At 45.3% G+C, this 107,837-nt stretch overlaps 2 protein-coding genes across 2 annotated transcripts; one reads left to right on the top strand and one right to left on the bottom strand.

Annotated features, from left to right (window-relative positions):
* Positions 1-5,671: 5,671 nt before the first annotated feature.
* DHRS12 (dehydrogenase/reductase (SDR family) member 12) lies at positions 5,672-67,471 on the bottom strand. The gene is made up of 16 exons (XM_010583430.1): positions 67,412-67,471; positions 66,305-66,714; positions 63,497-63,576; positions 62,680-62,870; positions 45,104-45,365; positions 44,465-44,680; positions 33,045-33,267; positions 32,780-32,913; positions 30,375-30,457; positions 23,509-23,601; positions 22,039-22,120; positions 11,996-12,057; positions 11,157-11,261; positions 10,563-10,653; positions 9,090-9,227; positions 5,672-6,452 (listed from the first exon to the last, which is right to left on the bottom strand). The coding sequence occupies exons 1-16, from the start codon at positions 67,469-67,471 to the stop codon at positions 6,325-6,327; spliced, it is 2,358 nt and encodes a 785-aa protein (XP_010581732.1). The 3' UTR covers positions 5,672-6,324.
* Positions 67,472-83,355: 15,884 nt separating this feature from the next.
* Positions 83,356-99,360, top strand: CCDC70 (coiled-coil domain containing 70). The gene is given in 4 exon segments (XM_010583429.1): positions 83,356-83,637; positions 83,639-83,978; positions 86,937-87,131; positions 99,206-99,360. Coding segments are annotated over 4 exon segments (972 nt in total).
* The last annotated feature ends 8,477 nt before the right edge of the window (positions 99,361-107,837 follow it).

Here is a 107,837-nt window from a genome sequence, read left to right as displayed (position 1 = left end):
TGAGAGAGCTGGGACTGTTCAGCCTAGAGGAGGCTCAGGAAGAATCTTATCGACGTATATAGATACCTGAAGGGCGGGTGCAAAGAGGACGGAGCCAGGCTCTTTCCAGTGGTGCCCAGTGATAGGACCAGAGGCCATGGGCACAAACTGAAACACGGCGGGGGTCCCTCTGAACATCAGGAAACACTTTTTCACTGTGATGGGGACTGAACACTGGCACAGGTTGCCCAGGGAGGTGGCGGAGTGTCCATCCTTGGGGATACTCAAAAGCCGTCTGGACATGGTCCTGGGCAACTGGCTGTGGGTGGCCCAGCTTGGGCAGGGGGGTTGGACCAGATGAGCTCCAGAGGTCCCTGCCAACCTCAACCAGTCTGTGATTCAAAGTCCATTTAATGTCTGTGTCTGCTGCACAGGTTAGAAATTTTTTTAAAAACTCTCTTTCTTTAAATCTAAAATACTAGGGCTACTAACAAATTAGCAAATGCTACATATGTCTGTTCTCGCTGTTCCCAATAGGATTGGGATAAGAACAACCAAAACTCTGTTTTGTAGCACATAAGAAATAGGTCTACAATGTGTGGTTTTACAGGGCCATGTCCTTTCCAGGAGACCACATTGCTCACATGGATGTTTTCAGTTAGGATTTAGAAGACTTTGTTTCTATATGTGACAATAGTATGCAACAGTAACAACAAACTTGATCCTTTTTTCAGGATGGATTCCTGTGCCAAGTCCCTTCAGCATTGTCCTCTTGCATAATATTGAGGAAGAAACAGATTTTTCTCTTCAAAATTGCATGTGAAATTTGGCAGGAAATCTTTGCTCTTCAGAAGAAAGAAGTGGTCCATAGTTTGACAATAACCTGAAGTTCTGGAATTTAACTCTGGTCACTCACATGTGATTTTTCATTGCATTTTCCCAGTTTGGGGGATTTTCCCTTGTGACCAGTCTTTGGCCATCTCTGAAATTTTGTTTGCTGCAGGACAACACTGTGCTGCTAAGAACAGAAAGAGGTTGAGCTCAAAGGCATTGAAATTGGTGCCATGTGAGGACATCGAACTCAAAACAAAATCAAAACAAGAGAGCACAGTCTACTGGCAAAGTCTTTGCAAGGAAGAGATGCCAAGAGAGAATGTTATCAGCATACAAAAAAAGCCAGCAGTGTAGAAATGAATATTCATCAGAACTGTGCAAAGCCGAACCGTCCCCTCTCCCAGCACTGCAAGCTGACCAGCAGCCCTGGTCAGGAGCCAGAAGCCACAAGGAACGGAGTTGTTCTAGTGATGGGGTGGTAGATTGAGTCTATGAATATCTGACTTAAATTTCTTGCTCTTTATCAGCATTTATCTACCTCAAGTAGTGCTGTAAGAAATGCATTAAATGTGGAAGCCCTTCAACATTAAAATGATGGGGAAGAGACGCATCACTACTGAGATGGTGCAGAAGAGGTGTCAGGCCTTATGAAGATACAGGTTTTGCCTCTCTCCAATTACTTGTTCCCTATACATTAAATAATCTGAATTTATTAAAGGTTTTATCACCTTTGTACTTTCCAGGCTTCTTTACACAATTTTTTCATCCCTGTTCACTGAATTCAGCACCTTTGCAGATACTAATCAAATGCAAACATTTTGTAACAGGTCAGGGCTTCCCTCAGAGGTGGAAGACCCATCATTAACACCTCTACTTTGTCCTGTCCCAAGAAAATCTGGTGGGGTTGCCACCACCAAGTAATCAAGAAAGTTTCAGAAAAAAATGAGTTATGCAAACTTGATTCATCTTTGCCATTACCACTAGTTCCAGGTGTGGTTTAGCTTTCCAAAGGCTGAGCATTGCTTCTGACTCCACTTGGTAAGTTAACTTCACCATACCGACCTGTATCTTGTGGGCTTTGTTATCTTTCAGAATAGAGGGATTTTACATCAAAAAAAAATCTTACTGGCTTTTGATCAGGTCAGTGTTTACTAGGAATACTGCTCAGCAATTTGACCATCTTTTCTGCTAATTATAGTGTAACACTTTCTAGTTCTGTTCCATTATGTAAATAAGTGTCTCCAACAAAACCGAATAAATAGTGCTAGTCTAACCCCACTAAATTAATTTCTATCAGCTCCTGGCTGTTACTTTTCCTTCTCTATGTGTGTGTTGATTTGTAATGAGGAATTTGGGTTATTGAGTTCTGACTGGACCCGTTCACCTACCTGTTCTCTGAGCTGGCATAGAACTGACAACTGTTGCGTGGGCAAGCAGGGTCATTTCTTTCCCAGGACAAATTCTCATTCCGCCCGCCTGGCTGTGGGTGACCAGCCCAGGGACGATGGTGTTTGGGCAGTGAATGAATTGTGCAATTTTCTGCATCGCCCCAAGGCTCTGTGTGGATAGCAGCTTCTCAGCTGGAAAGTAAAGATGCCTAAGATTTTTAACCATCAAGGAAAACGCCACTTTTTGGGAGCTCCCTGAAGTTTGCACTAGTGCAGGTTTTACCCCTCTTCCTCTGTTCTAGGAATGTTTTTATCTGTGAAATCCCCCTGGTGCTGCTGGCACAGCAAAGGTTTGAGTTGTTTCTCGTGCTGGTAGGCTGAAAACCTGCCTGTGCAAGACCTTTGGGCAGGCTGGCGCTGTGTCTCTTTGTAAGGCTGTGCGTTAGCTTTTGTCTTGAGAGAGAACAAGTTTCCTTCACATCATTTTTCCTAACGTTTATCTGATGGCTCCCGCTAGAGAGAGGAACATAAATACTGACCTACTTCACAAATTGAAGTTGGATTTGGTCACTTTTAGTTCTAGAAGTGGGTTTGTTACACGTGCTCCCTGTTAGAGTCCCTGCCTTTTCACTGCCTTCTTTCTCTCATTGTCTAGATCAGGATGACTGCGGGAGTAGAGAGTTTTCAAGTCATCTCACTTGCATTTTGAAATTATCTCCTGTAATCAGTCTCTGGATCCACCCAAATGCACCCAGAACTACCTCTCCCAACGAAACAAGAGATGTAAGCCTGATGGACAATCAAGGAAGTATGCTGAGCTGAGCCAGGAGGGATCTGAAGCTTCCTGCTGCCATTCAAAGTGGTAACAGCTCGTTTAAAGTGGGTGAATGTTGGTTGACCAGCACTAATTTTAGATAAGGAGGATCTAGTGTTATGAGAAGAGGCACTTTATTTTTGCATGAGGTATGAGAGCAACACACACAGGGAATGGAAGATGGGCACGGGCAAAAGGAACTTAAGAATTAAACTGGTTTGTAACTGCCCTTCTCCACTGGAGTCAATGACCACCAGGTTGGTCTCTGAAAGAGTAGCTCTTATGTTCACTCTCCACTCACCGAGTTAAACATTGGTTAATGAAAACTAGTACTGCTCTGACTGCTATGGCTTTAAAAAATGCTCTGTCATTCAAAAAATACAAGCAGTGATTGAATTGAAAATTGGCATGTCTGGCCCAGGGCTGTGTCCCACCAAATAAATTGTTTACATTGAGTTTTTCAGCACTGACCTAAGTCTGTCTACATTGACGTCTGTAGTACAACTCACATCTTTGAGCCCGGGCAGGGGATTTCATCATCCCCCCCTGCCCTGAGCCTTGTTTAAGGGGGTGTCCCTGCCTGCATCTTTTTCCCAAGGGTGGAACAGGGAGTGTAGAGAGCTGGGACAGCACAAAAGCTGGCGGGGGTGCTGCTGCAAATGCAGACAGTTGGTATGTGCAGTTTACTCCAAAATAGTGAGGTATATATGGGAATGCCCTGCCATTCAAAGGCAGACAACAAACAATTGTTTATAACTTTAATCAACCACAGATTACTTTATTTTCTTTATTTTTACAAAGAATAAACATTGGCCCAGAAATGAAGCTTCGAAGAAGAGGAAATGCAGGTTACAAAATCATCTGATATCTGTTACGTTGACCTCCTAAAATTTTCACCAAAGACCAAGGAATGTTTCAGTGGCCCCTGCATCACTGCAGTCACCTTCTATTTCTGGTAATCTGTCACTGGGTGCTGGTTTTCTCTTGCCCCTAAAATTTTATAGGTGGCACTAAATGTATTTGCTTACATGCAGGTACAAGTCATTCTGAATTGCATTAACACAAAGCATCTCACTGGCTTTACAGCCACAGGCCACGTTTGCTCTTGGGGAAAGGGGCTGAAATAAAGCATCGTCAGGACCATAATACCAGAGTGTGGGAGACTCTGGATTTTGTTTCTAATTGCTGTCTTATGTTTTAATTCTCTTTAAATCACAAGTGTTCTTAAACCACAGTATCTGGCTCTTTTACACTGTGACTAAACTTTGATTAAAGCAGCTTTCATACCTTTGGCTTCATTTTTAAGCTGTGACTAAAAAGAAAAATACAGGCTATTCAAATACATCAGTACAGAATGTGGACTAAAATACATGTTATATATATTATGCACTTTGGTTATTTTTATGAACTATTTAAATAGCAGTCATTAAACTTTTCTACTATACTGCAGAGCTGAGAAGCAACTTGACTTACTCAAGTATGCAAATGTTATTAGCCTTGCAGCTACTGGATTGAGAAACATAGTTACTATATATGCTTCCAGCCATGCTCTTGTTTTCAGTAACTGTATTTAACAGTTTGAACCATGTAAAATGTTAATACCAGACTTCTAGGAAATAAATGTCTGTACAAGTCTTGCCATTGTTTTCCTTCACTGTAGTGTGGGAAGGAGTTAAGTTTCTAAAATGAAGCAATAGCTTGAACGCTGGATCCAGCCTCTTCAGTAAGAGCTGTATGGCCTGACTTGTCTCAGCACTGCTTATCACAGGAAAACTTATTTCAGGGCTTCTCTTATTTGCAAGGAGACTGACAATAGGCTGAAAAGAGAAGGGTTTTTTTCCTAAACTGATATTTAACAAGATGTCTTTGAAAAATGAGTAAATGCCATCAGCCAGTAGGATGTCTTTTGGGAAACTAAATTATGTAAAGCAGACATAACACGTTCTCCTCTGCCCATCAGCATGGCCTTAGCTCCCAGTCATGGTAGATTGCTCAAGAACACCTGTGCTCTAGGTGTGTCTAGGCCTTTTGCCCTACCACAGTGGTCTGCAGCCATGGGTAACACAGCAGTGCAACTTGGTCAAGGTCTGTATGCAGTTTGCTATCAAACACTCAGTTCAGGAGAAAACGTGTTACCACTATGGTTATGAATAGTCTTAGCTTTGCAGTAAATCTGAAATACGCAAGACAAAATGAATCCCAGCTGAATGGAATAGTCTGAGCTGATTGTCTTCACCTTCAGTAGAAAGATGTAGGAATGTAGGTGTCATTTTTAAACTAGATCCAGTAAATCACTGTGAAAAAGCCTGGTTTCTCTCTACTGATTTACAGCGAGAATTCCAATGAGTAATTCAAATGTCCACAGGTCAGGTAAGATGAATCCCATCCTCTGTGCCTGGAAATAAACACTTCCAGGCAAACTACAACTCTCTCATCAGGAGGTGGACTTCTCTAAAACCTGTGCCCCCACCCACCGTGTTCCCTTCCCCCCTCTTAAGCCATTCATAATAAAGGAATTCCCTTTGATCTGTCACAGAAATGGCAAACATGTACAGCTTAGCATGTTATTTATTCTCAATACCTAGAGTCATGCAGCCATTTCTCTGTTGGATCTGGCCATGTCTGGGTGTGGTATGTGTTGAAACCTCCTACTTCATGGCTTCTTGACATAAATGGGATAACATTCAGCCTTGGCTCCATAAAGTAACATGGAAGGCATTTGGCAGCATTCCTAAATTCTTGCTGTTTAAACATGAGGAAGCAGATCACTTCTGCATACCAGCATTGATTTATAGCTGAAGGCCATGAGGAATCCTTCCATTTAGACTAAGCAGGTGATGCAGGAGAGAGTTTCTACGTTCCCAGTTACAGGTTTGAGCCCAGTCACCCCCACACAGCGAAAGAAGCCACCAACCTGTCAAATACAGTGGTTAAACATTGTTTAAAACATTCAATACTTCTTTCCTGGAAGGTACACTCCTCTGCATTTCTCTGTGGTGAGAGTTTCAAATTATGTTGGGTAACTTCACAAAGCCTTGGGTTTTATTTTAATGCCTCCCAATTTTTCTTCCAATTCAAAGAATGCAACCTTACTGTGTCTTGAGACAGCAGGTGCATATTCACAATGGGAAAGACTCTGCAACAGAAAAAACACGTTGCAGGCACTGCTCTCCCCCATGATAAGAATACCTGAACCCAATTTATTTTTAACAGGCCTATGGCATCCTACTTCCCCTCAACAGCAGGGGCACTACAGCACTGTCACCGTGTAATTAGAAGCTTTACGGTTACGCTGTGTCAGCAGTGGCACTAAGTTCCTGGAGAAGTGGATTTAAACTTCTGGGAGAACTCTTCCAGCACCTCCATTAGCTTCTCCTCATCCTCCGGTGGACTGTGGGTGCTTGCCAGGGGTAAGTGTGTAGGGACTGGTTGCCTGTCTGGAAGACAAATAGATTTAAAAAAAAATTTTTTTTAAAAATCCTTATGGGTACATTTAACCACCTCTTCTAGCACAGAGGAGATTTTTCTGCTTGGCTCTATACTGCCCAAACATACCTCACGGTCTTGAAGCCAGGAAGCTTACCTTCTAGGTATCTGTAAACAATTTTAGTTAAGTGTATCTTCCAAACCTGAAATTAAGCTAATTTCATTTGTATTCTGGAACTAGAGTAATTGTCCTTTAGCACAATATGACTTAGATTGGGGAGCAAGACCTCATTTGTAGCTGAGGACAGTATAGCTAAAGGAAGGCCTTACTGTGGGGTTACGCCTTCTTGCTGTCGCTACTGCAACTCCTGTAGACAAAGACCAATAACTTGAGATTGGTGTTGCAGGCACAGGTTGCTTTTGCAGCATGAGATAGGGTTTTTCCTTGGCTTCTGGATAATGTTTCTAGTGCTACACAAATTCCCCAGCTGGGACTTTGTAGTTTGGATTATTTTCAATCTTAAAATGCTTACTTTCATCCTTAAAAATAATGGTTAAATTCTAAATGCTAAAGAACTTAAGCTAATTGCTTAGTCACCTTAAGTAACATGTATCCAACATAAAGACGTCTGACCAGCTTTGCTCAATTTGATGCTTTGCTTGGTTTTCCAAATCTCATACGCCTCGCTCACTCTGTGTAAATACAGCTCTATCGCCATCCATTCTAAGGGATTTTTCTCCCCAAAAACATGGTATCTAGAGCCCAGGAACCTTGTGACAACGCTCTCAGATGTCTATGAAACAAACATCAAAGCACTGGCGCAGCACTGCTAGTTTATTTAGTAAGTCCTTCCGCAGTAGCCAGCTGAGACTAAAAGAAGAAGCTGTTGCAACACTGGGCAGCAGATTCCTCTGGAAACCTATCAGGCTGCCATCGGGCTTCCCAGGGGAGCAGAGATGTTTGCTCTCTTAAGAGCAAATGTAACTGGCTGCATACACCACATAACCTCTGCTCATGGAAAATTGAGGAGAGAAACATGCAGAGGAACATTCCCTTCTCCATCACTGAATATGAACTGCTTCCGACCTAACTGTACTGCTTCCAGTAGCCTGTGCTAAAGTTTGGGAACTATGTGTGAAAGCCAAGTTCAGCATCACGGAGAAGATGCTTGTAGTCTTTGGAAAGCAGGACTCTGTCAAACATTTTTTATTTTGGCAGATGCAGAGAATTGTGGTTGTACGAGTCAGGTTCTTACTTCCCATTTTTTTTTCCTCAGGAAAAAAAAAAAAATGCTGGCTTTGGTTTGCACTCAAAGGGAACAGAATAAAAGAGAACAGAAGAAATGGAGGGAAGGTGTGACTGATGCAGGAAATGGCCATCAAGGACCAGAGGGTCTGTGGTGAAATGCTCCTGCACACAAACCCCTTTACTGAAAGGGCCTGAAGAGGGCCCATACTAAGCTGTGGCTTCCAAAGGGCAGCAGGAGAGAAATAACTGATTTCATCACTATTTGATAAGCACGGGACACAGACACAGGACTTCTCTTGCAGCCTTAAGAACAGTCGTGCCAAGACCAAAGCTCTCAAAAGTCAACAGCTATAGCTAAAGAGCCAAGGCATGTTCCCTGTTTACTAAAGCTGGGGGTAGACAGAGGCCAAAGGCAAGAGCCAGGTGGAATTATGATCTAGAGAAAGAACAACTAGACAGAAGCATGATGACTGGAAGAAGGTGACAGGAGTACGAAAAAGGCAAAGCCTGCTTCTACAAAGACGACTGACCAGCTGGCATGTGGGGTTTCTGCATGCGCCACATGATGACATGAAAAAGGTCCAGTTAAGTATCTGTCAACCAACCCTGCGTGACTGTCTGAGAGGGGACAGAAGGGACAAAGTCAACCCAACTCGGGAAAAGTCTGAACTCCCTGTATGCTCCACCTAGAAATTCAGTGAATCAGGATTCGAGTGCCACATCCAACAAAAGTTCTGGGCTTCTGTAAGCAATTATCCTGACCTTTGCCTTTCTCCTTCTGGACTGACCTGCATCACCATTAAGACATCTATGCTTCCACCTGTTCCTACTAAGATGCCTGTCATTCATCTGGGAGAAAAGAAGGGCTCTGCCCTATTTTTCCATTCCCTATGCTCACAGTGCCAAAAATGCCACTACGCTCAAGTCTCTGCCCAGCATTAGAGAAAGGGGGAATTGGCAGTTTTAACTAGCATGGAGCAGTAGGAAGAAGAGCCTGTCAAAGCAAAGCCAACCCCTGGTGCTCTGTGAGAAGGATGCTAGTTTTCCAGCATCATAAAAGATGTTGTTTGACTGCTGTGATTCACCTTCCCTTAGCACAGTCCTGCATACAGCCATTTTCATTAAAAAAACTCCCACCTCCCTAAAGAAATGCTTTGAAGTCTCTATCAGCTACTTTAGAGGACAAAAGCAGAAACATAACAACTTAACACAGTCGTTCTCTGGTTGCACAATTCTCACTTGAACCTTTAGTCTGGGAACAATTTTGAGTAATACTTTATCCTTCAAACAACAGTTGCCTGGTGGAGCCTTCATCCCCTTCCAGGCCAGATGGGGATCCTACAGTTCAGGCAGCTTAGGGATCTCCACTGCTGCGCAATGTAAGACACTGCTGCCTTACCTTGGAAGAACAAGCCACTCGGTAACTTTATTGCTTCTGATGATACTGCCAACCATACAACGGTATCAGCTCCCTGGGCCTCTGTGCGCAGGGTATTCTTCATCTTCTGATAGAAATCTGGCATTGACGATCTCACAGCTAGAAAGAATAACAATGGAATGGTGGTCTGCCATGCAAGGTTTTTTTGATTAAAAAAACAAAAAAAGCTTAAAATTGCCATTGTGAGCGTAGAAGGAAGAGAAGGCATCTCAGAGTTTATGAAGGAGAACCAGTATTTCCCCATAGCTAAGAGTACAATGTCTTCTGCTGGAATAGTGCTAAACTGCCAGATCATCCACCAGTTGTTTGTTTGGGTCAAATTACAGGACCAAAACTAGTAGGAGCTGAGAACAGGATCAGCAAGAGACTCCTGAGCCAATTCCATTCTAAACTGCAAAGAAGCCAAGACATGGGGGGAAATACCAAAACCCAGGGGTTTTAGCTCTTGTTTTCTCACCAGTTTTAAGAAACCAGTTGCAGCATTGTATTTAAAAACTGTATGGTGAACAGTACCTAAACCAACTACGTAATAATTCATGTTCAAACTCTGGTTTCTTTTTATTTTGTTGAACAGGTGATGACTGAAGGCCCATCCCCTGCAGCTGTTTATTTTTGGGGGTAGGAGAGTCCTTGAACTTTAAGGTGGGGTAACTTTATGGTTCATTAGGTTTAAAATCCACAAAGAATGTACAAAAATAAATGTATTTTAGAGAAAAAGAAATACTAGGATATTTAGTTGGAAGGGGCATTTTTCAAGCATAAAGTAGACTGGGTAAATGCTTCTGTCATCAGAAGCAAATTTTGGAAACTCCATCCCTAGAAAAGACCTAGAGATCAGACTGCTAGCCTGCATCCCAAGCTTGGGTGTTAGGGGCTGGTAACATATTGTAGAACACAACATGCATACTGGATAACTGATGCTGGCCCGCCTGGCGAGACACAGTCACTGAAGAACAGCTGCAGCTCAGACAAAGGGCTGTCTGGCCAAACACGCTGCTTCTCAACAGCAGTAAATGTTTAGAGGAAGAGCAGAGGAACAGGGCTTGCACAATGCTGCGTGCTCTACTTTCCTATATGCCCTCGCAAATTCCCAATGTCTACACGTTGGTACTTACAGAGGCAGAAGCTCTACCTGTGTGTTTAACAGCCCCACTACAAATGTAACTTAAAGGTTAGCTTAAAGCACTGTGGCTCTGCTGTGCATTTGCGTGGGGCTGGAACCATTCATTGCCCATTATTATTCCCTGGACATACACAGATAGCAGACACTGTGCAGAACAGAGCTGCCGGGGGGCATAAAACTGCTTCAAGCACCAGTTTGGAGCCAAGAAATCACTGCACCTGTTGGAGAAATCTACCAGAAAGTTTCATTTCTCTTTGGTTTTAGACTAATCCTGAAAAGAAAAAATATAGTCAGTGTCAAGCAGATGTTACCTGGAGTGTCTGCCCAGCCAGGGTGCATCACAGAGAAATGAATGTTTCTGTGAGCTTTTGCCCACTGTTCTGTCAAGACAACTTGCTGTCTCTAGGATAGAGCAGAAAGAGCCAGACTAGCATCAAGTTAGTTCCCAGAGAGATAAACTACATCAAATGTGCTGTAAATACCAAGGCATGCATAGCAGAAATATACCTTTGCTCAACCTGATTGGATTTATTGGATAATTTTGTCAGAGACCACTATGGTCATTGCAATCCATACCCTGGCCACAAGCTTACTTTTAAAGAGGTTACACTGCTTTTACTGACCACGTCTACTTGCTGCAGACTGTAGGTAAGAACTAAGCAGGCAGAAAGGGTTTGTCAGCTAAAGACAGTTTTCCCCCGTAAGACTTGTATCAAATCAAATGAAAGTCTACCCATGCTCTCCGTGCAAGATGGTATGCACTCATCATACTTCTGAAGATTATTGCTTGTGCACCTCTGTGTGGGTTGGATGCAATGGGAAAGCAACAGCTTTTTGCAAAGCAGATGGTATAAGCCGCCTAACAAACAAGTGCTGGGCTTTGTTTTCAAAACCACTGACTGTACCTTGTTCTGTGCATACACCATAGTTCCATCAAATGTCCCATTTCCCGACTGCAAGTCAGATATGTTTAATTTTTGAACTAGCATGCCCCCAGAAGAGACAGTTATCTGTAATCGAATGAAAAGCAAATGAACGAAAAGCAAAACCAGGAACTCCCCACAATCGCACTCATGCATGTAATGTGGTCTTCAGGCCATATTTGGAAATCCCTAGGGAGCAGGATCCCTCTCCATACTCTTTGCACTACACTTGTGCTCATGTGTGGAGCATACCTGGAGATGAGGTGGAAGAAACAGAATTTTTTTTAGAAAGTGATTTTCATTCAAAGTGGTGTTGACTGCTTCAGGGAACTTTGTGCTTCTTCCTTTTGAGAAGTAATTGGGAGAAAGAAAATAGCAGAATAGCACTATTTGTAGTTTATATGTTTAGCAATTATAGAAGCTAACTAGAAAACAAGAGACTGTACAAAACTTGGGAAATTTCATTTAAAAAAAATGTACCTGCTGTCCTATTTTACAGCAAGATCTGTAAGGTTCTTTTAAGCCTATACTCCTGTTATAGGTATTTTGCACTACGCTGCAGGAGGTAACATGCCCCAGGGAAAGTAAAAGGGGAGGCTTCCAAAAGAAGTGTTTTACTCTGATTTCCAACGAAGGGTTGAGAGTAGCAGGCAGGAGCTTTGCCTTGGAGAAGGAGGTGGTTGTTAGCAAAATCCAAGAGGGTTCTAGAGATGCTTACAGCATTACAACTAATCCTGCATTGCTAGCATAATCAAAGAAATGCTGTCACAAAGCAGAAGGTAAGAGTAGTAAAACACTTTTCAACAGTATCACAGACTCACCACTCTGGCATCAGCTTCTTTTTCCAGGAGGGGCAGCAGGGCAGTTGTCAGAATGTATGTACCTAAAAGACAGACAGGCACCAACATTAACTTGTCTTTTTAAAAAAGCTTTCTTCTCTCCCCACCCTCTGTAACAACCCAAAGTCTCTTTATTTCTGAAACTTGATCTGAATTTAATGATGATTTTTTTTTTCTGCTTTACCTGCAATATGCCAACTCAACTTGTAGTGGTCCACATTGCTGCACACTTATCAAAAGGCACATCAGTTATTTTATAGACTTTTATGTTTATTGTATCTGTAGAGCAAACTCCTCACTACATTCAGCCATGACTCTGAAGGCAAAATGGCTCAGGTATGGATTTCCTTGGGGGTAAGGTGATGCCAGCAAAGAAACAGGGAATGCGTTTCCCCTCCATGTGTGGCATAGACACAGGTATCTATGCCAGGTCATGAACAAGAGAAGGAAACTGTGCTTCACACTTGTGTTTCTTAGGCCCTTGCATCTGCACTTAAGATTCGTCCATTTTTGCCTTCTCACTATGAAATCACTCAGAGTACACTGACACTTTTGATTTGTGTTGCACACAAAAAACACCTCTTAAATCCCCAGCATGACTATTACAGAAGATAAGGAATCCTTGGGGGGAAAAATATTCATGTTGTGTGCCCAAGGCCAAGCTAAAATTACTTGGGAAACTTAACTCTGTCCTTCCCCACTTTAATCGTGTTCATTTAGCGTAGATTTGTACACACCACACAAATATATTCCATTACAGCTGTTACCATGACCAGCAAAGTTTGTTATTCAAAACATTGTTCAACTGCTAGTGTATTTGATTCAGACACACCTAGTGGTGTTTCACCCACTCAAGTGCAACACAGGAATTTTTGTTTGTTTTTATCTCAGAGATATTTTTAATTGTTTTCCCTTTAAACTGTATTTTAAAAAATTCTGTTTAATTCAAAATGAATCTAGCCCCATTTAGTCTAGTGTTTCTGCACCAAGTATAATACTTACCTCTCATCTCTTCACAAATGGCTCTAGTTCAACAATTCTGTGTCAGCAATAAATGTATTTTTTTCCATGAGCTACTGAGGCTATGTTTTTCAGTAGACGTGAAGACTTCAGCATGTGTCTTTATAACCTCTCTTCCGCAGAGGCAATGAGATCACCCAGTTAAAATACAGTGTGTTTATAAATACGCTACCAAAATCAAACATGTCACATGCTTGGTGAACAAACTGTTCAGTTCCCCTGTCAGTCACAGCACTCTTCATTTTCTCTATATAATCAGAGGGACATCCATATGCACACAATATATTTAAAACCCTGGCAAATCAAAGCAAACGCACAGCAGATGAGTAAATGCAGCCTGTCTTCAGCAGAAAATGCAAGCAAAGGCAGTTGCCAGTGAATAACGAGAGCCTGTACGTCTCCCCTGGTAGTGCTGGGGAGACTGAACGATGACATCATTAGGACAAGAACCACCACTGATTGTCATGGGAGACTGCTGCGATGTAAAAAATAAATAAATAAATAAATCACTTCAGTACAAGCCGAGAGCCTGGATTAAATTTTGATTTGCTATGGATTCTTCAAATGCAAAGTAACATCATGTCTTGGTTAAATAAGCTGCATCTCCAAAAGGCAGAGCTGCAATGCACCAGCTATGACGATGCTTGATTTTACTGTCCTGCAGATTAATTTACACTTTTAAGGGGCTTCATGTTGATTTGTTAATTCTAAAGGGATGCAAAGATGAATGCATTAACATTGCCTCATTAACAACTGAGTTTTGTTTTGTTTTCCAGCTGGATGATAGGAATGCTCAATGCCAAAAATCCTGCTTATAGCAACTACAGCTTGTCAAAAGTTTATGTGCTTATTTAAAACCACAAACTAACTGCAAAGCCAGCGTCTCCTCTCTTCCTCAAGTCTATTAAGAATTCCGTAAATCCCACAGAGCTAGAGCATTCCATCTTTTTGCCCCACAAAACCACTTGCTCATTTGCTTTGAGACAGAGAGCAAAAAGACCAGTTTTGATCCCAGCTTCCTATGGTAAGCACTAGTATCTCAAAACACACACAGACGCAACACATCAGGCATTAAGACTGAAGCGTTTCTCCCATTACTAAATATTTCACCAACTATTGTCCCTGTTTTAAGTGTTCAAACGCAAACTCCTCAGTACTTTAACAAATATACTTGGATATTATATGCTCTTATTTGCATGGGTTGGTCTGTCAGGCAAAACAGCCTGGACAAGAAATTTAGTACAATAATAGTAGAATAGACATACCTTATTAATAAGGTATGTTATTGGCTGGAATGCATCATCATCGATTGAAACCTCCACATTTTTATTCACGTAAAAGCTGGCACATAGTTTGATAGTTATGTTCAAACAAGTAGGAAGAATTCTCAGTACAGCCAGTGTAGAGACCTGGCACAGCCATGTACCTCACGGCATGTATTTTGCCAAGCACAGCTGTATTGCAGCATTCAGTAATACAGAAGTGAATTTCTAAGTAAAAGGGGAAGCTGCAAATGAATGTGTTGCCTGCCACAGTCCTCATAAAAACATGAATTGCATTAACAGTATAAAAACAAAAAAGGAAAATCTTTTTACTTTCAGTAAAAAAAAAAAATTGCAAGGAAAACCAAAACTGATTTGTTAGAAGAAACTACCTTCCCTTCTCCCCCCACTTAAGGAAATCAAGAAAACATCCAAATTATATATCCTTTTGCTAATAATTGATTATTAATATCAATGTACTGGATAGTTGCCTTTCCAAAATGAACACTTCAGCATTCTAGTATGTTTCCTTGACACAAAAATAATTTTTGTCTGTTAAAGGAGGAACCTCCTCCCACAGACCTTAGTTAAAAACAGTAAAGCATATAAAATGTGATTAATGCTTAATTATCACTGCATTCAAACTGTACAGATTTTTTTGAGGTTTCTTTTTTTTTTTCTTAATTGTTTAAGAAGACCAAGAGAGAACACAAAGGTGCATGGAGGGAAAGGCAATGATCAACAGTGATGTGCCTTGCACTGAAAGCATTAAGCACTGGGTATCTTGGTGATCCTGCCCCTCCTCTGAGAGGACCTTCGGGATTCTGCGAGAAAGAAAGGATGACCATTTTTCCCCAGAAAACAAGAGCTGCCACAACTCCTGGGGGGTTCTGGAGAAAGCTAGTCCTTGTCTCAAGCAGATACTCTGTAAATGGAGTTAATCAGCCTTGAGGCCACCATGTTTCCCAGTGCCTGCACCCCAGCAGTTGCATCCACGACAGAGGAGAAACCGAGAGCCCTCTGGGACACATGGCAACTGGGAGCAGGACGTTCCTGTCTGGACAGTTCTCCTGGACTACGGCTCATTTCTTGCACAGGTCTGAGTGCCTGTGGAAAAGAGCAGGCTACTTTGAATTACTCACACAGTGGAAACTCAAGCAGCAGCCTCTCTCACACGCATCTCTGACCCAGCAGGCAGGGAACTACAAGGCAGTGCTAGACATACAGCTGTACTACCTGTATCTGTGACTGTGTGACAAAGGCCAGACTCTTATACATCACCTTCTCCTGCCACTGGAAGGTGTATTGTCTACATGGCCTGAAAGCTTGACTCCCACTGGGGTAACTGGGCAAAAAGAAAAAAATAAATTGCAGTGAAATGGTATACAACACTTCCCCTTGAAAAGGGGTATTTGCTGTGCCACAAAGGAGTCGAGCAAGATGAATTTTGGAGCTTGTTCAGAAACAGCAGGAACACAGAAGGGGGTGAGTAACCATCCAGTCTATCACCCCCATGTACAGGATTTCATCATGCCCTCACTGAACTCTGCTGAGGTGAAGAGTTGACTAGAGAAACCTATTGGACAAGCTACAGCCCTGCTCCGTGTAATGAGGTTTGACACGGTACTTGCTGGCCATGTTTTCTCCAGTTAAAGAGGCTCCTGGGATTGATGCACAGTTTCTTTTAAAGATAAACATCCTCTCAACATTTGCTTTTCTTTGGAAAAATTCCTGTAAGTTTCATGTCTTGAAACTGGGCTCATGTAATAGGAAATAATGTATAATACAGTGTAATTAAAACTTTCCTATAGGGATACAGCAACTCCACCATTACACACCATTCAACCAACTCTATCATATAGCAGATTAGACACTGCAGGTTGTCAGTCTGTGCATTACACATGGTAATTCCATTAAAACCAACGAGCATGGCACTTAATGAGAACACACTTTGTTCATACACACATTAATATTTAAGTTTCATGTTTACTTGCTCAAAAAAAAATTTGAATCACCATACATTCCATTGTGGTCCATTTTATAATTGCTCCACTGGCTCTGAGATCTTCTCAATTTAGTTGAGTAATCTGATATTGTGCTCTAATTAACAACTCCCATTTTTAACTCCATACAGTGAACTCCTCTGTCAACCTGTATGAGCAGTAATTCAGTGGTTTCATAACCACAGAGTGAAACTTTAATGATGCAAGTGTAGAAAATGAGGAGCCGTTATGGACATAAAGATTCAATTTGTACACTAAGTTGTTTAAAAAAAAAAAGACCAAAACCCTACAAAAATCAGCCTGTCTGCTTCATAAACTCCTAAATAAAATCACACTACCTTTCACATGACCTGAAGCAGAAGCTGAGGGAACTGTATGGAAAACATTATTGTTAGGTCTTGCAGGGAACACTATTGCATGATCTTGCAACAGTTAGCTCACTGTGGATCTCACCATCTCTACCACAGCATAACCAAAGTGAAAGCTATCCCCGTGCAAGCAGCAGAAGTCTACAGTGTACAAGACACTGGTCTTTCCCACAGAAGGCTACAATCTTTCTGTACTAGAACATGAAACTAAGCAGTACACAGGAGAGTCCTAGCAGAAAATGTAAAGAAGCACTGTGAAGGCAGATTTCCAGAATGCTGGTGGTGTAACTCAGCTTTAGCCTGCTAAAACCTGGAAGACTCCTTAGGATTCATATATTTCAGACTTGGAAGTCAACGGGATATCACGTATAATAATAGTACATGAACACATACTCCTATCTGCTTTACAGATTTAAAGTGACCCCAAAACCTGTACTTTAAAATTGATTTATAAAGAAAATTATGGTTTTAGCAGAAGTAATATTGTAAAGCCACTACCTGTTTATAACATCAAATTAATTGATGATGCAATTATTGCAGACGCAAGTGTCTTGGTGGACTCTAGAATAGTTTTTGCTTGATGTTCTATCTGGCAATTAGTGGTAAATTGTTGGTGAGGTTTTCAATCTGCTAACATTCAGGGTATTATTAGGAACAGTGTTATTTCAACTGTGAAAAAAGTGGGAACAAAAAAGAAAAAAGGTTCATTCATCTGGTAGGAAAAAAAAAAAAAAATCAGTGATATTGGCTTGCTTTTCTTATGTCCAAGTCTTAAAAACAAACAAACAAAAAACCCCCCGACATTCTTCCTTGACCTGGTTATCTTTTCAAGTCTTCAATTTATGCAGTTCCAAGTAAGAGACATCCCCAAGTCTGTTTCCCGAGTACAAGATCAGGAATGAAGATTTTAGTGTGCTGTCTCTGAGGGCCAATTCCAGCCTTCAGCAATAACCAAGAGTGTAGGGGAAGAGCTAATGAACATGAAAGACAAAACAAAGGTTTACATTTCCCTTGAATTACAAAGCTCAGCTCGATAAGGGTTCCTCTGTGTCCTGAGAACCTAGGCTTTAGTATAGCTAGTTGATATGCAATTACATTCAACCTTATCCTTTCACATAGCACCTCTCATCCGTGAGTCTCAAAGCTCTTTAGAAAGAAAATTGGTATCATGGTCTGATCAGGCACTGACCTTACAGCAGACTGACAGCTGGTACCCAAGTTGCCTGACTTTGAGTAGTTCAGAACACAGTCCACCAGGCAGTGCTGGCTTGTATGAAACACCAGTTAGATACAGTTTATGTGTAGGAAAGAGACTGACAAATATCCATACAGGTAGGCAATTTTCCATAGATGGGCTGTACTGCTACTGTGGTAGAAAAGCATCTTATTTCCTCTGGCCCTACTCCTTCTTGCACAGAGAGTAAACATATATGGCTATATTATTAAAACATGAGAGCACATTAGACTGAAGAAAATATGCATACTGGGAGCATCATTTATTTATCTGAGTGTGTTTTAGCATCCCCTTGGCTAGTAAGTAGCAATAAAAATGTAACATATATGCCATTTTTCCATGTCAAGCAAGAAGATGTGTTGAGTAAAAGTAAAGTGAGGCAGGCTATAAAATAGAGGAATGAGGATTGTTTCAGCTAAATGACTAGTGCTTCAAAAAGAACATGCTGCTGTTGCCTCCGCTTGCCTACCAAAGCTGACAGTTTTTTCCAAAATGACTGAATACTGCCAGTTTGAATAGTCTTGTTGGGAGTTTTACTAAAACAAGTAAAACAAAATAAAATAAACAAATAAATAAAGTGTTGACTCAGCAGTCTGCAAGACTCTTCAGAACAAATGATTGCTTGTCATTGCCCAGCTCCTGGATACAACCCTAAGTACAAGGCCAGCCCACAGGAGGAAACGCAAGGGCAACAACACACAAACTAAAGGATATACAAATAAAATCTGCTCATCAGGATCAGCAGCTCCCCAGAAAATCTGCCCACATTACCCCAAGCCAGTCGCTCAATTTCATAGTGAAGGTGTGATTCAATCAGCCATGTGCCATTTCAGACACGTGTCCAGCCAGCGCTCCCACATTACAGTCTAAGCGCTCCACAGCTATTCTGCTCTCTACACCCTCACTGAGCTCCAGCAATCAGAGCAACAATTCTTGGGGGTGTAGCAGGAAAAAAAGGTAAGATATTTCATGTGACAGCAACAACAGGTCCACAACGAGCCACACAGCCTTTGTGCCTGAGCCCCATTTTAAGGATGCTAGGCACCAGGACAGATACAGCTGCCACTGCCTGCTCAAAGCAGTTTACAGTTTGAACTTAAATATTAGACAAACCATACAAAGCCTGACTTATCAACCTGCATTTTGCATTTTCATGACCTTCACCCACTTGTATATTCTGACAACACCAGAGGGGACTCTGTACCTCCTATTTCAGTGAGCTGTCCTCAATTAGCCGGTCAGTGGTGTTTCATATTAAGGGAAGTTTACTTTCTAGTCTAACCAATATTATTTTTGTGCATATTCATCTGGTCTACCAGAGGACTTATGCATTCTTTTTTGTCCCATGTACATCCAAGAACAGATCAGGATATAAAGTATGTTTCACAAGTCAGATGATCAATTAGAACTGAACTCTAACATCCATTATGCTTGAAAACAGACTAACAAGTCAGCCAAGAGCAAAATACCCCAGCTTGGATTTAAAAGCTCCACAGCATTTCAGACACCTAAATGATCAATTCTACAGCTTATATGAATGTTAATCAGATATCAGATACAGAATTCAAAGACTCTTCCCTGCCTTTAAAGCATGTTATAGTTCAAAGTCTTGCATTCTTAGATAGTTACAACCTACACACTCCTTACTAGACCAGAGCTAAGATCCAGGGTAGAAACAAACAGTGAAAGAAAGATGGAAGGAACACCCTGCATGTGAAGATCTGAAAAAAAATATTAATATTATTCTATCTTGTTTCTGCAGAAACCAGGCAGTCACGAGTTATTGTTTCCATGCTGCTGATGAGGGGGACAACTGCAGATTTTCAAAACAGGGGCCCTGAGCCCACGTCATCCTTCAGGCTTTAGCTTTTCTGGGGAAAGTTTGTTCTCTCAGACCACATTCCAGTTTACAGCCAGCCTATATACCAGCCATATCTAATTTAGCCAAGTTTTTCTCTAGGAACCTATAACCACAGATAGTTACTGATACAGAAATAACTTCTCCAAAGTAAAGCATGCCCAAAGGTACCTAGTGCTTAGGGAAATGACTTAACACAGCATCTACTCTGACAGGCATTTCTCCATACAGGTTTCTCCTACTATGACTCCAGCAGATATGATTTATTACTTCATCTCTGACTCTGAGGGAGAAAAAAAAAAAAACAAACCCTGCACTGTTGATAGCATTGGTCCTTCATGTGTGTCTGACCTGCAAGCACAGCTTTCTCTTGCACAGACAGCCTCTTCCAGCTCAGCCAAGACCCACTCTGTTCTAAAAGCTTCAAAATTTAATCCTTATTGTTGCCTAGAGAGAACCTGTCTGAGCAAACAACCCAGTCTTTGTCTAAACTCCGCAGAAGTTGGACAACAGCAGATGACCTACCTGTTTTACCTTATCTGCTCAAATGTGCAATCATCTCCTTGACCTTCTTATACAGTCATGCAGCAAGTGATACACAAATGAATAAAGGAGATCTATATGTAACATTCATAAAAGACAATACAAGTATTTTCCTAGTTTACTACAATCGTAATTCAGCTTCCTCTATGCAGCTATATATCTCTAGTGAGGCTGATTTACAGCTGGGAAAGCAGAACTTGCTGCTTCTACTTGTGTAATAAAATCTAATTCAAGTGAAGCACTAGTACAGTTCCTCAGCAATTAATTTTCTCGATGTTTAGAACTAAACCAAAACATGCTTTCATGTTCAGACTGTTGTACTTGTTTCATTCTGCTTCTCTCTGGAAGAGCTGCACCTTTGCACATTGCTGGATTTTTTGCTTGAAAGACCACAAGAGGGTTAAACTAATTCAAGGTGAATAAATTTCTCAAGGTACAGGTTCTTGTACTTCTGCAGCGAGGGGAAATTTGATGGCAAAATAAAATTCATTTTGAATTTTGACCATGAGAAACAGAAGAATGTTAGCAGAAGATTAATTTGAAGAAAATGAATCTGCACCTTTATACTTGAGTTGTTTTTTCTGCAAGTCTGACTACATTAAACTGACAAGCTATATGCACCATTATCAGCTAAGCACAAGACATTTATACCCAAAATGTTAGTTTTCAAAAGTAAATAGGAGTTAAGGAATCAACACAGGAAAAAGGCTAAGAATAAAACTGAACAATGGTTTCCAGGCTACATTAGTTCTATAAATGCCCAACCTTTATAGCCTAAGCTTCCCCCTTCCTCATCCCAGATATTGATGAACAGGAGGAAAACATAGAAACAAAGCACCACAGCTCCTCCTTAATGTGTCACTTCTGACTATATTAAAGACAGTCACTTCAGAAAGACACCTACCCTGCACAGAGGCAGAGGGGAAAAGAGACCATCAGGACCGCTGGTTGATGCAAGCACCACATCTCTTTGCAAGAAGTGTAGCTTTCAGTCCTACAGATACCAGTGGCGGCAGATAGCTCTTCTCTCTGCTGGCTGGCTGTTTGTTCACACCTTTTCCATGGCTTTTATGGGGGAACCTTCCACTTTGCTCACTGTCTGCCCTGCTCATCCACATATCCCCTTTCCTCCTTTACTTGCTTCCCTTAATTTGTCCCTCTTACACCTCTACCACACAGTTCATGGGATATGCCCCTTATATATGGAGGGCCTAAGACTTACCCAGCACTGCTCAATCACTTGACTAGATGTTGCATCTGTTTGAGAGTGTCCAGGGCACTATATAAGGCACAGTCTTCCTACACAGTGCCTCTGTCACATCAAACAGAGCTGTTCAAGCCTACTGAAACATTTAAATGTCTCTTTAAATATCTGAACATGCTCCAAGCTCTATCCACGCCACAGGAGCACATGTATTACAAAGAGAGTATAATTAGCAGGATGGCTTGGAACAAAATTTCCTAGCAAATTTCAGAATCAATTTAATTAAATCTTATCTGCATTTGCCTGCTGCTGCTATGATAAAGGCACTGATATGAGAACTGAAAAATGGAGAAGTTAAAAAATGACACTCCAAACAAGGTGTAATATTTCTTCTTTTCCTTTCCTGCTCCTTCCCTGGCATAGCAATGGTACAATCCTCTTTGAGCAGGAATACATATGTCATGAACCCAGCTGTGAAAACACACTGCTGTAACCAAAATATGTATATTTCAGAACTAAGCCTCAGTACTCACCCAAAGTGTTTGTTGCAAAGTTTTTTTCAAGTCCATCTTCAGTTAATTCTCTGTTATTCACCATACATCCTGCATTGTTGATCTGTAAGACAACTCCCGTAAACAAAAACAATCTACACAAATATCTACAAACAAAACCACACATACAAGCAGTCCATGCTAGTTTGCTGTTTTCCAACACTGCAACACAAAGCTACAAACTGTTTCAATAAACTGTGCTATTCCAAGTGACGCTACTCTGTCGCTGCTGATAAAGGTTTTTCACAAAATAAAGGATCTTCAGACAACTGGCTGACCATAGATGTATTCCACTAAGAGCTAACAGTCCTCTTAGTGCCTTACTCCATGTTTTTAAAAACTCTTTTCTCGCAGAAAGTAATATGCAAATTGTAAAGCAGATATTAGAACATAAATATGCAGTGTAGTTTGTTAGTCTCATCCGAGAGATCACACTGACTCCACATCATCCATGCTATGTGATGATGTATTCTCCATTAGGTGAAAATTCACTATGGGAAGCTGTGCAACATGCAGTAGAACGGCCTGCAGAACTCCCACCCTCAGGAAATTAAAAGAATTGGCTCCAAACTTGGCAGATTAGCCAGGTCAGCAGGTTGCTGCATCCTAGTTAGCCCTGAGAAGAGCAGAGCTAACCAGCAGAGGTGCTTCATACTATGTGCAGGATTGCCAGGCAGAAAGAAAAGCTGGGGTCCCTACAACAAGGGCACAAATACCCCACCTGACTCACACATTGCTAAAACAGTGCTGCACCACACAGCACGGATGCATTGTAAGGTAAAACCTCATGAACAGACAGAAGCTTGCAAGCAGCTAGCATATTCGCAGACACGCTTCTTTCTCTGCCTTACCTTCCAGAGGAAGCTCAAGCTTTTCTCTCCCACCTCAAAGAGATCTGCCTCTACATACCTTCCTGCTCATTCACTGCCACTCCTCAAAAGCTATTTTCCCATTTCTGTCAGAATTTCCTCATCTAGTAAGTACCAAAACAACTGCTCCAGGTGCCTCAGTTTTACTACAGCCCCCAGAGCAAATTTTCACTGCTAAATGAAGGAGAAAGTGTACTGAGCCCCTTACCAGCCATGACGCTTAACTGTTTGCTCTCTCCCTGGCTCTGTTTTAGACTGCTCTAACTAGACTGTCTATAAAAGTTTAATCTTTAAGAAGGACAAAGTTATTAGTAATGAAAGTCAAACAAAAAAGCATGGTAAGAACCTCAAAAGATGCAGCTAAAAAATTCCTGCTTTTCTCCTTTTTTTTTTGTAGCATGTCTCTATATGTGAACTGAGAACAGACAAGAGCAAACAGACCATGGAGACTACTGCAAAAACATTTAGAAAAAAATTAATCAGAGAATTGTGGGCCAAATTGTGAAATCTACACTACCTGTTGGACAAACTCATAGGCTACGCATTCCAAAGGCAGACACATGATTTAAGTATGCAAACTTACCAACACATTTAATTTATGTTCATTTTTGAATTTTTCAGCAAACTTCCAGATTTCCTTGGGATTAGATATATCCACAACATGCAAGAAGATATTCTAAAGGAAAAAAAAAAAATGTAAGTTACAATCAACAGGGACAGTGAAGAGACCCTGTATGAAAAAATATTATCTCCAGAACACAATTAAAACACTTAAGTTAACATGCTCAACTGGGAAATCTAATTCTAGTCCTTAAAACATGTTTAGTCACTTGATTCAGTTGCTTCTGAGCCATAGCTTTTTAATGCCAAATTTATTAAGAGAGCCCTACTTAGATAAATACACGTGACAGACAGTCAGGCATAGCAGAGAACTAGAAAAATATTGCAAAGCTTGCAAAAATTCTGTTTAAACAATTCATACACCAGCTTCCTCTTTAGCTGAAAGGAACTTTCCAAAGCAGTGCTCAAGGTCACAACATCTGAGAATAATTTAGGTTGGAAGGGACCTCTGGAGGCCACTTGGTCCCACCACCATCTCAAGGCAGGTAACTGAGATCAGGTTCTCCAGGGAAGTTTTATTTCCAAAGATGGAGATTCACCAGCCTCTCTGAGCACCCTGCTCCAGTGTTTGACCACCCTCATGGTGGAAAAAAAAATTTCCTACTATCTAGCCAGAATCTTTCCCTGTTACAGTCTGTCTGCTGCCTCTTGTCCTTTCACTGAAGACCTCCAAGAGAAGCATGGCACTGCCTTCCCTACATCCTCCCATCACGTGGCTGTAGACTACAGTAGCACCCATCTCAGCCTTCTCAACACAGCAAAAACAGCTGTCTCGGCCTCTCCTTGCACATCACACGTCCCATCTCCCTAATCACCTTGGCAGCCCTCTGCTGGACTCGCCCCAGGACATCAATGACTTCTTTGTCCTGGGGAGCCCAAAGCTGGGCACAGGACTCCTGCTGTGGTCTCACAAAGGCTTAATAGAGAGGAAGATGCACTTCCCTCAGCCTGCTGACTAGCGTTCACACAGCCTGGGGTATGGCTGGCCTTCCTTGCCCCAGGGCACACTGCTCACTCAGGGACAACTTGTCACCCCAGGTCCTTTTCTGCAAAGCTGCTTTCCAGCCAGCTAGTCCCAGTATGTACTGCTCCACGGGCTTATTCCATCCCAGAGCAGGATTCACAATCTCTGCGTGGTGAACTTCATGAGATTCATGTCAGCCCATTTCCTCACCTGTTAAGTCCCTCTGAAGAGTGGCTCTGCTCTCCAGCTCCCTGCCCACCCTCCCTCCCCATTTGAGATCATCTGCTGTCTGACAACTGTCGCACTTCGCACCATCCTCCAAGTTTTTAAGAGAGACACTAAACAGTTTTTGCCCCCATATGGACTCATGGAGGATGCCACTTAAAAATTGTTAACAGATCAGCTTTGTACTGTTGATTGCTACTTTCTGAGCCAAATGTTCCAGACAGTTTTCCACCCAGCTTATCAACCACCAGTTCAAACCACACCTCTCTAAACTGGCTACAAGGATACCATGGCAGACCACGTAAAAAGCCTTGTCAAAGTTAAGGAAAGTGGCAAGTACTGCTCTCCTCCTGTCCATAGGCAGAGTCATCTCGCCAAAGGCAGCAACTGGGACAGTCAGGCCAGGTTTGCCCTTGATAAACCCACGCTGTTTTTTCTCAATCACCTTCCTGTCTTTCATGGCTTCCATGAAGATTTGCTCCATAGTTTTCCTGGGGAGCAAGGTGAGGCCGACCAGCCTGTAGTTCCCCAGATCCTGCTTGCCTTTCTTGAAGATGAGTGGTTTGCCTTTTTCCAGTTAACAGGAAGCACCTCCTGCTTTGAGGAGGTTTCCCTTGAAGATCAACTAGCTTTCTCAAGGCTTTTTGCTCTCCATGGCTGTCTGCCATGGGATCCTGCCAACCAGGTCCATAAAAGAGACAAAATCTGCTTTCCTAAAACCAAAGACTGTAATTCTACTACTCATCCTTCTTGCCTGTCTCAATCTTAAATTCCACAATCTCATGGCCATTCCACCAAGGCAGCTATTCAAGGCTGCTATTTATAGCAGGTCCAGCAGAGATCACCCCTAGCTGGCTTCTCCAACACTCGTATCAAAAAATTGTCCTCGATGCTCTCCAGAAATCCCCTGGATTGTTTATGCCCTGCTGTGTTGACAGCAGGTATCAGGATTGCTCAAGTGCTCCGTGAGTACCAGGACCTGCGATCATGGGGCTTCCCTAGCCCTCTAAAAAAAGGCTCCATCTACTTACTCTTCTTTATCAGGCAGTCTGTAGCAGACACCCACCATGATGCCATCCACATTGATCTGACCTCTGTGCTTTACCCATAAGCTCTCAACTGGCTCACTACCCATTTCAGAGCAAAGCCCCATGCATTCAAGCCACTCCTTTGCATAGAGCACAACTCCTCCTCCTTGTCTTCCCAGCTTGCCTTTCCAAAAGGGCTTGTATACATCCATGCCAGCACTCTAGTCATGCCAAACATGTCTCTCTAATCCCAGTGAGATCACAGCTCTGCAACCATGCATAGATTCCTGTGTTTCTTATGCTGTGCTCATGTACAGGCATCTGAGATGGGCTCCCAGTTATGTTTCTTTCACATGAAAGCTGTGAGAGCCTCCCCCATTTTGCTGTCCCCATGACACACACTCACTGTCCCCGTGATGCCACTAGTCTTCTGGGTTTGGTCACTATCCCCCAATGAAACCAGTTTAAAGTCCTCCTCACTAGCTTAGAAAACCTGCTGACAAAGATACTCTTGCTCCACTTTGTCATTCCTGCTTAGCAATGCTCATTTCTCAGAGAAGGTCAAAGAGGTCATAAAAGCCAAAGACAAAGCGACAAAGCCTAAAGTGACACCAGCTGCACATTCGGGTGTTGACCTGCAGGGTGCCTATGCTCCTACCCAAGCCTTTCCCCTTCACTGGAAGGATTTAGGAGAGCACTACTTGGGTCCCCATGCCCTTCACCCTCTGTAAGCACTCTTGATGAACTCAAGGTCACCCCTCAGCATGTCATGGGTGCCCATGTGGTTGGGCAACAAGAGATACTAGTCCAAGGTCCAGACGAGCCTCAGCAGACACTCCACAATACCCTAGATCTGAGTCCCCAGCAAGTGACAAACCTCTCAAGACATCAAGCCAAGACTGCAGGTGGGTGCCTCCCTCCCTCACAGGAGGGAGCTTCCAACCATTATCACCCACCACTCCCTCCCAGTGCCGACAACAGTTCAGGCTCACCTGTCTCTAACACCTCCCCTGACAGAGCTTGTTCTTCCTCATCTGTTACCATGGCACTACACCTATCTTTATAAATGCACATCTGCAGGCAGAGAACAAGCCTGCCTTCTGTTGCCAGCAGTCACAAGCTTCCATTCCTCCCCATCTTAGGAGTCTCTATCCACTACTTATTCAAGCACAGCTTCCAGCTGTCCCTCCTTCCAAGCAATGTGGGGTTTGTGCTCTTCTACTCTCTGCAAAGACCCTGTCAGTCTCCTCTTTCTGTTCCCTGCAGTTATGCAGCCTGCTCATCTCTTGCTGTTGCTTCACCTGGCAGCCCAGCACCTTGACCACAACAGAACCCAACAGATGAGGCCACCATCATGCTCTGCCCCAGGCTCAGGGAAAAGTACCAGTCACTCCCTGCAGCCCGACATCTGCCACATCATTCCTCTGGAGCTCTGTCTGGGCCAGCCTCCCACGTGCCAGGCGCAGTCGCTCCAACCAGGACAGGAGAGCACGCTTTCAGGTGCATCACTGCGCCCACTCCGCCGTCTCAGTGTTGGGTGCCTTCTGCACGCCCTTCCACACTAACTGCTGTATTAACTGCTAAGTCCTTGTTAGCCACCCCATGTCACAACGGTCTTGCAATGTTTTGAAATACTATGGCCAGGAATGTGGATGCAATAGAATAAAAAAAGGAAAAACCTGACATAGAGCAAAGTTATAATTTTCTAAACCACTAAAGCTAGAAATATTTCCTCTCTCCAAAACATCAGAAACCTTTTACTGTTTGTTACAAGCAATTCTTTTGCTTTTTGCAGATTTGTGTTCTACCTAGTACAAGCACAGTGGCATTTATCAGGATACAAAAGGCATGTCAAGTCCTAGACTTCTCCTAGATAGCACTTAGTCTCAAAGACGCACCACAGACAGTCTTATGACATATCTCACGAAAAGGCAGTTTTAAAGTAATTATGCAGAGGATGTGTTCTCATGCAAAAAAAAAAAATAATCAAAGGGGCTCCTCTCTTTCCAAGTTGTTTCTTTAAATACTTATCATACAAGCAAATGAGATAAGTGAAAAAGCTGAGAAAATTATAAGGCATTATTCCCTGCCTATAATTCTCCTTCCCTGAAGATAAAAAACACATGACTTTTTCTCTAGCCATTGGATTTCAGCTCCTTAGTTGAGTTCAGTCAGAATTTTCTTATCGTAATGTTAATATCTGACCAAAAACTTGACACTGCTCTACTGTTTCTAACTGGATGGATACCTCTCTAAAAGCTTTCTACTTTTAAAGCTACTACCATTATTTGCTGGTACAGAAGAGCTGAAGTTTTTTGGGCAGATGTTCAATATTACAAGTGATTTCACAGACTGAAGAATATCTAAATCAACACTTATCTGCTGAAGACTGTCACATTGGCTCAGAAAAAGGACCCACAGGCCTGTTCCCTAAAAAAAGTCCTCGATGGTAGCAAAGCCATTAAAGTGAGACCTAATCTCCGTGACTAGATCTACTTTAATAGATTAGGAGAACTTCCCAATTCCCAGTTCTATGTGCAGGTGTCTGCCAAACAATAACTCCACTTCAGCACTGAACTCCGGCATATGTTGCTGTGGAAGATGGAAAAAAAATCTTTGGCATACACTACAACAGGATCTCCATCCAGATGATCAGGAAGAGCAAGTTAAGTCTGGATACAGCTTGTCAAGTTGCAGATAAAGCATTTTATTATCTCCCTGGATTGCTTCTGAATGAGAACTTATAAAGAAGGATGTTCTTGTGGACTCCTTATTAAAATGACTCTTCCCAGTGCAGTCACATGTCCCACAGGGCCTCTTGTACAGCTCATCTAACACTTCACTGAATGCTGCTTTCTATACAAGAGCCCTGATCCCAGGGTCACGAACAAGCTCTGCAGTGCCCTCATGCTCTTTCATGACTAGAGAAACTACAGGTTTGCAGCCTACCAAGAAGTGGGAATGCAGTAATTGTGTTACTTTTAGAGGAAGAACATTATTTGCCTCAAGTTTTGTTTCACCAAATGACAGAAAACAGAACATGAAGGAACCTTCAGAGGTCAAACTCACCCCTCTTCCCAGGCTGTCTGGCTGCAGTTAGAAAAGGAGGTAACACAGATAATCACCAGTCTTACTATAGTCATGGGATTACACAGTTAAAGACAGCTGGAAAGTATTTGTTTCTACAGAAGGACTGACCCAATTCACCTCCATTAAAGAACTGAAGTGTAATGCTGGTTGGTTTCAGCTCCCTAGTGTGACACAAAGAGCAGAAATCTAGTCAATGTGGTAACTCTAACCATAAAAAGTCTTCAGAATTTTTGATCCACATTAAATACTGTTACTAGAATCAAAATACTGCATTCAAGAGCCAAGTTACTACTTAAATTGAAGACAGCTCTCCATCCAAGTGTTGTGCATTAACCGCAGTAGGCAGTTAAGCCCCATACAAACACTTGCTCACTCCCCTCCCAGGGGGACGGGGGAGAGAATCAGAACGGTGAAACAGACAAAACTTGTGGGTTAAGACAGTTTAAGCGAAGCAGAGCTGCATGTGCAAACAAAGCAAAATAAGGAATTCACACACTACTTCTGATTGTCAGGCAGGTGTTTAGCAATCACCAGGAAAGCAGGGCTTCATCACATGCAACAGTGATTTGGAAAGCCAAACACCATAACTGCAAATGTCCCCCCTTCCCCCAGCTTTTATTGCTGAGCACAACATCATATAGTATGGAATATCCCTTTGGTCACTAGGGGTTCAGCTGTCCCAGGGTGTCCCCTCCCAAGGTCTTGTTCTTGTGCACCCCCAGCCTGCTCGCTGGTAGGGCAGCATGAGAACCAGAAGAGGCCTTGCTGCTGTGCGAGCACTGTTTAGCAATAACTAAAACATGGATTGTCAACACTGTTTTGGTCACAAATCCAAGACATAGCACCATAGGAGCTGCTATAAAGAAAATTAACTCTATCCCAGCCAAAACTAGTACACCAAGATAGAAAGCCAATGACTGCACTTTTCAATAAGCACACCCTCCTGAATAATTAGCAAAAGCAACAGTGAGAGCTACAGAGGTATACTGTAGAGTGCTATATTCAGAAGCAAAAAGAGTATGTAACAGAAGGGAGGGGGTAAGAAGGAGATGTTGTAAGAAAAGGAGATGGAAAAGTATGTAGAGCATGGAACTAGGACCACACACAGGACTTCACAGAGCCACCAACCTTAGCAAATCCAGAGCATGTTATTCAGACACATAAATGCTGTAAATGATGTAAACTCATAAACATTGTTGCAAGAGTATTGCAGTGCATTAGCTTTTAAAAGCCTCAGCCACATAGTTAGGAATAGTAAGTAGGCCATCACAAAACATATCAACAACAAATATTTAAGTAAAACAGCATGCTGCTGGTGATGTTAATAATCATAGAAAATATCACCTAGTGATATTACATCACTTCAAACCATATGAATGATAAACTACTAGATGTTTCCATGTCTGTATGAAAATACTATTAAAAACAGCAAAATGACAAAACAGAGCATCTCCAGGCTTCTGAGGTCTTTAATATTAACAATCTTTCTAAAAGTAAACAAAAGACTGAAAAACAGCTCACCTGATTGCCCGTTTCTGTCACTATTTCTCCTTTGGCGACCTCAGCCCGTTCCTTATTTCGGCAAACCAGATGAACCGTGCCACCTGGTGGATTTCGACAAGAAACACTTTTGATAATTACCAACTGTTTGGGGGAGGCATCAGCAAAGAGGGAGGGCCAGGAAGTGATGTGCAATTTGCAGTTCTTGTTTGGGGTTATTTTTTTGATAAAATCCAAATGAAACAAAAAACCTTTTGTGATTGCATTCCAGCTTGTGGGAAATCTATAGCCTGCTAGTAGTAGTGGCCATACTGGTCAGATGGTCACTGAAATACCACAGGAGCATCCCAGCAGGAACAAGCCTCAGGGTTCTTCTGAAATTTTCTAGCATGGTCTAATTCCTCCACTGCACTGCCAGAGTCGGCTTGGTTACTTTTACCAAGTGCATAACTGCAGGCAGCAGTGGGAAACTCTTGAATTTTGGATAATCATACAAATGACACTAATCAATGTTTAATACAGTTTCATCTTCAATTTGTTACACATATACCATGTATGGAAGGGACCATGCACAGACAGGCACTGAATAGATACAGATCAGAATGAAAGACAAGTCTTTGGCCCGAGGGAGAACAGATTTCATGAGTGAGAGAAAAGGCTATCAGAAGGGGCAGTGTCCAGTGCTCACTTCTTTGGCCATTCTCACAGTGACTGCAGGCTTCACTGCAAAGGAGGGCTTTAATTACAGATCTCAAGGCAGTTAAGGATGTGCATTTGCAGATGTTTAAGGAGCTCTTCCCAAAACACAGGGGACAGCACAAGTACTGTGCGGGTACAAATTAAACACATGGAAGTCGCTGGCCTTCAAGCTGATCAGGAACATTCTCATAGTCTACAGTGGAAAACATTCAATGAAAACAGAGGTGGGCTTTAAGGGCTTTGGATATGAACATTTTCTTGCTGTTAAGGAGAGAGGGAAGTTCTGGTGTGACCCATGAGCTAGGAAAGGGATTTGAATGCATTTTCCATGTTAAGGGTTGAAATTATTTGAACAACACATGGCAATTGTCAGAGTGGTTGGGAGAAGACTGCGTCAAACTGGAACTGCAGTTCACAAAACATGCAGGAAAGCCCAAATCTGCAATACCCATGAGACACTGATTCAGAGAAAAGCTGAACTCGGGTAAAGAAACTGTCATCAAGACCGTCATTATTTACAAAGATCTGAAGTGCTTGAAGGTAAAGCCAACCTAGCCTGGTTACTCTTTTCCCTGAGTCTGAAATCCTTCTTTTCTTGTCATAATGTACTTGAAGAGATTCAGCTAGAAGCCAGAGCCCCAAGAGCTGACACTGAGTTTCAGAGCAACACAGGCAAGGTTAGGATCAGGAAGGCACTGTTAAGTCATTTTAGCTTCATATGCACAGCAACGCCCACGCAAGGTATCACGCAAGCAGTCTGAGCCCAAGGTTGTTCTTTGGGCTCCAAATACTAGATATGGTGACCAAATCCTATGCAGATCCAGTCAGCTTGACAGCTTGCAAAACCTGGCAGGAATATCTATTTATGAGCAAAACAGTCACCAGACAAAGCAATACTTACATAAGGCTATTATAACGGCAGTAGTGGGAACCTGAAATCAGTCACATACTGGCACTGATGGGGATCTGTAACCCAAAGGCTCTTCGATACTAATAATTTTGAATTAGTTTAATTTAAATCAAGTCACCACCTTCCTTCATAAGACAGTTACGAAACCTAAGCAGGCAAAGAGAGAGCGAAGAGCCGCAAGCTCCTCCCTTTCATTCTACATGCCAAAACTCCTATCACTCTTGCACAACAGGAATTGTCAACTCTGAAAGGGATTAGGTTTATCCTTCAACAGCAGCTAGTTCCAGTTCATACCACCTCCTTGTTTACAGAAAGCAACAGAAAAAAAAGTTGCATGTAATCAGTTAAAGGGCACAAACTCCAGGTCATTAAGATCAAGCACAACTACATTGCTTCTTTCACACTCTCCCATCTCAACTTAGCAAAGCCAATTGTTTTCTTTCATCGTATGATACATCTGTAGGTTCTCCAAAACAGTTCAAATTCAGCCAGGCTGCTAATTGTACTGAATCAGCCTTAAACAGACCTTGATCCATCACCAACATCCTTAGATACCACTGTAACACAGAGTTTTGGTAAAGATGCACTTGAGAAACACTTTGCAGATCCTCTCCACTAATTTTGTTACGTTATTCCAGTTTTCATGGCACTGATCATGCTTAAACCTCTAACCCACACTAACAGCCCTGTAAAACAACATGCCTGACCCCTCATCCCAGGCAGCTGTGTCTTTGTGTTTGCGCCGGAAGGCCAAACCTGCTTCCTTCCATCTTCTCTGTCACGACCCCTCAGAGCTCCTCACTCCAGCCCTCCTCACCTCTCCTCGCTATCTCTTTGGCCGCGGCCTTGCCAATGCCACTGTTTGCACCGGTGACCAGAAAGGATCTTCCAGCCACGTTCACCTCCACATCGGCTGGATTGAAGTGCCTGGAAGCAGACTCGTAGCCGCTCCTAAATAAATCGGAGACACCTGTGAGAAACTAGAAGGGGGCACTTCCAAAAAACATATGGGAGGGCACCCTCCCCTCACACCCCGGCACACGCTAAACGCCCCCCCCCCCAGCCCCCATTACTCTCCGTACTCGTGGGACAGGTCACGGGCAGTGCCCGTGGCACTGCCACGAGGGACGCGGCCCCAACCGAGGGCCACAGCCCACGCAGCCCGCGCCCCGGCGCTCGGGAGGCGGCCCGCCCGCCGCCTCAGGCGGGCCCTGAGAGGACCCGGGGCGGGCCCAGGCAGCGCCGCCGGGCCAGCTCTGACAGAGGCGGCGTCCAAATCTGTCCGCTCTGGCGGGGGTGCGGAGGCTGCCATTAAAAAATATGTATTAAAAAAAAAAAAGAAAGAAGCCCAACACCTCCAACTGGTTAAACGCCCGCGGACGCACAGAAACGCCCCCAGCCTACCCGCGGCGCCCGCCCCGCCGCGCTCCCCGGGGGCGGGCGGCCGCCGCTGCCCGCCCGTACCTGGTGTACTCCCGCAGCCCCTTGACGAACCACACGGCGTTGCGGTACCAGGACATGGTGGTGGTGCCGGTGCCACCACAGCGCTGCTGGCGCCGCCTCAGCCCTTACATAAGGCGCCCGGCCCGGCCCGGCCCGCCCGCCGTTAGGTAAGGGCCGAGGGGCGGCCCCGCCCTGTCTCGCCCGCCGCCGCCATTACGGGCTGGCGGCCGGAGCGGGGTGTGAGGGAGGGGAGCGTGTGTCTGTGAGGAGGAGTTGTGCCCCTTTCCTCCCCCGCAGCGGGTTGTGGGTTGTTTTTTTCTCATCCCTTCCATTTTCTGCCCTTCTTCGTTAGCCAGCAAGGAAAAGGGGCTGCTTTTAGCCTCCAGCCAGCCGGGCGCTGTGGTGAGTGCTGCAGCTGGCCCCCGCTGCGCTGGAGAGTGCCGTGCCCGGTGATGGCGGTGGCAGAGGAAAGAAGGAGAGTTGCCCAGGGTACCTGCTTGGGACAGATGCTCCTGTCAGCCAAGCTGGGGCTGGAAGCGGGGTGTCACGTTTTGGGAACGGGGAGCGGTGCTGCAGGGCCTGGGTCTGCCTCCTCTGCTCGGGAAGGCTGTCAAAGGGACGGACGCTTTTGCAGAAACACAAACAGCGGCGTTGTGCCACGCCAAGTAGCGTTAAATAAACCCGTGAAATTCCTGGCTCCTGCTAATGGGGTAAAGCATACCAGTAGGAAAGGGTACACAAGTGGCCGTTGCAGTAGGGGGAGTGAAATTTAAAATGTGGTTTTGGTTCCTCTGGTATGTGCATTGGAGCTGTGAAGCCCAAGCGAATCACTGGGAGTTGCGCATCTGGACAACCCATGTTAGCCATAAGGAAATTGTCATTGCAGGTATAATTATGTTTTGAAGTACATTAAAGGACTATGCACTTATAAAGTTCAGTGTGCAAGTTAGATAAATTCATGTATTTTATGTGGTATGTGGGGCCACACACATAGAAGCTACTTTGGGAACCCCCTCTAAGTTTTCAAGAGCTTAAGTTACCTGGTTTCAATAGCAGAGAGAGGGGATGAATGGGAATATTCTGTCTTTTTTGACCCTGTATGATAGCTGGATACTTCTTTTTCTTAATCTCTTCACTCTGGCAATGGCCTCGTACTGAAGCCTTCTACTTTCTCAGCATGTTGTGTGAGTATTAGGCTCACACAAAAGTAATTCCCACCATGAAGTTAAAACTTTTGAACTCGGCACTGTCCGCTTGTACTAGGTATTGCGTGTGAAATAAGAGTTTTCAGAGGGCAAAAAGATACATTTTCACAGCGATATTTTCTTCCATTCAGAGACCATCCAGCTAAATGTCATATATTTGCATGACATCTGAAAATGCTTGTTCTTATTAGAAGTGTTGAAAGAATTTATTGAAAACCAGCAGCCTGAGTCAGTTTAACTGATTTTGTTCTTGGAAATGGCTAGGAGTTTTTGACTGAAGTGTTCCTAAACAATTCATACTGATTCTGATGCTTGAAATGGAGACTTCTGGCCCAGAAGGAACAGCTTGGCAATTGCGTGAGTGGCAGAACGTTATTTCCTATAATGGAAAATGAATGGCAGCCTGAACTACAGTTACGTACTGTGATGTCTGTAAGTATATAATTGTGAGCTATATGGAAGTAGTTTTGTGATCATCACCTACAACATGCAATTAGCAACCAAAACTCTACAGCCTACACTGCTATAATGATGTTAGATAATCACACTCGTTGTGAACAGAACAGATGTTAGGCTGGTGCAAGTCCTGCATACAGGCTGAGATAATGTCCCCTCTTCCTACTTCCAATCCTGCTACCCCTTCAGCTTCTCCCTTTCCCTCATGGCCTGTAAAAGTCTGCCTGGTTACTTTCCTCAAAGTGTGGCTCAGAGACAATACACAGCAGGGGAAAACCAGAGAATTATGTGGGCACACCTGCTGTTATGAATATCCAGGCAGAAAACTGCAGCGCTGCCCCACATTTTTATGCTAGTTAGAGAATGTCTCACCTTCGGGTCTGTAACTCTTGGTGCATCTCAGTATGCTGTCAGGAGAACAACAAAGTTCCACGGTTGCTTATGCCACAGAATTAGCTGCATTCTTTACAGGAAATACGGTTGCAGTTTGAAAAACATTAGCAAACCCCAAACAAAACAAAACCCCGTTCCTGTGAGTAAATGCAGTAAGCCAGGTTGTGCTTTATTGCCTTGTCATTTCTTTGCTTACCCTGTTTATTTCTTAAGCGCTGAGACTATGGCTTAGTACAAGCAAAACTGGATGATGGCTCTGATGTGTTTTGTTTGTAGTTTCAGTCTATGTTCTCATAAATTGGGGGGTACATCCCTGCAGTCTGCCGACCTCTGAAAGTAAATGGCATGTATGTCGATACAGAGAATTCCTTGCAGGCTAAATCATTTGCACTGCAATCAGCAAGATGCTGGGTGGTGCAGCCCTGAGGTACTAACCAATGTGAGTATGTATGGCAGAAGATGTCCATGAGTCAAACACAAAAATATATGAATGGCAGCCAGACAATGGGAGCAGCTCATAATATTTGGGGGTTTAAGCAGTGATGGACCATTACAGCATATTACTCTTATTAACATTAGAGAAGAGAAGATTGTTAGGAAGACACTTGAATGTAGGTTTGAGAACCAGTGTCACCCTGGTACACACACAAAATTTTCTGAGGATATTATATAAATAATGTAGCGCTACTACTGTGATGTTAGCCATACCCTTCTAACAAATGCCATTTTCAGGAGATTTTGTAAGCACCAAGAAATGATGCTCTTGCCAGAGTGCAACAATTCCTGAGCATACTCAGCTGAGAGATTTCTGCTTGGAAACACTTGCTTTTTCCATAGTAAGGGCCTGAGCTTGCACCCAGAAAGGAATTGTCACAGCACGCACTCTGTGTGTCTGAACAGCTTTACATCAGAAGCAAGCTGTTGTACACTGTCCTGACACCTAGGTGTTTCTGCTACCTCATTTCAACCCCTGTGATGGTTTGCTTTTGTACTGTTGTTCCAGAGGCAGGAGACTGTAGAGATTGTATGAGTGCTCTCTGCTAACACAGCCATCACAGCGATGAGGCAGTATGGGTTGTGTGCAGGAGAAAGGTAAGGCATAGTTTTTGCCAAGAGTTGGCTGGTCCTAAGGGCCTGCCTCACAGTACTCTCACAGGCAAAATTTCTGCCCACATCAAGAGTTTTGGCTGCATATTGCCTTTTGTACTGAATTCTAGGTTGATACACCTTGTTAGCTGAATTAGAATCTGTTCTGGAGCTTTGGAAATTTGAAAAGTTACAGCTTTTGGTTTCTTTCATCATTGCTGCTAGCTTAGCATTAAACTCTGACAGGACACTGTTCTGAATGTGAGGGATTTTTTAGACAGGGAATTCTTCTTATGGATTGGCTGCCAACATCTCAGATAGTTATCACAGCCAGCAACTGATACATATGTGTAGCCTGGTTCCCCCACTGGAAGGGGGGGTCAAGTCTGTTGAGCTCCTGACATTTTCCTCATTTGAGCACAGAATAAGATGGCTTCACTGTGGCTAAACACAACCCAGTGTTTAGCTCTGACAAAACCTACCCGAGTTAACTGTTCCCCTTGAGGACTACAACACTTCAGGTATATCTATATTATCAAATAACTCATAGCATATTCCCAGGTCCTGATCCTCTTATTGCCCATGCTACACAAACAATTGTTGATGCCCAGGCTCTCTTTAAGTATTAATCAGATACTTCTGTCCAAAACAAGCTCAAACATCGTCAGGGGGGATAGTTTGCTCAAGGGATAATTAGTTCCCAAGCACTATGGATGAGACCGCACCAGGGTTAACACTGCACAGCTTGGCTTGGCACTGGTGATCCTGCATTCAGATATATGCACTTACCAGTGTAGAAATAGCCCCCGAGTCTGTTATGCAGGCCCTCCATGAATGCAGATAATCCTCAAAGCAAATAAAAATTCTGGAGCATTGTGACTGTAAGCCTCCAGATATCAGGATTTTTCATACAGTAATGAATTGAGAATCTCAGTATTAAAACCCAAGAGCTGGTGAAAAATGCCTCTCTGGTCCCCAGCTGGACTAATATGAAAAACACACCTTAGGCTTGATCCATCTTTGTACCTGTCAAAGAGCAAGGAGTTTTAAGCAAAGTTTTAATTGCCTCCCAACACAAAAGAAAAGTTGAAAATACCAATTGCTGTTACGGGTTGTGGTTTTGAGCATGTTTCATATTTTCTTCCCAGGGGACAGATCTAAAAGGTAGATAGAGTACTCAAGAGCTGAAAAGCAATTATATATTATACAAGATGTTTAAGAGCAGCTTTAAGGCCATCTTGCCAATCTCTTTTATTATCCTTTTTTTTTTTTGAGAGAGAGAGACAGAGGCTAAAATGTCTGTCTTAAGGACAACTGTCTCCATTGCTTGCTTCCTACCAGAGATCTGGCAGGCTGTTGCGCATTTTCTCCCTTCCTTGCAGTTACCAATTTTCTAATTAATCTCTGTGCCTGCCCCCATTAAATCAATCAGAACATCGCCACTGATTGCAATGGGAACAGGAGCAGGCTTTAAGGGCCAGATCTGCAAAAAAGCTCGGCATCTGTAATTGGGCCAGGTTTTCGAAGTAAGTGGCAACTATGTGCAAGCCACTGTTGCTGTGGGAGCTGCTCCTAACCCTGCATTTGCCGTGCTGGCCTCAGCTCTGGGTGCAAAACGCTTGGAAAATGCCAGCTTTAAAAACCAGGGCTGCCCCAGTGAGTGTAATAGCAATTAAGAGCTGTCAGCAGCCTGGGGAGAGGCAGTCGGCACTCTTCCTTTTGGCTGGCTGAAGCGGAGGGTTTGGTGAGTGGTCGAAGAGGAACATCCAGGCCCCGAGGTCTCAGGGACGTGTCTGAAGGGCGAGAGAAGCAAAGGCTGCTCGTCCTGAACGCAGGGAGGGGTCAAAGCTCTGGCATGTGTGGTGTTTTTATGAGCAGTAGGGTATTTTCTTTGTCGTGTGCTCTTATACCCAAGTTACTGTGAAGTTTGCCAGCCGCTGTCATCAGCAGTGTTGTTTCCAATGAACAGTCAGGCTTTCCCCAGACCAAATAGCCTTTTGTTCTCGAGAAACAAATGTGGCAGTATGTCATCAGCTCAGCTTAATCACTCCTTTTTACTCAGTAAAAGGAATCTCTTCCTTTGCCTTATCAGAAGTACAGGTTTGCTCCATCAGCTGCTGAGAACCCTGGTCTCTGAGAGCCTGCAGGGCCTCCCAGGGACAGGCATGTCCTGGCAAGGAGAGGGACCGCTGAGTGTCCTCCCAAAGTGGAAAGAATTGACTGGGAGGAGCAGCTAAAGCTGCTGCTAACCTAATTAATGTCCTACGTATCAAATAGTTTATGCATGCTTTAGTATATAACTGTTTTGAAAATAATAGATTTATAGTTTATTTTCATCTTGGAAAATAAAATTTTTCATCAATAAAAGATCAATTTTATTATTCCCATGGCTGAAGAATTATCTTTATGTCCTTACAGTAGGCAGCATACTTGAATGTACACGTTTGTTGCTAGACTGTAACAGTAATGCAGTTATCTGTACTAATATTTTCTTCAGCTACCTGTTTCTGATCTTACTGTTCTTACTATCAGCTGCCGGACAGGGATGCTTATGAGTTTATTGGCTCAGGTGAGTTCTACCATACTCCATTCTTTTCTCTTATTTTTCTTATTGTTCTGCAAGTCTTACAGCTTATTAGTGTTAATTATTCTAGCACAGTAGTTACCAAATTGCAGATACTATTGAGTAGCATGTGACCACCAAGAGATATCTACAAGCAGGGCAACAGACATACCTCAGCTTGTATGGTTGCTCCACGTTGTGTTCAAATGCCAAAGGAATGGGCTGAAGTTTTGTGTCTGCGAGCAGTCCAAGTGCTGTGGTAACAGGACCCACAGGGATACGTAAAACTTAGCCATGTAAAGCTGCGGAGCCAAACCCTCCCCTGCAAATAACCACCAGACCTGTTTATTAAAAGTCTTATTTCACCTGTTGTTGGATAATTTTTTTTTAAAGTCCATTAAAAATAATGAAGCAACTCTTTTTTCTGATATATTCTGAAAATAAGTAGAATTGATGAACTAGTAATGTGAAATCCACGCAGAAGTAGAATAGCAATACACAGAGCAAAAATAAGCAATGATAATTAAAGGTGTTGTCTATGGCAGCTTGTGAATAAGTGTGCATAGTGGATTTTTTTTCTCTGCTGTTTGTACCCTATGTACTCATTTCATATTGATACTGAAAGGCTAAATACTTTTTTCCAAAGCACTGAGATCAAATCCATAAGATATGCAGGTACCTAACTCACATGGACATCAAAAGGACATTGTTAAAAGAAGCTTTCATGTATGTTGGCCTACAGGGCCACAGTTTGCACCTCAGAGCATCTCTCTCATTTGAGCTGCTATACTGCAGCACAGGGAAACATATCACAGATTCTCCCTTTGCTTGTGTATTAAAGATCGTTCAGAAGAGTCAGTATGGCTTAGATTCAAATCTGTGGACGAAATCATTCTCTGATATAACTATTCATCTCAGTGAAATTGCAGCAGGGTTGATCATAATTAGCATGACTGGTAAATGTAAAGTACCTTAATTTTTAAACTCCGATCACATAGGCTCATGCACTTACACTGGTCAGTATCTTCCTTCCTGCATTTTTATTCAAATGAGACATTTGGTAGAAATTCACTGTTACAAACATGTATATGTGATTTCTCAGAACTTCATACAATTTTCTCAGAAACCTGTTCTTGCAATATAACGTTGTTCTTTTTAGCAGTTTTCTTGTACTTTGTTTTCTTGTACAGTGCAATATCAGATGGCACTTGTCAGCCTTTTTTATTTTCCCTCAAATATTATACTTTCTAAAAATGTTTTATTTTTCCTCTTATGGCTAGCACCTGTGGGGCTTTCATGTACTCCTGTAGTGAACAGGAACCTCAAGAAACGTAAGCCAAGAAGCAACAATTTCAAATTGCAGTCCTGATGTAACAATCCTTTCTATATTATATGTAGAACTTACATAGGTCTTTATTGTGATGCAGAGTCCCTGTCAAGTAGAATCTGGGGAAGATGAATTATCAGAGATAAGATTCAAAGTAACTTACAGAAACTGAGCTGGTTTAGAATGTTGTGCAATGTATAGAAGTTATCACTGGTTTAATCTTCGTAGCCCTTTGCCTGTAAAGTCAAAGCATTTAGGCTTGTTTACACCAACTGTTCACATTTGAGACATTCAAAACAGCTCTTGACATAACTTAGAATAGCTTCTGCTTCTTTATTTTTTTCTGCACAGTCACCTTGTAGTTTTAAAGTCTGATGTCTTGGGACCTCATAAAGCTCAGAGTGAGTGCTGTGTGAGAGATCTCTTCTCCAACAGCACAACGTTCCTGTTTCTACTCCTGAGGAGATGAGGTCTGTGATATATCTGATGCTCATCTTTCCTCTCTTCATTGGGTCAGCAGGTAGGAGCTGTCCGTGTTCAACATTTGGAATGAAGGAACAAAACATTTGCTTGTCTGGCTGCAGCTTTTGAAATAGCTATGGGAAGCTGCTCCCTAGAGCTTTGGAATATTATGCCCATTGCTAAAGAAGGTGGAGTAGTGGGAGGAGAAATATACTGTAGGCAATGAACTGTAATAAGTGTGATTTATTTCATGGCTGCTACCATTGCATTTATGATATGTATATGTCTAGAGTCTGTGTGTGTACGCAGAAATGTCTTTGTGTCTTTCTATTATTAGATTTCAGTAATACTCGCAACTAGCAGTGAGCAGGCTATCTAATCCATTGAAATCATGTATATTTTTTCCTTTAAAAGCTAGAAATAAACCTTTGTTTCTCAAGAAGGGGAGATGATTTAACTGCAAGTTACAGCTGGTTTCCTGCATTGTAGTCAACACATTTCTGAGTTCATAATAATTAGCTTAAGGGTGTATTTTGTTCAATTTCCATAAGGCATTTATGTTACTGTGGAAAAAAAGTGAACTTTTTCAATTTGTAACTTTAGTCTAGTGGCAAAATAGTAAACATTTTCATACCAAGGTGTAGATTGCATTTTCAGCTATTTGACTTTTGGGCTGTAATGACTTAATTCACTCACAGCTGTGGGGCACTGAAATGTGCCTGCTTCTCCAGGGACTGAGCATATGTCTGGGACACCATCAGTTTGTGGCAATTTAAAGAGTTGCTGCTCGCAAGTTAAGGTGCTGTGGACCATGCACGTGTTCCTAGCTTACCCCAACGTGAGATAAAGTCCCTTCAATTAAACTACTTTCATTTGGGTTTAAGCTGAGTGCTTTGTTTAGACATTGGAGCAACCCAAGAGAAACTATGTTGCTGATGATGGATCAGGAGAAGAGCAGTAACTTATTAAGTCACTGTAACGCAGTTGTATTTAATCATATGTGCAAAACCAGGTGTGCCTACTCCGCACCTGCATGATTCCAGCCTGCTGAAGGAGGCAGTAGCAGTGAAAGTACAGAAGGCGTGCTCAGACCTCTCTGGATACAGAATTGATGGCTCAAACAATTTTGGAGGTATTGATTTTCACACTTGCATGTGCCATAGCTTATTGATGTACACAAATAAAGGTAAATACTATCAATTCAGAATTTTCCTCTCCCAGTCCTAACAAAGCTTTTTGTTTACTCTGTATAACTTCAAAGTATTTCATAAATGCCTTTTGCTTTGTTAATACCTCCTCTATCATTTTGCATTTGTGCCAGCCAGGTACTGAACATAGCGCTGTGATTTGGCAGCACTTTCCCAAGGTGTCAGTGAATGCATTGGGCCCTCATACCTAAAGAATTAAGCCTCCACGGTAGACTGGAGAGAATCAGTCAGTCTTAGCACCCTGTGAATGAGACATAGGCCTCAGATTTACTGTTGTGTAGCTGAAGTTTGATAAAACATTGCACATCTGCTGAGCTGCGGTAACTATGCTCACATAGGCACACAGAAAATGCAAGGCAACGTGACTTAGCTTACATCTCTTCTCCTCCAGGCTGAACTAAAATCCCCTCATATTTGCTCAGATAGGAGCACGCACATCGTCACTTGCTGCAAGGTCACTGGATCTGCAGTGACGTGGGAATCAGTTCAGACTTAATCAGGAGTATGAGCCCTTAATTCTTTGTGATCAAGAATGATTCTAGCAGTATTTTGCAAGAACGGGGAAGTTTGTACTGGAGTCCTATGGGTGGAGTGTGTGTACCTACTTCCTTGTTAAATTTTTTTTGCATTATCAACAGAGTATAATTTTCTTTTTTATGCCTGTTCCAAGCTTTTGGGTAAAGTTCATGTGTAATGATAAACAGATGCTTTGTTGCATTTGAGTGATGGATGGAGTTATGCCTGCTGATAGGCAATTTCTTAAACACTTTGGCATCTTAATGAATGAAAGATGCTCTCCACTGAACGTAAAATCACTCAGATCAGTTCAGAAGTGAACACTGAAATCCAGGAGCCCACGGGCTGAGCCAGTGAAGTATTTGGGGTGGGAAGGAGGAATTCTAGCATTCCACCATTGGCAGCAGTTTCAGAAATGTGTAGTACCTTTAAAGAGGCAGTGGAGAGCATGAGGTGGAGCAGCTCTTGGGAAAACACAGCCTGTGATTTCTCCCAGACATAATCTGAGGCCCATGAATAAAAGGAAAGATTTCCATTGGTTTTATCTCCCTACATACAACTGTGCATGGCCTAAGTCAGCCAGCAGCGTTAGTAATTCTCATTCCATGGATTTCTGAGCGGGGACAGCCTGACTGTGACTTCTCTTGAGTGGCTGCTGCAGAGCAGAGGGATGCTTACACTGATGGTTCCCTCTTGTCAGATTATTTCACCCTTTATCCTACCTTCTTTCTAAGATTAGTTTTCTGGAAATAAATAATTCTTAAAGCCAGAGCCTGAAATTAAATCCTTATGGACCAAATGCACTCTTAGTTACCTATGTAATAGCCCCTGAGATTAAATGTTCATGGTTGAAGATGGGTGGTTCCCACAGATGTTACACTATGTTCAGCCTCAGTCCCAGGAAGGGTGGTTGAGCACAGCCTGTACAGCTGTGGCATATTGTTGAGGTTCTTTTACAGATCTCACCCTTCCACAGGCGTCATATAACTCTTTTAGGTTTCTCTAAAACATAGGTTTCAGCTGCGTGGGTTTTAACAGGAAAAATACCCCAAACACACATCCTCTTCCTGTGCCTGGGGCCACCCTCATGCTTGTATAGAGGGGAGCCCCTCCATTTTGACCATATTAACAGAAGCTCATAAAAGCAGAAGCAGAAAGAGCACTTTTACACTGCATTCATCAACACATGAAAAAACAATCTACCAGGACCAGGCTTGTTCCATTACATGTCACAAAACAATTGTCTCTGTGCATGCTGGTGCTTTTAAAGCTGACGCTGCTGTTGACTTAAAAGCTGTTTGTGTTACATCTGTCTATTAAGTGTAGATTTCCATATGTACAGCACCAAGGTGAACAAATCAAACGTACACTCACACCACAACCAGGGAACTGCTGTAGTGAACACATCCACCTGAAATTCTCACATCCCTGCCCATGTCTTATTACTGTGTTTTATATTTAAAATACCAACATAACATGGGTTTTTCCATGAACTCGATCACAATGGTTTGACCAAGAATGACCATCTTTGTGTTGGTGTGGTACTGACAAATTACGGCTATACAAAAAGTGGAGAAGAGGAGTCTCCCCAGACTGGGGAATGCTGAGCCCTGGTTAAAGCGCTGATCTGGTACTCAGTAGCTCATTTCCTTGTTCTACCAAAGTCTTGCAAAGTGGCCTTGGCTCAGTTTGGATGTATTCGATATATATGGATGTATTCAGACTATCTGTTCTAGCACCAAAGTTAGATATAGACACTTTCTAATCCAAGTTCAGAAGAGACCTGTGGGACATATTCAGGCTGCCTTTTATACAAGCTTGTATCGTTATCATAGCTACTTACTGGCTGGTCTAACAGTGGCCTGAAGAGCTCTCTGGTGAGCATCTAAGTTACTGTCAAAGTCCATGGGCCATGCAAGGTCGTCTGAATACAGCCCTTTATCTCTTTGTCTCAGCTTCCTCATCTGTAATGCAGGGACAGTAACATACCTCAGCAAGGCTACGGAGATGTTAGGATCCCGGTGAAGAGGGCTACTTTTAGAGGCAAAGATGTACCATGCTGAAACAACATAAGGGAACCTGGTTTTAGAGGAGTTTGGTGTCTGCAAGAGCTTACTCCAGGTAGAATATCCAAGAGTCAGAAAAGGGATGTAGAAGTTAGCAAGAGTGCACCCTGGCATCTGTAGCAGCAATTTTACATTGACTATGCTGTATTCCAGCTTAGCTATTTCCAGATGGCACTGTATTTTACAATTTCCTCTTGCAGTTGACTGCTATCATACATATATATAGTACAACAAAGATGTACACAAGGGTGAATTATTGCCTGTTCTTTGTTGTATACTCTTTCCAAAACATCTGGGGCTTTATTTATGTGGCATTTAGTCTTCCTCAGAAGAGTACCTTTGCCTGGAAAAGCAATATATGCAGCAGCTACAAAAGATAAGGAGAAAGAGAACAGTATGGCTAATAACAAGGACACCAACAGCAAAAATGTACAGGGTTTTGTCACAGTAATCCTGAGGCTGATGGAAAGGTGGGATGAAATTTGGCAGGTACACAGAAAAAACCCAGTAGTTCCCGAGAATGAACCAGAGAAAGAGGAAAAGGCTGAGGGTTAGATGGATGTAGTACTTGTGAGCATTCTGCCTCCAGGGATATTCGTCGTCATCATCATCATCAATCACAACAGATTTGGAAAGCAGCTGCCTCATCCTGGTTGAGTCGTACAGCAGGAGAGTCACCTGGAGGCATTGGGGGAGAAAAAGGAATAAGTGAATTGGCTGCGGAAAATCTGAACACCTTCTGGCCACTGCCAATCTTTGGGCCAAATTAAAATTGGTTGTGGGAAAATCATGTAAAAGAAAGCTGAGGAGCCACAAATGAGGCAGATCCTGCTGGAAAATAATGCATTTTTTCCCTACAGTTTATTCACCAGTGAGATTTAGGCCAGACATTGGAAAAAACTTGCCAATGGTAAGGATGGAAAGGCACGAGAACAGATTGTGTAGGGAGATGGCAGCAGCTCCCACGCTGGAGACTTTTGAGAACAGATTAGAGTAACTGCTAAATGACTTAAGTAGAGTAGTTCCTGCCTTGTAGTGGGTGGATTTGTCTCTCCTAACTCTATTTTCCGTGGCTATATAGGTGAGTCAGCTTAAATAAAATTATGAAGGATCTAGACTTCGACCTAAACCCCAGATAAATTGCTTCAGATACTTGGAATGATTCTGTTAAGTTTTCTTCAATGAAGTGTCATTTTCTCAGATTGCTCCATTCCTGCCTTCAGTCAGAACCAGCAGAGAAATAGGTGGAATACCATGATACCATGAGGTTAGGAAGGTCTGGTCTACAGGGAAATGCAGTAGGACTCATCAGCAATGCTTAGAAGATTTCTAGTTTAGTCTTGGCCATGCAAGGTATGTAGGTAAGTTGACTGCAGTGCAGAGAAGCTTTCAAATTTCTGTCCTCTAAATGACTTTCTTAATTTGGGTAGATTTATGTGAGAGGTATATACTGGGCCCAACAAGGATTTGGGCCAAACATTGTGAAACCTGTGTTACCTGGCTACACCTGAAACACTTGGCCCAGTCCTCAAGGCACTAGCTGTTGTAATTGGAGCTCCTCTTTTTAGGTACTGAGGTTCCTGTGCAAGCCTCCCTGCAGCGAGCTGTGTCTTTGGGAAAGGGACTCTGAGACACCCACTGAGCAGGAACCTGCCTCGGCCAACCAGGGATGAAATTCAGAGGGAAAGGTAAAAGATGTGGATTTACAAGTGGCTATGTGGAGGGGTGTACTGTCCAAGCAGGGTTCTCAGCCATATTCTCTTTCCCAGATTTATATTCTGTGCCCATTTTTCTGCTTGAAATGAGAGAGAGGAGCACCCCTCATTTTATGCTCTCCCTTCTCCATTAGTCAGTGATTAATGGTGAGAACACTGGCTAAGGAAAACCCATCTGGGTATATGTTCTTCCTGGTTCAGATTTTAGTCCCTGTGGCCTGTTTTCTAGAGGCAAGGCTTAGCAGGAGGATCCAGGACATCCCGGGAAGAGGATTTTCTTGCTCTTCCCTGTAAGACTGTTCAATTATGTATAAATAATTAAATTTTTGTTCACAAACCCAGCTGTTTTTCTAGCCCAGATGTTGGTACCAGTTTGTGAGAAACGAAGATTAAAGTCCCAGCAGCAACATAGGCAAGGAAAATGGTGTTTCCACTGGATGTCTCACAGCCAGCTGAGCACTCAAACTGGTAGGCTTGTTCAAACCAGCAGAGCATCTTCTCAGGTGAACATTTATTTTAGGCAGGCAGGCTCATGACACAGAGGAGGGATAAACCTATGTGGCCAGTGGGTCTGAGGTTTCTGCATGGGGACCTGTGGCTTGACCTGAAGCTCTGTGCAGCTCATTAGCTTTGAGGTCAGCTCAACACACAGGCAGCTGCTTGCACTCAAGCTTCACTGAGCTCAGCAATGGGAATGGGGTTAAGTGGCAGATGAGCATTGGTTTTGAGGAAGTCAGAGAAACCTCCTAGGGGGATTTATGGATCTCAACTGCATCTAACCAGTTCATGGAAAGTGCATTTAAGTCTTATGTATAGTGCCTTGCCAAGCTGTGATTGAAGCAAATTCTGGCAGTTGCTCACATTGTTAATAACTGCTGAATATACATTTATGGAGCAGCATGACATGAATTCAGCAGGCCTCTCCAGATGCTGTAGAATGGTTCAGTTGCCTTGGTGAACACCTGTAGGTTACCATTGCCTTTAAAAGACTGGAGGTGGTAAACAGACTGATGAGGAGCCTGCAGATCTGTAGAGATGTGGGCCAGAAGGACTTGCCATTAAATTATGTCCATCACAGGACAGCGTTCATGCAGACTTCATCCTATACCCATTCTCTGACCTTTTAACTTTCAGAGGTCAAGCAAAGGTACTGCTCAGTGAAGTCGGTGCAGTCTGATGAACATAACAGAGGGCAGATTTGAGATAGGTGGTATTTGGCTACAGATCAAGCACTATGAGATGACACATAAGTTAGGCCAATCAAATTCTGGCCAAATATATTGCCAGACTGCAAAATAGGCAGTCCTGCTGTCAACTGAAGCCAAATTCAAGCCATTATTTGACATCAGCAGGAATATTAACTGACTCACTTACCATCTTATTTAGGGTGAGAAAACCTGACTTTAAACCAGAAATAGCTAAGAAACAGTCAACATTTTTGATGAAGGCTTCAATTCATTAGCATGAAAATTTCCTTTCAATTGTGCTCTAATCTTTTCTAAACTATTATTAAATGAGCCTTTGATTATACAGATAAGTCCACTGGTGTGATCGAATGACTAAGCATTTGCCAGTAGAACTCATAGAATAGCAAATTCCTTATAACAAGATTAAGCACTTCCTTTTTTTCTCCATTTACTTATTTACTGACCAAAGGTCCTTGGGGGAATGATTCATATCCCAGTGCTGTACTGCAGTTTGGTTACCACTGTGAAAGAGTGCAGGAGATGCAGAGACCTGCAGAGAAATATTATTTCCCCCTTCTTTCTCTCCTGGCAAAGAAAAGGGGCTAGAAACATGATCAAAGGGGAACGTAGCTAGGTCCTGTCTGTGGCGTCTGCTGGCTGCAATATGCAGTGCTGTCAAGACGGAGACTAGCAGGTTCCCTTTCAAGGGACAGGCTGCCTGTACTGGAACATTAGGCCACAATCTGTCAGGTCTAGCCCGTCTGCTCTGCTGGTGCCAGCCTCCTGGGAAGGTAGGCTGGGTGCTGGGTTGCTGCTGCCCCTGTTAGCTATGCAGGACAGCCAATGCTACCAGTGCAGACATTCTCTCCAGCAGCAGCACTTGCTACTTTTAGCCCTTCATGCCCCAGTGTTGCAATTCCAAAGCTTTTCCTTCACATCTGCCCCTTTTCCTTCCTTCGGCAGGAACATCATTGGGACAGCAAAAAAAACCAGTTTTGCCTAATCCTGCTGAGAAGCCTTAAAGTAGCTCTGCAGTCTGTTGTGACAAGTCTCTTCATGCCCACTGGCAGCCAGTTAACACTGTCTGCAAAGAGACTGTCAGAACGGGGTGATCCTTTACCCTAGAGTCAACGCCGAGTTATAGCTTTGTCGTGGCCAGGGTGTAACACGGATATAGGGGTGTCTCAACTTGTCAAGCTGCCAGGCTCTGGCTCAGTGAAGATGTAAGTGAGCACAGTCCCCTACAAGACAGGTAGTGTGGTTAGAAAATGCTGTGCCTAGATTAATAAGCCCTGCTGTGATGCAAGGATATATTTACTCTGGAAGGAAGCCATGCTGCTGTGTAGTCATTGCTTCTGGCCAAGTCAGAGTGGGAGTAAATTGAACTTGTGAAGGACTATGTACAAACACCTGTAGTTTTATAGTATTCCCAAAGCTAGGAGAGTAACTTCACTTTTTGTCCAGCCTGTGTGTCTGAAAACCAAGGAGAAAACTCTGGTAGGCTTGGAGGACTGCTTGTGGAAATAGGACCCCATTTACCACAGGCACCCATGTTATATAGTCATTTAAAGGCCAGGCTGGATGGGGCTTTGAGCAACCTGGTCTAGTGGAAGGTGTCCCTGCCCATGGCAGGGGGGTTGGAACCACATGATCTTTAAGGTCCCTTCCAACCCCAACCATTCTATGATTCTATGATTTCCCTCAGTAGGGATGGTAGCACAGATGCTGTGATGTAGGAGAAAGTCACAGCACAATGTGTAGGACAATGCTGAATGCTGAACTCATTAGCATCTCACTTGACTGACGGGTGCTTTAGGTGCTGGAACAAGCACAGTTCAGTCACGGTAGCTCTATTCAGTACTGCATGCACATAGCTGTCTGGAGCCATCATTATGTCTTAACTAGCAAGTCAAAGTCTAGTCACACAAAATATTTTTCACACACAGAAGGCACATTACCTTTAAGCTGCCAATCACGCCACCCACCAACAGATATAATGGAATTAGTGGCTGAACTGGGCAATCTTCCAAAAACTTCATTCCTGAACAGCAAAAATTAATGTTTGTTATCTCAAGTGATCAAATAGTGCAACAAGCTGTACAGTGAAAATTAAAGATGCTGTAAGTGAAGTGCAGCGCTTAGACCCAAGACTTTTATCCAGTGTCTATCGAAATGGGGGCTGAATTAAAGGGGGTTTGCATCTCCCACTACAGGAGTGAGGGCCATGAACAAACAAAAGGCAGGAGAAGGAAGAGAGAGAGTAAAGGTAACAACAGCATTACTGTTGTTCTGGCATTACTGATTGGAGCCACGTACACAGGTCATTAGCTTCAGCCACCGTGTCTTTGTTAAATGAATGATTGACTGAGCTGGACAGGAAATTTTCATCAGCAGTAGAAAATTCATTGAAAATCAAAACCGTTTGTGAAAAGAAGGAATTCTGATAAGATTCTCCCAAGCCTTTCCTGCTCATTAGCTCCTGTGAGTGTGGCATGTTCCGAGTTAGATGCCTCAAAGCTTGGGAGCCAGTGCCCGTGGGAGCGCCGGGAACCGTTTTAGCTTCCCAGGCAGCTGATAGGGAACCACAGAAGCTCAAGTTCCCAGGCTGTTTGGGTTGCTGGAGCTAAAAGCATTGGTTGTTATGGAGCCAGGGATCCTGGCAACCCTCAAATCTACTGCTAGAAAGAGAAAGCTGGGTAAGTTTTTGGGAAGGGAGTGTATGGCAGTATAAGGATGTTGCTGACAGTAGACACTGAAGCTTGTGATACAGGTCTGTGGCAGTGAGACTCATCTGTCCAAATATAGATGACTGCAATGCAGGCATCCATATCTGAACTAGTTTCCTAGACTCTCTTTATAGTCAATAGGGAGAAATAGACACTTGTAAAATTCAATTCATCTCATCCTAAGATAGGCATTTAAAATAGGTCAGATGAGTTGGGCCCTGAAAGTGCCTCTTTCTCTCCATGGCTATACAAGGAATCTAGACAGCCAGCTGCAGATTTCTAAAGTTAGCTGAGATGAATCCCCTGCCCAAGTCTCTAACCCAGTGGCATCTTTAGTCAATTTTAAACTGTTCATTACACTGTAATTTTATTGTTATTGATCCCATGTTTCAGGGCTTGTACTGATCGGTTGCAGAGGACAGAAAGTATTTTCTGTTTTCTTCTTGTTGTATAAGTTGTTTTCAAGGAGAAATTTTGACTTTTCTCTGAATAATTGGGGTTATCCAGATGCAGGATACTGAGCAATGTGCTGGTCTTAGTGCTAAACATCTCTCAGGTGGAACGTCTTGCCTCCATGTTCAGAACTACACTGAACAGGAGGGATCAGGAAAGAAGTACCAGTGGTTTGGTTTGGGATTTTTGCCGCCTTCTGTAGCTGTAATCCTCTTCATCTTGACAATTTGCCCACCAAATTTGCTGCTACTGTTGGTTCAGAACACTGCTGATGTCTTGAACCTCTCCTGCGCTCTTTGCATAGCATAATACAGGTGTTCCTAATTGTGGTTGCTTGCTATAGATCTGATGTAAGTCATACGATACAGGGCAGTGTTTTGTGATCTGCTGCATGTAAGGGCTGGGGAGTCCAGTGGACTCTTCTACACTAAGTATTTATTGCCAGCTTTCTCATAATTGAAAAGGGCTGGACTTAGGTGGATTTGGACTCTCTCCCTTTTTGTCCCCTATTGCAAAGCTGTAATTTTTTGTCCATTTTGCCACTATGTAACACTGAGACCTGCTCAGACTCCCAAATTTACAGGAGTGGGCAGCAGGGAAATCATCACGAATTATATCATTTTCAGAAAGCAGCTGCCGGGGTTTCCAAAGTCCTTGGCCCTGTAATAGCCTGCCACAAAAGCAGCTGGCCAGGGATCTCGGGGAATATATTTCAGTTTAGGAACCTAGGCAGTTGCTATTTCCAGTGCGTTACTGAGATTTTTATTTGAGGCCAAAAAAATATAATCAAGAAAACATGCCAATTTTTTTTCATGGAGCTATGATTCTAATTCCCAGACAAATCTATTATGGAGTCCTGTCATATATGTAACATGACAGCAGTCAGTCTTGGGAAGGATTTGAATGACAGGCAGTGGTACTCTGTAGGTTTTGGGGGAGTATTGCAGGCAGATATGACAGCAAAAGAGGAGGTGAAAGGGGGTAATACAGTAGTAACTTAAAAAATACAGCACTATGGGTGAATTGGAACTATGGACCTACTCTTGACAGATGGGCACTGATATTTGTTACAGTGAAATCTAGGCACACACATCATGTGCCAATCAATTCACACACAGCATGTGCCTGATTTATTTGGGAACACCAAAACTAGTAGGAGAGCATCAGTGCTAGCTCTTCTTTCCCATGAGCACTAGATATGTTTTCCTTTGACTGTTAATGATGGGATATATGGACCATGAGAGATCAAAGCTGTGCTTCTAGTGCAATGCTCCCTGCAAGCCAGAGCTATCTGTGGTTTAGAGTGAAGAGCAATTGAACTTGCCCATGACACAGACCAGCACATGAGTCCAAATGAATAAACCAGCAACATTTGCAAGATCAGACACAGCAAGGATGTCCAACGGCTTGCACAGTGTCCAAAGCTAAAAAAGAGATGGGAGGCTTGGGGAAGCAGAGGTACTTGCACATGTTACCTCTCGGCTACCAGAGAGCAACACTGCAGTGGGATTCAGGACACAAGTGGAAAGACCGCTTGTGAGTGATCAGGATATGAGCTTCTCTAAGGACACTGTTTTGGGCAGTGTTGTGGCATGGCCCACAACGGATCACTGCTAACCACGTGTCCTTGTGACTCACGATTATCCATGAGATGAGGGGTCAGGAATGAAATGAAATGAAATGGAATGAAAGCCAATACAGCACTGGCCTCATTTTAGCTGCTTTGCTCTTCTCAGGTAGCTGAAAATGGCTGAAGTGCATCCCATAGTAAAGGAGGGCTGCTGTACAGCAAGGCTAATCTGGTGTCTGGTGCCCGCTCCCCACCTTGTCTTCTAATAGGAGGCAGAGAACACAACATTTGAGGCCATTTTCAGTTGTTCCTGGTGGATGACTGCAGCTGCCATCCTTTAGCACAGACCTCCGTTGGGCCCTGGACTGTGGGCTTTACACTAGGATCTAGGTGCTGCACAGGATTTATCTCAAAGGAATTGCTTCTGGGCACCATTTTACCAGAAAACATATCAGCAAATCAGAGGAAACTCACAGAAATGGTGAGTGGCTGAAGGACTGAAACGCAAGATAAGGTTATGTTAACAACGACTGCTAAAGAACAAGACAGGCTCCCACATAAATGTACAGAGTATGAGAATAGGTTTCAGACAACTATCAGGAGCACTTGAGAGTTGAGGAATTATTTGGTGTAGATATGAGCATGAGGAGTATTACTGGGTTAAATCTGAACAGGGGAAAATTTAGACTGCCTATTGAGAAAACGATGTCATCAGCTTTCAAATGTGATTTAGCTACCCCTGGGGAACACTGTGTATAAAGGTAGTCTGGACAATGTACAAGGCTGTGTTATTGGGAGCCATCCTTCACTGTCCCAGAAACTAAAAAAAAAAATTCTCAAAAAAAGTCTATGAGGTCCTTCCATAGCTCGCTCAATTTTTGGAGTGGTTAGTGAAAAAAGGGGATCATCTCTACCAGTAAAAGTTAGAAAGCTGCTAAGCAGTTTGTGGCTTAAATGATGTCACAAGTCTGGAGCTTGGAATATTTGCTGAGTCCTTTTCATGTATCTTGACTTAGACTGTGATTTACAGTACTACCAAATTTTAAAAGTGTATAATGTTAGTATATAATTATTACCAGAGCTACCAGTTATTCTTCTATGAGTTTTAACAGATATTATTATAATTTATTTGTTAACATTTGAAAATATCTCACAGTTTTCCTCCGCAGAAAGCAAGAGCCAAAATGACAGGATGCACACCAGCAAGTTATTTTCTGAGATCATGGTAACAGAATGGTACCAGAAAATCAGAGGCTTTTGCTTGGATAATAAATATCTGCATTTTCCTTGACATTTCATTTTCCTAAAAATACCTTTGCAGATATGTAGCTGCAGGAAACCAATATCCTCTGACAACACTATATTACAGTGACATTATCTCTTAATTTCAGTAAGTTGTGAAAAAAAAGAGCTCTGTATCTGATGCAGGAGATACCCAGAGCTCCAGGCTAATATCTTACCGTACACTTTCCACTTCTCACTGATCTTAAAGATACTATGAAATATTCCTAGGAAATTATATTTATAAGTGGTCAGATTCCAGCCCTAGATTAATTTCCAGAAGGCTGGCTGTCAATATGCATGCAAGCTGTACCACACTTTGAATTATACCTTCCCACCCCTGTTCCACAGCTCAGGCGTATTCAGCCTGGGGAAAAGCTAAAGCTAAAATCCTCTTAAGGGATAAATAGCAATTTTAAGTCATGGATAAACATAAGAGCCTAAGTGTTGAGATGTAACAGTTCAGTCCATTTCCCTACTTCCTAATTGCTCCTTAATCCCTCATTAGAACTCCCTAATTCCTAATTAGGATGTCCTAATCAAAATCCTACCACAGTCATCACTGGTACTCAGAAGGCCCCACATAAAGGAAGCAGCACCAACCTTTAGCTGAACACTTTTTTTGTGGGTTTGGCCAACTATACATGCCAACATGCTATGTGTCCCGACTCCCTTAGAAGACATGTCATCTCCATGCAGACACCTAAAAGAGGGTATGGGACTTTCACTGTCAGAAACACCCATTTCTCTTAACTGCCTGCAAGGGCAACACATGGCACTTCTTAGCTTGGTTACAGATGCATACAGTCCCAATCTAGGTGGGATGCATCTTGCCCACAGCATCTGCATGTAGAGTTCATTTGCACCATCTTTCATGAGTAATGAGGCAGAAGGTGAACAACTTCTCAAGGACACCCATCTGGAATGATTGTAAGGCCTCTTGAGGACAGGACTTAAAATTCAAAGTGATCTGGGTACACTGGAAAAAAACATCCAAAATCTACGAGATGACAGCCGATAAAAGCTGAACACTGTGTATAGAAGAGAAAACTTCAATGTAAATAAAAAATGAGAAATGTCTGATACGGAGCAGCACTGCCAAAAACCATCTGGGCTTCCAATGCACCATAAAATAAATTGGAGCCAATGAGCTGGTGCACAGAGAGCATCTTTCATTTTGAGGTGTGTTTACAGGAATCCTGCATGTTAGACAGAGGAGCTAATTATTCTGCACTGCTCATTCCTGAGGTCTCAGCTGGAGTCCTGTGTTCTGTCTTTTTTTTTTTTTTTAGGGGAAAAAAAATAGTTGCATTGGCCAGAGGCCAAAGGAGGGAGGCAAAAATGCAAAAAAAAAAGCTACAGAAACAGTGACCTGTGAGGTCGGAATGAAAGAAGTAGGTTTTTGAGATCTCTGGAAAAAAGAGAGAAGATGGAGTAGGGTTATAATAGCAGCCTTCAAAGAGTTCAAAGGTTCTCTTGAGTAGGACGATGACCAATCTGTCTTTGTGACCACGGTGGGTAGGACAGGCTGTAATCTCTTTAACTTGCCATAGAGAAGATTTAGGTTGGATATGGGGAAAAATATTTTTTCTGTGAGAGCAATAAAATGCTGAAATAGGCTCCTTGGGAAGCCATGGAATTTCCTTGAGCAAGGGCAAGTCAGACATCTGTCAGGGATGCTGTGAGCATGCAAGCCTGTCTGAAGGTGGAGGTGGGCTGGTGTCTCTACCAGTGTTTCTCAAGTGGGGGTCGCAACCCATGTGGAGGATGTGAAAGACCCAAAGGGAGCAATGAAGTGTTAGAAAATGCTCAGTTTAAAAAAAAGATAAAAAACCCCTATGTTAATGGTAAGGAAAAGGTGATGCTTAGGAAAAGAAGAGCCTTATGCAGTTTAAAAATGTATAAAATTCTGCAGCTCAAAGGATTTTCCTTTCCTTTCTTAAATATTTGATCTTGAAATGCTACTCACAAATCCAGCCTTTGGGGGGTTATACAGAGACAGATCAGCCAAAAACCAGCTCTCACTTTCAAAAAGGTGGAGAAATAGCAGCCTAGACCATCTCTTCTTCCCTTCCAGCCCTACACTTCTAAGACTTTCACAGTGCAGTTAATACAGAGGGATCCCGATCAATGAAATCTTCTTGTGTCGGATTCTAAGCTTCCTCCCACAGACAGAGCCCTGTATTGAGGTAAGACACACTGGAGGGGTATTTAAGACAAATAAGGTCAGAATACAAGCAGTGCTTCCTCTCTGCCATGCAGTGTGGGCTGGGATTCTGCCTGAAGCTAAAGTACCAACCCAGAGGTTTAACAGTTGGAAACTTTAAGTTTTCCAACTCCTTTCTCCCACCAGATGTGTTAACCTGCCATACAGTGCTGGCAAGTTCCTGTCTGTAAATTGCTTTAGTAGTCAACTTACCTATAAAAGTCATGGACAGTGGTAAGGCAAGGAAAGCGAGGAGCCCAAATATAAAGCATGCTGTGAATGAGAAAAGAAAGACAGCGTTATTGGGGCTGGTTGAAGTTTAGAGACCAGCAATTCCATCCAATGCTTTACAGATGCTGTTTATCTATAAAGTTTTGTAGTGAAAAATGCAGTGCACTCAAAGGGGTGGGAATATGGTGTTTATGGTGCAGCATTTGAGGTGATGGGACCAGCAAGTGGTTTATCACTCTCCCAGAGCTCAAGCTTCCATTTTTCAACTCATATATTGTTAGTCCTTGTATCAGTGGAAGAGCAATGAGAGACACAAACTGCTTTTGTGGCTACTACTTCCAGCTGTCTTATTGCAAGGGCAAGGACTTAGCCACTGCTGCCTTAGCCTGCATCAGCTTCAGGGGCACTGCCAGGTGACTGTGCAGTAACAAGTAACTTTGCATCAGCTAATCCATGGCAACTGATGAGCCATATCTGTTTGCTAAGCAAATGGCAGCTTTAATGCCATTCCACTTAGTTTGCACTGATAGCTAAATAAACTGTCTTTATTGCAGGTGTGATTAGTTTCTGGCTGGTCTAACTCCCTGACCCAGCTCGGCTCGTGAACACAAAGGCAGCAGCCCCGCTACAAGGAGTGGGACTTGTCATTGGGCTCGATCAACTTAAGCTACATGGAAGGATGCTCTTGGGGGTGCACACAGACTATTCCTGCAGACGAGTGGATCCGAGGTGCTTAGTTACTCCCCAGGGAGCTGCTGGTGTATCTGAGCCCTGATATTTTCCTAGCACAGCCTGATGCTGCGGAGGATGAATGCTTACCTTTGCAGAAAGTGAGAAACAATAGTCAAGAACAGTGTGAGCAGCCTGTCTTAGAAGAGCTGTCACCTCTGTGCCTAATCATGAACACTTGGCAATATTAAAGTGAAACGCTGCCCTGCAAAATGAGAGTAAAACATAATGAGGACATTCTGTGGTGAGCATCCCTGTAGAGCCCTGCAAATGGCTCAATCTGCAAGTAGGTGCCTAAGGAGGCAAAAGGGCGGTAAGCGGAGGTGGGCAGAGATTGCAGAGGGGCTGAGAAGGGCATGGATAAGAAAAGGAGTAGGATGTCTCCTTGGAGGCTTACGAAAAAAAGCAGGCATTCAGGGTTGGTTTGGGACCAGCCTTTCCCCAGGCAAACTGTGTCATGCGGTTCCCCGTGCCAGAGAACTGCAACCTCTGCAAGGCGAATGGCATCCTCCTCGCCGCGCAGGAGCGGGGACACTGCCAGCACCCCGCGTACCGTGCCACTCCGGGAAACTCTGCAGCACTGCCCAAACGTCACCCTCAGGGTGCCCTAGAGAAAATGGGAAACATCGTTGCCTCCATTTTACGGAAGGAGAAACTGAGACAGAGGACATAGGAGCGGCATCAAAATTCAGAGCAGATCCACCAGGCTTTCTGACTCACAGACACTTTTCATGGGAACTCACCATCCCCCACGCACTGCTCGTGTTTTCTCCGCAGAGAACGAGGATCTTACACTTCAGCGCTTGAGAGACATCCTTCTTTCTCAGAAGTAGCATGTTTGTTATCTCTATGAATTGGTAGAGACTGAAGATATTTTGAGCTGAAGAAAGCACTTCTGTTCCTTTGTGCCACCCCTCCTCCTCTCCCGGTCTGCCGGTCTCTCACACACACACATTTTTGCTCAGGATCTCCTATCTCTTGAATGCTGCACAGTACAGAAATTCTTCCTCTGCTTGAATAGTGTCCTACACTTGACTAAGCTCTTTCAAATGCTGACAGCCTCTCATTAGAACAACTCAGCCTAGAGCCTCCCTTTTCACCACATGTCACGTCTCATGCTAAGTCCTCTTGCTGTTACATTATCTAGACTATTATTTTCACATTTGGGTGTTATGTTATTGTAGCTGAGTTAGGCTTCCAACACACCCACGAACATCACCTGCAAATAGTACCCACAGCCTGGGCAACTCATTTATCTGGTATCCAAATGAGTGCAGTTCGGGTCTGCAGGAGTTGCAGCGACTGCCCGGCGTTGCCAGAAGTCCCGTCATCGCCGCTCAGCTCCCAGAGCAGCATCACCCCTCATAGCCAACTCCTGTTTCTGCCCTCGCTGCGTGGGCAAGTACTCAGGAGCCTGGCAGGAGAAGGCATCATGTCGTTCCTTAATCCTGCAGCACACGGTCTGTCTGACCCCCGGGGAGGGTCGCTGCGGTAAGCTCTGTAAAAGGCTCCGGGGGGGCCCCGTGTATACGTGGGGCTGTGCATCTGGCACACAGGTGTCCGTGTTTGCTTGTGTCTAGCATCTACCCAATAGCTTGATTTTGGAGGGGAGAAATGGGAGGTAGGGACCACTCGGAGCTCAAGAGAAAAAGATAATGGTTCATTAATTCCCCTCCCAAAGCAGTCGCTGGGAATGTATTTACTCATTATCTCCCCATTCAGCTACAGCCTCTTAGGTCTTGAATTGGAGGGGCAGATGCATAGTCTGGGAAGGCTTCCAGATCCATGTTTAACAAAGTGAGACTCTCAACAATTGACTACACAACTGGCAGGGCTCTGCAGCCGCTCTCAATGCCGCTAGCAGCACTAAAGACTGTTTTCCCCAAAACGTGTGGGGTTTTCACAGAAATGCCGCTCAGTCGGGACACATGCACTCTCTGCCTGGATTTGTCTGGGTTGTGCTGCCCCGTTCTGGTCCAAAGACAAATTACTCAAGAAAATGGTATTTGCCGCAGGGTAGCACAGCTCTGCAGAGAGGACGCTGCGATCTGTGCAGTTTCACATGTGGGGCTTGTGATATTTTTAAGCCGGTGATATCACCTCACAGGCTGGTCAGAGAAGCCCCTGGACCCATTTCTAGCAAAAGTAGCAAAAAAGGGCTGTTAGTCTCCAAAACCACGAGAGGGTGAGGGAAGTGTTTCCAGGCATGGCTCAGAAGGACATCTCCTCCGTGAAGCTGGTGTCAGGGCAGCGGGCAGGAGAGCCCCATGCTCTGTACTGCCAGGGCGGCATGTGGTGGGGCACTGGTAAAGTCCTGCTTTGGGAGGCATTAGTGAGCGAGTCCTGACATGCCGGGAAATGGGTGAAGAGAAGAGCTCGTGTCTGGGATCACAACAGAGGAAGAGAGCAAGAGGCTGTATATCTGGCATATTCCTTGATATCTGTGGGCACAAAAGTCAGATCAGCGGGTGCAGATTTTGTGTGTCCAGCCCAGCAGGATGGCCCGTTGATATAAATCTGTTATTTAGCTGAGTTACTCCTGCCAGGGTCTCCCCACGGAAGTAAGCAAACTCGAAATCACCGTTAACATTATGGCTGTACGTCATGGTCTCTCTTCTGACGCCTGAGCCATTACATCCTCCATAGCCATGCCCCTGCACTGCAGCTCTCCTCCCCTCCCTCTGCTGCTCCCTTATTCCCGTCCCCAGTTATCTGCCTGGCCTCAGGGCACACAGCAGCTGAGTTGTCCTCTGGCGTGTGGGACGGATCTGGAGGCAGTATTGGACATGACACCAATTCACCTGTGGGCTCGTCAGACTTGATTTTGCTGCCATGATTTTTCCAAGCACTTGGAAGTTTCAGATGAGCTCAGGCTGTCCCTGTTTACTTTGAAGATAGAAAAAAGTTTCTTTCTTTTCAGGTAAGACGAGTCCTCTCGGGATTTTCAGAAGTGATTTATGAGTATAAATTTCAACCTACCCACTCTTCTTAGGTAGTACGCTAATACAGCTGTAGTGCAACCTACTCAGTAGAGTGTGTGACAAGCTCTCTGATAATAAATACAGGAATAAATGAAGTGTTGTGTACATTAACATCACTCCCAAATGCTGTTTGTTCTACAGCCTGTCAGGCTCCTGATAAAAAAGGATTTTTTTTTTTTTCTCAAATGAGATGCTACCAGCTTCCAAACAAATTCAGCAGTTACCCCAGGATTTATCTGCGTGAGCAAGCTGAGGAGCAAAACTCCGGGTGTAAACTCACGGTACTCCCTTCGGATGCCCCGTGGGAACGCTGCTCTGAAGGGGGCTGACTCCCAGCAGTCTGGATGGGAGCAAATTCGGGTCAGCTGCCCTGGCCCGAGGACTGATCGTGCCCTGAGGCAGATGCAGGTGATAGCGCAGTAGTTTAGCAAGCAGTGTCACGGTGGGCTGTACAGCAGCACGGACGCTGGTGGTGTAACAGGCTGGAGTGCGGATGGGGAGTGGATATTTTCATCCATGTTTTATTTCTTCACAGTATCTGCAGGCATCCCCTGCAGTATTGATAGGGACTTGGAGAAAAGAAAGGATGCGGTGTGTGTGGATGCTGCAGTGGCAAAGCAAGTCTCAGTGGATCTCTGTGGGGAAGCAGCTCCCAAAAGGTCGTGCATTTTACAGACCAGGGATGAGTCTGCCCATGGGTTTGGTAGCTGTGGATACCGCATGTCTTTCTGGGCTTTTGAGTGACAGGAAAGTGTCACTACATCAGATGGGATATGCAGAAAAGGCTTGAATGAACTAACTTTGAAGGAAAAGAATTAAATCTATTCAGCTTGGCTAGCCAATGGCCAAGTGAGAGAAAATAACAGCAAGGTTTGAGCACTCAAAAAAGAACCTCTGAAGGATCCATAGAGCTACGAAGGTAGAGACTTGAGATAAACTTGAGCAGAAATGAAGATTGCTCTGTCCATGAGGCTAAGTGCCACAGCAAGGAGATGGAATAGCCTCTGGGGATGAATGGCAGGAATCCCACCCCTAGGGTGATTTAATCCCTGGACCAAACTAGATAGTCAGCAGCTGGAGGATTCGGTGTAAGGAGCAGCTGTTCCCACGGAGGTCTCCAGCCCCAGTGCAAAGCGTCCATAGGAGGCAGGGGAAATGTGATAAAACTGACGTGCAGACCAAATCCAAGCTCAGGGCCACCAGCTGTTTGCTGCACGCCATCACTGTTTGCTTAGACAAGGTTGTGTTACTGTGAAATAGTACCTTAGTACCCAGATAAGCTATGCCAGCATCACACCACCTAAAATTTAAGTTCCGGGTTCCAGCACTGGCAGCAGCAATGCTGCTGTCATCAGACATGGTGTGGAATAAGGAGGTGCCAGTAATCTGGGAACCTTCAGATTGGGGAGGATGTAGATACAGATGTACGTGCTTTCAGGGTTAGGCAATATTGCAGAGTGGCTTGTCTGAATTTTATGCCATGCCTCTAGCTACTGAACTACAATTATGCCATGGTCTAGGTTCTGGATTTGGCCCCTTGTGATTAATTTCCAGATGTACTTTTAAAACAAGATTTAGGCATTACATAAAGAGCCACCAGTTTGCTTTGCAATAGACCCAGAGTAGTGGATTAGCCTTCTTGGTTTTTTTTTTGTCAGTTAGTTAAAGACTGCCCTAATGTTCTGAACTTAAATTGCTGTACCAAGAATGAAAAGAATTTAAATGATGCTGCACAGGTAGGTTGACTTTTTGGAGTCATTTCAATATCAGGAGACCATAGGTACAAATGTGGGGCTGTGCTGAAATGATCTTTGAAAAATATACACAGGATGATGAGAAAAAGTGAAATTAAGTGTCACTGCACTTCAGGAGGGTTTGCATTTTAATGAACAGAAAATCAATTTTGGATGCACTAGCTGATCCATAGCAAAAGCTGAGTTGATTTTGAACTCAAATGTAATGAAAACCTAAAGATAATGAGTTTCCTGGAACGGTATTTCTGAGTTGACTTACACATGGGTAACTTTGTGGGTACCCCATAGGGTGCTCCTGGTGTAAGAGAGCATAGATGAGATCAGAACTACCCCCTTTCTTTCAAAAAAATTTCGGAAAGATCATTTATTTTCTCTGTCGTCATTAAAGTCCCAGAGGCAATTTAATACCAACAGGGAACAGTGACATTTTGCTTGTAACCGGTAGGAACAAAAATCAGAGAAAATACCACTTTTGCCTTTTTTTGTTGTGATACTCACCCACGGGCCCAAATCCCCCCTGTGGGGTGGAGGGAACCCACGCCAGCCCGGTCCTGCTCCCCGGAGCTCGTCGGGGTGTAATGAGGGCACCTCGTCGGGGTGTAATGAATGCGTGCTCCGCGCCCCGTTCATCACTCCCCAGCCCTCCTTTCCCCGGGGCGACGATGAGCCCAAACAAGGGGGCCAGAAAATGTCCTCTCTTCCCCGCCTGTGCCAGGTTCCTGTGGGTGGGCCTGGTCTGAACCCAGGGCAGGGCTGTCTGTCCCCCTGGCTTGGTTTTCTCTGAAGGGTTGCAAGGCAGCAAGCAGTTAAGGGGCTTAATCATTAATAAAAGTTCGTTCTGAACTTTGAGAGCTTTTCAAGTGAAGCCGAAAGCAGGAATATAAAAGACCCCAAGGTAACAGCCCTAGACTGGCAAATGCAGCAATTAGTGTGTGTGAAGTATCAATTACGGTGAGTGGTCAAGGGGTTTTCTTCTCATATTTGAGTGGAATTAGAAATTGCTACTGCCTAGAAGTGAAAGCAAAAGGCACTTGCAGCTCGGAGTGAAAAGGAGATGCGGTCAGCGGGAGGAAGCTGCTTGGATTTTAACCTCCTGCCAGCCATGCTGCTTCCCTGGTCTTTTACAAAAACCCACCCCTGAAGCCTATTTCCCCCGTACCTCTCCACACAGCTTGTACGGCCCCCAGCCCCGGTCAGCTTTCTGCCGCCTTGCTCCTCGGAGAGCAGCAGGTGTAACCTCCTTACACCCCTCCGCGTCCTCCACCCTGGCTGGGACGAACCGGTTGTTTGAAAGCCCGAGTGAGGCCAGGCTGTCCCGCGAAAGACCTCCGTTCGGATCACTGATGCTTCCTACCCACAACACGTGGCCGATTACGAGGGCTACCCGCACCCTCGTGCCAGGGGCCGGGCAAGCGGAGGGAAGAAGACCCTGCTCCAAATGTCTCTGGGTGAAAAGGGGGCTATTCCTGACCATGTTCTGTCCCTGGCCTCGTGTCCCCGCGTCAGCACGCAGGCTGGCAGCAGTTTTGCTTTGCAGGAATTGCTCCTGGGGGGGCTCAGTCCCAGGCTGGCCGAGCTGCTCTTTACCAGGTGGTTTTTCCCTGCAGGTATTTCTGCTGGACTACATGTAAGGTAAAACCTGAACCAGGAGACAAACACACTATATTGCTTAGGTTGTCTGCTGCAGCCCATATTTAGGTACTTAGCGGTGTTTGTATTTGTTTGAAATTTTACACTGGTCTGCTCTAATCCCAATACTGAGGCAGGCAGGTTCTGTCAGGGTAGAGTTACTATTGTGTGCTCCATCAGCGCCCAAAATTGCCTAGGAAAGGAAATACCTCAGAAAGGAGGGAAGAAAAGGAAACTTCAGTGGAAGAATCAGGTAGGACTTGGTATCGTCTTAATTCCCTTATGTACTTGGCTTAGCGACAGGGCTGCTTAAATACAGAAGGTGATTACCACCAGAACTGCCTTACCATTGCTGGCAATTTTAGATATGCACCGGTGGCAGGCTTTCTCCAGGCCGGCAGTCATTGTGAAGAAGCTTTTGGGGTGTCTGTAGAGATACAGAAATGAATATGGTTATGGAAAGTGAACTTACTAAATACCTTGACTCAGAGTCACTCACACACTTTGTCAGGCTTTCCCTGCCCTCAAAGAACTCAAAGCATCCAGAAATCCAGCCAGCAGCATGGCATACACAGAGTCAGGTAAGCTTTGGGCTTTGGGCTTGCCCGCTGGTGATGCTAGAGCTTTGGGGTCACAGGAAGGCTGGGGGAGAAGTATGAATGCTGTCTTCCTGAAAACTATGAAAGGTTCTATCTTGACTTTGATTGGAGCTGGGGCAGGATGAAGTGTATTTAACTGTTACGAGAAAACGCAGTGAAATGGGTAAGGTTCACTACACAAACCTCTGCAAAAATTATTTAGTGAGCGAAAATGAATTAAAGGGGAGGAGAGAGGATAAAAATAGTTGTAAGATCGAGGAAGATTCTGAAGAGGAAAGTAGAATAAAAACTGCAAACCACAGGGAGCCCAGAACAAGATGCCTTTGATAAAATAGTAGCTGGATTAGAAAGTAGCTCTTTGTAAAGAAGAATTTTTACAAGGTGGGGTGAGGGATGAGCAAACAGCTAGGCATCCAAGGCCTGGGTGTCAGACAGCACCAGACAGTTCAGTAGCATCCAGCATCAATGGAAGTGTGGAAAGCTCACAGACACACACACCGTCCAAGCCTCAGGCCAGGGTCACCACAGGTCTACCACCGACACAGCTGGGCGACAGCTGAAGGTGTGTGCGGAGAAGGCTGCGACAGGGCGAGCTGCCTTTCTGCACACCCCTCAAATTAACCTCTTTAAATTTCCTGATGACTGACGGGCAATATTTTAAGCTTAGCCTCATTCTGTTCTAAGCTGACATGAAACCCACCCCAGTGGGATTTCTCATCATGCAATGCTGAGCCCAGCCTGCCCCAGAGCCTACTAGGGACCACAGGGCCCCAGGCACATCTTGAAAATAAAGACAGACTTGTACCACCCAGCCGACATGTGGCCGTATCCCCTCCATAGCCTGTCCAAGCCCTACCAGATGTGGCTGAGCACATCTGGCTGTCTCCTGGGAGCCTGCTTTCTCCTGCAAGCCCAGAGACCCATCAGCTGCAGCAGCACAGGACCCTCTGCTGCCATTAGGAATGGGATGGGGTTTGCTCCTTGCACGTTGGCGTTGCAGTTTCTATTTCCTGGCAGTGATGGCAGGAATAGAGGCAGGATTGGCTTTACCTGTTGGTGAGCAGCCAAGCAAGTAGCAGGGACTGAGGCTTTTGCAGACATCTCTCCGTGTCAGTAACCCATGCTGAGACACTTGCATGTAGCAGCCATCCACCAACATACATATCTCTAGGTTTCTAGTGTGCATCATCACATCAGGTGTCTCATGAATTTTAGCTCTCCTTCTCCAGCCCTCATCTTCATACTATGCCACAAGCCTCATTTGATGGGTGGTACTGCTGTAATAAGCCTTGCAAATCCCAGTGGATATCTCCATCAGTACTGAACGATGGACTGGAATGGATTCCATAGGAGTGCCTGACCTCTGGGGAGTGCATGCTCCTTCTCCCGGCCACCAAACATTCTTCAGAAGAGCAAATACTCTGCAGCCTTTGGGCTGCAACTATTGACAAATATTTTAGGGAAGGAAATGAGCACTGTTGCATGCTCAGGGAAAACAGGAAGGAGGAAGGGAAACTGGCAGTTTCCACAACCAAATGACGCATTCATTTTAAACTTGAAAACTTTTGGTGCAGATTTGTTCCTAGAAAGTGCACAAACAGGCATTCGTTTTGAGTATGGTGTTGGCTGCTGACATATATGTTCTAAATTATGCAGAGATCAGTAATATTAGTCTTTATATAAATGTTCACAACTAGAATTACTTTTACAGCAGTAATTCTTACAGAAACCATGTTAACAAAACTAATGCCATGTTAAAAATTGGTTGAATACCAAATTCTCTTGAGCGGAATTGCGTGTGGCTGGAAAAGCTGTATTTCCATAAGCAGAGGGTAAAAACATATGTTTTGTCTAAATTTACTGTTATTTTACACTAACGGAAAAAAGACAAACTGAAGGAGGACTCAGTATCTGGGAGCATGTCACCATCTAGTGATGGAGCCCAGAAATGACTGTGAATCAGAGCTCTGTGTGTGCAGTTTTAACAGGTGAGATGAAGAAAGCAAATTCATGATGGCTGCATACAAAACGTGTTCACACAAGGACACAACACACATCACCACCAGGTGATGGTTTCAGTCCTTCCTCAGATATTGGCTTTGACTCCTACAGGACTGGCAAATCCCTCAGAGAAGTCATTATGTTTGCTGGCTAAATAGGTGTTGCCCCTTTCCCCCAGCCCTTTGGTGATTCTGCAGAAGCTGCTGTGGGTGTTAAAGATCAATAATTTCCTGTGTGCCAATACGTGAGGGTGCTAAAGTGCAATTCAGCAGCCAGGCAGCTGGGGAACAGTTTTGTTCCCCAGCTGAAACAGGGAAACGATCGCTGAAACTCGTAGGAAACGGCAAGCGGTGGCATGCAAAGGCAGGGCAGATGTCCTGCCGCACAGTGCCCGCTCCCGGTTTGCTGGTGAGTTGGGAAAGTCACAGGCGAAATGGAAAACTCAGCCACCACTAGAAAAAAAAGTTAAAGACGAAAGCCAACTTCTGGACCTCCTCCCATTAGTCCTCCCCTGGGGTCATTTCCCCAAGGTGAAGGGACCTGCTCTTGGGTTACAAGGGCCAGCGAGGTGGGGGATGAGTTTCTGAGCCCCTCGCAGGAGGCTGGGGCTTCTCCACGCAGCCACTTTTCGGGGTGGCGGGTTGCAACCCAGCCCCAGCAGAGCCCCAGCATCCCCGTGCCTCCCCCAGCCTGTCCGGCAGGTCCCCGTCCCGTGCCCCCTCGGCCAGCGGCCCCCGTGCCCCCTCGGCCAGCGGCCGGTGGCCAGGTTTGCCCCAGCGTGCTGGCTGCTGCCCGCCTGGCACTCGTGCCGTGTCCCGCACGGCTGACTTCTGCTGTAACTCAGTTCCCTGTCCCTGGCAAGCAGCAGTGATAAATCTCTGCAGCACAGACCCTCCATCCCAGTTCCTTTGCTGTATTTCAGCCAGTTTTAGCTTTGAACTATTTTTCTGGTTGTTATTCTCGCCCTAAATGTTTAAGTAACACGAGTCAAAAGAGGAGCACCGACTGGCTGGCGCATCCCTGACCCACGGCGAAGCCGAAAGGCAGCTTCACGCTGGTCCCACCACCCGTCGGCCCAAACAAGAGCCACCTCCACGCTTGTCCCACGGCGTTCAGACCGAGCTCTGCCCTCTCCCAGCTTCAGGTGCCCCACTCTGCACTGGGGAACACAACAGGCAGAGTCGCTGGGGCTTCCTAAGACCCTGGTTCCCACTCAGCGACTGCTGGGGGGTTCTGCTGGGACACGGTGGGTGCACGTGGGCCAGCAAGCCCCTCCGGAGCAAGGTGTCTTCTGTAAAGACTGCTAGAGGGAATGGTTTCTTTTTATCTTTCTAAAATAGTCAGAGCAAAGTCCTCTTCCAGAGCCGATTTCTTCCTAACGAACCACAAAGCCCCACACTGGCTTTTATCCCGGCACATCGCCCGCTTCCCAGCAAATCCCTCTTACCTGAGAGTGCGGTGGGTGCCGAATCCGTTCACCTGCGCCCGTGGGAGACCGGGCAGAGGAACCGCAAAATCCAGCCTTCAGCGACAGCCGGCTGGGAGAGTCGTCTCCGGTGGGACCCCGGAGCCGCGCTCAGCTCCCGGGGACCCTGCCCGTGAGCAGTGGGGTGCAGCGGGGGCTCGCTGGCTTCTATTCCTCCCAGCCGGCCGCTCGCCCACCTCTCGGCAGCAGCACCGTGGGAGCTGTGGGATGCGGGAGCGCTCGCCGGCGGAGCCCATCCTCACTAGTTTCCCCACTCCCACGGTTGGCTGGAACCACAGCCCACCCTGCGCCGTTTCAGGGTGTCAGCAGGGGGAAGCAAAGGACCCCACATATCTGTGACTGTACTGCAGCTAAAAAAAAAGAAGTTTCTTTTGCGAAGTCTTTTATTTTGGAAAAAAATAAATGAATATTCATTTATTCAGAAATCAGTAGTGAGTGGTAAGTACTTGGTTTGCTCTTCGTGCAATTTCCCCCCCTTCCTATCGACGCAGTTGATAGAGCTCCTTGCAAACTGCCACGTATATAACCTTAAGCGTTGGCTAGTTTATATGTCTTGTGTCATCCTGGCAGAGGTCTATTTGCTAGGTCGCCTTCCCATCAGCAGGTGACAGTTTGGTATCTCGGGTCTAATTATAGGTGTGGCATCATTTTCTGGAAAGCTCTTGTTTCTGTATTAGAGAAAGTGGGTTTGAGGGAGAGCACCTCTGCAGGAGGAGTGACAGCATTAATAAGGATTGACGTGTATTTTGAATCCTTTTGGAAGGGCCCCACAAAGAAAGAAAAGGTTACCTGCTGCGTTAGTCACCAGCAGGGAGCTGACAAAGCTCCGGCTCAGGAGGAACAATTCTGCCTTCAGCTGTCAGGTTTGCGCAGTTCACCACCAGTATCATTCATGGTGCTAAATGTCTTGCATTAAGAAAAGGGCATCCACGCTGGGGTCAGCCAAGGGGAGGAAGATTATGGGGTTTGATGGCTAACTTTGCACACTGCTGGGTTAGCAAAACATCTGTGCATGTGCACAAACACAAGCACATGCTGGTTTTTCTACTCTCCGTGCTCTTCCCTGCTGCATGGCCACATGCGCTGGAAAATGCACTGCACTCACCCCATGGTTATGTGACTGCCTGTTTTCCAGAGCCTAGCAGAGTGACAGGGGTGAAATACCAAGCTCTTTCCTGCTGCTTCATGCCCTGGATGCTCCTGTTCAGAGCACAGGTAACACCAGGCAGCAGAGAAGCTTGTACCACGCCTGCAGCGCTGCCTGCCCCACACCTGCTCGGTCCAAACTAAGGTTTTAAACATAGAAAATGTAGTGCAATTGAAGCCTTTGCTTTTCTGGTTTGGCCCTTTAGGTCACGTCTTTTGTACACAACGTGAGGCCCCAGAGAGGGCTGTGTGGCTCAGGGAGACCCGCTGCAGGGTGCGGCACTGTGGGAAGACCACCAAATGTTATTAGAACTTTTTGATAAAATGGTGAGAAATATCGTCACTGAAAGCAATGGATCCAAAAAGAGGCCCAGCCTCCCACACTGACAGCTTGGCACTTCCATGAGCCGTCAGCTCCACGTGAAGAGGTAGCAGCAACTCCTAGGGAAGGTGGTAGATGCAGAATGTGGGGCGGCAGCAAATGCAGAACAGGGTAAAATCCCAGATAGAGCTGATTCTGCAGCTATAAAGCAAGATAATTTCAGAGAGCAAAAGAGGAATTTTGCTAGTGTGTCTTCAGGTCCAAGGCTGGAAGCCTGGAAAGTTTTGCTTGAGGAAGTTTGGCAGCGAAGCAAAGGGTGAGACTAAGGATTTTATTCATTGCACTTAAGCAGGGGTTTATTTGAGCACTTAAACAGGGAGCCCGGCTCCTCTGTATAGTCAGCGAAGGGAGCAGGGACACACTTCTGGAAGACGCTGATGCTCTCCACCTGTGCTGGAAGAGACACAGCAGGAAGAGACTGAGACACGCCGGCCGAGTGGCCAAACCACACAGCTTGGCTTTACGTGGCCCGAGTTCTTTGCTACAACCTAATAAAGCTCCTTCTTCCAGCCGAGAAAGCCGCTCTTCCCACGGTTGTTCCCAGGCCGGTGCCTGGCATGGGACATCAACAAGGATTTCGGTTATCTCCGATGTCCCTGCCTTCTGTTGGGGTGCTTTCTCAGACCAGGAGGGACTTCTACATCCCCCCACAACACACATTTGGGATCCTTTCACCAGGTGCCTTTTTTTGGAAGCAGTTGCACCTTGCCATGGATTTTCCTGGCTACTTAATGATTAGCATGGAGAGGGAAAGGGCCCTGTAGCTGTCTTTCCTTTTCAGTTTGTGTTTATTTTCAGTTTATTTTCACCCTCCAAATAGGGTGAGTACTTTTGCCACAGGGCTTTCTCCCAGCTTGATGACTCAGAAGTCAAAATCAACATGAAAACAGTCCCCCATCTCCTATGTTATTTTGTTCTTTTCACATTGGAAGAGTCTGACTGTTTTCTTAAATGCTGCATGTAATCAGGAATGTTACATTTTCTTGTATAAATTATCATTGTGTATTGAAATATAAACAACCCATGGGAAAGAAATTCAGTGTACATTTCATTTCTTCCATTGTTCAAGGCAAAAAAAGTGTACTTATCTGCCAAGAAATACTCTGCATACTCAGGGGAAACCAATCACCAATACCGACTACCAGCAGTTTAATGATAGCCTGTAGGGATCCCAGAGATTATAATACTCAGTCATCATGAGAAGATTGTGGCAAAAAATAATGGGGACCAAGAGTCCCTGTGGCAAGTGCAGCTAGTATTGTCAGTGACACTTTGGGGTACCATTAAACTGCTTGATTCTGGTGATTCTAAAGGAAAATTGTAGGCAGCCTTAGGAAAATACTGGGACTAGAAGTGCTGTCAGTGCAGGGAGTCACTGCGCGCCCAGTCCAAAGTCCCCTGGGCTGGGAGAGCCAGGAGGTGACCGTCTCCATCTCCTGGGATGGGCTGGAAGCTGCAGAACTGGGTGCAGGGCAGATGCTGTGAAAGGCTTTAGCCTGCCGACACACACAAGATCAGCCCAGGCGCTTTCTTCTCACCCGCATCACCGAGGAGATGGTTTTGTGTGGCTGTCACAATAAATTACGGAGCAGCGTGAAGCCTGCCGCTGTGGATGTTTCAGTTCCTCGGCTTCTTCCTACAGGACTGTCTCGGGGAAGGGAGGTTTATGTGCCGGTCTCTGTGGCAGTTTACTTGGCCAATGCCCAAGAGGCAAGGTGGAAAATGAGAAAATATCAGACTGTCTGCTTCAGGCTTCTCCTTACTCACAACACTTTATCATAATGTAATCCAGGCCTAAGGAATAGAAAGACAAAGGACAAAATGTGCTGAATAACCTATGGGGAGAGTGACTTTAATAAAGTCCAGTAAGTGATAACTGCTCATGTTGCAGCTTTCCCTCAGCCGGGTTACTTAGAGGGTCTCTTTTTTCTACTTTAAATGTGCCACGTGCAAGCAGAGCAGGATGAGATTTGCCTTGTTTCTGTAGGAAAGGAGATCACGAGACACAAAGGTACCAGCTGTGGCTGAGGACGTCTGTGAGCCTCCAGCACCAGATGCTGGGGGATAATCCTGGGAAAGTAACAGGAGATGTTCCCTGGGTCCATAGCCGCTGTCCGAGGCAGGGTAATGAGCTAGACGTCCTCACTGCAGCTGCTATCTCTGAGTCTTCAATTACTCTATCAAATTCAATCGAAATCAGCAAATAGATTCACAAGTTATGAGAGGGAACAACCAGACGGCAAGACCCAAGGCAACAAAAGCCCACAAGTGTGTTTCCATAGGAAGCCAGCCTAAAACAAAACACCAGTGTTTGAAAAGTTACTAATGAAATTGCTTCCTTAGGAACGTTTGCTGGTTTCCTACAGAGGAAAAAAAGCTTTATGCCATTTTTATTGAATGGCATTCATCAGAGATTGTCTCCCACTGGTAATTCAGGAGGTGAACCTGTGCGTTGTTCTGTGTAAAGAAAATTTTCCTTGAAATAATAAATACGTTTGTTTGAAAACCCCAGTACTCTGTGCCCCTGCTTACCCACCAAAGTAACGAATTGCCCAAATTAATGTGAGCAAAATTTACCCATAAGCCCAGAATATTAACCAGGAAATTCCAGTGCTCTTGAAACTTGCCATAAGAGAAAAGTGGAATTACTAAAAGTATAAAAGCCAAAGCCCCCGTATTCTTTGTTTATGCCACCACAGAGTGTGCTAGACAAATGTGTAGAGTCTGTAAAATCCTTCAGGAATCCCTGAAAAAATGAAGTGGGGAAAAAAGATCAGCTCCTCACACAAGGGCATAATAAAACTACTGAACATTTCTGTCTTAATTGTGCTTCATGCTAGAATATAATGGAAAGTTATCACAGCTGAATAAAACGCTAAACTCTCCTAGCAGCAAAATGCCTCCTTTAATGTAATAGCAGGAATAAACCTCTCACTTCTAAAATATAGTTGACAAAAAAAAAGGCTAATAACTCATAAAGGTTTTACATACAATGAAAAAGAAAGTCAAAGCCTGTAAAGTTACTATGCATGAAATATGATCATCTAAATCAGCAGTTTAATTTGCACTTCTGCAGATCAGAGCTAATATTCCCAGTGCATACAGGCATAATAAAACCTACCGTTCCACTGACAACAGAAGAAAACATTGTGCATTTTCATTTGTTTTATTTCATTTTCTCACTCATAAAATATGCCTTTTGCCACCTGTCAGTGCATTTATCCTCCTCAGTTGGAGGAGAGCAAACCATACTTGACACGGTATCTTTTCAACAGAACTGGAAATATTAATCCTCTGAAAACAAGGACCACAGTCCCTACTTGTAGCCTTAACTCATGGGAAACAGAACCATATGTTTAGTGTAGAGTAATTACGGTGAACGATAACAAGAAAAGTTGCTGAGGGGATTTCAAAGCAGGAATACCACAGAACAGTAAAGTGACTGCAAACGAGTTCGGATGGAGCTCAGTGCAGTACTGAGATGTGTGGAGTTGGGAGTCTCCAGTGAAATTGTCTACCCATGAACTTCCATGAGGGTCTGGGGACAGCGATGGCTTGATTTAGTTCCCTAAATGCATCCCACCTGGGATGCTCTCAGTATCCTGCCTGGCCTGCAGCCACCAGACCAGAAGGGTGCGGGTCTCCTGTAGGTCCCGTCTCATATCTGCCAGCCCCGGACAGATGTCCTGGGTAATCAAAAGCACCTCAAACAGTTCTAGAAGCCTATATTTATCTGAAGAGCTCTTGCATTGGCGAGGTCTGCACTTTGATATGGGGCTGGGCACCTACATTGTGTGTAGATGCCTGTATCGCTGACAGCCTGTCCTGGTTTCGGCTGGAATATAGTTAATTTTCTTCCTAGTAGCTGGTATAGTGCTGTGTACTGGATTTAAGATGAGAATAGTGTTGATAACACACTGATGTTTTAGCTGTTGCTGAGCAGTGCTTACACCAAGTCATGGACTTTTCAGCTTCTCATACTGCCCTGCCAGTGAGGAGGTTAGAGGGGCACAAGGAGTTGGGAGGGGACACAGCCAGGACAGCTGACCCAAACTGGCCAAAGGGGTATCCCAGACCGTATGACGTCATGCCCAGTATATAAACTGGGGGAGTTGGCCATGGGGATTGGCTGGGCATCGGTCAGCGGGTGGTGAGCAATTGTATAGTGCATCACTTGTTTTGTATATTCTAGTAGTAGTAGTAGTAGTAGTAGCAGCAGTAGTAGTAATTTCTCTTCTTTATCTGTCCTATTAAACTGCCCACGAGTTTTACTTTTTTTTCCCCTGATTCTCTCCCCCATCCCACTGCGGGGTTGGGGGTGAGCAAGCAGCTGCGTGGTGCTTAGTTGCCGGCTGGGGTTAAATCATGACACAGCCTCATTTAATTATCTGCAGTCTGGACCCCAATGCCACCGCTGTGGTCTGTGCAGGCAGGAAAGGCAGGAGTTGGTTAAGTTTGTGTTTCTTTCTTCTGTAGGGCTGTGTGAGGGGAGGGGGGTGCTGGAGCCCCCCATGCAAGTCAAAAATAACCCTCCCGTCTCTGCATCTGTACATATGTATATTTAGGTAACACATTCAAATCTCTGCTTTGGGAGATGAAGTCTTGCCTTATGCAGCCCCTCCACGTCCCGTAAACCAAGACTGATGCCACTGGGTCCTGATCCCCGTTGCCTGCCCACAAAGTGTGGTCCCAGGCTGCAGCCGGGAGGTTCCAGGTGGGAGCCTGGGCTCGGGGGATGCTTGTGGAAAGGTGCTTCAGTGGCAGCCAGCCCCGTGGTTTCTATGCACAGAGAATCACCTCATGGCTGGAGAAGAAGTCATCTAGAGCAGACCCTAAGCCCTTCGTAAAGTAAACGCCTTCTCCAACAGCGACAGTTTCCTTCCAGGCCAGTTTCTATTTGAGCAAGAGCCCAAGGGGATTCCCTGGAGAGCCTGAGATCTTCCTCCGCAAAGAGGAGGTGATAGCAGCTCTCCAGGCAGCTGATGCAGTATTGTCATGGCATAACAAACCCAATATTTTGGGCTCCCTTTGGGTCTGTTCAAGAACTCTCTGTGTCCTGGGCTTCAGGCATCAAAAGATGCAATTTTAGACCTAGTTGCAATGGGTGAAAGCTGAGTTAGGATCCAACTCAACTTGGAGCTATAGTAAATCCAGCCTCTGGCTGATACCTGAGCAAGCAGACCCACTCGTGGAAACAATCCATTTTTGGTGAAATGCTAGGCCTATTGTTGCTTCTCCTGCCGAAAATCTGTTTCAGAGGTGTGCTGGCACTTAGGCCCAGTTCTAAATTTTACTGTCCCAAGGGGTCTGTGAGCGCGACGTGAGGTTATTTGTCGGGCTGCACGAGCGTCTCAAGTCTCACCAGATGGCACTGTGCTCAAAGGTTGACTCTGGACGGCACCGGGGAGGACAAGGTGTCCACGCAGGACACGTAGAGGTGGTCGTATGGAGCGTAGGTACACGAGCAAGTTCCCAGTACGTGCCTGGTGGGCTGCAGCTCCTGGTGCACAACCTTAGCGTGCCCCAAATGAGTCTCCACTCCAAAGTGGGGGAAGATGTTGAAACTACGTTCCCTTGCACGTGGGGTGGGCTCCAAGTGCCTCCAGCACAGCCCTTGGGGGAAGAAGCACCATGTCCCGCGCATTGGGCACACCAGATGGCAACCCCATTCACCACGTGTCTTGCGTTTTCATGCTGCCTCGTTGCGACAGCCCTTCCAGAAGTCCTCCTCGGCTGAAACGAGCAGTAAGATTCACACAGGTTCGCACGAGGAGCAGCGGCTGAGCTCTGCTGAGCTCACAGAGCTCTGCTGACGGCCATGCCCATGGGCTTAACGGGTATGGAAAGGCCCAGACAGAGGTCTCTGCAATGGGGACGGTTCTCGCCCCTCTGTTGTAGGCACCATTGGGAGACCACCCATCCTGCACCGCCGTGACCAGCTCTCCGGCACGTAGCCAGCTGGCTATGACCTTCCTATAGCTGCCTGGCCATGAAGCTGTATCAGGAGAGGCTGTGGTTGTAACCAGCCATGTCCAGATGACCTCTGAGAGGAAATGAGGGGAAGTTAGGAAACGAGGGAAATACGGTGCTGAGGAGCCACAGTGATGCTGGAACACCCGCGCCTGTTGGGTGTCTGAGCCCTTGCCCATCCCTGCGTGCCCTGGCCCTCTGCAAGGAGAGCTCGTTCACAGGCTTCGTTCACGTTCTCCGTGGCACAAACTTCGCAGCCACCTCAAGAGTGGCAATTCTCAGGAAGAAGAAATCAATCATTTTAAAATTCAGCTGGATCCTTAATTTGTATGGAGAAGTAAAGACTGGGAAGAAGGAAAGGGAGAAGGAGCAGAAGAGATGGGGACATGAAGCAGAGGTGTTGGATGTGTTGCTGTTAACACTGGTGTTCTGCTCTATATCTGCTTGTGGTTTGCTTTTTGTTTTGGTTTGAGAGCAAGTAGAAGACTGAAACAACTAAGGTGCTCGTATATCTCGGTCCCTTCTTATTCACAGGTGGAAAAGAGAAGAGCAGCAAAGAAGATGGAATCAGACATACATGCTGGTGACTGCAAGTAGCACAGTTAGAGCTGGTTTCAAGGGATACCAGATTTGATACAGGCTTCGAGTAAGGTCCCCAACAGGAACCAGCACAGAAAGATGATTACAGTGTGCTTTTGCTCTGAGGCAGAATAGAACCAGAGTATTCAGTATTTTCCACTAGCCTTCAAAAAGAGTGTGCATATCAGGCCCGAAGTGTTGATTTGCAGTAAATTGTATGCTCCATGCCATTTCTTTGGGATCACAGGATCTTCAGATCTATAAGACCAGGACTTAGAGAACAGTGAGAATTAGCTAAGAACAATTTAGGACTAGAGTTTCCATCACCTGTAGCCAAATTAGCTAAGAAAGCATTTCACAATACGGACTTAATATCTCTGCAGGGGAGGAAGAGTGCACTGAAGACAGAGCATGACACTTTTGTTGGCTGTACTTTGCTCTATGTAGTAGGGAGATGTGAGCAGTAATTGAAAAGAAAAGGTCTTTGTCCTTTCTGGAGTCTGTTTGGCTCAAACCCTACCTGTGTGTAACAGGTACCTGCCTGACCTCAGGCTACAACACAGAAAAATGATGTTTGGTTTTTTAAAATCTTACCATTCTGTGTGTTCACCTTTGAGGTATTACAGTGGAGCGACTGCTTTGGAAGATGTTCACAAGGACCGTCCCTCCTGGTGGGTCACTCTCTGCAGCCTGATGTCGTTTTAGTGATTTCTTCCTGCAGTTCACTCAGGTTACTTACAGCCTAACAATTAATAATTTATTTCCAGGAAAGTTCACCCATGCTTTACCTGACCTTTTGGCCATTCATTTCTTCTGCAGGAGATACTGATTGCCGACGTTGTTCTTTGATGTGTGCCCGGTTCATTAAGCCATGCAGGGTGCCACTTGCTGCCAGCTACAGAAGAGCCCAAGGCAGAGGTCACAGCAGTCCTGCACTGAGCAGGACAAGACAGCTCTCTCCACTTTGCATCTCTTCTTCCACACATATTTATTACTTGCTGGTGAAAGAGAGCATGATGATAATGTTTGAAAACACTGACCACTTTTGCAGACTATTTGGAACAAATCAAGGTCTTTATGCTGGTGGGAAAGAATGCAGAGAGCCTTTTCCCTTTGCTTCACTAGGCAGCGGACCAGGCTCCAAGTTTTCCATCATCAGTGTGGCAAATCTACTATTCAAGAACACCAGATCCACATGAACTGTAATATGTACTAAGCCTTTCCATAATGCACGTAAGGCTTTGCTGGTCAGTCTTGCGTGGGGACATATTGGTCATTTAGTAGCTGTGAAGGCACTTCTTATCTGATCTTTGTTTCTGAGCTGTAAAGTAGAGGTGATGATGCACCTTTTTTCCTCTATTGAATGTCTGTTTAGTCTGTTTTGGCTAAATTCTCCAGGGCAGTCACTGTCCTGTTTTGTACAAGCAGCATGCAGTCTGAGCACCAAGGCTGGTGGGACCCCTGTGGGTTACTGTCATGAATAATAATAATAAAAACATATGGTGAGTCTTTTTAGTTGACACTGCTGACATGAATTTATTCAGTATTAGGAAAATAGCAATATTGATGTTTGCTAAAAATTGTAACAGATTTTGCTAAAAATTACAGCAACAGTAGAGAACAAGAAATTTAAAAAAAGAGAAAATCCATTAGAAAAGACAGAGGTGTGGGAAATCTGTTTTTTTTAGATGAATCTGCAGGGTTCAGTCAGCCTAGCCTACTAAGACAAGAGCTAAGGGCACGTCCTTAATCTCTGTAAATATACCAGGGATAAAGAAAAGAATTGCTGATACAAAATAAAAAAAACGTGATTTATAACAAATGAGTATAAATGGGCCATGAAATAGAAACTGATTTCTAGTCATCAGAGTAGCAAGGGTCTGAAACAGCTTCTCACTGCCTATAGGAAATGTCTTTTACTAGGCTGAGAGGACTAGCAGATGCACAAGCTCTTCATCTGGTCTGAAACAAACTGCTCTGAAACTTCAGAACATCTACAGTTACTCTGAGTTTAAATTCATTGAATTAACCAACTGAAGGTCTTGGTTTGGGGTTTTTTTGGGGGGGGGAGGTGTTTGCTGGCATTTATGTGTTTGGGATAGGTTTGTTAAGATGATTTCTCATTATTTCTGGAGTTGCATGGCTGTCCAGTGTACACAGGGTTGTGTGCAGTGGTCAGAAGGCTGCCATGGAGAGGACTCTCTGCATCATATTACTGCTTTTGTAAGGTGATGGTGTGATGGAGCATCTGGGAGAGAAGGACACTGAACCTGAGAACTCCAGAAGGCTTTTTCCTGCTAAAGCAGAGTCTTACTGAATGGGATTGTAACCAAAACTTGGCTTGATTCACCACTGGAAGGTGCCTGAAGTTCCTTCCACAAAACATATGGCATATATGGCGTTCACAGGGCTTTGCTTAAAGTCGATTAAGATATTTTGTGTTTCTGTAACTCTTGCCATCTCATTTTGTCTCTAAAAATACCTGCTTCCCAAGTCCAAAGATACCTGAGCACTCGCAGCAAAACCAGATGGTCCCTCCTGTGCACAGTAACATTTCCAGGAACACAGATGCTCCCTTGAACGATTTAGCTCCACATGGGCAGAATTTAAATCTCTTGGGCAGGTGAGGAAATCCGGCCAGACAGCAACGAACATTGGTCAGAACATGATTGCTGCTATTTTGGTGAGGGATGAAGGACCACTGAGGCAGAGCAGTCACCCATCCACTTTGAAGACCCTGCCCACTGGTACGTAGTGGATGTGGTAGTGTCACCAAAGAGCAAAGCCTTTCCTCCCTGCACAGAGCAACAAATGAGTGAAGACACACACACACATGTGCACATAAACATTTAACTGTTGCCACCTAATGGGTGGCATCTAATGATCTAGATAGGGCATGGACTCAAGTTCCACCTCTACTGGCCTCCTTGGCTGGGAATCAGGTCCAAACTGCAGACACCGAAATGTTGCTGTTGAGATGTCGCAGCTGTCATGAAGGCCAGTGGAGAGCTGTACAGTTACAGCCAGTGGGGTCTGTGGTGGGATTCAAGTCACCGTGAGGCACCACGTGCCTTTGGTCAGCCGAATTCCTCGCCAGACACTGCTGGCACGTAGACACCAGCACTCGGACGCCTACACGCAGTCCGGACCCAAATTGCCGACCTCCCCCATCCCATGACTTCGGGTGGGTGTCATGCTAAGGCACAGCAACGTGTCCCCCGTGGGCTCCTGTTTGCAACGTGTGTGTGATCCTCGGAGCCGAGGCTTCCTCTCCCCCCACATCACCTGCCCGCCAGCAACACCGGGGCCAGAATCTGAACTGGGACCTGGATGTGCTTCTGTGGGGTGGCCATGGAGAGCAGGGAGGTGCCAGGGCTGCATGGGGCTTTGGTCAAGGTTGCTGGGAGGCTCTTTGTCTCCTGGAACCTCTTGGTTTTCCAGGTGTTGCTGGTATGGCAGCAGCCACATGTCAACACCACACAAGGCGATCTGGAGGTGAAAAGGGTCCTGGAAATCCTCATCTATACACAGAAGCCATCCAAATGTCCAAGTCCCAAGAATGACTCGTGCCTTCCACCCAAGAAAGGGCATTGAGAGCTTCCCACTCCTCGTACTGGAAAGGAAAAGCATGGCGGGGTTTTACTGGTGTGTCAGAGAGCAAAGTTTTATCCATCTAGTCCTTCCCAGGAAGGTTGTTACTGGTAGCAGTGATGTTGAACGCACCTTTGACTGAACTCCGTCTCCACGTTTTACCAGGAAATTTCTGTTGAAATAGCAAAGGACAGGATTTGAAAGCTGAAAGACCTTTTTTGTCCTCTTTGGCAACAGAATTTACTTTGTGAAGAGGAAAAGGGCTATTGAAGAAATCAGAAGAGAAAGAAATAATATATCATGCTGCTGCAACTCCATGGATTAATGGCAAGAGCTGGAATGTCAAAAATTTATACACAAAGGTTTCACCACATCAGCGCCGCATGTAGTGTTTATTGTGCCATTTGCTGCACAATACATTGTTTTCATTAAAGTTCAGAAAGTATTTGGCTAAATAGTATTCTTTCCATCATCAGCATTTTCCAGCTATAGTGTCAAACGGGGAGCTATAGTGGGAACATACAGCTCATGAAAACATTCTGGAAAGAAGAAATGGCCCCTGGAGGAAGGGATGAAGCAAACTGAGAAAAGAAGGAAAAACCTTTCCACAACCCAAGGCAACCCATTTGCAAAGAGGGAAATATCTCATCTGGGAAGAATAACAAGAGGCTTGCCCAGGCAGCAAGACTTTCTTAATGAACAGCATTGTATCTATCTGAACTATTCCCATATAAAAAAAAATATTTTCTGAAGTGCAGACAAGGAACATCAGAGCCATCCCACAAGGAAAAAAGTATTTTGGTAGAAGCTGCTTCTAGCTGAAGTACCATGACCTTTGGAGGTCTGAAAAAGCCTTGAAACAGAAAAAACTGGAACAGATTTCCAAGGGTTATCTCCTAGCAATCATGATGCTTTTTAATCTTGGTTTTTCCTACAGTCCTCTTGAAGCATCTCATTCTTTCTGCCTGTCCTTGGTTGCTAGCTGGATAGCTGTTTTTATCATCAAACAAGCTGGGTTACTGAGATGAATCTGGCTCAAGGTCTCACAAGCAGAGAGATCACTGTGACTCAGTGAAGCGCTCTACAATGAAACAGAAACTAAACAGCCTTCTCCAAATTTTAATACAATTTCAACAGAAAAATAGAGACAACTTCTTCCATCAGTAAAGTGCCTCTTTCACGTCCTGCAGTATCAGGGGCTGAGTTGCACTAAATGCATTTACAGTGTATATAATTAAACATTGCATGGTTTCACAGAGAAGAAGTTCAACTGACCAAAATTTCAAAGACTAGGAACATAAATCCAGGTTAAAATACCTACTATAAAGACAGGTCTGATTTTCAAATCCATTCATCCACCACTTCTTCCTAATGACTGTAGTAGGAACAACCCATTTAAAAGTCAGGCTACTCTTCTAAAGGAAGCTTTCAGGTAGATTTAGGATCACAGTTTTACTTTTGAAAGCCATCTGGTCTTGGCTTGATCTGTGCTCATCTTCAGCTCCATCACTTGTTTTTGTTCAAATAACACAAGACACAGTAGCATTTACATTGGGTGCCAAATTTAGACATGCAACCAAAACGACATAATCTAAGCATGTGTCTCACATTTAGTGTAAGTGCTGTTCGTGTCTTCCAGACGGTTTCCCTAAACCGGGAGGGGAGCTAGCGAGGGTAATATGACCCACGGATGGGTGTTCTTCAGAAACAACCAGCATGAAAACAAAGCAAAGCACCAGTTGTGGCTTATACTCTGCCAGGAGCCCAGTGACTCCTTCCAGCTCAACCCAGCATCACTTGACTCTCCATCAACGGTTTCAAACTTTGTGAAATTATGTCACTGTAGGTGATCAATGGGTCACAGTCACCAGTGGGCGTCAGAGACCCAGCTGCCATAAGGACTGCACTTCTGCAAGTACTGCATGTCTCTGTTAGAGAGTTTTACAAATGCTAAGTTTTCCAGTAGCATGACCACAATTACTAGATATCTTTGGGGCTTTAGTTTTTTGATGGCAAGAGATGGTAAGAGCAAGAAGAATAACAGAAGTCATACCAAGTAAAGATAATTTTTTTCAATTTCATTTTACATCTATCCATAAGACATCACTTTAGCAAAAGAACAGATCTAAACTAGCATCAAACTTTTTAGCCATTAGTTCTGCACTCTTAGAGACGTCTGCAGAAACCCAATGACTATTATTTTGATGACAATTGAAAGAGTGTTTGCAGACTTGTGGAACAAAATGATATAATTTAGTCATTTTCTGTGAGGTAATAATGATGTTCTAATTGAAAAATGTAGTCTGATATAATTATCCTACATCTTTATAAGCCTGCCTCAGGAGTGCAGTAAAAGAACAAATGGGAATATTTTTACCGTACCACGTGAGAAAAGGCTCTCAAAGTTTTATTTGTGTCACTTCATGCATGTTCAGGAGATGGAAGCCTCATAAAAGCAAAATGATTTACTGATTTGGTCTGGTAATCTCTGGGGCAGGACCTAAAGGAAGCTTTAGCCACATAAATCAGAGACAGACTTCGAGGTGGGACTCATGCATACATACATATGGGTGCCCCATGTCCTGACATGCATTGGGACATCTCCCCCAGCTTCCACCTGCAGCTCCCAAAGGACAAAGGTCTCCTATGTGTTATCTTCTGCCGGTCCATCCACAGATAAGCTAAATATTCCTGAGTGTCTAAAATGGCACTGGATGCTTCTGTTTAAGCACCTGGGTTGCTTCCTCTGTGTCAGAGTCAAATTTGTTTTCCTAAGGAGTTTTCCAGCTGAACCCTGGGAGGGCAGGAGGGAAGAAGAACTGACTCCTTGTTTCTCCCTGCCCTTCTCTGCCACGTTTTCAAGAGCAAGTCTTCTTATGCAAAGGAACCAGTCTGAAATTGCTGTGCGGGGCAGTCTCAGGCTCTGGGGCAGGACAGGACACGATCACCTGCGGTTTCCCCATGGGTTAGGTCTAGGAGATCCCATTTCTGCACACAGGTTTCTGGGACTGTCCTCCTGTCAAACAGTCACGTCTGAGCCAGCAGCACATGAGCTCCGGCTCTTCGACTCCGCTGCATCACCAACACTGACTTGTAAGCACCTACGTCCTCCGCGGGACCCTCCGGCTGGTTTTGGGAAGATATCCTGGGGTGTAACCTGAAAGCTGCCTCATCCTCGTGGTGCTAACAGTAACGCCAAGCAGAGCGAGACCCCGTCTGGCTTCCCACCGCCTGCAGCGGCGGAGGTGCTGGGTCGAGCAGGGCTACGCCAGAGCCCACGCAGCGCGGTGGGACACGGGGTACGCGCCCCGCTGCCGTGGGCTACAGGGCACCTCACCTGAAATAGCCTAATACGGCGCAGGCTGATGAGTGTGGCAAAATTAGCGAAGTAGAAGCACCAACACCTTCATTTCAACGAAGAGACGGTGTATTTGAGGTTGTTAATGGGCTGGCAGCTGGTGCCCGAGCTGACAGGGATGGCTGGAACTGAACTGCCGTTGCCCTAATTGCTTCCAGCTGCAGTCCCAGGGAGCGGAAACTCGGCATGTCCTATTTACTGGCATTTCTGCTGTGAATGAAGAGGAACTGCCAACCCGGGAGCCCCACAGAAGGTGCAGGGAGAGCGGAGCCCACGTCAGGAGCCCCTTTGGTGGAGGAGAAATGGCTGCTGCTTCAGCAGCTGCTCTGAAACTCAAGTGATCACAGGCTCCTGGCAATTAGGTTTTGGCACATTTACTCACCTGATTTTTCTGGCCTCCTAGGCACGTGGTGTGGTGCCGCTAACCCCCCCAGACGAGCCAGCCCAGCTGGGAGCGCACACCGCTTGTTGTTGGGATCCTTCTCATGCTAAGCAGGGACAAACTGGTGAGCCCAGGAGCTCCATGAGAGGGAAGCTGCAGACGGACATCTTCCTCCTTTCCCCGCTCCCGTCTCCCAGGGAAGCCCCAGCTGTGGAAGGAAGGTTCAGGAGTCAGGCAGCAGCCTGAGGAGGCAACAGCAGAACCAAAATTCTCCTGTGTCCACCCAAATCCGTGGGCTGGCTCGCTGTCCCGTCACCGTGCCCCGGATCTGTCACGCAGGCACAGGGCACTCCCCACCTTCTTGTTCCTCACGCAGAGCAGATGCATATTGCCGTTAGCTGCATTGCATCCGTAAAGGCCCCTGGGGCCTTTCCTGACTACAGCGAGGGATAGGCAGGCTCATAATATATTGATAATCAAGAGTTTTTTATTTATAAGGCAACCTGCTCCCTGCTATGGAGCCGGAGGCTCTGTGCAATAAGTCATAATAAATCTAATGAAACAGTATAAATAAGTAACCAGCTTTAATCCTAGCTGTAGAATTATTAGGTAGATTAGTGAACAGCAAATTAGATTTTTGTTTTCATTGCTCAAGTGTCACGTGATCCTGGAAGCTGTAAGTTTTGGGGACAAGTCTGTGAAGGGGCAGGAGATGCAGCCAAGGGTCAGAGAGAAGAGAGTGCCTCGAGCACCCAAGGGAGAAGGGCAGAGGCGCCTCTCCTTCAGATTGGGACCGGCTGAGGGGGCCCGGGGGAGCCAAAGGCTGGTCCTGGCACAGCCCCACACCCTTCTCCATCCCAGCAGCACCTGGAGTCAAGAGAAGCTCGTCAAGAAGCTGCAGGCTGAGAAAGCCTTTCAGGAGGAGATTCAGAGCTTTCAGGAGACAATGAAGAGCTTTCAGGAGAAGATCAAGGGCTTTCAGGAAAAAAAAAAATATCAGAGATTTCAAGGTGGCCATCCAAGCCTTCTGGGAAGAGGAAAAGCCCACTTGGGAGGAGGAAACTGCCTTTTGGGAGGAAGAAAAGGCTATTCAGGAGGAAGCAGAAGCCTTCTGGAGGGTGTATGGTGACTTCTGGAAGGACTGCAATGCTTTCTGGAAGAAGGATGAGGATTTCTGGAAAGAAGGTCAGCTCCTCTGGGAGAAAGACGGAGTCCTTCTGGATGAGGACAGAGTCCTATGGGCAGAAGAAGCAGCTCTGGGGGCAGATGAAACAGCTCTGCTGGAAGAGGAGAGAGCTCTCTGGGAAGATGAGGAAGATGAAGAAACCTCAAGGAGTATGAAATGTTGATCTGGGAGGAGGCCTTTGGTCCCGAGAGAGAGGATATCTCCAAGGATGCCACTGTCCACAGGGGAAAAGCATAAATTCTTCTGCTAGGCTCAGAAACATGTGGAAAGCCACATATACTGTTGTGGACACTTTATTTAAGCAGTGCTGCGCTTCAACCAGTTCTCTGAAATAACATTTCTAGTTCTTGGAGTAAATCAGAGTAGGGTTTTTTTAATGCGATTTGCTTTAAAGCCATTGCGATTATTTATTTTTCTGAGGTCCTGTAGCCTGAGGAATGGGGTAAACCTCTGTTTTCCTGGCCTGTCACCAGGAGGCATGTGGGTGGGTAAAGCCACAAGAAGATGATGGCTTAATGGCTGAGATCATCTGGAGTTCAGAACAGCTCACCTAACTCAGTGCAGTTCATATCAGCGGAGTCAGTGCCACAATAAGGCACTGATAACTGGTAACCTTCGGCTCCCCCATCTTCAAGAGTCACAGTTAACACTGCTGAATCTTCATGAGACAACTCGTGCTGTTTCACCAGGTTTGGGCTTTGACTTCCCCTTTAACGTCCCACTTCTCCTGGGAGCGTGACGGGAACCTTTACGGGCTCGGTGAGCCCCCCGCACCCGCTGTCTGGCTGAGAGAGGCTTTGGCATCAGCCTCGCTGACATGGGCAGGGGACAGGGAGAGAATTGGGAGGGATTACAGAAGTCAGCAGCATGTGGGAAAAAATGCGAGCTGGAGGGAAAGTTGGCAGCAAGTACCTCAGCAAGGGGGAAATAAATTTAGCAGTGTGAGTGTATATGCATGTGTAAGAGCAGGAGAGGGTGCACACAGGGACTGGGATTATTATTCACCTGGTGAGCTCCTATTGCCAGCGCAGGTACAGGAGCCTCTAACAGAAAACCCTCGGTAAGGGCAGTGCAACACGTGGTCAATATTTAGCAATGTTTTATGGGATGTGAGTGCAGAGTCAGTGCCTTCTGCTGAGCTGTGGCACAGGAATTGCAGTTTTTCTTTCCTCTTGAGGAACTGAACTTGGATGCTTCGCGTTTTCGATGGCTGAGCTGTCAAGGCTGGTCTAGAGGCAAATTGGCATTTGACCCTCTGTACATCCAGGAGCGTGGGGACGAGAGCAACGGTGAAAAGTACTCATCTGAGTCAAACCGGGCATTGCATTGTTCTCTGGTATGGTAGCATCAGTAACTTATTCTCCTTCAATACGGGATTTTAACACTGAAAAGGCTCAAGGACACAATGTAATAAGCCTTAACAATTGCTGTTGAAGAATCTGATGACTTCTGCAACTGTCAGGCATACTTAGGCTGTCACTCAAGCCTGCCACTCAAGTTCAATCCTTTGTGATCTGCTGTAGGATAAGGCTGCCTGTCCTGTTTAATTTTGCTCAAGACAAATTATGCACTATGTCTTTCCTGAAAAATCCATGAATATTTATTACTCAAATGAATAACCAGCCTGTAGAAAAAGCCAGCTGATTCAGCCGGGGTAGGAATGTTTTGCAACCTTTGTTATTATTATTCTATTATTGCCATGTAACCCAGAGATGAAAATGACCTGTTAGACCATTCAGTGCAACTTCCTGCAAAATCAGGACTCTTACGCATTAGAGCTTTATCATTAGATGCTATAGAAAGAAAGAACCTTTCAGAGAATAACAGTAGTCAAAAAGCACTTGTCACTTAATATATTTTAATGTCAAAAAGCCAAGAATTTATCTCAGTGATTCAAATCCACACGTCAAATTAACATGCATTTAAACTAAAATTAGGTATGCTGTCTCTTGCAAAGAACTTGAAGCACAAGAAATGCTCTTAGGAGAGCTCCTAGTCACTTCTTCTTTCACAGGAGAGCAGAACGGTGTTTCTCTGGTGAGAGTGCTGGCAGTATAGTACAACAGGCGTGAAATTTAAGGCATTACACAATGCAGCACAGAAGAGCCAGAAGTTTAGCCAGAGAAAAGCATATACCAATATGGTTTCAGACTGTTGGTAGCTCCCCTGAAAATACTCCATCCACCTGGTAGCTTCAGAGTGGCCCTTGCTTGGGTGGCATTGCTGGAGAGAGAGCACATGCAAAAGGCTTACCAGGGCTGGGTATTTGAAGAGGGAATTAGAGGGCACCTGCTCTGCATCCAGCATCTCTGGCCTGAGGATGAATTTCAGTCATGAAGCCGGTCTCTGCTAACTCTCTGGAGTGGTAAAGTAATGAGGGGAACAAATAAAATAACTACTGTAAGGAAAAGCTCGGTTACGTTCATCACCTCTGCAACATGCACACAGAGGCTTTCGAGATGTGACATTCAGAGTGAGAAAAATACATAAATACACCTTTCTTGGAAGAGCAAGTCTGCTGATCTGGCATAGGTTGGCTGTAGGGACCAGGAAAGAACTGGGCATGTCTGAAGAGCTGAAGATGTTTGAAGCATGGACTCACCAAAGTAGAGCAGAAGGACCTAAAGAAGCTGCCAAGCCCGCCTGTGCCTCAAAAGCAGCCATACCTGTAATGCTCTGTGCAAACTCTTCTCTAAGCTGTTTTGCTTGTTTAATTCCCAGCACTAGTGTTGCACAACCACCACTTTCTCTCTAGGGCTTTACTTATATCAACCTTTTCGTGGTGTCTGAGGTGAATCTCCCTAATTGCAATTTTGACTTCTTATCTGTAGTCCTGTCCACAGTGGACACGGGGAACAGCCCTTCTGTTTGCTTTGTATTTACCTGTCTGAAGCCCGGTGTTGTCTTCTCTACCCGAGACTCCCTGGACTAACCCACCCCATCTCCTTCTGTCCTCCGTCACTGACCAGGTGCTTTAGGCACCTGGAAGGCTTTGGTCCTCCCTTCTGGCCCTCCCTCCAAAAGACTGAAAAATGAAGATGACTTGCAGCATCCAGATACAATCCCCGAAGATGCCGAAAGCCCGGGTCGCGGTGCTTGTTTTGCAGAAGAGATTCAGCCCGGAGTGACGCAGCTGAGCCCTTCGGACACCGAACCTCGGTGCGGAGCGGAGCTGGTGCCGGCGGGTCCTTCTGCAGAGCGATGCCGCCACAGCGAGCCCGGTCCTGCATCAGCCCCACGAGAACCGAGAGCAAACCTGGGACTCACTCAGCGGCACACAGCCTGGCAGAACAGGCGCCGATGTAACTTTAGACCATAAACTGCCTGTGGCTGCTGTTCAAATAAAGAGACATTAAAGATAAAAGTGGACCAATTAGTGTAATTTCAGAGCAAACACGGGGATAAAACTCAAATACAGGGAAACATGGTGAACCCGCACTAGCATGATATATCAGCAGTGCAATTAATGGAAAGTCAATGAGCTGTGTGCACTCAGGAAAGTTTTGAAGGCTTAGCAGGTCCTGCACAGAGCAATCTGACAACGGGACGCAGAAATTCGATGGGCTGGCTGGGCTGCGTGCCCAGAGCTCACCTGCTTTCTGGTGCAGGCGATGCACTTCTTGCTCTCCTTCCCTGAACAAAAATCTGGAAAGACTATAGAAAATATTACAGAAAATGTATGTCAGGGCAGAAGGGTCCCACTTTATCCACACTGAAAGGCAGCCCTGGCCTCAGTCACAAGCCAGTGAAGATGCTGATAAATCTGATATTCGTATTTCTAGGTGAGACTCAGAAGTCTTTTCTTTCAAAGCTTCTGCTCAAGCAATTCAGAGCAGGCTATATTCTGCTTAAAGCCACAACAAAGGCGGAAATTATGGAGTGTAGCCTTGTACCTCTAAAAACACAGAACATCCAAAGCCCCAGGTGTCTTACAGAGGGATGATGACAACTCCCGCACAGAGCAATAAAGAGATTGAGTCATTAGTGCCAAATCAGCATAAATATTTGAATGGGAGAAAGAAATAGCTCCTGAGCTCACCTGCATATTTTTAAAATGCAGCATCATCATCAGAAAGCATTCCTGACGCAGCTATGGAGCTGACTCATGGGAAAGGGAGAACATGGAAAATGGCAAAGAATCATTTAAGTCAACTGACATGTCTACATGTGTCATAAACTGGAGTGGTGAGACTGACAGAAGAAAATTAAATTTATTCAGTATATGTATGTCTATATATGTGTGTGTGTATATATATAGCTAGAATTTCCAAGTCTGTGTGTCAGTCATCGCATAGGAGGAATGTAAAAAAGCTGGGAGGCAGGTCTGTGACTCATGGGAAATTGGAGGTATGGAGAGCATCCAGCCACAAATATAAATCCTGCTGCTGTTCTGCCAGGAAGTCTGGCTGAACTGTTGAAAAGTCAGTGCAAAGGGTGCTGTAGAAATTGAAGGAGGAGATAGAACACTGGGGCTGAAAATATCAGATGAGGAAAAAATAACCACGCTTTCATCCTTCAGAAGTTAACACCTAATGTGGGTTAAAGAAGAGAGGAACCACAGAGAAACTGTATTTTTAAAACAATTCCATAATGCTGAAAATCTCTCTGTTTCTCTCTTTCTGTCTCTGTCTCTCCTCTCTTTTCTTCTTTTTCTAATCTTCTTTTATTTCTTGATTGAACTAGGAGCATGATCTGCAGAGAGGGAGGGAATTCCAGATTCTTGATATTTGGGGATTTTTGTGAAGGTTTTGGTCCTGATCCAGCAATTCATTCAGTGTATGCAGTCCCTCAGAATACCTGAAGTGTTCCAGAGTCCCATATAAATCCATATTTAGAATTAAAACTGGGATTCTGCTATCACTGGTTCATAGGCAGTATGAGAAGCGAGCAAGGGGAGCACTCAGAGGTGGTGGGGAATTTGAGCACAAGCGTACATGCGTGATGATGTGGGCTTTTATCAAAATAAAAGACAATTCAGATTTGTACCTGGGATCTTCAGAAACCATGGTGGCAGCCCCGGAGTTGTAAAGATAAACACAGATTGCACCTTGGCTCTTCAGGTTTGCAATACATGACACAGAACCAGCAAGCAAGCAACCAGCTTCCCTTGGCTGCAAATTGTCCTCGTCTTATTTGTGATTTTTATGCGTGCGCCGGTGGGTGCGTGTGTACCCACAGACACATACCAAGAGAGAAAAAGTGGCCGGGAACCAGTCAGTGTGCGCAGTGCAGGTGAAGCACCGTGCCCCTGCCCTAGTCATCCCCCTGCGCTGCCTCTGCAATTAGAAGTGTGGCTTTGATTGCTAACAGCAGGAGCCGTGCAGCTACTGACTCACCAAATCTCAGCGTTAAGGCTGTGGAAGCCGGTGACCTCAGCGCGGGGCTGTGACGACATACCTTTCATACCGTCACCTTCATTAGCATCCTGTGCCCCGCCATGCTGCTCAAGAGCAGTATGTGAAAATTAATTAAGGATCACATTTCTTTGGTCCGAATGGAAACACAGCTGTCCACCCTCCCTGTTTTTAATGTGACTTATAGCATCATGACTTTGCTATCCCGCAGCGCAGCTTTCTGAGTGTTTTGGCGTGGGAGCTTTTCAAGAAGAATTACCGTTGTTATTCTTCTTCGTGTGAATGCCACATTTCCAGAGCTCTGCTTAGCTAGCCTGAGAACACTGAAATAGAAATTGGGTTGGAAAGCTGTTATTTGGCTGCTCACCCTGCCAGTAAATTTCCAATTCGTGTCCGGATTTTCTTCCCTATTCTTCAAGATTGCCCCGCGCATTTGTGGCTTGACTGCTGAACTGCAGGCGGGAGGAAAGAAGTGTGAACCAAAGTAAAACCTTGCTGCGAGCACAGCGGGTGCCTCTTTTGTGACCATGCACTCTCTGCTGACTCACAAAAAAAGCAGCTTTCCCCACAGACTCCATCGCAATTTCAAGCTGCAGCCTAAATACATGAAGTCGCACTGAGGAGAAAGCTATATATCTCCCTGTTGCTTCATACCTGTCATACATGCACTTAATTTTTAAAGTGACCTACATTGGCTTTACATTGTACCAGGATACACAATATTTTCTTCTACTGAGTGGCACTCAGATTTGCATCTATGCAATTAGCAGCAATATTTAATTTAAAAAGCTAGCCCAAGCAGCAGCCTGATGGGAAGTCATTAATACTGGGAAATAATTGAGAGATGAAGAAACGATTCTGTGACCTGACCTTTCGCACTGATCAACTGAGGGCGGCACTTCCCTGAGAGGAGATGCAATCAAGGGCTGATAGAGGTGGAACTGATTAACAAGGTGGATGTCGCTTGAAGCACCCATCCTTCCCAAGGATGGGGACAGGGAATTTGTGTAAACTGACCTTCTTTCTAATGAAGGCATAAATAACAAAGCCTGCAAGGATCCCTCCACAGGGAACCATCAGCCCTGCAGCAGCCTGCTGAAAAGCAGCAGGAGGGTACTTTGCACGTATATGGTATACTTCTTATATGGTATGATTCTTATATGGTATATGGTGCTTCCCATTCAGAGGTCTCAGCGTGCCATGCCATTAGTGGATTTTCCCCGCAGCTCTTTCAAGAGCTGCGCGGAGGATGTTATTGCTGTTTTAAAGAAGATGACACAAAGAGGGGCTGAGAGGTTAAGGGTGAAAAAGGATTTGGTGGCAAATCCAGGAAATATAACTCCCTCCTTCCAGATCTCCACCCCATCCGTGACACCAGCCTGCCAGCAGTGCTTAAAACACCCGCAGGTGGTATCTTCAAAAAGCGTGGTGACAACTGGGCATCCTAATCCATCCCACTGTCTGTTATGGCTCCTGACATACATATCTCTGTGAGAGATAAAAATCTGCTGCTTTTTACTTTTGACCCACCCTGTCAGCAGACATTTATCAATTGGGAGCTTACAGTATATCACAGTTGAATGTGTTCTACCTCCTTAGTCTCATGTTTTGACCATTAATTACGGCATATACTTATTTTCCGTTTAAACAGGCCAGTTTCTACCCGCTAATTCAAGATACAGCTTTTTCACGAGACCGAATCAGTTTTTCAACACCTGGAGTTTTCTCTTGCCGGTCCAAGGGTGACAGCTGACTGCAGCCCGCACCGGAGCCATGGTCCACGGCTTTCCCTGAGGACTCCTCCGGAGAGCCCTGCTTTCCAGAGCACGGGTCTCTTGATCCAGAGTGAGTAAACCCGCTTTCCTCCTGCAGCCCCAGCTCTGGTGAGGACGGTGGGGTCTCATGTACCTCCTCGGCTGGGTGGGTTTGGGGCTTTGTCTCAGGTCCCCACACCTAACTGGCCCCACAGAACATATGAGCAATTTACTACCCACCTTTTGGGTTACCCTCCAGGTGATCTTAATTGTCGCTTCAGGACCTCAGCCCTTGCATGGAATCTGCCCCCAGCTATGTACTGGTGGGAAATGTCCTACATTTGCCCATGCTGAGTACAGTCAACTCAGGATCACAAGTCTCTACGCAACCACCAGCTTCCAATCCCGTGATTAATTAAGGCTTACCACCCCTGTATGAACCCCAGTGTTGGGTGCGATATGCGTCACCATGCATGGTGGGTCCTGGTGCACTCACCGGGGACGGTGGAGGACCCCGTCCATGGGCAGCACCGCGCTGCCGCGGGAACAGGTCTCGTGTGGGCAGACACGAGCTGAGCCAGCCTTATCCAGGAGTCAGGGCATGGCCATGGCTCCATCGAAACAGATGGGATGGACCCACCCCAGATTTTAATGCCAGAGACGGGTCTTTAGGATCACCTGCTATTTTTAGCGTCCAACTCAATCTCATAGAACAGTATTTATAGTCTACTCCAGACAGAAGCTACCTTGTAGAAGGGCAAACGGATTTGGCTGTGGGACTGCAGGGGTACCTACAACACCTCTGCATGCACATTTCCATAGGCTGCTCTCTCTGCACTGCCGCTCTAAAAAACATTTGTGATTCAGCTCCCGTCACAAGAAATTTCTACCAGTAAACATCTGACGTCTTCTTGCAGTTTTATCCTACAGCTCTTCTGTGTGGTCAGGACACATACTATGGTACATATACATATTATTATGTCCGTGTAACAGGCTGGAAATGCAGGCACAGGGTCTGTGCTACCAGCGTGCCTGGCCTGGGTGCATCCTAATGCCATACTGGAAGCCCGGGGCGCACCAGTGTCCTTGCCCAGTGCCCCGGTTTTGGGAAGGAAACAGAGGCAGACATGAGAGATACAGATGGGTCTGGATGTCAGGGGTAGGACTGCAATCACAGTATTAGCCTTAGGTCTGGACTAAGGTCCAGAGCTTTAAGAGTTGATATCTGGGCACCAAATGTGATCAATGTCACTGCGCATGAAAGTCCCGCGCACCTCCAAGGGGCTGGGCTGGGGTGGCCTGTCTGACAGCGGAAAGCTGGCTCTCGGAGGGCTGGCCCTGGGTTTTCTGAGGCATTTCACAGTGCACTGATCACAGCTGCCTTCTCTGCTCCTTGGCTGCAGCCACGGTGGAGACCCCAGAAACAGCAGTAAGAGCGAGAGGGCCTTGTACAAAACTCCTAAATGAGACACGGTGATTTCCAGGCTCACGTTTGACCGAGCGAGAAGATAACCCCTGACTTCAGACACTTACGTACCATTTATCCATACACTTAACACCTCTGCAGCTTGTTCACACATTACTTGCTCACAGTCTTACTGCCAGCGATGGGGCCAACATCCCTCGTGACAACTGTAACGAGAAGAATGCTATTTTTAACCCAATTACTGTTGATAGCACACCACAGGCGTTATGGGAAACCTGTGGGCTAGATTTCCTACAGAACAGCTCAGTCATCAGACAGAGCCGTGCTCCTGTCGGAAGGCAATGCCACCCTCACCCCTCCGAGACCCACCTTGGCCACGGGAGCCACTGACTTCACCCAACATCACCCTCCCACACTTTGTCTCCTGTCTCTGCCCCATCTCCTCCCCTTGCTGGAGCAGCCCAGCCAGCTCAACCCCAACCCTCCCTCCTCCACTCGGGATTTCTTGCTGCATGGCAGCCCGCCTGGAGACAAGCGGCAGGTTATCATATAACCTATAGCTAGACACTTTGAGAAATAGAGAAGAAAAAAAACAAAAAAACCAAAATAAAGCAGACAGAAGCACTGGTTGGAAAAAGAGGACATGGCCAGGAAAACCCAAATGGGTGGCAGCTATGGCCACCACAACCATCCTCATGATGTGCTTATTTCCCACTGAACAGCAAACAACGGTGACCAGTGTATGTAATATTTCATTGCTAAAATGATTTGTATTCTAGCTAGAGATGCTGGACTCCTCAATTTAATGCTGGCATGTGAAATTACCAGTTCGCAGCCTCAAGCACAGAGACAATAACTGTGCAGCACACATTGTCAATGCTGCATATTTTTAGCCTCTTGTAGGCGTTCGTAGTCATTTTGACGTGCCTTGATGATTTTTCACACATTTTTCCAGCAGGAATGAAGATGGCTTCCTGAGCTGGGATATAATGACCGGTGTGCAAAAAAAAATGACCAAGTGACTGTGTTTCCCCCTCAGGTCAGGGCAGATCTCGGGGGGTGACGAGCAATTCCGAGGCTGCACAGCCATTCCTTCTGCTTTCTCTCTGAAGGGCTTCGCGATGTTCAGTCAGAAACATTTTTTGTGACTGCCTATTTTACACTGTTCTGAAGCAGAGACATCCTCCTCAGGTGTTGCAGGAAGATTTCACTCACAGATGTTTGGGCAGGGGCTGGTTTTCTCCCTTGCGCTCCCTGAAGGCATGCTGTCCATTGGACAACAATGCCAACTAAACCCAGATGCTTTAATTTCATTGTACCTGCGGAAAATTGATTTTAGTGGGTAGCAGGCTCACAATTCCTATGAGATCAGTGCCGAGTGGTTCAGGAATTAACGTTGTTTTTCTGCAGGACTGAGCCGAGCCCTGCAGGAGCTGGGACCGAGGAGCAGCGGGAGAGCTGAGGGCAGCCCTCGGCTCCGCAACTCTCCCATTGCAAGGATGCTCACATCCAACAGCTTTCTTGGGGCTGGGGACAGGTTTCTAAGGTGATAATCAGGCTATGGTTCATCTCTGATCAAATTAGGGTTTGTTGGGAGAGTGAGGCAGTGAGAGCGAGGGATGGCTCCATTATATACGAGGCGTTTGCCATCATGGAGAAGCTTTTCAGCAGCTTCCACCAAAAATCCTCATCTTCAGATTAAACAGTAAGTGCCTCAATGTAATGATTACACATTGATGGTTTTTAATATCTGTAAATATATGTGCATGTATGTGCACATTCATGTGTGCAAATGTGTACGTGCAAACAGATGCCTCTGAGTGTATAATCACCCCCACAGACTCAGACCTGCCTGAGGCTACATATGCTTTAAAAAGTGTTTTTTGCTCAAAGGTTTACTCTAAGGGCTCTAAAAGCTGGATGAAATTTCTAGTGCCTCATCCTGCAGTGCTTGAATGCTTTCCGTGGCCTGGATTTGGGCTCCTTTGACAGGGGAATTAATGAGATACAGAGGGAAAAAAACACAGTTTTTTAACAGAGTGAACCAGTTCTTAAAACAATTACGCATGTCTGTGTGTGCATGCAAATTGCAGGACCCAGCCTTGCTCTCCAAATTGTCCACATTTCTTTTTGGCTAGTGCACAGTGATCCCTGGCCTTTAGGAGGAGTGCTGTTGGAAGACAGGACAGCAAGATCTCAGGTCTCTGAAATGGTCTGTACAGAGCAGCTGGCACCACCAAGATGGAAACATGGATGTGCACAGGGTTACAAGCACTGCGTTCTCACTGCATTATAACTAGATGGGTCCAAAAGGCACAGTGGGATCATTAAACTCGAACCTACTCCCCCCATCTCATTCTTGGCTGTCTTGGGAGAGAGAGCTGCCAGCAGTGTGGTTCTGCTCACTTGTGTCAAGGAGGTTTCACTGATATGAGGGAAATGGGCCCTGTGATATTTGGAAAGAGCTTGGACTATTCTCTTGAAAATAATACCTTGTCCCTGTTGGATCAGTCCCAGGACACGTTGCTGGATTTCCATTTGAGAGTCATAATAATCATTCACCTGCATTTATAATCATTTTGCTGTGATTTAGCAACAAGGAACGTAAAAGGCATAGCCAGGTAATTACGCTCCCAGAGCAATGAGTCTGTGTGAGCTTAATGTCAAGGTGTTCTGCGCATGAGGTGCTGGCGATATATTTGGATGCCTATCCCTTTTTTTGGAACGGATCCCTGGAAGAGGAGGGTGAGTGCAGGGAATGCCAGGGGCAGCCGGGACGGGGTGAGGGGCTGGGGGGGAAGGTGAGGCTGGGAAGGGGTGGGAAAGCCCCAGCCAAGGCAAGGGGGGTGTCACGGGTGGGCAGAGCAGGAGTGCTCAGACCAGCCAGCTCCACACATCCAACTCCTTCCCCACACTGCGCTGCTGGGGAAGGGTATCCGTCCTTCGTCCCTCTCCCCTGCCCTGCCAGGGGGTCTGCACTGACTTCTATGGCCAGGAGCGCGGCTGGTGGGCTGTAAGACATCATAGAGCATTTCAAACATCAGCACAGTGATCAAAGGGGGCCAGAGAAGGAAAACAAATGTTGGGAATTAGCTGGAAAGAAACAGAGTAGAGCAGAAAATGTAAGTATGCCACTGTAGAAGTCAATGGTGTGTCACGTTTTGGACGGTGTGTGTGAGTCTGGTATCTCCACCTCTGGAAGCAGAAAGGATGCAGTGATGGGAACCCGGGAAGCGGGAAAGGTGGGCCAGGTCCTGCACAGCTCAGCCTGGAAAAGAGGTGAGTGGAGACAGAAATGAACAAGGTCTGTAAAGTCCTGAGGGGCATGGATGAAGCTACTAGTCTCCACTACTACAAAATTCAGAAGGCATCAAAAGAAGCTAGCTGTGTTGGCATGAACAGTATTCCCTGGTTTAAGTGGTCAGTATTCCCTGGTTTAAGCGGTCAGCATTTCCTGGTTTCCAGAAATTTAGTTTTAATCGCTAGCCTTTCCAAGTCTTCAGAGGTTTGAAGTATGTGACCATAAATACAACGTACCAGAGGCAACCTTAATTCCCCTATAACCAAGTTCTGCTGCAGGGTTTTGCACTGAGTGCCAGCCAACCAGCCATTTCCAAGGGACTAGAAGTCTTTTAGCACCTGGAAATCCATCAGAGAGGTCCTGCATGATTTTTAGGTCATGGTGCTGTGAAAATCCTCCCACGCCAAAGGATAATCTCTGTAACTGCGAGGGACATCAAACACCACAACCAGCTCCACTGTTTGCCCACAAAAAGAAAACCCAGGGCAAAGCAGGCAGAAGGGAGCATCCATGCAACGTCACGCCGCTGCTGTGCAGTACCACGTCCCTGCTCCCCAGGCCTCTCTCTAACCTTGCCACGTCGGTCCCAGGGCTGGCACGGGGCACGGCCACGCAAGGACAGCCAACGCAAGAAACACAAGAAACTCTTGGCTGCAGCCTGCTGGAGGCTGCCCTGAGGGCTTCCCGGGCAGCCCAGGTATGCAGCAGTCCCAATTGCTCGCCACTTCACTGCTAGACAAGCTTTTATTAGAACCTGGTAGGAGTTTAGGGAAACCTGTTTATTATTTTTATTACTGCCTCAGCAAAAGCATTCCCGCTCTCAGCAGTATCTGGAAAGTTTTATGGGTTCATATGGAAGAGACAGACCCTGGCATCAGTAAATTCTCATTGTTTGGATTGTTATATGTCCTAAACAACCTTTTTGGTGTCAGCGTTTCTTGTGTTAGATGCTATCAGTAATTCTGTCCCCCTCATTCATCAATTAATGTTCATAATTAAAATCTACCTGGCCAGTTTATCTCACTAAGCAACTCTGCTGTGTTTGTTATCTTGGCATCTGAATGTCCAGTACTGCAATTGCAATCAAAGGGAGAGACTATCCATGGTATGATTTTTCTCTCATTCCCCAGAGCCAACCAGAAGAAAGCAGCAGTGAGAGACAAAATAACCCTCTTGCTGCTTTTAAACATCAGCCACAGCCTCCAAGGAGCTGGAGAAATGGACCTCTCTTATTAAACTGTAAATTGCTGGTGCCATATCTAAAGGATTACTTTGGACTGTTTGCATTTTACTACATTAGATCAGCATTCTCTTTTTTTTTTACCCGTTTTGACAAAAGAGCTGGATCCTGACTGCTTGTATCAGTTAAACTCCTCAGGACATGAGAAGCATGCCCAACCAGTCCTGCCCACCCCTCTTTCTATGTTAAGGAAGAGCTGCAGAGGTGGGATCCCTTCCCTATTCCAAAACACTTGCAAGGAGCCGGGCTGGAAGCTGGTAACACACCCTAACTAATACTGGTAGCTTCTGCAGTTGTTAAAGAGCTCATAGATGTTTTATCTGAAGTGGGGAGAGAAGGCGAGTACTTACAAGTACTTACTTATTGTGTGGGAAGGTCCAGATGGCAAAATACTATATCAGCAATAAAGCCGCACCAGTAGTCCACTTGCAACATAGCTGTCCCATAACACAGTTAAAAATATAGTGGAACTGGGATCTTATTATGTTTTATGGGTTTTCTCAAATACCTGAGAACAGTGACTATGGGCATGGACAAAGAAAGATTCTAGCAGTGTTTAGACATGGCCTTAAAACACTCTTTTTTCTCTCATTATTCTTTTCATTCTTAAAAAGGACTTTTAAGGATTTCAGGAATACTTAGTGTTTTCAACAATTTGCCTGGGGAGGATGCTCTGCAGGCCTCCAGCAAGCATCCTCCAGATCTGGCCAGGCCATCTGGAGGTGATGCCATCCCAGAGTTGTGCCAGTGGGAAAGACCAGGGGAGCAGATTATTCAAGAAGGGAATAGCTGGGTAAACACTTTCTAAAGTGAAGCATGTGGTCGCCCGTAAAACCATTTCTTCCCTATGCCAGTGAGTGTTAAAGAAAACCTGCAGTGCTCATCGCGGCAGTGACACCTCATGCTCCTCCATGTTGTGGTGAGCAAACCCCAAGTCCTTCTGCGCTGCAGCTGGACTCTGAAACATGGATGCAACCAGGCGATGTGGCAGAGAGCGGGCTGAATGGCACCATTTAAAAGCAAACCAGCAGATTCAGGCAACTCTCAAATTCAGTAATGGCTGGGAGTTCAGATGGAGACGAAGGGGCTGCACGTTCCTCCTGGACGGACAAGCACTGCGAAGCTCCAGCCTCACCAAGCTGTCGGGAAGCAGGTGTCTCTGCTAGAAGAGAAGAGGGAGGCCTCCGAGTTCCTGGAAAGAGCAGAGACAGCCAAGTCCTTATCACTGAGTTGCTGCTACAAACGGTTAACTTGGATGATGGGGCAGAGTGCACCCTCAGCAAGTTTGCTGATGACACCAAACTGGGAGATGTGGCTGATGCACCGGAGGGTTGTGCTGCCATCCAAAGGGATCTCAACAGGCTGGAGAAATGGGCTGACAGGAACATCGTGAAGCTCAACAAGGAGTGCAAAGTCCTACACCTGGGGAGGAACAATCCCAGGCACCAGTACATGCTGGGGGACACCCAGCTAGCTGGAAAGCAGGTTGGCAGAAAAGGACCTGGGGGTTCTAGTGGGCAGTGAGTTGACCACGAGCCAACAATGTGCCCTTATGGCAAAGAAGGCAAATGGTACCCTGGGCTGTGTTAGGAGAAGTGTTGCCAGCAGGTTGAAGGAGATGATCCTTCCCCTCTGCTCAGCACTGGTGGGGCCACACCTGGAGTGCTGTGTCCAGTGCTGGGCTCCCCAGTACAAGAGAGACATGGGCATACTGGGGAGAGTCCAACAAAGGGCTGCAAAGATGATGAAGCACCTTCTAGGATGAAGCACCTACAGGGAAAGGCTGAGAGAGCTGGGACTGAGCAGCCTAGAGAAGGCTCAGGAAGAATCTTATCAACATATATAGATACCTGAAGGGCGGGTGCAAAGAGGACAGAGCCAGGCTCTTTCCAGTGGTGCCCAGTGACAGGACCAGAGGCCATGGGCACAAACTGAAACATGGCGGGGGTCCCTCTGAACATCAGGAAACACTTTTTCACTGTGATGGGGACTGAACACTGGCACAGGTTGCCCAGGGAGGTGGCGGAGTGTCCATCCTTGGGGATACTCAAAAGCTGTCTGGACATGGTCCTGGGCAACTGGCTGTGGGTGGCCCAGCTTGGGCAGGGGGGTTGGACCAGATGAGCTCCAGAGGTCCCTGCCAACCTCAACCAGTCTGTGATTCCATGAATCTAATTGCTTCCACCAGCGTGTGCTCTTAACACATTACTCTTCAGCATTAAAACTTTCTTAGCAGTGAAGTGACATGGAGAAAAGCTGGTAAATGTTGGTTGACGCTCATGACCCCTTTCCAATTCTCAGCTTCTGGAGCCACGGACAAGCAGCACGTTGCCGTACGGCTCTGGGAAATGCGTGTTTCCAACATGGTTCCACGTGATCGTCGGCACAGGACCAGCGATGGTGGGAACAGCACATGGACAGAGAGACAGGACGTCCACATGGGCTTTTGTGGCTGAAAGGCATTCCCCAGCTTTTGGAGGCCATGGGAAATGCTGGTTCCTGGCTCTTCCTGTAGTCAAATCAATCTTTTTGAGTAGGAAAGCCATCTCACAGCTCCCTGATAATTGCTTTTGTGGTAAATACAGTTGGGGCTGAATAACACTAATAAGCATAGCTTTTCTGCAATTAATTATTTCCAAAAGGAACTGGGATTCAGCCAAACGCTAATGAAGTCAGAGGGAAATGGGAGCTGGGCCATGCATGAAGCAACAGAAAAGCTTTACTAGCAGTTTAAGTGCTGTATCGTTTTCTTCACCAGACCAGATGGATACATCTTTCTGCAGCCCTTTGCAGTCACTTTTCACACTTGCGGTCTCCATGCCTTCTGCAAACAGTATCGCTTAATTCCTGCACTAGTATTTTAAAAGACAAACCACTATAAGATGAAAGACTGCCATAGAGTGGGAAAGCCTGAGCCAGAATGTGAAAATATTAATAGAGTGAATGAGAAATAGCTTGTTTAGTCTGAAATAACTCACTTAGTGTGGAAAATCGGGTGGGGAGAAAGGCAAATGGAAAGAAACCCATGCAAGAGGGACTGCCTAATATTTTCTAAGCACCAGACAGAAAAAGAGATGTAGGAACACAGGGGCTTGCAGCACTGCAAGTTGTGCTGTCATGACTGGTCTTAGGATAAATAAATGAGAGGATCTGGTGGTTTTGACCTTACACCCACCTGCAAGAGCAGCAATGAGCCAAGGCTATGAGAATTGCTTGATCACACAGAGCTACCTGGGAACGGATGGCGGATGAGTGGTAGATGAAATCCCTGTGCTGACACTGCTAGCAACTGCGATGATTGGCAGTCTGTATATTCAAAATGAGACCATGTGGATTGTGAGGTCTTTTTTCCCAAGGATTTTTAGTCCTATTTTGGATTAACAGCCAAAGTGTTTGGATCCTCCAGCACATGGGTATTTACTATCTGGAAGGCCAGATTCTTGAGCATTTGCTGCATAGAAATATGCCCACCGCATCTTTATGATCCAAATGACTTTATGCACCTTCTGTTAGGCATGAAACCTTTGCTGGTTTTCAGAGTTCAGGAGAGGCTGAGGCAGACAAGCTTGCTGGGGACAAACAGATGAGAGCTGTAAAGAACAGAAAAGGGAAATGTATAATCACCCCAATAAAAAGCATGCTTACAATCCATACTAAGTTGTTGATAAATAACTAGCTGCATTCATGCTTCTTGACAGTGGGCTGCTATTTGCCAAAATGATATAATTACAATTACTCAAACCAGGCAGTTTGAAAGTCCCATTCCCCTGCTCCATGTCCCCAGCTATCTCTCTGTCTCAGATTTCTGGGTCTGAAATATGTTAAAAGATGCCTTGCAAATGTGCACAAGTTTTGACACAGTATGTGTGGGGGGGATTTACTGCACGTACTGTGTGAAGTTGACCTGCAGATGGACCATGGCCATTTGCCAAGGACATGGAGGTGTCTGGCAGCCGGCTCAGAATTACTTTGGATATCCAGAGGTTCTGGGCAAATGCTCAAAATCTTCCAATGCCATCCCAAATTTCTAGGCAGAAAAAGAAACCACCACATGTGGAAAAGACCCAGGCATATGTCAGTCCCAATTACATGTCTAGAGTCTTCTGAACAAGGTACACTAGTCCACTTCAACCTTAGCAGGGTGAAGAAAGGGGAGATGGACCTGAAGTCGGTGCATGATGACCCAGGCCAACAGTGTCAGCATTGCTCCAGTCTGTGCGTCACATGGGACTGAAAAAATACAGACGATGCTGGGATCTGCTAAAACTGCACATCACCCACTGGTGATGGTGGAAGCCACCTTCAGAGGCAGCAAGGAGGCTTTTCTCTCAGGGAAACAGAAGAGGTGCCGTAAGACCCTGGCAACTCTGCCCTTGAGCTGCTCTGCGTGTGTGTGTGGCTTCCATTGCACTTCCACACACAAATCCCAAAGCACGTTACACATGGAACACCAGCTAAACCTGTAGGGGAAGATGAGAAACAGAGAAGTAAAGTATTGTCACAAGTGGTAAATTTAACTGACCTATGTGCATCCTCTTGCCAGGCCAATGACTTAAGCTTGGAGCAGCCTTATTAAGTAAATGGAAAGATAATTTTCTTTCTGAGGCAATAGGAGACCCTCAGCAGAGAAGAAACTATGGTCATCAAAGCACCAAACTCTGTAAACAGGATCCTTGGGATCAATAGAAAACCAAAAATAAACGAAAAAGAAGGACTAATGTTCTCTCAAAATAACAGAGGATAAAATGGGACGGCAGCTGATGCAGGTGAAGCAGCCCTTGGGGGCAATGTGCTCACACTTTCTAGTTATTGCTTTGGTACTGCCCTGTAGGCAAGCAACGGTGTCAAGAGCTGGAATTGCTTGGAGTATCATGTCTTGCTCTGTGCCCCAGCGCCTCGCTGAACAACTCAGCAGAATAAAGACAATATATCATTTGCTGTGGTTTGCCATTTCTGTCCTGTTTTTTTGGTTCTTGGGTGTCAAAAGCACTTTCCGCTGAAGCCAGTGTAAGTGTTGCAAAAACGCTGTGGCCATTCACAGCACCAGATGTGCGTATATACAGCATAGTAAATTAAATAGGGAGAGTGTTAATACTGGTATAGGTGCAGTCATTCTCATTACACCTACTGCCATTTCTAAACATGTGTTGTAATTACTAAAGAAGTGGAAGAAGAGCATTCAGAAGAAGCACTGTCATCAGCACAGACAGGTAAATGTAATCCACACACCTTGGCAGAACTTGTAATCTGCTCACTTCATTACTGTTCAGGTCTCTTATTACAGGGTTTTCCAGTGTGTCTCTTTTCTGACTTACTCATACAAGACCTTGAAAATGATGGAAGAGCTACTGAGAATGAAGAGGGGGAAGAAGTTGTTGGGGAAACAATCACACGTGTCTGAATCAGAGACTAATAACTTGTCTGCTGGTGAGTTATGGTTTTGTTTGTTTGTTTTTATGAAGCTAAAAGTGAGTTCTTTTAAATTCAATTTTTATGTGTTTGTTTACAAAGAAGCCAAGCAACGGGGAGAACAAGGCAAGATGGTGGTGAAGAGGCAGGGCTGAGATGCAAAACATCCCAGTCCCTGCTGGGGTCAGACACTGCACAGGCCACTTTGCCTGTGCCTCGGCTCAGCCTTGTGTGAGATGCAATCAACACTTCCCTCATGGAAGTGGCTTGAGGTTTTATTGCTGTAAAGCACCTTTATCTCAGGGTTTACATTTAATAAATGCATAGGGAGTTAAATAACAGCAGCAACGATAGCGTTACCGAATCAGCAGTGTGCTTTTCTGTAGAATTTAACACTTTTCAAAGGAGGAAAACAGTGAGGCTGCTTTGGGCTCAGCCTTGTTTTCACCTCCCTCCCCAGCCCTCCCTCTCCACAGTGCCGCAGAGGCCCTGCTCTCCCTGGGCCAAGATCCTGGGATGAAACTCTCCGAGCAAAGCTGCTTTTCTTGTTACTTTGAAGATCTCTCGAGAGCCAGCCTATTTTTCTGCTGCCTTATATTTGTCCAACCTGCTTATTATCTAAGCAAGAGGATCTTTTTCCTCCAGCCTGGTGTGCTCAGAAGGGAAAGCTCTCTGCCAAATTCCCATTTTCTCCCTTCTCTTTAAGCACACGGAGTTGTTGCTGTAGCCCATTAATAACTGGTTAACGGCTTCTGCAAGGAAAGGTACTTCATCTGCCACCTCTTTCACTGCAGAGGTGCTGTATGAAACCTGCCTGGGACTCACGGGTTTTGGGGTGCTCCCAGCTCCAGCTGTAGGCTGCAGTGGGTGCTGGTCGGGCCCCGGCACCCCTCTGAACGGCTGAGGATGCCACCTTCTGGGACCCCCCAGCAAATCGCCTCAGTGCCCTGAGAATCCGGGTGCCCCCCTCCCTACAACAGCAACCCTCACGTCCCAGGTGCTCGCCCTGCTCATCACAGGTCATGGCGAGCAGCTCCTTCCCCTTTTAAGATACCTGTGTGCCTTGCAAATATTTCTCCTCCTTGTAGTTTCCCTTTCCCAACTTAGCGCCATATAAGCCGGTATTTTATGGTCCATAGACCGTGTAAGCCATACTTACATCTGTCACGGCAGTCATGAGCAAAAACCAAAACTTCCCTTCCAGCAGCTTCTTGTGATCTATGGGTATAAACTTTCTCACTGCAACATGGTCTTGGCCAGGGTAGCATCCGCCGGGTCACCTTTACAGCCAAAATCTGCGTCCCCCATGGGTGTGAAGCAAGCAGCACGCTACCCAAAAGCCTTGCCTACCTCCCCTTCATCCCTAATGCGATGATAGGCTTAACGTGCTCCATGGTCTGTAAAGAGAAGGATCAAACAACAGCTTCTGAGTAAGTTACTTGTGGCACAACTCTATTGGCAGGTGTATGTGGTTTTTTAATCCTCCTGCCATAGCGAGAGGATAAAAGTCCCAACACAAATGGCAACTCTGCAGCAAGTATCTGACATAATTACAGTAATTATATTGCCTCCGCACTGTCTTACAAATCAGTGACAGTATATATTTAACGAGCTCTTTCCTGTTTAGCAGGTTACTCCCAGCCGCTCAGATTTGCAACTGCAATGCAGAGGTATCTCAAAATAACATTAACCCTTGGAAGCGATGCCCCTTTCTGTGGGGAGGCAGTCGAGTCTCTCGGAGCAGGGCCTGACTCCGCACGCCCATCCCGGCACCGTCGGAAAGCGCGGGCAGGCTTCGGAGCAAGCCCCCGCATGGGTCCGATTTGCCCCGGTGAGTAAAATTTTGCAAGTAAAAAAGCCGCAGAGCTGCAGGACAGCTGGGAAGTACGGGGTCTGGTGTGCAGTGCCCTGGTGTCTGGCCAGAGGAGACTGTGCCCTCCTCCTGCCGCCCACCCCGGGGTGCCACCTCCAGCCCTCACCCCGACGTCGTGAGGGTGGGAGAGAGGTGAAGCGCTCAGGGGATGTGGGGACACAGCCAGGTGTTCCCGAACAACAGAAATGTCGTTAAAAAAAAAAAAAGGGCGGATAGATAAATGCCAATTTTAAAGCAATTTGCTTTAAGCAAAACTGCCACAAACCGTCCTCGACCAGTGTCGCGGCTTGGGTGATCCCATTGATCTTGTGTATCCCCAAAAGCACCTTTGGCAAGCTTCACCCGATGGGTGCCCCAAGGCCCTGCGCTGCCTAGGGACTGCTCCTCTTCCTCTTCAGCAGCCAGTATCACCTGGGAGCTCCTCACCTGCCAGGGGCTGAAAGGCGAGCAGGGTTACAGGGATTTAAATAAAAATACGGAGCTACAGTGCTTCGTGACAGCGGCACTGCTGCTTTTTACAAAAGCCCTGCACTGTGTCAGTCTTAAAAAGAGGTGGCAGTGGAGGAAAAACAGTTTGGTGAACTTCTTTCAAACCCAGGCTATTTTAAGGATAGTCATATGGATTTTGGGTAGCTCCCTAAGTGTTTGGAGGCCTCAAATATTCAGATTTACGCCTAAAACTTTTTTGATATCTATCATAAGACACATGCAGCTGTAGTTCGGAGGAGTGCTGAGCATGTGCCTTATCTTCATTGACTCCAAAAGGATTTACGCTTGTGCTTTGGTGCTCCCCTGAATAGAAACACATTCCTGGGGCCTTACGGTGGGTCTACTCGGTGACTTCCCCTAAGGTAAGAGCCTGCTTAAAACAAAAACCAACCAAACAAGCAGTCTTGCACCCTCAGCTGCCTGGAGAGTTTAAACTCACACCACAAGGTGCAGGTTTGTTCTGAGGGTGCAAGCACCATGCTTAGCCTTCCTGCAGTGCTGCTTTTCTTCCTGAATCTCAGCTTGTGGAAGGAAAAAGAAAGGTAACGATAATTTCAGCAGACAGCATATGTGGAGCTCAGGGTTTACTTAAGTGTCAGATAATACAAAGAAAGCAGCAATTCAGAGCTCAAGGCAAGTAAGCGCTAGCCTAAAATCTGTTCCCGGGCTACACAATGTCAAGTCAGCCCCAAAATTTTAGACACGCTGTATTATCTGACTTAAACTGCCCCCTTTGTATTTTTTTCCCTGGCTGCTAACCAGCAGGGACTGTAATGGATCTTCAGATGCTTTCCAGACTAAAGGGGATCCTCTGGCTCAGGCTGGACCTGCAGTGACATCTCGTGGTCCCCCGCCAGGCGAGGTGCTGGCTGCCAGGCGCTGCAGCCCCCCGACCCAAACCTCCCACCGATGCCCCTGGACCGCAGCACTGACCAGCACTGACCAACCTCCCCGGGGACTTACCTCCACCCGGGGCGGCTGAACGCCCAAGTGGGGAAACAAACACACACCTCCTCCTGCGACATCCCTTCCCCTTCACCTGCAGCACCAGGGAAAACTTCAAAAATCATCCTTTTAGGCATGAAGATAAACCTATCACGAAAATCTGATCATTGCACGGAGAGCCTGTGGATGGGCCGTGCTCGCCTGCAAAGCCTGGGTGCTTTTAACTCGAGACAAGGAGGGGAATTAATCTGCCTCCTCCCACGTTTGTGCCTGAGACTCACATGCGAGCAGGATGCTTTGCGCTTTGCCAGTTCTTCTTTCGTTGTGACTCTCAAACAATTTCCCACTGAAAACCAACATGCTTGCTGTTGGCGACTTAGTAGAGGAAATTAAATCCAACATTTCGGTGCTATCTGATTTCCCATCCCTGTACACCATTGTGTAATTTCACCACCCACTCATTTGTTTTCTTCACACACAAGTGCATTTACAGAAAATACAATTCTTGGAAGAATATTTAGTCAGAGAAATGCTGTAATCAGCTTGGATAGAAATCAGACAGTTAATTTGCTTGAAAAAGAGTGAAGGGAGGAGGAAATGAAATGAATCTTTTCTTTCTTGTGAACTTAGGGCACCAAAAAATTTTATGGCAAAACGATAGCATGAGAAGGAAAATAGTTGAAAAACTTCATGGGAAACATTGCTCCTGAGCCACTGCACTAAAAATAACATGAAAGCCAAAGTAAAAGATCTGATTCATAAGACGTCTTCTCTGTTCATTAAAAAAAAAAAAGTTATGGGAAAAGACTCATGAACTTTTACCTGGGCAAAATAACTAGACACCCCATGTAAATCATCAGCTATATCAACATTTAGGGTCAGATCACCAATTACTGAGTCATGCCGGAAGAATTTGCAGAATGTAGACACCTAAGACCAAAACTGGGATTTGAAAAGCTCCTCCACACTGTTTAAACCATCAAAATACTCAGCCCTGGGGAAGAGGAGAAGCATGGCACACTGGTGAGCAGACGGGGCACAGAGCTTAGGGATTACCCCAAGAAGCCGTCCTCTCGGGCACCTTCGACCAGCCCTTTTACTGGACCTGGCTCATAGCGCAGAGGAGCACCAGTCAGAGACCAGCACCTTGCTCTGCCAGGGGCTCTGCAGGCAGATGGTCCCAGCAAAGACAAGGAAAGATCATAATTATGTTATGCAGAAATGCAGATGCGGTCCTCCATCTCATACGCCCCTTCAGTGAGTCAGCTCAAGTTTAATAAGAGCACATGATCACAAGCGTCAGGACTATCACTTCTATTTCTTTCTCTTGACTATGTGTAGCAATTCTAACTTCCTTACAGGCATGTATGCAAGTTTCACAGCAGTTTACAGTCTAAGACATTACACAAATATAGTTAGGAACCCTTAACATATTTTCCAGTTCATTTCAAGTTATTAAAGTCAAAGCCACCTTTCTTCCACTCCTTTGTCACCTCTTGAGAGCAGGATAGCGTGATCAGTCCTCTACTCCAATAATTTTCCCACTCATATTACGTTCACAGAAATAAGAGAAAGCCCAGCTGGAGAGAAGGCGAGGAGATTGTCCAGGGCACTTGCCTGCCCCAATGCAGGATTCAGCTCTGGCTAATGCATTGTCATCAGATATTGTCGTGGTTTACCCCCAGCCGGCAACTCAGCCCCACGCAGCCTGCTCACTCACCTCCCTCACAGTGGGATGGGGGAAGAGAATCGGAAGGGTAAAAGTGAGAAAGCTCGTGGGCTGAGATAAAGACAGCTTAACAGGTAAAGCAAAAGCCGTGCACACAAGCAAAGCAAAACAAGGAATTCATTCCCCGCTTCCCATGGGCAGGCAGGTGTTCAGCCATCTCCAGGAAAGCAGGGCTCCGTCACGCAGGACAGTGACTTGGGAAGACAAACGCCATCACTCCAAAAGTCCCCCTTTCCTTCTTATTCCCCCAGCTTTACATGCTGATCATGATGTCCTATGGTCTGGGATATCCCTTGGGTCAGTTGGGGTCAGCTGTCCTGGCTGTGTCCCCCCCAACTCCTTGTGCCCCCCAGCCTCCTCGCTGGTGGGACGGGCTGAGAAGCAGAGCAGCCCTTGACTGTGTAAGCACTGCTCAGCAATAACAAAAACATCCCTGTGTTACCAAAACTGTTTTCAGCACAAATCCAGAACATAGCCCCACACTAGCT

Source organism: Haliaeetus leucocephalus, unplaced genomic scaffold, assembly GCF_000737465.1.
Source record: "Haliaeetus leucocephalus isolate CR32 unplaced genomic scaffold, Haliaeetus_leucocephalus-4.0 Scaffold897, whole genome shotgun sequence".
NCBI lineage: Eukaryota > Metazoa > Chordata > Aves > Accipitriformes > Accipitridae > Haliaeetus > Haliaeetus leucocephalus.
Note: the sequence above shows the minus strand (reverse complement) of the source record. Positions and strands in the feature narration are given on the sequence as shown.

Bases quoted from the DNA above. Each gene is read 5' to 3' on its own strand.
- DHRS12 (XM_010583430.1), bottom strand. From the start codon at position 67,471: ATGGGCTCCGCCGGCGAGCGCTCCCGCATCCCACAGCTCCCACGGTGC. The intron at 44,681-45,103 runs GTGTCCTTGTTA...ATGTTGTTTCAG, and splicing joins CCTGTACATTTTTGCTGTTG to CATGGTACATCTTTGCCTCT. The intron at 11,262-11,995 runs GTGAGTCTGTGA...ATTCGATTACAG, and splicing joins AAGAAGCTGATGCCAGAGTG to ATAACTGTCTCTTCTGGGGG.